This window comes from Hemiscyllium ocellatum, chromosome 22 (assembly GCF_020745735.1).
Source record: "Hemiscyllium ocellatum isolate sHemOce1 chromosome 22, sHemOce1.pat.X.cur, whole genome shotgun sequence".
In the NCBI taxonomy this organism is placed as follows: Eukaryota; Metazoa; Chordata; class Chondrichthyes; order Orectolobiformes; family Hemiscylliidae; genus Hemiscyllium; species Hemiscyllium ocellatum.
This window is the reverse complement of record NC_083422.1, coordinates 47178224-47315708: the sequence shown is the minus strand read 5'-3', so window position 1 is coordinate 47315708 and position 137485 is coordinate 47178224. Positions and strand designations below refer to the sequence as shown.

Sequence of the window (137485 nt, the reverse complement as noted above, 5' to 3'; positions counted from 1 at the left end):
AAAATCACACAACACCAGGTTATAGTCCAGCAGGTTTATTTGGAAGCACTAGTTTCTGAGTGCTGCACCTTCATCAGGTGGTTGTGGAGAAGAAGATCGTAAGATGCAGAATTTATAGCAAAGGCTTACAGTGTGATGTAACTGAAATGTATTGAGAAAGACCTTTATTGAAGAGATGAGTGGTTTGGAAAGGATGTGGTTTCTACCCAGCTCATGAGAACAGAAAATTCAGACAGCAATTGAAAGGACAGCAACCTGTAGAAATTCACTGAGGATTAACCATTAGTGCTGGGCTTATGCAAAATGGGTGAGTTGAATTGGCAGGGAAAAAAGGAATTGCTGCACTGTGGCTAACTGGGCATCATTCCTGGCAAAAGTCTGCTTCCATATCAAAAACATTCAGCCAATTCCCAGGCATTAATTAGGACTTTTGTTCTTATTTGGATAGGGGTATCTCTAGCTGCCGGGGCTTTTATTGCCGATTCCTAATAATCCTTGAGAAGGTGGGGGTGAGCTGCCTTCTTGATACTGGCAGTCTGTCTGTTGCGGTTAGACCCACTATGCTGACAGGGAGGAAATTACAGAATTTGTTTTTATATCAGAATTGGTTCAGGGGGAGGGGGGGGGTGTTGGTCTCACTGTCTCTATATTAGATTTGAGACATGGGGTTAAGACAAAACAGGACTTAAGCTTTACTGCCTGAGGCTTGGATGTTCCTCAGAATGAGATTGTCTTGCAGATTTGATGGGCCAAATAACCTCTATCTGCAATGTAGGGATTCTATATATCGTGGATTTATATTAATATCTGGTGAACTTCAAATCATATCAGGTTTCAGGTGGCGATGTTTTAAAATGAGTTTCACTTGAGCAGTTTAGTCCAGGAGTACTGACTCCCAATAGGTGACTGGACCAGGAACAAACAGGTCTTAGAGTCATTAGGGATATTTAAGCGACGCTTGGATAGGACACATGGAAGATAGTACATTGAAGGGTACGTAGGTTAGTCTGATCTTAGAGTAGGATAACAGGCCAGGACAACATTGAGGGCTGAAGAGTCTGTACTGTCCTATGTTCTAATCCTCCCTGGTGATACCTCACCAAAAAGCTCTTTAATATTCCATGATTCTAAAGTCCTGACTGTTTAAATATCAACAACTGAAGTGAAAACAGTTCTTCCTGTCAATGGATTGTTATGTCCCAGTATATTCTGAACTTCAAACTAATTTTTTGCAGTGTTTTGCGCTCCATTTAAAAATACAATGAGAGTCACCTGAGGATTATTTTGTAGATGAGAACCACTCCCAATCTGTCTCGAGAACTGATTCCTAATTCAGGGCGAATGAGCAATTGAATGGGTTTCTTCAACTGAAAAGAGACTGTCTCAGACTTTCAAGGTGTAAAATCCTGAATATGCAATGAGTAATCTTCCGAACCATGCACTGCATTTGGAAAAGGATGTTAATCTTAGGAACAGTCGTATGATGAAACACTATTTCCTCTGGTCTCCTCTACATTGGTGAAACAAAGTGTAGACTGGGTGACCACTTCGCAAAACACCAACATTCTGTCTGTGAAGGAGACTCTAAATTTCCAGCTGCCTGGACCTTCAGTGCACAACCTTGTTCCCTGGCCAACATCTCAGGCTTGCTGTAGTGCTCCAGAAAGTTGGACATACAGCACCTCATTTTCCATTTGGAAACTCTACAGCCTTCTGGACTCAATATTGAATTCAACAATTTACGGCTGGAGCCACATTCTATGTTTATCCCAACCTCCAAAAACCAGGTTTTGTCATGTCGTCTCCTATTACACACTACCCATTGTTAGCCTCTAGTAATCCCCATTAGCAGCCGTTCCTTTGTCTAACTGTTCTCCTCTCTCTTTGGACCCTATCTCCAGCTATCATTTATTCCACCTCGACAGAGTGAAAACAGGTCCTTCGGCCCAACAAGTCCACACCAACCCTCCAAACAGTAACCCACCCAAACCCATTCCCCTATATTTACCCATGACAAATGCACCTAATCTATGCATCCATTATGGTCAATTTAGCAGGGCCAATTGACCTAACCTGCACATCTTTGGATTGTGGGAGTAAACTGGAGCACCCAGAGGAAACCCAGGCAGACACTGGGAGAAGGTGCAAACTCCACACAGATAGCCCAAGGCTGGAATTGAACCCAGGTCCCTGGCATTGCAAGGCAGTATTGCTAACCACTGAGCTACCATGCCACGCTTAATTCCTTAGCCCGTCTCCCAACCTTATCTTGTGCATTTTAAAAAAATGACTTAGCTACCTTCAATTCTGAAGAAGGGTCACTGGACCTGAAATGTTAACTCTAATTTCATTCCATGGATGCTGCCATACCTGCTGAGATAGTCCAGCAATTTCTGGTTTTGTTAGCGGTTTCCTCTGCCTGCTTTTCAAACCACAAGAAGCTGTGCTGCAGCCAGAGTTCCATCAGGAAGCTACCAAACGAGTTGCAAGTCACCTAAGTGGAGATAGTGTAAACAGCAACCTCATGAAAATGGGAGAATTACACCCCCCCCCCCCCCCACTATACCATCGATTTCAACTTCAAATTCACCAGAGAAGCTAACTCCTGAAAATTCAATGACAAGACACCTCACAGCTCAGTGAAAATCCTCTCTTTTACAAGATGTTCACATCAACTGAACTGTCAACTCATCCAAGAAATGACAACCCTGCCATAAAATTATGACTATCTCCAGTATTATTTTATTTGTCCCTATAACGAGGCTATTATGAGGGGGCATAGCTTTAAATTAAGGGGTGGTAGGTATAGGACAGGTGTTAGGGATAGATTCTTTACTCAGCGAGTCGTGAGTTCATGGAATGCCCTGCCAGTAGCAGTGGTGGACTCTCCCTCTTTATGGGCATTTAAACAGGCATTGGATAGGCGTATGGAGGACAGCGGACTAGTGTAGGTTAGGTGGGCTTGGATTGGCGCAACATCGAGGGCCAAAGGGCCTGTACTGCTTTATATTTTTTCTATGTTCTATAACTACTTATTGTATGCATGCTCAGATGTATGAGATGAGTGAGATGTTGTGTTTCAAACATACAGATAAATGTTGCCAGGGTTGGAAGATTTCAGCTATAGGGACAGGCTGAACAGGCTGGGGCTGTTTTCCCTGGTGCGGGAGAGGCTGAGGGGTGACTTTATAGAGGTTTACAAAATTATGAGGGATATGGATAGGATAAATAGACATATTTATCCTATCCATATCCCTCATGATTTTGTAAACCTCTATAAAGTCACCCCTCAGCCTCTCACGCTCGAGGGAAAACAGCCCCAGCCTATTCAGCCTGTCTTTTCCCTAGGTCTTTTCCCTAGGTTGGGGGAGTCCAGAACTAGAGGGCATAGGTTTATGGTGAGCGGAGAAAGATATAAAAGAGACCTAAGGGACAACTTTTTCACGCAGAGGGTGGTACGTGTATGGAATGAGCTGCCAGAGGAAGCGGTGAAGGCAAGTACAATTGCAACATTTAAGAGGCATTTGGATGGGTATATGAATAAGAAGTGTTTGGAGGGATATGGGCCAGGTGGGACTAGATTGGGTTGGGATATCTGGTCGGCATAGATGGGTTGGACTGAAGGATCTGTTTCTGTGCTGTACCTCTCTATGACTATTAGACTGATGATAAATAACCTTTATTTTAAAACTCACAAAAAGCTTGCTGCTGGTTTATTTAACTGGGAGAATCACTCTGAGGGGAAGAAAACACATAACTTTTACATACCAACATACCGATCAGGCCTAGTAGAAAGAAACATAATTTCTGTTTGCGATAAAGTATTTCCAGTGCTGAGCTCAGTCCAGTCTATTCTATGAGCACACAAGACCTTCTGCACAGGGGTGACTGCAATGGGTCAGAAACGGATTCTCTGGCATGTTGAAGGTGGACCATTATATCCATATGAGAATGTTACCACATTCCCTCTTGGTTTGAATGTCCTGCTCTGGATTGGCAGCAGTTGACCCTCACTTTGAGATTACCGTTTACTCAGGGTCATAATATTCAGCCATGGGTCTTCACATGATTGAATAGCTCACATCTTGACTGGGAAGTCTTTGAGCTGAGGGGGAGTGAAACATTTGCTCCTTGCTTCTGATGCTGCTCTGTCTAATCATTAAAACTGACAGTATGTTGCAGCTCAATTTACACATTGTTTCTGTTTGGAATGAACTGTAGCAATCCACCCAGTCATTGTTGTCCATTCTGCCGTGTTTCAAAGGGAGCATCAGAATGTCTTGGTAGCATTTTCTTTGTCCTCCCCCGCAATCCTGGGCAGTCACGGAACCAGGACCTGAACCAGCTAACAGTAGCCCAGCAACTCGGTCACGATCACGGTGGTGAGTATGCTCATAGCTCCTGTACTGGTGCCCAGTTGGGATAGCGGTTACTGCAAAGATGTCAGTCTTCACAACAAACAGACACTGACACAATGCTCACACGTCAAAGTGACGATTCAGACCTTGCTGTAGAAGACAATGTTCTCCCTGCGTGGCTGAGCACACTTACTGGGGACCAGGTTCACATCACCATTCTGATGGACATCCTCCTTCACACCCGTGGTCACATTTAATGGTGGTTTGCACTTGTGCCAGTTCCTCAGCAGTTTATTCATATTCGCACTGTCAGTGATACCAAAGAGCTTCTCCTGCTCTTCACCAGTTTCGATATCATGGAGCCTTGGCATCTGATAGTGACTGTAACCTCTGACCATCTCGTCCTGAAACCCCTCAAAAAACTGCTGGATACAGACCTTGGCGAAACTCTTAGCATGTTCTGTGCACATTTCCTCGAACAGCTTGCGCTCAATATCAATGTAATGGGACCAATATTTTGTCTTCAGGAAGGCAACTTGGGTGAAGCAAGGTCGCATTGCTCTCACCAGGAAAGCCAAGAAAGTCATCATCAAAATAAAGCACCAACCTAGAGCCTGTCAGGGAGCAACACAAACACTCTCATTCACAGCCTCAACAACAGGACTACAACAGCATTGTGTTAGATACAGGGTAAAGCTCTCGCTACACGTTTAAACTGAAAGTAAACCTCTCACTACTCTTTTCAAACCCGAAGTAATGCCCCCTTTTACAATGCCCCGTCAAATACTCCCAGGACAGGGATAGTACCAGGTTAAATACAGACTATAGCTCCTTCCACACTGCCCCCATCAGATACTCCCTGAGCAGGTACTGCACGGGGTTAATTATAGAGTAAAGCTTTCTTTACACTTGCTCCATCAAACACTCTCAGGCTAGTTACAGCACGGGATTGACACCAGAAGACCAGGGTGCAAGTCCTACATGTTTCAGAGGTGTGTAATATCACCTCTGAACAGGTTGATTAGAAAATACCGAGGTACAGAGTAAAGCTTCCTCAACTCTTTTAAACTGAAAGTAAAGCTTTCTCTCACTATCCACATTAAACATTCCCAGGACAGCAACAGCAGGGGTTAGAAACGAAGTACAGATTCTTGCACTCTTTTAAGCTGAAAATAAATCTCCCTCTACTGAACTGTCTATTATTTTAAACAGGGAGAAAGTGAGGACTGCAGATGCTGGAGACCAGAGTTGAAATGTGTGGTGCTGGAAAAGCGCAGCAGGCCAGGCAGCATCCGAGGAGCAGGAGAATCAACGTTTCAGGCATAAGCCCTTCTTCAGGAATGAGGCCGGTGTGCCAAGCGGGCTGAGATAAAAGGTGGTGGGGGGGTGGAATTTGGGGGAGGGGCGCTGGGAATACAATAGGTGGAAGGAGGTGAGGGTGACGGTGAGGGTGAAGGTGAGAGGCCGGAGAGGGGGTGGGGGCGGAGAGGTCTGGAAGAAGATCGCAGGTCAAGAGGGTGGTGCTGAATCCGGGGGTTGGGACTGCGATAAGGTGGGGGAAGGGGAAATGAGGAAGCTGGAGAAATCTACATTCATCCCCTGTGGGTTGGAGGGTTCCTAGGCAGAAGATGAGGCCCTCTTCCTCCAGGCGTCGTGTTGCCATGGTCTGGCGATGGAGGAGGCCAAGGGCCTGCATGTCCTTGGCGGAGTGGGAGGGGGAGTTAAAGTGTTCAGCCACGGGGCGGTTGGGTTGGTTGGTCCGGGTGTCCCAGAGGTGTTCCCTGAAATGTTCCGCAAGTAGGTGGCCTGTCTCCCCAATGTAGAGGAGACCACATCGGGTGCAGCGGACACAGTAAATGATGTGAGTGGAGGTGCAGGTGAATTTGCGACGGATGTGGAAGGATCCATTGGGGCCTTGGAGGGAGGTGAGGGAGGAGGTGTGGGCGCAAGTTTTGCATTTCTTGCGGTTGCAGGGGAAGGTGCTGGGAGTGGAGGTTGGGTTGGTGGGGGGTGTGGACCTGACGAAGGAGTCGCGGAGGGAGTGGTCTTTTCGGAACACTGATAGGGGAGGGAAGGGAAATATATCCCTGGTGGTGAGGTCTGTTTGGAGGTGGTGAAAATGACGGAGGATGATACGATGTTTATGGAGGTTGGTGGGGTGGAAGGTGAGGACCAGAGAGGGTCTGTCCTGGTGGCGATTGGAGGGGCGGGGTACAAGGGCAGCCGAACAGCCCACATGGCCTCCTTCTTCAAAGACCGCAATTTCCCCTCCAACGTGGTCGACAACGCTCTCCACTGCATCTCCTCCACTTTCTGCACCTCCGTCCTTAAACCCCGCCCCTCCAATCGCCACCAGGACAGAATCCCACTGGTCCTCACCTTCCAATCCATCAATCTCCGGATACATCGTATCATCTGCCGTCATTTCCGCCACCTCCAAACGGACCCCACCACCAGGGATATATTTCCCTCCCCTCCCCTATCAACTTTCCGGAGAGACCACTCCCTCCGCAACTCCCTCGTCAGGTCCACATCCCCCACCAACCCAACCTCCACTCCTGGCACCTTCCCCTGCAACCGCAAGAAATGCAAAACGTGCGCCCACACCTCCCCCCTCACCTCCCTCCAAGGCCCCAATGGATCCTTCCATATCCATCACAAATTCATCTGCACCTCCACACACATCATTTACTGTATCCGCTGCACCCGATGTGGTCTCCTCTATATTGGGGAGACAGGCCGCCTACTTGCGGAACATTTCAGGGAACACCTCTGGGACACCCGCACCAACCAACCCAACCATTCCGTGGCTGAACACTTAAACTCCCTCTCCCACTCCTCCAAGGACATGCAGGTCCTTGGCCTCCTCCATCGCCAGACCCTGGCCACAAGACACCTGGAGGAAGAGCGCCTCATCTTCCGCCTAGGAACCCTCCAACCACACAGGATGAATGTAGATTTCTCCAGCTTCCTCATTTCCCCTCCCCCCACCTTATCTCAGTCCCAACCCCCGGCTTTAGCACCACCCTCTTGACCTGCAAGCTTCTTCCCGACCTCTCCGCCCCCCCCCCCCCCCCCAACCCAACCCCTCTCTGGCCTATCACCCTCACCCTCACCTCCTTCCACATTCCCAACGCCCCTCCCCCAAATTCCTCCACCCCCACCTTTTATCTCAGTCCTTGCAAACCAGCCTCATTCCTGAAGAAGGGCTTATGCCTGAAACGTTGATTCCCCTGCACCTCAGATGCTGCCTGGCCTGCTGCGCTTTTCCAGCACCACACTTTTCAACTATTATTTTAAACAGCAAAGTTCCCTCTACCCTGGCCCCATCAAACATTCCCAGGACACATGCAGCTTGGGGTTAGATACAGAGACAGGCTCCCTCTACATTGTCCCCATCAAATACTCCCAGGTCAGGGACAACACGGGATTAAATATAAAGTTCCCTTTACAATGTTCCCATCAAACATTCCCAGGACAGGCACAGTATAGGATTAAATACCAAGTAAAGTTTCCTCGACACTGTCCCCATCAAACACTCCCAGGACACGGACAACACTGGGTGAGTACAGGGTAAAACTTCCTCTGTACAGGATTACATACACAGTAAAGCTCGCTCTACACTGTCCCCATTAAACACTCCGAGGACATGAACAACACGTAATTAGGTACATAATATAGCTCTCTCTGTAAACGGTTAGGTACAGAATAAATCTCTCTCTACAGGGCTATTACAGAGTAAGGCTCCCTCTCTACAGAGTTACGTACAGAATAAATCTCTCTACAGGGCTATTACAGAGTAAAACTCCCTCTCAACAGAGTTAGGTACAGAATAAATCTCTCTCTAAAAGGTTAGTCCAGAGTAAAGATCCCTCTCTACAGAGTTACGTACAGAATAAATCTCTCTCTACAGGGCTATTACAGAGTAACGCTCCCTCTCAACAGAGTTAGGTACAGAATAAATCTCTCTCTAAAAGGTTAGTCCAGAGTAAAGATCCCTCTCTACAGAGTTAGGTACAGAATAAATCTCTCTCTACAGGGCTATTACAGAGTAAAGATCCCTCTCAACAGAGTTAGGTACTGAATAAATCTCTCTCTAAAAGGTTAGTCCAGAGTAAAGATTCCTCTCTACAGAGTTAGGTACTGAATAAATCTCTCTCTAAAAGGTTAGTCCAGAGTAAAGATCCCTCTCTACAGAGTTAGGTACTGAATAAATCTCTCTCTAAAAGGTTAGTCCAGAGTAAAGATCCCTCTCTACAGAGTTAGGTACTGAATAAATCTCTCTCTAAAAGGTTAGTCCAGAGTAAAGATCCCTCTCTACAGAGTTACGTACAGAATAAATCTCTCTCTACAGGGCTATTACAGAGTAAAGATCCCTCTCTACAGAGTTAGGTACTGAATAAATCTCTCTCTAAAAGGTTAGTCCAGAGTAAAGATTCCTCTCTACAGAGTTAGGTACAGAGTAAATTTCTCTGTACAAGAGTTAACCTCTCTCCACAATGTCCACAGTGGACCCGGAGTGATTTGCACCTTTATTCTGAATCTAATCTCACCTGGGACAGGCAGCGCAGGTAGCGGGTTGCTCCCTCCCGGGACAGGGCAGTTTGCTGGGGGAACATGTCAGGGCAGGGTACGGTGGCGAGGAGGCGGCGGAGCTGGGGCTGAGCCGGGAGAGCTCCGGACAGGTTGAGCCCCAGCCTCCGAGGCTCCAGGCTCTCACTGAAGGCGCAGATGAAGCACTTTCCGTCCAGGAGGGTGACACTGAGCCAGATGAGGGGAGCAATGAGCGCTCTCTGGGCCATTGAGCACAGCATGTAGCGGAGAACCCCCGGCTCCTTGGCCCGCAGTCCCTCCGGCCTCCTGCACTCCTCCGCCAGCACCGACACGTTGTTGTTTAACACGAAGCCCAGCAAGAAGAGCACCACAGGCGGCACCGACATCAGACCCAGGCCGTACAGCAGGTTATAGCCGGGTAGGCACGGACAGTTAAAGTCAAAGGCGGAATAAATCTGAGCACTGGCCAGGGCGAGAATCCCACACAAGCCATTCAGGAAGGACTCTTGGTTAGACTGCAGGAACTGGAAAACCATCCGGAATTTATCCATTCTCCCGCTAAGCAAGATTGAGAACACCCTCTCCTTCTTCCTTTATCCCCCACTCCCCGTCTATTCCCCCCTCGATATCCCCTATTCACTGTCTATACCCCCATCTACTGTCTATTCCCCCCTCTATATCCCCCACCCAACCCCTTGTCTATTCCCCCTCTATACCCCCTATCCACTGTCTATTCCCCCATCCACTGTCTATTCCCCCCTCTATACTCCCATCCACTGTCTATTCCCCCCAATACCCCCTACCCCTTGCTTATTCTCCCCTCCAAACTCCCCACTCCCCCTCTATATCCCCTATCCACTGTCTATTCCCCCCTCTCAATTCCACTATCTGTATCTCCTCCTCTTTCTCTATCCCCTGGTCTCTCTATCCCCTTCATCCTCACTCTATTTCCTCCTCTCTATCCCCATCCCCCCCCCCATACCCCTCTATCTCTCAAATGCCCGTCTACTTCCTCCTTTCTCTATATCCCTTCCCCCTTTCTCTCACCATCTATTTCCCCTCTCTCTATATCTTCTTACGCCTCTCTATCCCTTTCTATTTCTCTATCCCCTTTCTTTGATTCTTCCTGTCTCTCTATTTCCTGGTCTCTCTCTATCCCCCTCTCTTTTCTCTCACAATTTAACTCTGTCCCTTGACATTTTCTCAATTCCTTTTTCCTGTCATTGTCTCTACCTCTCTATGCTTCTGAATCTAACCCTATTTTTCTATCTGTCAGTCTGGCTCTATCCCTCCGTCTGTTTTGCTCTGACTCTGTTTTGATCTTTTTATTTGTTTGCAATCTGCTTTGCAAACCAGTCTCCTCCCCTAAGCACAGCTGGACAGAGCAACTGGGACACAATGCCCACCTTCTCACTTTAGAAAAACCTTATGGAAAAATCACAGATTTAACACCACTTGACTTTAAGGCCACATTTGACCAAACCCTAATGAAACTTTGGTCGCTGGGAATTGGGGGATAGCTCTCCACTGGTTAGAGTCATACCTCAAGGAGGCCTGTCATCTCAGCTCCAGGTCATCTCTGCAGCAGTTCCTCAGGGTAGTGTCCTAGGCCCAACCATCTTCACCTGCTTCACCTTCCCTCCATAGTAAGGTCAGAATTAGGGATATTCGCTGATGATTGCACAGTATTCAGTACCATTCGGTGTTCTCAAATAATAAAGCAGTCCATGTCTAAGTTCAGGAAGACTTGGATAAAATCTGCCGTATCAAACCTGTGGATACAAGATCAGAGACTGGGAGTTCTGTGGCAAATGACTTATCTCCTGACTCATGAAATCCTGTCAACCATCTACAAGGCTCAAGTGTGTTGGAGTACTCCCCACACTCAAGAAGCTTGACACCATCCAGGACAAAGCAGCCCGCGTGTTTGACACCATACCCACAAACATTCACTTGCTCCACCTCAGACACTCAGTAGCAGCAGATGCACTGCAGAAATTCACCAAAGCTCCCCTGATAGCACCTTCCAAGCTCACAACCTCTATTATATAGAAGTACAAGATAAACAGATACTTGGGAACACACCACCTGCAATGTTCCCCTCCAATCTGCTTACCATCCTGTGTTGGAAATATATTGTCATTCCTTCAGTGTTGCTGGGTCAAACTCCTGGAAATCCCTCTCCAACAGCATTGTGTGTGTACCAACATCTCAGACATGGCAGTGGTTCAAGAAGGCAGGTCACCAACACCCTCCCAAGGGTGGGCAATAAATGTTGCTGTAGCCAGCAACGCGTACATGCCATGAACAATTAAAACAAATACACTGTCATGAATAAACAAGAGTAGAGACACATAGATTACAATTCCGTCAGACTGGCTAGATTTTGTCTAAAGTAGCTCTGGTCACATTCTTTTATTTTAATGTAATGAGAAAATTCATTTCACGAGCTACAATTCTTCAGCGTTTATTAGTTTTCTTCATGACAGGATATTAAAGTTTCTCTGGGATTAGTGAGCACAGTCAATGGTAGGGACCTGCGAAGTGTTATAGAACAATGAGATCTAGGTGTACGGGGGTTCAGAGCTTCTTGAAAATGGAGTCACAGATAGACAGGGCAGTGAAGAAGGCTTTGAGCATGCTAGTTTTCATCAGTCAAATCACTGAGTATCAGAGTTGTTGGCTTATTGCAGCTGTACAGGACCTTGATGAGGCCACATTTGGAATAATGCATGCAGTTGTAGTCACCCTCCTATAGAAAGGATATTTTTAAACTAGAAAGAGTGCAGAAAGGATTTACCTGGACTGGAAGGCTTGAGTTATAATGAGAAATTCGTTAGGCTGGGACTTTTTTCACTGAAGCGTGGGAGACCAAGGTGTGACTCCATAGAGGCCTATAAAATTATGAGAGGCATAAATAAGGTAGATAGCTGATAGCTTTTCCCCATGGTAGGGGAGTCTAAAACTAGAGGGCATAGGTTTAAGGTGAGAGATCCAAAAGAGTCCAGAGGGGCAATTATTTCATTGAGGGAGGTGAGTGTCTGGAATGGACTGCCAAAGGAGGTGGTGAAAGTGAGTACAATTTCGTTATTTAGGAAACATTCAGACAGGTGCATGGGGGGATAGGTATGGAAGGATATAGATTAGATGCAGGCAAGTGTAAGTAGTTTAAATTGTGAAATCTGGACGGCATGACAATGTTGGGCTGAAGGGCCTGTTTCCGTGCTATAGACCTCTATGATTCTATGACTCTGTGTGAAATGAGAAGCTACACTGAATTGAATTTATTGTCACGTGTACCGAGGCACAGTGAAAAGCTTTGTCTTGTGAGCAATACAGGCAGATCACAGAGTTAAATAGCATAGATAGTCAATAATAGGTAAACAGTGGAAAAACACAGGTACAGGTGAATGTTAAGAGTTTGCGAGTCCATTCATTATTCTAACAACAGTGGGGTAGAAACTGTCGCGAAACCGGCTGGTGTGTGTGTTCAGGCTTCTCTACCTTCTCCCCCATGGTAGAGATTGTAGAAAAACATTGCCAGGATGGGATGGATCTTTGAGAATGCTGGCGGCCTTTCCTTGACAGCGGGTCTGGTAGATGGATCCTCTAGCTGGGAGGGTGGCCTTTGTGATTCTCTGGGCTGAGTTCACCGCTCTCTGTAACCGTCTCCGATCTTGAATGGTACAGTTGCCATACCAGGTAGTGATACATCCAGACAGAATGCTCTCGATGGCGCACCTATAAAAGTTGGCAAGGGTATTTTCAGCTGCCTGAGGAAGAAAAGACATTGTTGGGCGTTTGTAATCAGTGCATCCACTTGAAGAGCCTAAGAAAGCTTGTGGACGGCCACTCCCAGGAGTCAATAAGTAGGATTCTTACATAGCTGTTCTTGGTGTCAAGATGTTTTAGGAAGGAGTGAAGGGTGAGTGATTTGGCATCTGATGTGGATCTGTTGGTCCGATAGGCAAATTGGAATGGGTGAAGAGTAGTGGGGAGGCTGGAGTTGATTAATGCCATGACCAGCCTTTCAAAGCACTTCATGACGCACTTCATGACCACTGAAGTTAGGGCCACTGGGCGGTCATCATTGAGACATGCTGCATGAGCCTTCTGAGGCACAGGGATGATGTTAGCCCTCTTGAAACAGGCAGGGACAGTGGCCTGCTGCAGGGAGAGGTTGAAGATGTCCAAGAAGATCTCTGCAAGTTGATCTGTGCATGCTGTGAGTGCACGGCCTGGTACTCCGTCTGGACCTGTCACTTTCCTTGGATTGACACAAAGGAAAACTGATTTGACCTCTGATGCAGTGACTGTTGGGAAAGGTTCATCAGGGGTTGTCGGAATAGATGTTACCTCACCACTGAAATTCTGCTCGAAGCGAGCATAGAAGACATTGAGTTGATCTGGGAGGGATATGTCATCGTCTGCTATCTTGCACTGTCTCTTTTTAGAAGCTGAGATGTCATTCAGTCCTTGCCATAGTCATCAGGTGTCTGTCTGGGTCTCTAGTTTGGATTGGTCTTGGTCCTTTACTGTCTTAATGGCTCTGCAAAGATCATACTTGGATTCCTTATATTTGAGTGGGTCTCCTGATCTGAAGGCCTCACGCCTGGTTTTTAGCAGGTTCTGTATGTCCAGATTCATCTTGTTGGGGAACACGTGGATTGATTTCCTTGGTATACACTACAAACACAGCCCAGCCCCTGCTAACTGATAAAATGTTGGGACTTCTATACAATCATATCAGAAGGTTTAACTTCAGCAGAGATGCAATCAGGACTAAAGGGCATTGGGAGAGCGCGATTACTGAGTAACAGTGTGAAGGAGATGGGTTAATATTAGCTGAGATGCAGTCAATAACAAAGGTAGCTGGGTGGAGGGTCATGGAGTAAAAGTTTAAATTAGGATAATAAAACAGAAGTAATATAATTGAACTTTATTAAAACCTTTGATGTGGTACAAGACTCATGATTAAGATTGTAATGTGTGCAATAGGTTTTTTTTTGTGAGAGTGTCTAAGAGCTAGGAGCATGATCTCAGAATAAAGGATCACCTGTTTAAGATAGAGATGAGCAGCAATTTCTTCTCTCAGTCCATAATGAATCTATGCAATTCTTTACCAAGCAGAGCTGTTGAAGCTGGCTCATTGAGTATAGACAAGGCTGAGAGAGACAGACTTTTATTCTGTAAGGACATCAAGAGTCATGGGGGAAAGGCAGAAAAGTGGAGTTGAGGATCTTCAGATCAGACATGATCTTATTGAATGGTGGAGCAGACTGATGGGCCCAATGGCCTACTTCTGTTCCTATGTTTTACAGTCTTATTGGAAATGAGAGTAAACTAACTAATAGCTCCAAGCAGAGAATGGGGCTTAAAGGTTCTTACTCCGATTAACAAATGATGGGAAGTGAAGTTCCACAAGGATTGGCATTGGGACCACTATAGCTTGCAATTTATATCAGTAACATGCATGGGAGTCTGAAATACCATTTCAAAATTTGTGGATGAGACCAAATGAGTGCATGTGTTTTTGGAGAGGATAGTGATAACATTGAGAAGGTCAAGAATAAACTTGCAGAATAGACGTGTTATTGACAAATTGACATCAATGTAAGTAAGTGTGAGGTCATATATTTTGACAGGAAGAATAGAAGGTGACATATACTTTGAAAATAAGCATGTAAATTGGGTGGAGGAACAGGGTGGTCTGGAGATACAGATACACAACTCACTGCAAGTAGTGGCTGAGGCTAACAAACCTAGGCAAATAAAAAACTCAGCTCCACTTTCAAAGGGAATGCAATTTTGGAGGCGGTATTCCACTGAACCAGACAAGCCACATAAATAATGTAACAGCAAAGCAGGTCAGAGGCTTGGAATCCTGCAGGGAGTAACTCACCCCCTGACTCATCAAAGCTTATCCAGGACAAGGCAAAATCAGGAGATAGACAGAGGTTGTTGTTGGAGATCAGTCATCTCAGCTCCAGAACATCTTTGCAGGATTGTGTTGGAGATCCCGGGGGAGGAACAGAACAGTGATGGTGGGGGCGTGGCGACGGGTGACAGGGAATGGGGGATTATTGCAAGTTCTGGTGTGTGAAAGGGAATTGAAGAGTTTGGTGTGAAAGAGGGAAATGAGTTCCTGGAACTTGTCAAATGGACATCTGCATCAACAATCAGAACAAACTTGATCCCTTATTAGAACATAGAACAGTACAGCACAGAACAGGCCCTTCAGCCCACGATGTTGTGCCGACCACTGATCCTCATGTATGCACCCTCAAATTTCTGTGACCATATGCATGTCTTAAATGTCCCCAATGACCTTGCTTCCACAACTGCTGCTGGCAACGCATTCCATGCTCTCACAACTCTCTTTGTAAAGAACCCGCCTCTGACATCCCCTCTATACTTTCCTCCAACCAGCTTAAAACTATGACCCCTCGTGTTAGTCATTTCTTCCCTGGGAAATAGTCTCTGGCTATCGACTCTATCTATGCCTCTCATTATCTTGTATACCTCAGTGAGGTCCCCTCTCCTCTTTTTCTCCAATGGAAAAAGTCCGAGCTCAGTCAGCCTCTCTTCATAAGATAAGCCCTCCAGTCCAGGCAGCATCCTGGTAAACCTCCTCTGAACCCTCTCCAAAGCATCCACATCTTTCCTATAATAGGGCGACCAGACCTGGACACAGTATTCCAAGTGCAGTCTAACCAAAGTTTTATAGAGCTGCAACAAGATCTCACAACTCTTAAACTCAATCCCCCTGTTAATGAAAGCCAAAACACCATATGCTTTCTTAACAACCCTGTCCACTTGGGTGGCCAATTTAAGGGATCTATGTATCTGCACACCAAGATCCCTCTGTTCCTCCACACTGCCAAGAATCCTATCCTTAATCCTGTATTCAGCTTTCAAATTCGACCTTCCAAAATGCATCACCTCACATTTATCCAGGTTGAACTCCATCTGCCACCTCTCAGCCCATCTCTGCATCCTGACAATGTCCCACTGCAGCCTACAACAGCCCTCTATATTGTCAACAACACCTCCAACCTTTGTGTCATCTGCAAATTTGCTGATCCATCCTTCAATCCCCTCATCCAAGTCATTAATAAAAATTACAAACCGTAGAGGCCCAAGGCGAAAGCCCTGTGGAACACCACTCACCACAGACTTCCAGGCAGAATATTTTCCTTCTACTACCACTCGCTGTCTTCTGTTGGCCAGCCAATTCTGTATCCAGACAGCTAAGTTCCCCTGTATTCCATTCCTCCGGACCTTCTGAATGAGCCTACCATGGGGAACCTTATCAAATGCCTTGCTGAAGTCCATATTCACCACATCCACAGCTCGACCCTCATCAACTTTTCTAGTCACATCCTCAAAGAACTCGATAAGGTTTGTGAGGCATGACCTGCCCATCACAAAGCTGTGTTGACTGCATTTAATCAAGCCTTGCTCTTCCAGATGGTCATAAATCCTATCCCTCAGAATCCTTTCTAACACAGAAAGCAGCATGGTGGCACAGTGGTTAGCACTGCTGCCTCACAGCGCCAGAGACCCGGGTTCAATTCCCACCTCAGGCGACTGACTGTGTGGAGTTTGCATGTTCTCCCTGTGTCTGCGTGGGTTTCCTCTGGTGCTCCGGTTTCCTCCCACAGTCACAAAGATGTGCAGGTCAGGTGAATTGGCCATGCTAAATTGCCCGTAGTGTTAGGTAATGGGTAAATGTGGGGGTATGGGTGGGTTGCGCTTCGGCGGGTCAGTGTGGACTTGTTGGGCCGAAGGGCCTGTTTCTATACTGTAAGTAATCTAAACCTTGCAGATGACAGACGTGAGACTTACTGGTCTGTAATTGCCGGGGATTTCCCTATTTCCTTTCTTGAAGAGAGGAATTACATTTGCCTCTCTCCAGTCCTCAGGTATAACTCCAGTGGAGAGCGAGGATGCAAAGATCTTCACAAGTGGTGAAGCAATTGCATTTCTCGTTTCCCAAAGCAGCCGAGGACAAATCTGGTCCGGGCCTGGCGACTTGTCAATCTTAATGTTTGGCAAAACTTTCAGCACATCAGCTTCCTCTATCTCTATCCATTCCAGCATGCACACCTGCTCTTCAAAGGTTTCATTCACTACAAAGTTCGTTTCTTTCGCAAAGGCAGAAGCAAAAAACTCATTTAGGACTTCCCTTACCTCCTCAGGCTTCACACACAAATTCCCTATGCTATCCCTGATCAGCCCTACTCTTTCTTTGACCATTCTCTTATTCCTAACATAAGTGTAAAATGCCTTTGTGTTCTCCCTAATCCGTTCTATCAAGCCTTTCTCGTGCCCCCTCCTGGCTCTCCTCAGCCCATTTTTGAGCTCCTTCCTCACCTGCCTGTAATCCTCTAGAGCTGAGCTTGCCCCTAGCTTCCTCCACCTTATGTAAGCTACCTTCTTCCTTTTGACGAGAAGCTCCACTGCTCTCGTCATCCAAGGTTCCTTTATCTTATCCCTTTTTGCCTGTCTCAGAGGGACGTATTTATTCATCACTTGCAACAACTGTTCCTTAAACAGTCTCCACATGTCTATAGTGCTTTTACCGTGGAACAATTGCTCCCAATCTATGCTTCCTAACTCATGTCTAATCACATCATAGTTTCCTCTTCCCCAATTAAATATCCTCCCATTTTGACCAATCTTCTCCTTCTCCATAGCTATGTAGAATGTGAGGCAGTTGTGGTCACTATCACCAAAATGCTCTCCCACCACAAGATCTGATACCTGCCCCGGCTCGTTTCCAAGCACCAAGTCTAGAATGGCCTCTCCCCTCGTCGGCCTGTCAACGTACTGAGTTAGGAAACCCTCCTGAACACACAAAAACAGCTCCATTCAAATCTTCTGCTTGAAGGGGGTTCCAATCAATATTCCAACCAAAACCCCTATTCTCTGAGGAGGAGACCTTTAAGTTGAGAAATTGGAGAGGTGGGGGGGGAGTGTGAGGAATGTGATGTGATTTCATTTGTTGACTGAATCCTGTTTAAATTGGAACATATTTGAATATATTGGAATAAACGTGAAGTCTTTGAATGACAAAGTCAATTTCCTGATTTGAAATTTCCCTATAATTTAACATGACCTTCCCCAATGACAAATGACAGATTCTTTCCTGTTTTCATCTTTAAAGATATATTTTCACGATGGACGGACACAACTTATCAAATCTGATTCAATAAAATTGCAAGAATTTCAAACTAGATGTCTGTCCTTCCCTTTAAATGGCTCCACCATCCCATAAATAACACCCCCCTCCAGTAATGGACTGTTCTTCCAGTAAATATGCTCTCCACCCATCAAATACACCTTCCTCTCATTAAACACACTTGCTGGCCAGCGAATAGTGTCTGTTCGATTCAGTTAAAATTCAAAAGCATGAGGAAGTTATGGATGATGGAAGAAATTGAGTTTAATTCAGTTCATGTTTCTGCTGCATTGCTGCTCAGAATCATCCAATTCCTTTTGTAAATCACGCTGAGGTATCCACCACATCTTCCTGACATCAATGCTGACGTTTACTTTCTTTATTTTATGGCATGTGGATATTGCTGGCAAGGCCAGTATTGATTACCCAGAGCCCTTGACCTGAGTGACATGCTTTGTCACTCCGTTAAGAGTCAACCACATCGCTTCAGGTCTGGAGTCACATGTAGGCCAAACAGGGTTAGAGCAGCAGATATCCTTCCCAAAGGGGCTTTGGTGCACCAATGGGTTTTAAATAAACTTCATAATCAGATTATATTTACTTAATTTAAATTCCATCAGATGCTGGGGTAGGATTTGAACCCACAGCTCCTACAGCATTAGCCTAGTGTTTAAGATTATTAAATGAGTGACATTACTGTTGTGTTATATACTTGGCCTTACTAAATTTGGGAGAAGATAGTTTACATCCCTCATTAGGTGCATCCCTCAGTAATCCTTGCCATGCGTACAACAATCCATGCCCTGTATACAGTAATCCATGCCCTATGTACAGGAATCCGTGCTGTGTATACAGGAATCCGTGCTGTCTGTACAGGAATCTGTGCTGTGTGTTCACCAATTCATGCCCTGTATGCAGCAATCCATGCCCTGTATACAGGAGTCTGTGCTGTCTGTACAGGAATCCTTGCTGTAGGTCCAGCAGCCTGTGCCTTGCCTACAGTAATCCATGCCATCTGTACAGTAATCCATGCCCTGGTTACAGGAATTCATGCCCTGTGTACAGGAATCTGTGCTGTCTGTACAGGAATCCATGTTGTGTGTACAGCAATCCCTGCCCTGAATACAGTAATCTGTGCTACGGTGTGCAGGAATTCCTGCCCTGTGTACAGGAATCCATGCTGTCTGTACAGGAATCTGTGCCCTGTGTACAAACTCTGGTCCATGCCTCTTCTGCACAGGACATTGTATCTGAAAACTGCTGGAGCCAGATAATGGTGAGTGTATGATATGCTCCAATACTCAAGGTGCCGTGACCTCCAGCTGTTTGCATACAGGTGACACTGATGTTTAATGTCAATATGCAAACATATGTAAATTGACCTGGGACACCTGCAGGTATTAGAGTCACCACATCATCACCCTCATTATTCAGGAGTTCCGAGCCAGTTGCATCAGTCAATCAGTTTATAGGTATAGCTCAATCCCACTCAACCTGTTAGCTCCATATCCCTCAAGCCTTTCCCCATCAGAAACCAATTGAACAGCTTCATGACAAACCTTCCTGAAGAACAGTTATGTCGCACTCAAAAACACAACTCTGTTTCTCTCTGCCCAGAATCTACCAGACCTGCTGAGTTTCTCCAGAATTTCCATTTTTGACCAGAGAACAGTATTTTGTAACAGATACAACTGATTTGAAGATAGACTTGTGAGTTAACGATACTTCCTATACACACAGAACTGCACAAGGAACAAACATCCAGCAATATCACCCTGTGACAGGACTAGTGACCTCTGACATTATGGCACTCCCTCAGTACTGACCCTCTGACAGTGCAGCACTCCCTCAGTACTTACCCTGAAATAGTGCAGATCTCCCTCAGTACTAACCCTCCAAAAGAGCAGCATTCCCACAGTACCGACCCTGCGACAGTGCATCACTCCCTCAGTACTGACCCTCTGACAATGCGTTACTCCCTCAGTACTGACCCTCTGACAATGCGTTACTCCCTCAGCACTGACCCTCTGACAGTGCAGCACTCTCTCAGTACTGACCCTCTGACAGTGCAGCACTCTCTCAGTACTGATCTTCCGATAGTGCGGAACTCCCTCAGTATTGACTCTCCAAAAGAGTAGCACTCCCTCAGGACTAATTCTCCAAAAATGCAGCACTCCCTCAGTACTAACCCTCCGAAATAGCGGCATTCCCACAGTACCAACCTTGCGACAGTGCATCACTCCTTCAGTGCTGACCCTCTGACAGTGCAGCACTCTCTCAGTGCTGACCCTCTGACAGTGCAGCACTCCCTCAGTACTGACCCTCTGACAGCACAACACAACCTCAGTATTGATCTTCTGACAGTGCAACACTCCCTTAGTACCGATTCTGTGACAATGCGGCACTCCCTCAGTACTGACCCTCCGACAGTGCAGCACTCCCTCAGTAGTGACCCTTCGACAATGCAGTGTTCCCACAGTACTGACCCTCCAGCAGGCCAGTGTTCCCTCAATAGTGATTTGATTAAATCACGAACAATAGCATTTTTTCTTTCACCTAGTAGACTTTATTATCAGGTTTAACACATTGTTTCATACAGAAAGCAGAGATTATGAAGAATTATAGAATTCAGAAATGAAAAGTGACATTGTCATTATGAAATTCTCCAAAATTCAGCACTCTCCCTGCCAGCACTGGGAATACCATCCTGACCCCAATGGGTGTTACTGGGAGCTGTGACATGTTCATCATGCTGTGTCACCTTTGCGTATGGTTCAAATGGAAACAAATGTCAAACTGTCTCCAAGGTCTCCCTGCCAAACACTCTGTCTCTCTCTCTATCTCTCCTTCTTTCTCACCTCCTTCCAATCTTCTCTCTCACTCTGTGCTCTCACCTGTTTACTGTCTCTGTCTGTTTCCCAGCAGGAGAGTGGAGTTAAAGGAGTGTTCAAGCCTGTGTATATCAGTCATCATTGGCTGTGAATATATACCTTGTTATCTCACTCTCTTTACCCAATGAAAGACAGAAACACACAGAAATTATGAGAGAGTGCGAGAAATTCAAAATTATATAATGACTTGTTTTCCCCCTTTCCTTAGCTTCCTCACTCTTTTTTTATTTCTGTTTTGCTCCTTTTCTATTTTGCTTTTTTCCCTATGTTCGTTCCTAGTTCTCATTTATCAGCGTGTGCCTCTCTCCCCAGTACAGACAGGAGAGTGACTGGTGCAGGAGAGTCGAGAGTGTGTTGCTGGAAAAGCACAGCAGGTCAGGCAGCATCTGAGGAGCAGGAGAATCAACATTTTGGGCACAAGCCCTACATCAAGAAAAGTAGGAGAGTGACGGGTTCAGGAGAGTGACCAGTGCAGGAGAATGACCAGTTAAGAGAGTGACCAATTCAGGAGAGTGATCAGTGCAGGAGAGTGACCGGTTCAGGAGAGTGACCAGTTCAGGAGAGTGATCAGTGCAGGAGAGTGACCGGTTCAAGAGAGCGACCAGTTCAGGAGAGTGATCAGTGCAGGAGAGTGACCAGTTCAAGAGAGTGACCAGTTCAGGAGAGTGACCAGTTCAAGAGAGTGACCAGTTCAGGAGAGTGATCAGTGCAGGAGAGTGAGCAATGCGGGAGAATGACTAGTGCAGGAGAGTGACTGGTGCAGAAGACTAATCTACAAGAGAGTGGCCATACAGTGGTGTGAAGGGAGCGGCGGAGGTGATAGTTACTGGACAGTGATCCATTGGGGAAGGAGTGAGTTTGTTTTCGGTGTTTGGTTGCCTGGTAAAGGCTCCTTTTTTGAGGGAGCTGGTCAGAGAGGCAGCATGACTGAGGTAAACGTGCTCCTATAGCACAGTGTGTTTGACAATTCTGTGTGGGGCTGTGGGTTGGTGCTGCGGCTGTGGTGAATTCCTGCTTGTACCTGGGTCAGTATTCACTCGGTACTGATTGACAGGCCTGATATTCAGTGGGGGTTTAGTGTTGAACCACTCGGTCAGGAGGTTATCAAGTTGCTCCTTGTTTGTGATGCCATGAAGTGGGTCTCCCTCAGCCCACCTCACATGGTTAGCATGGCAATCTGTCTGGAATCCATCCCGCATGCTGTCGAAAAACTGGATGACATAGTGATGAGCAAACCCTCGAGCGTGTTCACAACAAGCCTCTTCAAACACCTTCTGCTCGATGTCAATGTAATTGCTCCAGTACCTACTCTGCAGGTGGGTGGCGTATTTGGAACAGGGCTTGAGGCAGCGAGAGAGGAACGCAGTCAGGATCAGAACCAGGAGGATGGTCCAGCCGAGAGCCTAGAGACAACAAATAACAAACAGCCATTGGCACAACAAGAGTCAACCTCATTGGGTCAGTTCAGATGCTGAGGGTCTCCTAACTCCACCCAGTCACAGTACACAGTCACACACACCCTCACACACGCACGCACACACACACACTCTCTCTCACACACACACACACACACCCTTACAAACTCACACACACACAGTCTCACACACTGTCACAAACTCTCTCACACACACACACTCTCTCTCACACACACACAATCTCACACACACACACACACCACACACTCACACAGTCACACACACACAAGCACACTCACAGACACAAACACAGATACTCACACACACACACACAAACACAGATACTCACGCACTCAAACATGCACACAAACACACACTTTCACACACGTAGACTCACAACACTCAGACACACATGCACTCTCACACACACAGACACGCACTCACACACAAACACATAAACACACAAACACACACGTGGCACACCACACAAACTCATACACAAACACAGATACTCACACACACACACGTGCACACAAACTCACACAATCGCATACACATGCAGACACACACGCGCAGATATACACACGCACGCACTCACACACAATCACACAGACACACATATACACTCATAGACACACACACAAACACACACACACTCACACACAGATGCACACACACACAAATATATACACACACACAAATATATACACAACAAACACATACACCCTCACTCAAACAGACACTCTCTCACACTCTCACACTTACACACACACACAAACTCACACAGTCACACACTACATTCCCACCTCCCACTCCCAACAGGCTCAGCAGTATTTGTAAGAGAGACAGTCCCACATTTCCATTCCCCTATGTGTTAGGAAATGCTCCCTGATGTCACCCTGAATGGCCAGACTGGATGTTCTCCCTCAGCTCTCCCCCATTGTCTGAAATCATCTCAGCCCCAACCTGACTGCATAGAAGATTATAAAGGTCAAAGGTTCAGTGACTTGATTCTGAACTTCAAAGTAAATGTGCATTGCAGGAGAGATGACAGTGAGGGAGGGGAGAGTGAGAAAGGGGAGAGGAGGGAGGAGAGAGTGAGAAAAGGGAAAGGAGGGAGAGACCATGAGAGAGAGGAAAATGATGGAGGGAAGAGTGAGGGAGGAGAGTGAGAGAGGGGAGTGAGAGAGGGGAGAATGAAGGAGGGAAGAATGAGAGAGTTTTCTAACTACATTTGAATGCCATTTGGCACTTCCATTACTCCAAAAGAGACAGACAGAGTGAGAGAGTCAGTGACATCAGAGTGGGAGTTATTGTGGGTGATCTGCCTGACCATGGAGGAGGAGACAGGAAAGAAGATCACTTAGTCCAGGATGCGAAGCCAGGGAAGCTGCGAGAGAGAGCTCACCAGATTCACCTGAAGCTGACAAAGAGAAAGATGCAACTGAAGATGGCTGAAGTCAAATACATGAGCCATATTCCAATAGTTAAAGAGATTGTCACTGAGTGAGAACTGCAGAAGAGATGCAGCCACCAACAAATATCAAAACAGTGCAACAATTTGTTAAATACATGAACTATTTAGCAAAGTTTTGGCTTAATTTGTCATTCGAATATGAACTTGCACACAAGCTCTCTGCTAAATGTGTTCAGTGGTATGAGCACACAGAACAAAGAGCTGCTTTCTCTGTAATTAAACAATTAGTGACAGCAATGCCCACACAGAGATATTACAATGTCAATGATCAAGTCAAGTTGTAGTGTGATGTCACAGAGACAGTGTTCATGCAGCAAAGAAAACTAGTTACAATTGCATCCAGGTATTAAGGCAAATGGAATGATGCTTCATAAAGATTGAGACAGAGCGCCTGATTTGTCAACATTTTAATCAATAACTGTTTGGAAGAAAGAAATGGACAGTAGAGTTCAACCATAAGTCACTTTAAAACAACTTCCACAAACCACTTCTACCTGCTCCAAAGTACATTACTTTATTTGTAGTAACCTTTGTTGAAGATATGTTTGATTTGTAAATATATTATTATTATCATATTTGGCTGTTGGAGTTTAAAATAGTGGCACATGAGCAGGTTAGTTCAAATGAAGTCTTTTTTGAAAAGATAGTTACTAGATAAGGAGCTCTTCCAGAACAGTAACCTAATCCAACATTTATCAGAGAACAGGGAACCCCTTGGATCATTAATGGAATATTGCTTTGAATGTGGTGTTCTTCAATAGGTATTGTAAACATTGAAGATCTTAGTTTGATGAGAAATTCTTCTTGTAAGAAGAATCAAGCATTATTCTTAGTTTAATAAACCCAAAGAATGAAGAATTTTAAGTAGATTTTGTGGCAATCTGACTGGAATTAGAAACAAATATAATTTCTCATCCAGAAACGAGTGTAGGCCATTTCATGGTTACCTCAGTAGAAAAATTTAGTTTGTGCAACTTCCAGACCAGGAGTGTTGGTTAGAGTTCTGTAAGTTATTATAGGTTGAGAACATCTAAGCTCTCAGTTTTGTGAGTGTTTGTGTAAGAAGATCCTATGTTTCATAAAGAAGATTTGGGGAGTAACAGATGAGTCAAATTTAAAGAATTGGCTTGGAGGATTTCTCTACATCTGAGAGTCTCTGTAATGGAAAGTGTCAGGAAATGGATTGAGACTTTGTTTTAAGATCTTTCAAACAGTGCTCTATATTTAGATAGTTTAAAACATTTTATTTCTTTTCCAAAACAAACATCTGTTCTATTGTTAAAGAAATTCTGCATTCACAAGTAACTAAGTTTCAGTGGATGATCATCACATTATCTAAAAATTTTTAAAAATATGATCTATCAAGCAAGATTTCATTTTGTGATCTGACTTATCCAATTATACTATCAGCTGGGATGATAGCAGATAGAACTTGGAAGTGATGTCCAAATAAGGGAAACAGGTGTAAGTTACTGATATGCTGCCATGTGCAGCACTCCCTATGAAGAAAGCTGAGAAAGTTAATATGGACAATGAAATCTTTCTGATTTAACAAAACACAACAGCATGAACCACTCTGAATCTCATCAACCCAGCAGAGACACTGAATTTGAAAGATAAGAAAATTGTTCAAACCAAGCAAACTACACAACAAACACAGCCTTCCAATTGTTCCAGAAAGTAATGAGAGTAAAACCATAGCCTGAAAACATCAAGGCCAAAGCTGTTCCTACTCGGAGTATTAGACATTGAGAAAGATTGGTAGCCCAACTCGAACATGCCGACTAGATATCCCAACCCAATCTAGTCCCACCTGCCAGCACCCAGCCCAAGTACCTCCAAATCCTTCCTATTTATATACCCATCCAGATGACTTTTAAATGTTGCAATTGTACTAGCCTCCACCACTTCCTCTGGTAGCTTATTCCATACACGTACCACTCTCTGTATGAAAAAGTTGCCTCTTAGGTTTCTTTTATATCTTTCCCCTCTCACTCTAAACCTATGCCTTCTCGTAATGGACTCCCCCACCCCAGGGAAGAGACATGGTCTATTTATCGTTTCCATGCTGCACATGATTTTATAAACCTCTATAAGGTCACCCCTCACCCTCCAACACTCCAGGGAAAACAGCCCCAGCCTGTTCAACCTCTCCCTATAGCTCAAATCCTCCAACCCTGACAACATCCTTGTAAATCCTTTCTGAGCCCTCTCAAGTTTCACAACATCTTTCCGATAGGAAAGAGACCAGATTTCACGCAATATTCCAACAGTGGCCTAACCAATATCCTGTACTACCGCAACATGACCTCCCAACTCTTGTACTCAATACTCTGACCAATAAAGGAAATCATACCAAATGCTTTCTTCACTATCTTACAAAGGAGGGGAGAGTGACTAATGGAGGGGAGCTGAGGGACAGAGCGGTTACACAGGTTAGAGGTCCTATATCAGGAGCCCACTGGGGAGACAGTTTGATGAGAAGAATCTGAGAATGATGGATGGGGAAAGTCAGAATTGAGGAATGAGAATGGTTAATAACATTAAATTAAAGAAAGCTGGTTTACTTGTTGGACAAGCAACCCAGTCACAGCAAATACAACTTTGTTCAAATGACAGCCCCATAACAGCCTTTAGTATTTACAGTTTCATCACTGAGCATGGAGCTAACTCAACATCCCGGGTGTGTGTGGCTGAACAAAGAGACCTTGGAGTGCACCTTCATAGCTCCTTGAAAGTGGAGTCAGAGGTAGGTAGGATAGTGAAGGAGGTGTTTGGTATGCTTTCCTTTATTGGACAAAGTATTGAGTATAAGAGTTGGGAGGTCATGCTGCAGGTATGCAGGACATTGGTTAGGCCACTTTTGGAATATTGTGTGCAATTCTGGTCTCCTCCCTAACAGAAGGATATTGTGAAACTTGCAAAGATTCAGAAAAGATTTGCAAGGATATTGCCAGGGTTGGAGGATTTGAGCTATAGGGAGAGGTGGAACAGGCTGGGGCTGTTTTCCCTGGAGCGTTGGAAGCTGAGGGCGACCTTGTAGAGGTTTATAAAATCATGAGGGACATGGATACGATAAATAGCCAAGGTCTTTTCCCTGGGGTGGGGAGACCAGAACTAGAGGGCATAGGTTTAGGGTGAGAGGGGAAATGTTTAAAAGGAACTTAAGGGGCAACTTTTTCACACAGAGGGTGGTAGAGGCCAATCCAATTACAACATTTAGACCATAAGACCATAAGACATAGGAGTGGAAGTAAGGCCATTCGACCCATCAAGTCCACTCCGCCATTCAATCATGGCTGATGGGCATTTCAACTCCACATACCAGCGTTCTCCCCCAGCCCTTAATTCCTCGAGACAACAAGAATCTATCAATCTCTGCCTTGAAGACATTTAGCGTCCCAGCCTCCACTGCACTCTGTGGCAATGAATTCCACAGGCCACCACTCTCTGGCTGAAGAAATGTCTCCACATTTCTGTTCTGAATTGACCCCCTCTAATTCTAAGGTTGTGTCCACGGGTCCTAGTCTCCTCGCCTAACGGAAACAATTTCCTAGCGTCCACCCTTTCCAAGCCATGTATTATCTTGTACGTCTCTATTAAGTCTCCCCTTAATCTTCTAAGCTCCAATGAATACAATCCCAGGATCCTCAGCTGTTCCTCATATGTTAGACCTACCATTCCAGGGATCATCCGTGTGAATCTCCGCTGGACACGTTCCAGTGCCAGTATGTCCTTCCTGAGGTGTGGGGACCAAAACTGGACACAATACTCCAAATGGGGCCTAACCAGAGCTTTATAAAGTCTCAGTAGCACAACGGTACTTTTATATTCCAACCCTCTTGAGATAAGTGACAACATTGCATTCGCTTTCTTAATCACGGACTCAACCTGCATGTTTACCTTCAGAGAATCCTCGACTAGCACTCCCAGATCCCTTTGTACTTTGGCTTTACGAATTTTCTCACCATTTAGAAAGTAGTCTATGCTTTTATTCTTTTTGCCATAGTGCAAGACCTGGCATTTGCTCACGTTGAATTCCATCAGCCATTTCCTGGACCACTCTCCCAAACTGTCTAGATCCTTCTGTAGCCTCCCCACTTCCTCAGTACTACCTGCCTGTCCACCTAACTTCGTATCATCTGCAAAGTTCGCTAGAATGCCCCCAGTCCTTTCATCCAGATCATTAATATATAACGCGAACAGCTGTGGCCCCAACACTGAACCCTGTGGGACACCGCTCGTCACCAGCTGCCATTCCGAAAAAAAACCTTTTAAAAGGCATCTGGACAGGTATATGAACAGGAAGGGTTTCGCGGGATATGGGTCAGGTGCTGGCAAATGGGACTAGATTAATTTAGGTTATCTGGTCAGCATGGATGAGTTAGACTGAAGAGTCTGTTTCCTTGCTCTACACCTCTATGTCTCAATGACTCTATGAATTAACATTTATCAGCTGCTGATTACAGCTCTCTCTGTGTCACTCAGCTGTTTTCTCATCTATAACAGGCTAGAATTGGGTGAGGCAGAGGACATGTACTAACATTTCACCCCATGGATTTCAGCTTCTCTCCAACCTGACAGAGTGTAGAGGTTACCAATCAGAGCATGAGATTGGACAGACTGCCTGTTCCCAGCAAGTGGGTTTCGATTTGAGCCTAATGTTCCTGCCACTGAAGTTCCTCTGATTCACTCGACCAAGACACGCCCTGAGTAAATCTCCCACTGAACCTCCTCTGCTCTGTGGAGGATAACCCAGCTACTGTCATCTCTCTGAATTCACCGAGGTCCAGACTGTGGGATGTCATGGGGCCATTCGGCCCGGTTGCTTGCCTGATTACCTACACACCCAGGTGTCCTTGGAGAGGGAATAGGCAGCATCCACTGTCCAACTAGAGACCTGTAGCTGGTGGAAACCACGGGGAGGGGGGGTCTAGTGTGCATTGATAATCACCACAATGATATTTTAATTTGATTTTGCTCATTTAAATTTTGAATTTTTTATTTTTATAGTGATCCTTTCAGGGGTCTGCCACCCCCTAATTTGGACCAATTTGGTTTGATTAACAGTTTCGGCACTTTCAAACAATCTGTACCATTCTCGTAAAGTGGGGGTGGTGGTGTTAGAGGTAAAGGCTGGAAACCTGAGCTCAGTGCTCTGTGGAGATGGGTTTGAACCATGGCAGATGGCCAAATTTGAATAAATAATATCTGCTGTTAATCGTCAATCGTTGTAAAAACACTAATGCCCTTCAGCGAAAGAAATCTGCCAACCTTTCCAGGTCTGGCCTCCATGTGACTCCAGACACACAGCACTGTCCTCTGGGCTATTAGCAATGGGCAATAAATGCTGGCTTAGCCAAGAGATGTCCACATCTCATGACTGAATAAAACATAAATTGCCCATGGTGTTCAGGGATGTAAAGGTTAGGTGCATTAGTCAAGGGTAAATATAGGATGGGGGAAATAGGTCTGGGGGGGGTTATTCTTCAGAGGGTCAGTGTGGACTTGTTGGGCCAAACAGCCTGTTTCCACACTGTAGGGAGTCTAAAAGAAAATCTCCTGGACACCCATACACCCCTCTGCATTGACGTCTTGCCTACATTGAATATGATCCCATTTGAGGCCGGCTTACCTGGGATACCGAGCGGAGGTACCTGTAAACCGCTCTCCTGGGGAAGCTGGGGCTGTGTTGAAGCTGGTCAGCTGTGAGGTCCTTGCAGGGCACTTTGGACAGAAGGATCAGCAGATCTTCTCTCGGCCAGCTGCTTATGTTGACAAATGGACCAGGATCCACTGAGGTACTGAAAGCACAGAGAATGCATTTGCCGTCCAACAAGGCAACGACCAGCCAGACCACAGGAGCAATGGCGGCTCTCTGGACCACGGCGAGGAACATGTAACGCAGTAACGTTGGGTTCTTGGTTCTCTGGCCCTCCGGCCGCAGCCATTCCTCCAGCATCAACAGCGAGTGTTTGTTGACAATAACACCGCAGAGGAAGAGGATGATGGGTGGTATAAACATGACCCCAATCCCATAGATTGTGTTGTAGATGGGCAAACACGGACAGACAAATTGAAAAGAGCTGTAGATCCGCACACTTGCCAAGGCCAGGATCCCACAAATCCCGTTCATCACCGACTCCGAGTTGGATTGGAAGTGGCGGAAGATGCTGATGAAGCGATCCATGGTGCTCAATTTTGGGAGCAGAGCTGAGAGACAACAAACCGTCAACTGAGAATTTGACTTTCCACTGAGGGCTTGGCTGCTAGGCTAACTCTAACCCACCCCTCTCACACTCAGATTTGCTGACATTTGCTTTAAAGTGGCCAACCCATTGGTCGAGGAGCTGTCACTCAAAGATGGAGCCGTGTGGGTGCAAAGGGCACACCTGTCCACCAGATGGGGCTGCTGAACAGGGATTTGCATTAAAGTGACTTTGTGGTCTCAGTGTGAGTGTATGTGGAGCAAATCCATTGCACATTGTCATGGTGCGGGGCAGCAGCCCATTATTTCTGACATAGCACCATCAGAGAAAACAGGGTGGTCGGAAATAATGTGCAAGGGTATGGAGGAAAAGCAGGAGATTAGCACTAGGATGCTCGTTTGGCGGGCCAGTGCAGGAACAATGGATCGAATGGTCTCTTTCCATAAGTGTGTGATCACATAGGTAGGAAGAGCTCAGTCAACATCAAGAACCTGTATTTATATAGCACCTTTACAATTTCCAGGGTATTGGAGAGGAGCATAAGTTCACCATAAAAACAGAAAGTACTGGAGAAACTCAGCAGATCTGGCAGCATCTAAAGAAAGAGAAACAGTGTTAACATTTCATGACTGATATGATTCTTCACAGTTTAAGGGTTTGTGAATCTGTTTTGTATGCTGCAGAGTGGGAGGGGAAAAGCAGATAGAACAGGTTATGAAGGTTCCCAGAGCAAAAGGCAAATGGGATGTTAATGATGGTGAAGAGAACGAAGAGATGTGAAAAGGGCTGTAAGTGAAAGTGGGATAAGGAGAAAATAGCTGAAAATGTGTTGCTGGAAAAGTGCAGCAGATCAGGCAGCATCCAAGGAGCAGGAGAATCGATGTTTCGGGCATGAGCCCTTCTTCAGGCCTGAAATGTCAATTCTCCTGCTCCTTGGATGCTGCCTGACCTGCTGCGCTTTTCCAGCAACACATTTTCAGCTCTGATCTTCAGCATCTGCAGTCCTCACTTTCTCCTAAGGAGAAAATAGGTCTACTCTCCTAAGAGCAAGGTCACGAAGACACAAGCAAGACACGTGTGTGTATTTATGAGTTTTTGTCTGTGTGTGCACGTGCTTGTGCTTTTGTTTGTGTATGCACGTGTGCGCTTTGTGTGTACGTGTGCATACTGTTGTGTGTGTTTGTGCATGTGTATGCTGTGTGTGCATACATGTGCACTGTGCATCAGTGTAGTTTTGCATGTGTGCGTGCTTGTGTGTGTATCAGTGAGTGTGGGGGTGGAGAGGTGTTAGAGATGGGGTGAGACGTATGTTGGAGGATGTAAGAAATGTGGAGGATACAGAGGTGGATGCTCTGAAATTGTGGAATCCAACGTTGAGTCCTAAAGGCTGTAAGGTGCTGTGCCAGAAAACGAGGTGCTGTCCCTGTGGCTTGTTCTGAGATTCATTGGAATACTATAGCAAGCCCAGGGCAGAAATGTTTACTTGGGAGTATGGCTGTTTATTCAAATGGTCTGTACAGACAGATAATCATAAGTTTTGGTCATAAAGACAGATTTAAGATGAGGGGATAATTCCAGAGCTTTGGAACTCAGCAACCTGAAGGCAGGGTCACCAGCAGTAGAACAATTTATATGATGGATGATCAAAAGGCCAGAACTGAAGAAAGGTAAAGATCTTGGAGGCTTGTGGAACAAAAGGAATATTTTTATCAAAAAGATTCACACAAATATTAAAATCTAAAATGTAACATTGCCATTGCAACATTCCAGTGTTAACCCTTTGTGTTTGCAAGGCTTGCTTTAAGCAGTCTGTTCCTCTGTCACACTGAAGCTGCCCGACCCACTGAGTATTTCCAACATTTTCTGTGATGATTTGATATCCTTATGCCTCTCTGTTATATTCAGTTTGTCTTCACCTTATGAGTGGGATGTTGAACACTTTGAGATCAACCTGGCTAATGCTGCTTCTAGTCAGTCTCCGGGAGAGGATTGGAGATTATCTAGTTGCATCAACATCACTTTCTTCTTTAGATGGTATGGGTGGTAATGTTCGTGATTCAGAGCCAGTGGAGTCAAATTCCACTGAATTTAATTCAAGGAAATACAGTGTCCAGAATTGACCCCCACTGCGCACCCCCTCCCCCCCCCCCCCCCCCCAACCTGAGACTAGGTCTGACTATGGCTCTGCAAATAACTACCTTGGTGTGCTGAAGGGGTTGCAGTCTGACTCGTGAATCAGCCCAGATTGCGACCTTGGCTCTTTTTGGAACTGCAGAGATTCTCACTGCTGCTGCCGAGAACCACAGATGGAAGCAGATGCGGTGACTGTCTGTGCTCTGACACTGTCAGGCCAATTCCAACTTGCTCATTGCTCCCCTGTAAATTTAGAGAGATTCAACCCTTAATCCCGAAGCTTCTCTCTGACCAGCCAGCCTACCTAATCCCAGGTGCTGGCCTGCTATTGATGCGGAATATCCTGATTTTGAACAGAAGGGTGTCCCTTGAATTCTCCCACCTCTTTACATCAAGAAATTCTGAAAAATTATAATCAATGTATTTTTTTAATTCATTCAGGGAATGAGGGTGTCATTGGTGAGGCAGCATTTATTGCCCATCCCTAATTGCCCAGAAGGCAGTAAAAAGTTAACCACATTGCTGTGGGTCTGGAGTCACGTGTAAGCCAGACCAGTTAAGGTTGGCAGTTTCCTTCTTTAGAGGACTAAATGGGTTTTTTTTTGACAATGAATTCATGGTCATTATTAGACTCTTAATTCAAGACTTTCTTTTTATTGAATTCAAATTCCACCATCTGCCATGGCAAGATTCAAACATGGTTCCCCAGAACATTATCTGGGCCTCTGAATTAACAGATCAGCAATAATACCATGCGGCCATTGCCTCTCTATGTACTCTCTCTTCCTTAGCCCCTTCATTCTCTCAATCTGTGGTCTTTTTATGTTTCAGTTTTGATTGAAGTGACCTTTCTCCATGTTGATAGGTGAGCAGGAGATGTCCTGGATGACATTCCACCTTTCGTCAACACCACTAAAACCTCATGGGTGAGCCATTGTGGGATCTTGCTGTGCTAACATGGCTGCTGCTTTTTGTCCATGCACCAAGGGACTGCATTTCCAAGACTTTTGTCGCTTTTGGTGTGTTTGCAGGGGATTTGAAATGGTGAGGAAAAACACTTTGTAAACAAAAAGTATTTCATCGTCAGGTTTTATTAAGTGGCTTCTCTGACACAAAGTATTGACTGAATAGTAAAAGCCAGCTTTCTGAATGTATTCCCTGAGTGTGTCGATTGGCCCACATCTGGTGATCTCTGGCGATGAGCTGTATATGTGATATTATCCAGTTCTCTGCAGCCACCTCCAGTGTAATCAGCATTAGCCAGGTAGATTGCCCATCTCACACCAGGACCTGACTCAGCCACAACGCCTGCTAAAGTCAAACTTGACATTGACAGTCACTCAGAGGAAGTTGTCACTCTGCAGGCAGGGTATTATGGAGGAGGAGGGGCAAACACAGAGTTCATTCTTGGACAAGACACAATCCCAGAGCATCGCCCTCTAGTAACCTGCTGGTTCCAACGTGACTGTGCAAAATGGTGGCGGCTCTGGGACAACGACGGAGGTGGGAGCTGCATTCTTAATCAAAGAAGTAAAGGCTCCTAAATGAATTCTTGTCACCTACAAACACTGGCTGGTGAGTGTCAATCATAGCAGATTCTTCCTCTTCCTTCGTCTCAAACTGATGAAGGTTCTTTCTCGCTGTTGGGAGTGAACATAAGAGATTCTGATGAAAGATCTTTAACCTGAACGTTTCTCTGAATAACCCCAATGTACTGTTCCATTACCCTGAGGTACCGAAGTAAGGTATGACTTGCCTGATTATCTTGGAAAACAATACTTTTCATTATATCTCGATACATGTGACAATAATAAATTCCTGAAGAAGGGCTTATGCCCGAAACATCGATTCTCCTGCTCCTCGGATGCAGCGTGACTGGCTGTGCTTTTCCAGCACCACACTCTCGACTCTGATCGCCAGCATCTGCAGTCCTTACTTTCTAAATCAAATCAAATTATCCATCTGCCACCTCATTGCCCATTCACTTAACCTAGATTGACTACCTCTTTTATCGATCTGACTGGCTACATGCTCAAACAGCCCAACACATTTCTCAACTGGACTTTCTTTTTTTTTTACAGCTATGTTGTCTCTAACTGGTCAGACAACAATTTTATTAAAATGTCCTTAATCATAGATTCTGATGCCTGCCTGATGACTGATGTGAGGCTAACCATTCCTTGGTTCCCTGTTCTCTTTCTGTGTCCTTTTTTATAAAGCAGTGTTACATTTGCTAATTTTGAATCCACTCGGGGGCATTTTCAGAAACAAAGGAATTTTGGAAAATCATAGCCAGTAAATCCACTATCATTGTAATTATCTCTTTTAGAACTGTAAGCCATGGGGCATTGGTGAAGAGGATTCATTGAATTTTAGTCTCCTATGTTTATCCAGTTCATTTTCTCTGCTAATAATAATCACCTGAATTTCCTCACTCCTTCTGGTCCCTAACTGACCCTCTATTTCTGATGTGTAATCTGTGTCTTTTCCCATGAAGGCACACAGGAACATATTCAATGTCTCTGCCATCCTCTCATTCCATATGATCATTTCTTCTTCTCTTTCTCAAAGGAACCCACATTAAGACATTCCAAAATGACATCTCTGCAACAGCTATTCCCAATTTGTTTGATCCACTCTACATGAAGATTGAAGGCCCCCCTGCAACTCTTCCATTGCCTTTCCTACAAGCCCCAATTATTTCTTTTTTAGTGCTCTGTCCACAGTGCACCTACATCAATGTTTTCTGATGCTTGTTATTCCTAATTGCCACCAATACTGATTCTACTTCCTGATCGTTTTAGCCAAGATTCTTCCTTGTTCAGATCCTTCCATCATCCTTTACTATCAGAGATACTTTGCCACCTCCTTTACCATTCTATCTGTCCTTTTGAAATATTATGTATGCATGAATATTTATTTCTCAACCTTGGTCACTTTGCAACCATGTCTCTGCAATGGTAATTGCATCTAAACCATTTATCTCAACTTGTACCACGATCTTATTGGTTTACAATTGTTCTTGGCATTGGTGATGCACTATTCCTCTTAACCTCCCTGTCCTTCCTGATCTTTATCTACACCCCTCTATTGCCTTTTGATTTCTAAACCTCTTGTCACCGGACCCTTTCTGAAATCATTTTTTTAAGTTTGAAGTCTATTGTTCAATGTTCCATTGCTTATTGTATTTCTGAACTTCTGTGTAAGTTTATTAAAGACAAGTATGTTATTAATATATGTCAGAAAGATCAGCTGTTCTATTCCTGATTCCCAGTGAACACTCCTCCCATAATGAAGAACAATTGCACATTCCTGTATTATATCGCTTGTGTTTTGTCCATTCTGTATGTGCGTGGTCACTGTCCATTTAATAACATGGATTTTAACTTTGCTGACAAGTCAACTATGTTGAAATTTTGTCAAATAACATTTAAAAGTGCCGATACCCAAAATCCAACAGTCCCTCCCTTAGATCAGAAGAGAACTCCTTTAAATCAACTATGATTTGTTTTCAGCATGTCTCATTTATGAAACTATATTTCTTAAAATGCCTTGAATTGTTGCCTATGTCAGCTTCCCTCGCATGAGGCTGACTAGTCTGTAGAGTCACAGAGAAACAGACACTTCGATCCAACTTATCCATGCTGAGCAGATATTCTAAATTAACCTCCTTCCTTTTGCCAGAATGTGGCCCATATCCAGAGCACTGATGATGTCTCCTAGCCAGGGGACGAAACGTTTGCAACAAAAACTTCCAGCTCGGCACACAGAACCACAACAACGAGCACCCGAGCTACAAATCTTCGCACAAACCTTGAACATATCTATCTAAACCTGTCCTATTCATGCACCCATCCAAATGCCTTTTAAAAGCTGGAATTGTACCAGCCTCTGGCAGCTCATTCCATACACGCACCACCCTCTGTATGAAAAGTTTCCTCTTTGTCCCTTTTATATCTTTCCCCTCTCACCTTAAATCTATGCCCTCTAGTTCTGGAGTCACCCCACCTCAGCGAAGATGCTTTGTCGATTTACCCTATCGATCTCCCTCATGATTTTATAAACCTCTATAAGGTCACCCCTCAGCCTCCGACGTTTCAGGGAAAACAGCCCCAGCCTGTTCAGCCTCTCCCTGTAGCTCAAATCCTCCAACCCTGGCAACATCCTTGTAAATCTTTTTTGAACCATTTCAAGTTTCACAACATCCTTCTGATAGGAAGGAGACCAGAACTGAATGTTGCTGATTGAATCCTTATTCGACTTTTTGAACAGGAGCTCTCCTTCTCCAATCCTCGGTGCCACCTCCACTCTAAGGAAGATTCAGCAATATTGCCAGAGCTTCGGATGTTTTTACTCTCACTTCCTTCACTAATCCTGGACAGATCTCACTCCAACTCAGTGGCCTTTTCCCCATTGACAGCTGCTAATCTTCTATTTACAACTTCATTTTTAATCGGTTTTTAATTCTGTCAAGAAAGAAAGAGCTCACGGGAACCAAAGCACAATGGCACATTGGATTGACAATCGACTGAAAGGTAATGGTAGGTTCCTGGGAAGGACTAATGTTCAGGGTGTGTGGGTGGGTGTGTGTGTGTGTGTGTGTGTGTGTGTGTGTGTGTGTGTGTGTGTGTGTGTGTGTGTGTGTGTGTGTGTGTGTGTGTGTGTGTGTGTGTGTGTGATCCCTGAAGGTAAACAGTGCAAGTGGTTAAAGAGGTTAAGAAGGCAAATAAAGGATGTTTGCCTTTATTAGACAAGGTACAGAATACAAGAAACATAAACAGAAATTGCAGGAAATACTCAGCATGTCTGGCAGCATCTGTGGAGAGAAATTGGTGTTAGTGTTTCAGGTCTGGTTGATCCTGCCTCAGAACACTTTTCCAGCAAGTTTCTGTTTTTGTTTCCAATTTCCAGCACCCGCAGTTCTTTCAGTTTTTACACAGAGTGAAAGAGCAGGGATTTTGAACACTAGTTAGGTCATAACAGGAGCACTGTGTGGAGTTCTGAAGGACGTGAACAAACTTGAGAGGGTGCAGTGTAGATTGAGGAGGATGCTGTAAGGATCTGAGGGTCTGTGTTATCCGGGACGGTGGCATTGGCTGGGGTTGTTTCTGGACCAGTAGAGGTTGAGAGAAGACCTGTCAGAGATGCCTGAATTTATGCAGGACATCGATAGGGTGGGATAGGAAGGCATTTCATCTATGAGTAGATGAGTCAATAATCAGATTTAAGTGAAGACGGAGAAGGCTAGGAAGAGAGATAATCATAAGGATTTTTACTCAGAGGATGGTGGGTATTAGGAATTTGGTTTCTGAAAGGATATTTATGTCAAAAACTCTCATTACATTTAAGCAGTATTTTTGTCAGATATTCACTTGTGTTGCCATAGCTTCCAGGGCTATAGGCCAAAATCTGGAAAATGGGATTAGTGTAGTTGGACATGATGGGCCAAATGACCTCATTTGAGTCTATAAAACACAGACTGACAAAGGGATGGGAGCTGGGTGGAAGCTGCAGTGAATAGACTCATTGTGTCGAGAGCTCTGGATAATCCGTGCCCTGGTTAAAATGGAAGCAGCTGAGTTTGCTGCAGAATTACCTTCATTAACGAAGAATTCAGCCAAGAGGTAGGATATCCTGACTGCGTAGGAACAGTGAGGAGCTGCCAAACTCTCCTTCCACAGGAAGCGGTTTGCTTCAGGATGCCACTGAGTGCCATAGAATGGATACGCAAATGCTGCAAGATCAGGAGGTAATGGAGCTCAGTTAGAACCCAGCAAGAGCAACTTAACTACTGAGAGAGACTGACACTGGGGGAGACTGACACTGGGGGAGACTGACACTGGGGGGAGACTGACACTGGGGGGAGACTGACACTGGGGGGAGACTGACACTGGGGGGAGACTGACACTGGGGGGGTGCTGACAGGGGGGGGAGACTGACACTGGGGGGAGACTGACACTGGGGGGAGACTAACACTGGGGGGGTGCTGACAGGGGGGGGAGACTGACACTGGGGGGGAGACTGACACTGGGGGGGGCAGACCGACACTGGGGGTGGGGGGGGAGACTGACACTGGGGGAGACTGACATTGGTGGGGAGACTGACACTGGGCTCAAGATACTCCTTGAGCAGGGCTCCTGCTCTCTCTCGCACCTTCCATTGTGGAGACAAACGAGACTCCCTGGCGGTCTCTGCTGGTGGAGATGAGTCTGTAGAACGACAGCAATTTCTCATTGGACACAAAGGCCTGAAGAGAAAAAGTGAAATTAAGGCAATTTTCAGAGTAAACCCAGATGCCATATCACCACAGGACCTCAACTAACCTCGGCAAAAAGCTGATCCTTGGTTCCCCCTTCACATTGTCACACCCTCTAACTCACCATCTTCCCACTTTGCTGTAATCGCCCTCACCTCACTACTCGTTCAGCCCTCTTTCTCCTTCATCCTCACTCTTACTCTCCCAGTTGATTAAATTTCATCCTCTCCCAATCGCCAATTCATTCCACACTCACGTTGGACATCAGATGAATTGGCCATGCTAAATTGCCCGTAGTGTTAGGTAAGGGGTAAATGTAGGGGTATGGGTGGGTTGCGATTTGGCGGGTCGGTGTGGACTTGTTGGGCCGAAGGGCCTGTTTCCACACTGTAAGTAATCTAATCTAATCTAATCATGTTGTGACTTTTTGTTGGAGGATCAGTACTGAGAGAGCGCCGCACTGTCAGAGGGTCAGTACTGAGGGAGTGCTGTACTGACAGAGGGTCAGTACTGAGGGAGTGCTGCCCTGTCAGAGGGTCAGTACTGAGGGAGTGCCTCACTGTCAGAGGGTCAGTACTGAGGGAGCGCCGCACTGTCAGAGGGTCAGTACTGAGGGACTGCTGCACCGTCAGAGGGTCAGTACTGAGGGAGTGCTGTACTGTCAGAGGGTCAGTACTGAAGCACTGCTGCACTGTCAGAGGGTCAGTACTGAGGGAGTGTTGCACTGTCAGAGGGTCAGTACTGAGGGAGTGCTGCACTGTCAGAGTGCTGTGTTTGGTCTGCTTGTCGTGGTTTGTTCTTGAGGAATCTGCGCACTGTATTTTTTGAGTATCCATTCTTCTTGAATACGTTGTATAGGTGGTTCACCTCTGTTTTCTGAAGTTTATCTGTGCTGAACAAACAGCCCTACCAACCATCAAACCAAATATCTGGATCCGCTACGTAGATGACACCTTTATCATCACAAAACAAAACAAGATAGAAGAGACATTTAACATCATCAACAACACCCTCACAGGCATAAAGTTCACCAAGGAGGAAGAAACCAACAACAAACTCGCATTCCTGGATGTCACAGTCGAAAGAAAGGTCAACGGAGAATTACAAACCTGCGTATACAGAAAACCGACAAACACTGACCAAATATTTAACTACACCAGCAACCATCCCAACACACACAAATAAAGCTGTATCAGAACACTATTCCAACGAACCATCACACACTGCAGCACAGACGAGTTTCGGAAAACAGAGGAGAACCACCTATATGACGTATTCAAGAAGAACGGATACTCAAAAAATACAGTGCGCAGATTCCTCAAGAACAAACCATGACAAGCAGACCAAACACAGCCAGAAACCCTAACCACCTTACCATACATCAAAGAAGTTTCAGAAATGACATCCAGACTACTAAGACCCTTCGGAATCCTAGTAGCACACAAACCCACCAGCACTCTCAAACAAAAACTAACAAACTTAAAAGACCCAGTACAACCCATGGATAAAACCAACATCATCTACAACATTCCATGCAAGGACTGCCACAAACACTACGTAGGACAAACAGGAAGAAAGTTAGCCACCAGGATACATGAACACCAGCTAGCCACAAAAAGACACAACCATCTCTCCCTCATAGCCCTACACATGGATGAAAAATACCACCATTTCAACTGGGACAACACATCTATCCCGGGACAGGCTAAGCAAAGACATGCCAGAGAGTTCCTAGAGACCTGGCACTCCAACCACAACGCTATAAACAAACACATAGATCTAGATGCCATCTATCAACCCCTCAGAAAACGAACAGGAAATGACATCACCACATACCCCAGGAACCCCATCCAGGAGAAAGATATAAATAGAAAGCAGGAGACAATAGCTTCTCTTCACTTGGAGGTCACCATTGATGATGTTACCTAGCCAGGTAATGAAACGTCTGGATATCAAACCTACAGCTCAGTGAGCAAACCTACACCCTAAACTGAGGGTGTACCACCCTGTCAGAGGGTCAGTACTGAGGGAGTGCCGCACTGTCAGAGGGTCAGTACTGAGGGAGTGCTGCACTGTTGGAGGGTCAGTACCGAGGGAGTGCTGAACTGTCGGAGGGTCAGTACCGAGGGAGTGCTGCACTGTCAGAGGGTCAGTACTGAGGGAGCACTGCACTGTCAGAGGGTCAGTACTGAGGGAGCGCTGCACTGTCGGAGGGTCAGTACTGAGGGAGTGCTACACTGTCAGGGAGTCAGTACCGAGGAAGTGCTGCACTGTCAGAGGGTCAGTACTGAGGGAGCACTGCACTGTCGGAGGGTCAGTACTGAGGGAGTGCTGCACAGTCAGGGGGTCAGTACTGACGGAGTGCTGCACTTTCAGCGGGTCAGTGCTGAGGGAGCGCTGCACTGCCAGAGGGTCAGTGCTGAGGGAGCGCTGCACTGTCGGAGGGTCAGAACTGAGGGAGCACCACACGTTTGGAGGGTCAATACTGAGGGAATGCCGCACTGTTGGAGGGTCTATTGTGAGGGAGTTTCGCATTGTCAGAGGGTCAGTACTGAACGATCGCCTCACTGTCAGTGGGTCAGTATTGAGGGAGTGTTGCACTGTTAAAGAGTCAGCACTGAGGGAGTGCTGCACCATGGGGTGTACTGTCCTTTGCTTGGGATTTTACATATGGCCTCTCTCAGTTTAATGTAAGACGTCCCACTTGCAGTATTTTGAAGAATAACAGGGAGTGTTGGCCCTGATGTCCTGTCCAATAGTCATCTCTCAACCAAGATCAGCAAAACAGATTCTGTTCTTCTTATCACAGATCCTGGGATCTTACTGTGCACTGAATGTCTGCCAATTTCCTGTTGTGCAATAGTAACCCTCTTTCGAAAGGTACCTCATTGGTCCTGAAGCTTTGAAATGCCCTGAGGTTACATCAGAATTAAAATCCCTACAGTGTGGAAACAGGCCCTTCGGCCCAACAATCCCCACTGATCCTCTGAAGAGTAACCCACCCCGACCCGTTCCCCTACCCTATACTTATTTCTGACTAATGCACCTAACATTCTGGACAATTTAGCATGAACAATTCTCCTAATCTGTACATCTTTGGACTGTGGGAGGAAACCGGAGTACCCACAGGAAATCTACACTGACACGGGGAGAATGTGCAAACTCCACAGACAGGCGATATATAAATGCAATACTTTCATGATACAACCATATGACTGAAAGGATAGAAATGTGATACCATGAGGAAGGTATGGAGTGAACCATAAATTTGACAACATTGCCTTTTTCCATCCCCCCCCATTCCCCACGTCTCCCTCCACCCCAATCCCATACTCCCCTCACGCATTCCCCACGTCCTGCTTTCCACCTCCCGCATCGCCATCTCCATCCCGTATCACTGAACTCCACATCGTCTCCCCCTCTTATCCCCTTCATCCCCTTTCATTCCCTTCTCCCCGACCTCCATACCCCCTCCATCCCCCTCACTCCCCGACCCCTACATATCTTCACCCCTTTCATCCCCTTCCCATTCTCCACATGACCCTCTCCACCCCCCAATGTCCCCAATGACACCTCCCCCCAATACCCTGAAAGATCTGTAGACCCTCTCCCTCACCTGCTCTGTGATGCTGAACTTGTGGAAATTTCCAGTCAGTGGTTTCTTTGATAAAACTTCCATCAGCTCGGAGGGAAACCCTTTAAACATTCGACTGGATTTTCCTTCTGAAAAGTAAATATTTATGGGTATCGTCTGGGATCAGACTGTGCATTTGGATCAGAGCACAATGAGGACAGTGGCAAAGTGCTCATGAAATCTTCCCAACTCACAACGGGGCTTGGATGGTGTGATGGTGAGGCAGGAGGAAGAAGGACGAGTGGATGGTGTGATGGTAAGGCAGGAGGACGAGTGGATGGTGTGATGGTAAGGCAGGAGGAAGGGTGGATGGTGTGATGGTAAGGCAGGAGGACAAGTGGATGGTGTGATGGTAAGGCAGGAGGAAGGGTGGATGGTGTGATGGTAAGGCAGGAGGACAAGTGGATGGTGTGATGGTAAGGCAGGAGGAAGGGTGGATGGTGTGATGGTAAGGGAGGGTGATGAGTGGATGGTGTGATGGTGTGGGAGGGGGACAAGTGGATGGTGTGATGGTGAGGCAGGGGAATGAGTGGATGGTGTGATGGTGTGGGAGGGGGACAAGTGGATGGTGTGATGGTGAAATAGGAGGGTTGGCATTGTGAAAGGACAAATTAGAGTAACTAATAGCCTCCGTATTCTGAAGTAGTCCTGAGGTCAATTGAATTACAGATCAACACCCGTCTTTCTGACTCAGGACACACTGGGGGAGGAGCAGAGTGTGCAGGTGGAGGGTTGTAAATCCAGTTGGAATTCACATCCAAGCCCTTCTTTCATCCAGCCTCCAGTCAGCATGGGACCACCAACACAGAGTGGCTGCTTTACTCCGACTCAGTAACACAGGCAGTGGGCTTACCCTCAGTAAACTCCAGAGTTAATGCCACGTTGGAGCTGTCAGTCCGGACTAGGAGATCCTCTCCAGCTGTCAAAACGGTCAGCTGCTGCTGCCCCATACATGTTCCCCAGATTGGGAAATAATCACCTTGGTCACAGGCCTGCACCAAACAGAAACAATCTCCCTTACACTCTCTGCAGAGAAAATAGCACACAGTCCTGAGACATTCTGGAAGACAAGATCAGTGTGTTCCATTGAGAGGCTGGGAGCATGTCACAGACATGGTATTTCACTGACATTTCAATGGCGTGAAGCATTGCCGCACTGTCGGAGGGTCAGTACTGAGGGAGTGCTGCACTGTCGGAGGGTCAGTACTGAGGGAGTGCTGCACTGTCGGAGGGTCAGTACTGAGGGAGTGCTGCACTGTCGGAGGGTCAGTACTGAGGGAGTGCTGCACTGTCTGAGGGTCAGTACTGAGGGAGTGCTGCACTGTCTGAGGGTCAGTACTGAGGGAGTGTGACAGAAAACTGGTCTTTGTTTTAAAAAGCTGTTCATTTTCTCAAGGATACTGTGTCCTTGATTTTTTTCAGAGGGGTTGTATAACAGCCAATGCTCCGAAACAGCTGAAGTGGTACAGAAGTGAAAAGGCTTTTGGAAGGCCTTTTCGGTTTTGCGTAAACAGATGAAACTTTAGGCCAAAACATCTGTGTTTTACAAGTAACCTGTATAATGTAAGTGGAGTGGTCAGTGCTGAACACTGAATTCTTGGTTTTGGTCAGTGGTGTGTGAGAAAAGCTGCTGGAATCAGTCAGTTGGGACTGGAACATCTCGCTCTCCTCTGCCCTTCTAATCTCAATCTGTAAGCCTCTGTTTCATTTTTACTCTGTGCTTAAGGGGTTTGCTTATTTGGACTGTTGTATATTTTCGGAGCAGTACAATTAAGTTTAGTTTGGATAGACTGAGTTCGGAGGGTATTCTATATTCTGTTCTATGTGTTTCATTACATAAATTTGTGAATAAAATTTTGTCTGTTTTAAAACTGTTAGTCAGCCTAGCTAACTTACTTCGGGTAATTTTCACTGTACATTTTCCAAAATAAGTAGCAAAGTTATGGTCTGGGCTGCCAGCTTAAGAATGTTTTGAGTGGTCTGATCTAGTTCGTAACAAGTGCTACACTGTCAGAGGGTCAGTACTGAGGCAGTGCTGCACTGTCAGAGGGTCAGTACTGAGAGAGTTCTGCACTGTCAGAGGATCAGTACTGAGGGAATGCCGGACTGTCAGAGGGTCAGTACTGAGGGAGAGCTGTACTGTCAGACGGTCAGTACTGAGGGAGTGTCGAACTGTCGGAGGGTTAGTACTGAAGGAGTGCCGCACTATTGGAGTGTCAGTACTGAGGGAGTGCTGCACTGTCAGAGGGTCAGTACTGAGGGAGTGTTGCACTGTTGGAAGGTCAGTACTGAGGGAGTGCTGCACTGTCGGAGGGTCAGTACTGAGGGAGTGCCGCACTGTCGGAGGGTCAGTACTGAGGGAGAGCTGCACTGTCGGAGGGTCAGTACTGAGGGAGTGCTGCACTGTCGGAGGGTCAGTACTGAGGGAGTGCTGCACTGCCAGAGGGTCAGTACTGAGGGAGTGTCGCACTGCCAGAGGGTCAGTACTGAGGGAGTGTCGCACTGCCAGAGGGTCAGTACTGAGGGAGTGCCGCTCCATCGGAGTGTCAGTACTGAGGGAGTGCTGCACAATTGGAGGGTCAGTACTGAGGCAGAGCCACACTGTCAGAGTGTCAGTACTGAGGAAGTGCTGCACTGTCAGAGTGTCAGTACTGAGGAAGTGCTGCACTGTCGGAGGGTCAGTACTGAGGGAGAGCTGTACTGTCAGACGGTCAGTACTGAGGGAGTGTCGAACTGTCGGAGGGTTAGTACTGAAGGAGTGCCGCACTATTGGAGTGTCAGTACTGAGGGAGTGTTGCACTGTTGGAAGGTCAGTACTGAGGGAGTGCTGCACTGTCGGAGGGTCAGTACTGAGGGAGTGCCACACTGTCAGAGAGTCAGTACTGAGGGAGTGCTGCACTGTCGGAGGGTCAATACTGAGGGAGTGCCGCACTGTCGGAGGGTCAGTACTGAGGGAGAGCTGCACTGTCGGAGGGTCAGTACTGAGGGAGTGCTGCACTGTTGGAGGGTCAGTATTGAGGGAGTGTTGCACTGTCGGAGGGTCAGTACTGAAGGAGTGCCGCACTGTCGGAGGGTCAGTATTGAGGGAGTGTTGCACTGTCGGAGGGTCAGTACTGAGGGAGTGCTGCACTGTCGGAGGGTCAGTACTGAGGGAGTGCCGCACTGTCGGAGGGTCAGTACTGAGGGAGTGCCGCACTGTCAGAGTGGCAGTGCTGAGGGAGAGCCGCACTGTCAGAGGGTCAATACTGAGGGAGTGCTGCACTGTCGGAGGGTCAGTATTGAGGGAGTGCTGCACTGTCAGAGAGTCAGTACTGAGGGAGTGCTGCACTGTCGGAGGGTCAGTACTGAGGGAGTGCTGCACTGTCGGAGTGGCAGTGCTGAGGGAGAGCTGCACTGTCAGAGGGTCAGTGCTGCGGGAGTGCTGTGCTGTCAGAGATGCTATTTTTCAGAGAAGATGATGAATTGCTTCAAGTGGCTGGAAAGGATTCCATGGTACTTTGTGATGGAAGTTGGTGGTTTCTGGCTTCTGTCTGAGTCTCAGTGTCACAACAGGGGAAGATGGTGAGTCTGTGCTCATTACTTTGTCTTCTCATCTTTCAGTTCTCTGACACGAGAGTGGAATTTAAACATGACCCTCACTGAGAACTGCGCCCCTCTTCTGGGGCTTCTGTTCATATCCCGTCACGTGGTGATGGTCAAAACTCAATCTCTTGCCACTGGTTCAAACCTCTGATGTTTACTGTGCTGTGCTTATCCTGTGACTCTAACCCCTGACATTCATTCCATCTGTCCCAGACACCTCCACAAAATATTACTGCAACTGTCTGACGTTGTTCGAACATTTACAGACCTTCAGTGCCAATCGGTAGAAGATGCCAGCGACTCGGGCATATTCTGACGTCTGCAAGTCCACAGCTCCGCCTGGCAGCAAGACCCTGGGGCAAGAAGAAATTTTGACTCAATGTTTCAGACTGGAGTACGGTGTGGAGACAGATTGGTGTATGGTGTGGAGTCAGACCGGTGTGTGGTGTGGAGTCAGACCGGTGTGTGGTGTGGAGTCAGACCGGTGTGTGGTGGGGAGTCAGACCGGTGTGTGGTGGGGAGTCAGACCGGTGTGTGGTGGGGAGTCAGACCGGTGTGTGGTGGGGAGTCAGACTGGTGTGTGGTGGGGAGTCAGACTGGTGTGTGGTGGGGAGTCAGACTGGTGTGTGGTGGGGAGTCAGACTGGTGTGTGGTGTGGAGTCAGACTGGTGTGTGGTGTGGAGTCAGACTGGTGTGTGGTGTGGAGACAGACTGGTGTGTGGTGTGGAGACAGACAGGTGTGTGATGGGGAATCAGACGGGTATATGGTGTGTACTCAGACTGGTGTGTGGTGGGGAGTCAGACTGGTGTGTGGTGGGGAGTCAGACTGGTGTGTGGTGGGGAGTCAGACTGGTGTGTGGTGGGGAGTCAGACTGGTGTGTGGTGGGGAGTCAGACTGGTGTGTGGTGGGGGGTCAGACTGGTGTGTGGTATGGAGACAGACTGGTGTGTGGTATGGAGACAGACTGGTGTGTGGTGGGGAATCAGACTGGTGTGTGGTGGGGAGACAGACTGGTGTGTGGTGGGGAGACAGACTGGTGTGTGGTGGGGAGACAGACTGGTGTGTGGTGGGGAGACAGACTGGTGTGTGGTGGGGAGACAGACTGGTGTGTGGTGGGGAATCAGACTGGTGTGTGGTGGGGAGTCAGACTGGTGTGTGGTGGGGAGTCAGACTGGTGTGTGGTGGGGAGTCAGACTGGTGTGTGGTGGGGAATCAGACTGGTGTGTGGTGGGGAATCAGACTGGTGTGTGGTGGGGAATCAGACTGGTGTGTGGTGGGGAATCAGACTGGTGTGTGGTGTGGAGACAGACTGGTGTGTGGTGGGGAGTCAGACTGGTGTGTGGTGGGGAGTCAGACTGGTGTGTGGTGGGGAGTCAGACTGGTGTGTGGTGGGGAGTCAGACTGGTGTGTGGTGGGGAGTCAGACTGGTGTGTGGTGGGGAGACAGACTGGTGTGTGGTGGGGAGTCAGACTGGTGTGTGGTGGGGAGTCAGACTGGTGTGTGGTATGGAGACAGACTGGTGTGTGGTATGGAGACAGACTGGTGTGTGGTATGGAGACAGACTGGTGTGTGGTATGGAGACAGACTGGTGTGTGGTGGGGAATCAGACTGGTGTGTGGTGGGGAATCAGACTGGTGTGTGGTGGGGAATCAGACTGGTGTGTGGTGTGGAGACAGACTGGTGTGTGGTGTGGAGACAGACTGGTGTGTGGTGGGGAGTCAGACTGGTGTATGGTGTGGAGACAGACTGGTGTATGGTGTGGAGACAGACTGGTGTATGGTGTGGAGACAGACTGGTGTATGGTGTGGAGACAGACTGGTGTATGGTGTGGAGACAGACTGGTGTATGGTGTGGAGACAGACTGGTGTATGGTGTGGAACTCAGTCATAAGTTTCTTGTACAGCAAATGAAACTTTACCGTGCACTGCAGCTCAAGCACCTGACAAACTGTTAACACTATCGGTTTTTCCAGAGGAGAATGATTAATCCGTCTCTTTAAAATGTAACCAGACCAATTCTTGCTAAGGAAAGGGGTTAATGATTACTCTAATAGATCTGATTCATTCATGTTCGAGCATAAGTAATAGGAGCTGAAGTCAGCCACTCTGCCCCACGAATCTACTGTCCCATTGACTGAGGTCATGACTGAACATCAACCTCAACTTAACCTTCCTGCAGTTTATCCATACTCCTTAATTCCTTGCATATCCAACAGAGCTTTCAGTCTCTCTCTTGAATATATTCAATGACTAAGCATCCAAAACTCTCTGGCATAGAGTTCAAATTCCCTTGATGCGACATGTTCCAATCAGTTTTACCTCAATGTTCCCTGAAACTCTTAGGGCATTTGACCCATGCTACTTAACTTCTACTCATCAGGCAGTCACCTCCTCCAGAAGAATTGGAGTTTGTTTTTGGAGTGAAAGGAACAGATCATTTACTTTGTTCAATTGCTTATGCTCCCATGTGTTCAATGGAGAAGCTGCATGAAGAGGGAGATTGCTCGGTATCAATATTCTTCACTGCACATTGGTCATAGATGACCAGAGAGTAGTTGTAGTGAGATATTTTTCCCACTGTGACCAAGTGCTGAGACCTCTGTTGTTTGCAATATATATCAATGATTTGGATAGAAGTATAGGCAGTCTGATTAGTGTATTTGTAGGTGACATGAAAATTGTTGGAGATGTGGAAGATGATCAAAGGATATAGATCAGTTGGAAAGTTGGATGGAGAAATTTCAGGGGGAGATTAATCCAGGCAAATGTGAGGTGATATATTTTGGAATGTTAAATGTAGGAGGAAAGTACACGGTTAATGGCAGGACCCTTTGGAGCATTGATGTACATACAGGCATCTTGAGGTGCAAGTCCATAGCTCCCAAGTGAACAAGGTGGTAATGAAGGGACATGGAGTACTTGCCTTCATCGGTTGGGCAAGTCATGCTGCAACTGTATAAGACTTTAGTTAGGCCCCATTTGGAACATTGAGTGCAGTTCTGGTCACCACACTATAGAAGGGATGTGGAGGCTTTGGAGAGGTTAACCAGGATGTTGCCTGAATTGGAGTGTATGAGCTAAAGGACAGATTTGACTAACTTGGATTGACAGAAGTATGTAAAATTATGAGGGACATGGATAGGATGGATAGTTGGAGTCTTTTCCCAAGGGTGGAATGTCAAGTAACAGGGGATTAGGTGTAAGGTGAGAGGGGTAAGCTCAAAGGAGATATAAGTGGAAGGAATTACACACAGATGATGATAAGTGCCTGGAACACACTGCCAGGACAGGTCATAGAAACAGAGACAAATAGCAAGTTTAAGAGGAACTTGGATAGATGCATGAACAGGTAGGCATTAAAAGGAAATGGACGATGTGTGGGCAGATGGGATTTGTTTCGAATGATATCGTTATCAGCACAGGGCCGAAAGGCCTGTTCCTCTTCAGTAATTTTCTATGACACCTAAAGGCAAGGGCAGGAAGTTTGAAATTTACCAGGAGGATTACAACACACTAAACAAAATGATCAAATTGTACTTTCCACACAGAGACGTCTGAAAGTGATAAACATAACAAGGCAGTGCAACAAAACCATTAAGAATCAACATTTGCAACGTTCAATGTACACAGCAGAACAAGAGATGGGAAATAGTTAATCGCTTACCCATTAATTGAATGGAATATTTTCTCATACTCAGACTCAGTAAGATATAACCTGCAGGAAATAAGGGAGAACCAACTGTCACAGGCAATTAACCTCAGCTATTTTCACTCTGACACATTCTGTTAGCAGTATAGATCAATTCTCCTTCCCATCGTAACCCTGATCCTACATTAAGGCCCAAACTCAGGCCAAAATTCTGACTCTGATCCTAATTCTGACCCTAAACCTAACCCTCAACCTGACTCTCACCCAACCACAACCCTAACCTTGACCTGAACCCTGACCCTAACACTAATCCTGACCCGAACCCAATTCTAGATCTGACCCTAATCCTGACCTGAGCACTTCAACCATGATCCTAACGCTGACTCTAATCCAATCCTAACTGAGCACCAACTCCAGTCCTGGTCATAACCCTAATTCTAATCACAACCCGACCCTCATCTTGCCAATCACCATTAGCACTTCATCGCCAGCAATTTGCTCCTTTATTCCTTTCTTGGGCCCATCTTTCTCCAGTTCCTCCACTCCCACAACTTTCACTGGCTGAATAACACCTCTAGGTGTCACTGGTTGTCAGGGTATGTCAAGCAATTGCAGACCAGTCAGTTCAATAGTCATGCTGTGGACACCCAAAACAACAATCTGGGATCGAATTAGTAGTCACGTGGAAACATGTGGGTTAATTATGGAGAGGCAACATTGATTCCTTAAGGGAGAACAGTGTCTGACTAATTTACTGGTGTTTTTTGGACGTAATGGAGGGTTGATGAGTATGTTGATACAGTTACACAACAGACTCCTGAATAAGGTGACAGCTCATGGAATTATAGAACATTACAGCGCTGTACAGACCCTTCAGCAATTATAGGGAGAGTAACAACCTGAATAGGGAACAGAGGGTGGATGGATATTTTTCAGGATGGGGAAGAATTTACGGTGGAATTCTCCAGAGTCTATTTTGGGTCTTGCTTTCCTGCTGCATATTAACAGCCTTGTCTTTGGTGAACAGGGCACAATTTCAAAACTTGCAGATTATTCAAAACTTGGAAGGATTGTAAACTGTGAGGAGAATAATGCAGAACTTCAAAAGGACACATACAGTTGGTAGGGAGAGGAAGACAATATAAGGTTCAGTGCGGAGAAGTGAGAGGTGGTGCATTTCGTTAGGAAGAATATGGAGTGACAAGCTAATGGGGATGCGGTAAAATAGGGACTTGAGTGCATATGTGCATTTAAAAATGGCAGGACAGGCAGAGAGAGCCATTAATAAAGCATACAGTATCCTCGGCTTTACTAAGTTGAGGATACTGTATGGAACTAGGCGGAAGTGGGTACTTCAGATGCTGGAGATTAGAGTCAACACACAGCAGGTCAGGCAGCATCCGAGGAGCAGGAAAATCACCGTTCTGGGCAAAAGCCCTTCATCAGGAATGAGAATGCATCATTCCTGATGAAGGGCTTTTGTCCGAAATTTCGATTTTCCTGCTCCTTGGATGCTGCCTGACCTGCTGTGCTTTTCCAGCATCACTCTAATCTTGATTAGAATACTGTATGCTTTACAATTAGGTGCATAGCCTACCAGAGCAGGGAGATAATGGTGAACATGTATGATACCAGGTGAGCTCAACCAGTACTGCCCAGTTTGGGATGTCACCTTTTAGGAAGGATGTGAAGAGATTGGACATAGTGCAGGAGAGGTTTACAAAAATAGATGCCTGGATGAGTGATTTCAGTTATGAGAATAAATTGGAGAAGTTGGGGGCTGTTCCCCTTGGAGAAGATGAGCCTGAGTGGGGATCTGATTGAACTATTCAAATTCTTGAGAGGTTTACACAAAGGAAGAAAATGGTCTCATTAAAAAAAGGATTGAAAACAAGAGAGCACAGATTTAAAGTGATTTGCAAATGTGATGTGTGAACAAACTGTTTTCACACAGTGACGAGTTAGGTTCTGGAATGCCCTAGCTGGAACTGTGCTGAAGACAGGTTCAGTTGAGGACTTTATTAGGTCATTTGATGATTATTTACGTCGATAAGTTCGATTGTTATGGGGAAAAGGAAACAGAATAATCCTGAGTCATGATGCTCATTTGGAGAGTGGGTGTAGCCACATTGGGCTGAATAGCTTCCTTTGGCGCCATTGCAATTCTTTGCAAAGTCCTACGTAAATGTAATTCTTTCTGATTTCCCCAAGGTTTCAGTTCTGTAGGACTCCCCATAACTGCTCACACCTCATTACCCTTCTCAACCATTCCATTTCCTCCTCCTTCCCTCAGTTGCCCTCCCTCCCACAAGCTACAGATGTGTAAGGACAGGGTTCCAAAAGTACAAATGCAGGAGTAGGCTATTCAGCCCCTCGAGCGTGCTGTGCTGAATGCCGTGGCTAAATGTTACTCACATCTGCATTCCTGTCTATTCCTGAGAACCTTTCAGCCTCTTAGCAGAAATCTCTCTACCTCTGCCTTAACAATATTCAAGGACTATACTTTGACCACCTCGTGAGGAACAGAGTTTCAATTCTCTGACTCATAATTGTCTGACAAAAAAGTTATTTTATCTCATTTTTAAATGGTTGACCTCTTAATTTTAAACTGTGACCCCAGTTCTAAATTTTCCCAGGAAACACCCTCTCTGTATCCATCCTCCCAAGTCCTTCAGGATCTTTTATATTGCCTCCTAACTGATGTCTCCTTGTTCATCTCGACTTTTTCCCACTAATCCTTCCCACCTTTAACCTTTGACCCTTTACCCAGTTTCTCACTGTGTGATGGAAACAATGGTGTCACCTGATGGGAACCACTCTGCTCCCAGCTGATTCCAGGTACTTTACGTAGGTAATGGCTACGTACGTCTTTGCCACCTCGGTCAGTTCATCTACGGTGTGCTGCGCTAAGATCCCTGTGGGCAACAACAACAACTTACATTCAATTAGCACCATGAACATAGTAGAAGGGACTTTGTATGAGCAACCATCCTTGATGAAAGAGGTGAGTTTTAAGGAGTGTCAATTAGGAGTGAAGCGATATAAAGTAGAGGGGGGGTAACAGTTGTCAGGAGGTAATCCAGATCTTGGAGCCTTGGAAAATGACAATAGACAATAGACAATAGGTGCAGGAGTAGGCCATTCAGCCCTTCGAGCCTGCACCGCAATGAAGATATTGCTCCTAATGGTGGCGTGGGTATAAGACTTGGGAATGGTCAAGACGGTGAATTTGGAGGATCCTGTGACTAGTTTAATCATCCGTTGGCATGACCATGTAAAACATTATCGAGCTCTCTATTCCTCCCAAACTGCTCACTATTCCAGGTTTCGCCCTGGATTACAAAGATAACCCCAGCTTCTTTTCTTAACAGCAAACTGTCTTCTTAAAAGCCTTATTGCTGACCCCACCATGACTTTTGACCCCCCCAACCCTGACCTCACCAGTCTCTCCTTCAATAACAAGTGTGAAGACCTCATGAAGTTTCTTTGTCATCAACACAGACAGTCCAATCACCTGTCTCTGCCATGTCCCTTCCTGTCACTGACCCTCCTGATCAAACGCCCTTCAATTTATCCATCCCCACCTCCCAGCCCTGAACATCCAATTTTTTCTAGTGCTCCTCTCCTTCTCTGAGCTCAACTTGTCTGTTAGACCCACCTCATGTTCCCTCGATCCTCGTTCCACTAAACACATCACCTCTGACTTCCCCTTGCAGCCCCCATGTTTGCCCAGATTGTAAACAGCTCTGTCGCCTCAGGTGTTGTCCCTCTCTCTTTTAACCTGCTGAACCCGCCCTGTTCTCACAAAACCAACTCCAGACCCTTGGAGTGTCCCATCTCCAATGTCACGTTCCTCATCAAGGCCCTTAAACATGTTGCTGTCCTCATCTTTCCTGGAATTCAATCTTTGGGTCCCTCCTGTCAGGTTTCTGCCTCTGCCACAGTATTGAAATGCTCTTTATCAAACTCTGCAATGACATTCTGCGTGACTGTGATCGACCGACCCTCCTGACACAGTGACTATAGCATCCTCCTCCAACACTTTCCATTATTGTCAGCCTGGGAGAAAGGCCTCTCACCTGGTTCCATGCTAATCTAGCAGAGAATCCCTTACAATGGTCTGTTTCCCTGCTCCCACATCATTACCTCTGGCAGTCCTAAGGATCAATTCCCCCTCCTGTACCTCACTACTGCTCTGAAAGCAATGGCAGAGTTTGCATGTACAATCACACCTCCCAGCTCTACTTCACCTTCCTCTAACTCTCCTGTTGTGCCGAAACGATCTGACTGCTTATCCAACCTGCATCAACTTCTGGGAAAACTGAAACTTTCTTTTTCAGTGTCCATTCCAAATTCCATTCCCTAGAGACTGAGTCCATCCCTCTTCCTGGCAACAGTCTGAGTTTAAAGCCAATCTGAATGCAACCTTGGTTATATATTTGATCCCCAGATGAGCTTTCAATGTCATTTCATACCTTCACCTCCTATTTCCAACGTTGTAGCATCACCAAAACTCTCCCCTGCCTCAGTCCATCTGCTGTGAAACTCTCATTCCACCTTCCCCCCCAACTCTGTCATTCTGGACTTGGCTAATCCAGCACATTCCTGGGGGTTCCCATATGCTACACGCAATAAAATCAAGGTCACCCAAAAGCCTGCGACAGGGCAGCACGCTGGCTCAGTGGTTAGCACTGCTGCCTCACAGCACTAGGGACCAGGGTTTGATTCCACCCTTGGGCAACTGTCTGTGTAGAGCTTGCATATTCTCACCACATCTGCATGGATTTGCTCTGATTTCCTCCCACAGTTGAAAGATGTGCAGGTTAGGTGCTCTTTGGAGGGTCAGTATGGACTCAATGGGTTGAATGGCCTGCTTCCACACTGTAGGGGTTCGATGAACATGTCTTAACTTGCCTTGTATCCCATTTCCCTATCACCCTTGTGCTTGCTGACCAACACTTGTTCAGTAACATTTAAAATTCTCACCTTTGTTTCCAAATCCCTCCCTGGTCTCGGTCCAATTTCTGATAATCTCCTTCAACCCCACAACCCTCAGAAATACCTGTTGTGACAGTGTTAACTTCAGAACTTTAATAACTGTGCAGAGATTGAAAGAAGGTGCAATGACCAGTCTGGAATAAGTTGTCAAAGGACAAGGGCAAACTCATCCAGGAGTTGAAAACAATTAGCCACGTTTGGGAGAAGAAGAGTTGAAGCTACAAAACTGTTAAACAAAACTGTTTTAACATGGTTGATAAAAGACTGTTTACCCCACAAGGGGAAATGCAGAGATTTTAAGGAGTTAACTGCAGGAAAGTTGTGTCTTTGAACAGACTGGGAGAAAGTGAGGACCGCAGATGCTGGAGATCAGAGTCAAAAAGTACAGCAGGTCAGGCAACATCCGAGGAGCACAAGAGTCGACATTTTGGGCATAACATTCCTGATGAAGGGCTTATGCCCCGAAGCCCTGATTCTTCTGCTCCTCGGATGCTGACTGACCTGCTGTGTTTTTCCAACGCCACACTTTAATTCTTTGAACAGACAGTTAATGCCAACAGTAACAAGGAACAAAGAGTCCACCTTTAATAAGAAAACAAACTGCAAACTTGATGGTTCCAGAGGAGTAGCCAATTTGTGGAGAAAAGAATCTAAAGGGTCATCAATAATGTCACAACACAAACTTGAAGGATGTAAAACTTTATAAGAATCTGACTCCAGGATTTCTCTGGAGCAGAACTCTGGAGAACAGCACAGCACCAGGATTGAACTCTGGACACATCCAGAGGCAGACACTATTGGTTGGAATCATAGCTACTCATGGGGTCTTATCTTGGTTGCTACAAGCAATAAAGTTTAAATAATTGTTTCAGATTTGAGTGTCTGTGAAATTTTGTAATAAGTAGCCGAATTAAAGATAATTTATCCACAACATTGCGCTCCTCTAATTCTGGGCCCCTCTGCATTTCCAGTTTGGATCATGACACCATTGGTGGCTGTGCCTTTAGTTGCTTAGGCCTCAGGCTCTGGAAATCCTTTCCTACACCTCTCCCCCTAACACTTCTCCTGAAAGACTCTCTTTAAAACTAATCTCTTTCACTATGTTTTGGTTATCTGACCTAATATCTCCTTATGATGCCATTGTCATATTGTGTTTTATAACTGCTGCTGTGAAGTTCATTGAGACATTTCTTTACATTAAAGGTTCTATATAAACATTAGCTGTTGTTGTATTGGTGCATCTCTCTGTGTTAGCCTCAACCATCACATTCTGTCCCACTAGCTGTCTTTTTCTATTGATTTATCTCATTCTCCATGTCTCTCAACTGTTCTCTCTCCCTGGCTGTGTGATGAGGAGGCCATCAGTGGAATCTGTTACCTCAGGTCACCCAATACCTGCAGCAGCCTGTTCCTCAGCAAGAAGATATTGGGATCACTCACCAATCACTGGTCTGTCATTCAGAGCTTCAGTCCTGGGAAATTAAAGAGAAGAGATTGATTTTCCTCATGACACAGAGCTGTAGAGCATGGAAACAGACCTTCTGGTCCAACACATCCATGCCCACCACATATCCTAGATAAAACTCATCCCATTTGCCAACATTTGGCCCATATCCCTCTAAATCTTTCCTATTCATATATCCATCCAGGTGCCTTTTAAACATTGTAATTTTACCAGCCTCCACCACTTCCTCTGATGGCTCATTCCATACACACACCACCCTTTGCATGAAAAGGTTGCCAATTAGGTCCCTTTTAAATCTTGCCCCTCTCACCTTAAACCTATGCCATCTAGTTTTGGACTCCCCTAACCTGGGAAAAGACCTTGACTATTCACTCTATCTATGCCCCTCATAATTTTACAAACCTCGATAAGATCACCCCTCAGCCTCTGACACTCCAGGGAAAATAGCCCCAGTCTATTCAGCCTCTCCCTACAGCTCAAAGCCCACAGTTAAGGAGGTTACATGGATTACTGTCCGACTGCTCCTGTCACTTACTGAAATACCATCCATTAGATGCTCAAATTCCATTGGCATGCTCTCAAGACTTTATGAGAATTCCACCAGCCCCTATCCATTCCAGAATGTCCTGAATAATCCAGCTTCAAACCTACACACTCAGCCACAGCATTTAGAAACCTGCCAAGTGACAATTTTCTCATTCATTCATGGATTGTGGTGTATGTATTGCCCACACCTGGTGACTGCTGAGTAAGTGCTGCCTGATAGCAGAGTTGATGGAATATTCCATCACTTTGTTGATGAGACTGATAGGACAATAATTGGCTGGGTTGGCTTTGTCCTGCTGTTTGTGTACAGGGTATATCTGGGCAATTTTCCACATTGTTGGGTACATTGTTGTGGTTCTGTTCACCGAGCTGGGAATTTGTGTTGCAAACATTCTGTCCCCTGTCTAGGTGACATCCTCAGTGCTTGGGAGACTCCTGTGAAGCGCTTCTGTGATGTTTCCTCCGGCATTTATAGTGGTTTGTCTCTGCTGCTTCCGGTTGTCAGTTCCAGCTGTCCGCTGCAGTGGCCGGTATATTGGGTCCAGGTCGATTTGTTTGTTGATAGAATCTGTGGATGAGTGCCATGCCTCTAGGAATTCCCTCGCTGTTCTCTGTTTGGCTTACCCTATAATAGTAGTGTTGTCCCAGTCGAATTCATGTTGCTTGTCACCTGCGTGTGTGGCTACTAAGGATAGCTGGTCGTGTCGTTTCGTGGCTAGTTGGTGTTCATGGATGCGGATCGTTAGCTGTCTTCCTGTTTGTCCTACGTAGTGTTTTGTGCAGTCCTTGCATGGGATTTTGTACACTACATTGGTTTTGCTCATGCTGGGTATCGGGTCCTTCGTTTTGGTGAGTTGTTGTCTGAGAGTGGCTGTTGGTTTGTGTGCTGTTATGAGTCCTAGTGGTCGTAGTAGTCTGGCTGTCAGTTCGGAAATGCTCCTGATGTATGGTGTATGATGTCCGACTCACCAGAATGAAGCGCTTCACAGGAGGCTCCCAAGCACTGAGGATGTCACCTAGACAGGGGACGAAACGCTTGCAACACAAATTCCCAGCTCGGCGAACAGAACCACAACAACGAGCACCCAAGCTACAAATCTTCTCCCAAACTTTGTTGGGTACATACCAGTGTTGTAACTTTAATGGACCAAATTGGCTAGGGGTGCAACTGGTTCTGGATTACCAATCTTCAGTATGATTGCTAGACTATTGTCAGGGCCCATTGCATTTGCAATATCCAGTGCCTTTAGCTGTTTGTTTGATAGTATGTGGAGTGAATCAAGTTGGCTGAACACTGGTATCTATGATACTGGGGACATCTGGGAGAGGCTGAGATATATCACCCATTGGGGTGACATAGTGGCTCAGTGGTTAGCACTGCTGTCTCACAGTGCGAGGGACCCAGGTTTGATCCCAGCCTTGGGCGATCGTGTGGAGTTTGCACATTCTTCCTGTGTCTGCGTGGGTTTCCTCTGGGTACTCTGGCTTACTCCCACATTCCAGAGGTGTGTAAGTTAGGTGAATTGGCCATGCTAAATTACCTGCAGCGTTCAGTGATGTGCAGGTTAGTCAGGGTAAATGTAGAGTAATAGGGTCTGGGGGGGGTTACTCTTCGGAGAGTAAGTATGGATTTGTTGGGCCAAAAGGCCAGTTTCCACCCTGTGAGGATTCTATTGCGAATGTTTCAGTCTTGTCTTTTACAATGACATGCTGGGGGCTTCTCCATCATTGAGAACGGGGATTTAATTTTTATTTGAACAAATGACACAAAAAAGGACATTAATCACCTCAAGGTCTGAACTGTCTTTGTTATGACAGTTGAGGTTTGTTTCTGCTGATGTTCAAAATCCCACTAACTGGGCTAAAATTTAATATTTTGAATATTAGCCAAATAAATCTGCTTTGGTGATAATTGATGGTTGGGTGGGGAGAGTATGCCGGGCCATGAAGTTACAGATTGTACTGGAGTACAATTCTGCTGCTGCTGATGGCCCACAGCGCCTCATGGATGCCCAGTCTTGAGTTGCTAGATCTGTTCCATTTAGAGCAGTGATAGTCCCACACAACACAATGGAGGTTATTCTCAATGTGAAAGCAGGACTTTGTCTCCACAAGGGCTGTGCAGTGGTCGCGCTTACCAATACTGTTACGGACAGATGAATCTGCAGCCGGCAGGTTGTTAAAGGATGAGATGAAGTAAGTTTTTCTCTCTTTTGCTGGTTACAACACCACCTGCCGTAGACCCAGTCTAACAGGAATGTCCATTAGGACCCAACCAGCTTGGTCAGTACCACCGTCACTGAGTCACACTTGGTGCTGGACAATGAAACTCACCCAAAGTAAATGCTCTGCCCTGCCCGTCTCAGTGCTTTGTCCATGTGCTATTCAAGGACTTGAGTGAACTTGGTGAGTTTTTGCAGCAATCAAACAGTGATTTCATTATCAGTCTGGCTTTTTCATAAGTTAATTGAATTAAAATGCACATTTGCTCCAACCCTCACTTTCTTCCCCCATTTAAAACCCAATCCCCAATATAACTTCCCACGACCCAGGCCCAGCCCCACTCTTCCCAACACCAGACCAATCATATTCATCACTTTACAAGAAAAAGACAAGAGATCAAACATCTCATCAGATGCTGATCCAATTCCATGAAACAATGACCACTCACCATGACCTAGGGACCACGCCAGCCCTGTGAGCACTCCCTGACTCTGACCAACCCCTGACCTTGGGACTACCCTCTGACCCTCACTCATCCTGAATCCAACCCAACACTCTCTGAAGGGCTCTCCTTCTTCGCCTACTCGTACACCATATTGATGTTCGAACAACAGGAAATTGAGCCAACCTTAAAACATGCTCAGCACTTTTCCACAACATAAGCATCTATTTAGCTTCCAGTCTGTATGAGATCCCAGTCTACTTGAGATCCCAATTTACCTAAGATCCCAGGTCTACCTGAGATCCCAGGTTTACTCGAGATCCCAGGTTTACTCGAGATCCCAGGTTTACTCGAGATCCCAGGTTTACCCACGATCCCAGGTCTGCCCACGATCCCAGGTCTGCCCACGATCCCAGGTCTGCCCACGATCCCAGGTCTACCTGCGATCCCAGGTCTTCCCACGATCCCAGGTCTACTCACAATCCCAGGTCTGCCTGAGCTCTAAAACACTCCAGCTTTAATCTGAGAAACTCTGGTAGTTTATTTGCAGTTATTACATTCAGTACAAACTCGCCGCCAGTGTCTAGGATTGTAAACAAAGGCAGAAACATTGCAGCTAACACAGAGACAATATAAACCACCACACTCTGCCAGTAACAACCCCCCCCCACTTCCCCGCCACTCATCACCCCTTATCCAGAAAAAGTTCCAATGTTACACCAAAGCACTCACTTGCTCAGTCCATTCATGATTGTTTCTTAGCGGGTGAGGGAGTTCCTTCACACGGATCAGGAATTGAATGGTTCTTGGAGACAGGAAGCTCTATATATTGGCTGCAATTGATGGGAGTTCCTTGTTAAGTCACAGCCTGGGAAATCATAGAGCAAATCTCTTAACTCTTTCTTCACCTAAGACATTTTGAGTTCATTCTGCATGCTACTTGAAGTTGCTCAGTCTGCTCAGTGTTTAACAGACAAGGGCAAAATAACAATGTAAGAAATAAGAGCAGGAGTAGGCCATTTGGCCCCTCGAGCCTATTCTACAACTGAATAGGATCATGGCTGATCTGATTATTGTTTCAACTCCACATTCTTAATCTTCAATAACTTATGGCTCCCTTGTAGGTGAAAATGTGTCTAACCCAGCCTTAAATGTTTTCAAGCAGGGAGAATTCTAACCATTAACAAGCCTCTCGGAGAACAAATTCCTCCTCACCTCCACCTGAAATGGGAGCCTCCTTATTTTGAAACCACGACCCTCATTCTAGATTCTTCTCGAAGGGAGGAATATAGTCCTGCTTATGGAAATCAAGTGTGAACATGGAGTCAACTTCACTTTTATAGATTCCCCAACTGACTGAGAGGAGAGATGCAACAAAACATTTATTGAAATGTGTTAACAATTTAGAAAATGACAGAAACAGTATGGCACAGAATGAGAGTGTTCTGCCCCTTGTGTCTCTGCTGGTTTCTCATTAGAGCTGTTCTGCCCATTGCATTCCCCCAACTGTTGTTCCACCCAGCCCTCCAAACCTTTCATTGTCGAGTTACTATTGAACCTGCTGCCACTGCTGTTGCAGTTTAGATTAGATTAGATTAGATTACTTACAGTGTGGAAACAGGCCCTTCAGCCCAACAAGTCCACACTGACCCGCCGAAGCGCAACCCACCCATACCCCTACATTTACCCCAACATTTACCCCTTACCTAACACTATGGGCAATTTAGCATGGTCAATTCACCTGACCCGCACATTTTTGGACTGTGGGAGGAAACCGGAGCACCCGGAGGAAACCACGCAGACACGGGGAGAATGTGCAAACTCCACACAGTCAGTCCCTGAAGCGGGAATTGAACCCGGGTCTCTGGCACTGTGAGGCAGCAGTGCTAACCACTGTTCCACCGTGCAGCCCGCTACCACCGTGCCGTCCAGGCCAACAGAACATGCTGCCTACAAACAAAATTCTCACATCCTCGACCCAGCTGTTTTGCAAATTCTGTACAATCCATGCTGTGCTCCACTGAACACTTTCAGGAAGTCTTGTGGAAGCAGACGTAGAAAGGAAGCATATCTTGCGGTAGCTTCCAGTGACTATTTCTGTGGTGTAGCAACTGTAACCGACTTTATGCTGCAACACTACCTTCCTGCTCTAACCCTACACGCCAACCAATAACACCACTGTAAGCTGTGCCTTTCAGACCCTCGCTGACCCCCTCACTCCTGCTATAGCCCTTTGCAAACCCTCCACCTGGGAAACCGCCCCCCCCCCCCCCGGGCTGGCAAGGGTGTGGGGTGGGGAGAGTAGCGGTGGTTATTAAATAAATAAGGAGTCATCAACATTGATGATAAAACAGAAAGTTGCTAATACTGGAAATTATTAACTGGAAAACAAAAAAAAATGCTAGTAATACTTATCTGTGAGAGAAAAGCAATCTTTCACTTTGATGGCATTTCCTGGTTTGTGTTTCAGCTGTTTCCCTGAGTCATTTACTCATTTAGATTGCTTCTGTTTCTGGAAATAACACTGTGCCATTTCTGAGTAACTCGGCCATGATTTCATCTTGTCAACATTTGAGCTCAATGGAGAAATGTGGCATTCGAATTAAAGACACAGGAATGTTTGGAATGAAATTAATGTTTGATTCGCTTACATGAATCAACAATGATTTATATGCCTGCCCATTTATCAGGAAATCCCCTTTGTGGAATTCTATTGTGGGATTCAGCCGAGTTCTGAAGTCTTGATTAGGGGCAGCAATAGGGTAAAAATCTGGCATTGGAGTTCAGGTGTCGGTGAGTAGTGGGCTAGCCAATCCTGACGTCATCTGGGGGCACCAATATTTCCACAGATAGAGAGCTGAACACAGATACTCCAGATGAGGCCCTGACCATGCGATTAGCCTTTTTGATTCTTTTCTGTGTCTGGTTTTAAATATTGCACCAAATTTTGATTCATATTATAAAGTCACACAGGAAAGGAAAGCAGGGGCCTTATCCCACTCCTCCCATAACAACCTAAACACCTTGCTCCCCCTAACGTCCCATTCTCCCCAAAACATCCTATTCTCCAGATCCCCAAATGTTTCTTTCCATCCAAAACTTTCGAAACACCCTGTTCCCCACTAAAACAGCCCTCCCATCAAATACCTCCCTCCCACCAGATGTACCCTTGGCCCCTGAATTAGAAGTTTCACTGGACTGAAACTATTACTTCACTCGTCCTGCTCTGCTCAGCAGCAGACATCTGCTGCTCATTCGGACTCACGAGCTGGCCGGGACACATCATCTCCGGGAAGACACGAGGATTATTTCTGAAACATTGAAACTCACGTGACTTCTAGAGAGAGGAAAACCTCCTGATGTTCACACGGAAAACTGCCTACTCAAAGAACACCACCGGCCAACAGCTGACTCGCATTGACGCGCAACCTCAGCAGAAACTCAGATACTCGTGTGAAATCTGGGAGCCCTCCCTTTACAAACTGACAATAGTCCCAACTCTTCTGACTGAGCCGAGTGGTGAAGTGCCAGTGGGTCAGCCCCCAGGACCGGCTGGAGGAGAAGATATGACCTCTCAGTCCGCAAGTGCAAGACAAATTGTGACTGTGACCATCCAACTCAGACCATCGCCCACACAGTCTGACTTATGGCCCAGAGAACCCCATTCACACTGGGTCGCCTTAAATTACTAACTCACAGCCATACCAATCCAAATCAGACTTTAAAAATTCCATGTTTGCTCGAAATCTCTGCAGCCAATGACATCCTTCTGACCTGTCAGATTCTCCAAAACACGACCTTTCAGTGAACATGCCTGTTCTCGTTCACTGAAAGAGATTTCCAGAGAATTGCACACACCCCTGGCTTGTTCCTCAGTGTCTTATTTTTCTAGTGGTTATTAATTTCCCCGTTTACAATCAATGTTGCAACTGCTTCCATCACCTAATCAAGCAGTGATCCTACATTCAAACTTGTATCAGACGCCAGGATTGGTCTGCACCATTGTACTGTCCTTTTGAAAGCTTTCTGAATGAACATAGAACATAGAACATAGACCAATACAGCGCAGTACAGGCCCTTCGGTCCTCGATGTTGCGCCGATCCAAGCCCACCTAACCTACACTAGCCCACTATCCTCCATATGCCTATCCAATGCCTGTTTAAATGCCCATCAAGAGGGAGAGTCCACCACTGCTACTGGCAGGGCATTCCATGAACTCACTACTCGCTGAGTAAAGAATGTGGATGATGTTGTTGCTGCTGCACTGGGAGGTGCTGCAGTGGATGGTCAGTCCAGTGGCTGGACATCAACCTATGGCTGTGTTCTGGGAGGTGCTTGGTTCCTGGAATGCTAGTACAATATAACCCCACCCCACAGCAATGCAGTGAGTGGTTAATCTTCTATTACACCGTCTCGAATGACAATCATTTCGAGGGGAAGCCAATCCAAGTGGCAACTTGCCAATATCAAAAGTCCCATGGCAGAAATGCAGGGAAGTTGTCCACAATGTCCTGGCTAAAAATTGTCCCTCGATCAACATCACAAAAAGCAGGTTCTCTGGTCATTAACCGCATTACTGTTTGTTGGATTTTGCTGTGCATACATTGTCCATCACGTTGCAGAGATGAAAGCAATGACTGCACCGTTTCATTGGCCGTGAAGGCACTCGCAGACCTGCAGCCGGCGCTAGATAAATGATTCTGGAGCAAGTGATTGGAAGCGAAAGAGCGAGACGCAGCAGCAGCAGAGAAGCCTCGGGGAGACCAACAGAGAGCAGGACAATTTGGAAACCACCCCGTTCGCTCTGACTCATCGAGCGAGTTCTTCCGAGCTGCGTCAATCCTGGGTCGGGTTGACAGTGGAATTTATGAGGCGCCGTGACTCGACTCGATCCTTGCAGCCCTCTGCAAGCCGCTCAGTGCAAAACCGCACAAACACTGGCGAAACCCTGACTGCCTCTGCAGACAGCCAAGAAAGTGTCACATTTCACTTGGTGTGTGCTAGCCGTGCTCCCCCACTCGGGGAGGTCACTGTCACTGCTGGTGCTGGAAACATGGTTCGAGACTCAGAAAACTGGAGATGCTGGAATCCAGAGTAGACCAGCAGGAGGCTGGAAGAACACAGCAAGCCAGGCAGCATCAGGGGGTGGAGAATTCAACGTTTCGGGTGTGACCTTTCTTCAGGACTGGGGGATTGGGTGTAGAGGGGGTGGCAGGGTGGTGGAGTGGGGGCAGGTGAAGGCAGGTAGAGGACTTTCCTCATTCCTGAAGAAGGGCTCATGCCCGAAATGTCGATTCTCCTGCTCCTTGGATGCTGCCTGACCTGCTGCGCTCTTCCAGCAACACATTTTCAGCTCTGCTCTCCAGCATCTGCAGTCCTCACTTTCCCCTAGGTAGAGGGCACAGCCTGGTTGATCAGTGGGAGGAAGGAATCCGGTTGGGTGGCAGGGAGCAGTGGGATGGAGGGATAGGGGCTGGGAAGGGTATGGTGAAGGAGGTTGTTTGAAATTGGAGAACTCAGTGTGGAGTCCTCAGGACTGTAGGGTGCCCAGGTGGAAGATAAGGTGTTGTTGCTCCAGGAGGTGCTGTGCTTTATGGGGCAGACAGCACTGAGATGCAGACACAGTAAACCCCACAACATTCCCTTGGGGAACATGCAGACTGGCGTTTCCCCCTGAGTTCCTAGCCAACATAATTTGAGGAGAAGCATTTTTCACCCAGAAGGTAGTGGAAGGTCTGGAAAGCATTGTCTGAGAGCGTATAGGAGGTGGGAAACCTTACAATGTTTTAAAAATTACTTGTGTGAGCTCTTGAAGTATCATAACTTCAAGTAGGCGGCCAGGTGGCACGGTGGTTTGCACCGCTGCCTCACAGCGCCAGAGACCCGGGCTCAATTCCCACCTCAGGCGACTCTCTGTGTGGAGTTTGCACATTCTCCCCGTGTCTGCGTGGGTTTCCTCCGGGTGCTCCGGTTTCCTCCCACAATCCAAAGATGTATGCGTCAGGTGAATTGGCCATGCTGAACTGCCTGTAGTGTTAGGTAAGGGGTAAATGTAGGGGTATGGGTGGGTTGCGCTTCGGCGGGTCAGTGTGGACTTGTTGGGCCAAAAGGCCTGTTTCCACACTGTAAGTAATCTAAAAAGTAATATAAAAAAACATTCAATACCATGAGCTCAGTGTGGGAGAATAGGACCAGTATTTGTTGTAGTACAGATCTGATGGGCTGAAGGGCCTCTTCTATACCACATGATTCTATGTACTGCTGAGGCAGTGATAGAAGATAGGGGGGTGGTCAGTATTGAGTTCAGATCTGGCCGCTGCACTTCAGGGAGGAGACAGTAACCCTGCTGAAGGCAGCTGATCGCCTGGGATTGTAGAAAGCTCTAAGGCCCCATATAGAAAGATGAGGTAACATTCCTTGTGTTTCTGCAGGTCTCAATGAAAACAGTGTCAGAGGCCGAGAATGGAGGCTGGGAGAGGGAGGTCGAGAGTTACCACGTCAATCAGAAGCTCAGGGTTCTGCTCAGACAGTGGCCAGGGCTGCTCCATGGAGTGGAACGTACAGAACTCTACATTGTGAACCACACTTACAGTTCACTTAATCAGAACCAGGCACAGGTTAAACACCTACAGGCGGCCTTAGGGGCCTTGCATGGTGACAGGGGAGGAGGTGGAAGGAGTTGTTTGAGTAGAAAAGAGTCAGGGAAAGGAAGGAGGGGTTTATTAGGGAGACAGTGGAATGGGATGTCACCGAGGGAACATTCACTCTGGAATGCTGCAAGGTGAGGACAAGAGATAACACGGACAACATTCTCCAGCCCTGCTTCCCCTGGATATGAAAACATAGGGATCAACTAAGGGGTTTAATAAGTTAAAATGGTTAAAAAGGGCCATCGTGTACATGAGTCTCAAGGGACTGAATGGCCTCCTCCTGTTCCTGTGTAACAGACTCAAAGGGCTGAATGGCCTCCTCCTGTTCCTGTGTAACAGACACAAGGGGCTGAATGGCTTCCTCCTGTTCCTGTGTAACAGACTCGAGGGGCTGAATGGCTTCCTCATGTTCCTGTGTAACAGACTCGAGGGGCTGAATGGCTTCCTCATGTTCCTGTGTGACAAGCTTGAGGGGCTGATTGGCCTCCTCCTGTTGCTGTGTATCAGATTTCAGGGGCCAAATGGCCTCCTCCCGTTCGTGTGGAACAGACTCAGGGGGCTGAATGGCTTCCTCCTGTTGCTGTGTAACGAGCTCCAGATATGAATAGTGGGGAATTGCCCCAGACAGAATGAATCATCGACTGCACAACCTGAGCTCATTTGGGACATTCCAGTTTGGTTTTTCTGCTCTTTGACACAGCACCTACCCGCCCCATGCAGCAGCTCAATGGCCTGAAGGGAAATGCAGAGATTCTCGTCATGGTGATATCTCTCAGCAACAAAGAACTTACCATAACATCTTCATCACAATGAAATATCGCCAGACACTGCACGGGATAAAACAAACCTCACTCTGAGCAATGGAAGGTCACGTCACCCAGGGCTTGGTAAAAGAATTAAAGGAATGTCTCAAGAGGAAAGTGATTTGGAGAGAAGGTGAGCTGAAGAGAGGGAATTTTAGAGCTTAGTTCTCAGGCAACTGAAGGCACACTCACTGATGCAGCAATTAGAGCGAGCAACGAACAAAGGGCCATAATTATAGGAGGGCAAATGCCTCAGAGAGTGTGGGGTTGGAGGAGTGTAAAGAAATAGGGAGGGATGAAGCCGTGAGGAGTTTAAAAAGAAGGTTGGGAATTTTTAAATTAAGATGTTGCCTCAGCAGGATTTGGAGGAGGGGGGGATGAGAGCAGAATGGGTCTTGCTGTGAGTGCACACAAAGGCAGCAGAGTTTTGGATGTCCTTGAGTTTAGTTTGTAGAGCGCAGTGAACCAACCGGGGGTGAGTAGGATCAGTTAAGTTCAGAAGTTAAATAAAATGCGGATGAGAATATAGGGCAATTTCATATATAGCTGTGGAAATAGATGGTCATAGTCATAGGAGCAGCACAGTGGCTCAGTAGTTAGCACTGCTACCTCACAGTGCCAGGGAGCCAGGTTCAATTCCTGCCTTGGGCGGCTGTCTGTGTGGAGTTTGCATATTCTCCCCTTGTCTGTGTGGGTTTCCTCCGGGTGCTGCGGTTTCCTTCCACATTCCAAAGATGTGCAGGCCAGGTGAATTGGCCAGGCTAAATTGCCCGTAGTGTTAGGGACATTAGTCAGGGGTAAATATTTAGGGTAGGGGAATTGGTCTGGGTGGAAGTGAGGTCTGGAGATGAGAGTCGAGAGTGTGTTGCTGGAAAAAAACGCAGCATCTGCGGAGCAGGAGAATCGACGTTTCGGGCCGGAGCCCTTCTTGTGGAAAGACCCTTCATCAGGGTCTGGGTGGGTTACTTTTTGGAAGGTTGGTGTAGACTTGTTGGGCTGAAGGGTCTGTTTCCATACAGTAGGGAATTTAATCTTATAGGACAAATATGAGGTTCCTCTTGACACCAAGATTGTGAACAGACTGGTTTAATCTCAGACTGGTATCAGGAAGAGGGATGGAGATGGTAGCTAGGGACAAGGGGACAGAAAACAATGGCTTCAGTTTTATATATTTGAAGGAAATTTCTGCTCATCCAGTACTAGATCAGAAATCTATCTCGTTGGGCTCTGGGTACTAACTGTAGATGGCCTGTGAGCAAGGTAAATCATTGTCACCAGTCGTCTTCCTGTGCTGAGTCAAAGGCCTGTCTAATTACCAGTGGGAAAGGAGATACCACATAAGAAGGGGGTCTTGCCTTACATAAGAATGTGTAGTTTATTGTCTGATAGCAATAGGTACAAACAACTTTAACTAGTTAATAGTTTATTACAACCAATTGGAGCCAGAGGTGACTTATCTGTTTCCATCTGGGACTCAGGTCAACACAATTCTCCACCCAAAGATGGTCTGATATCATCAGATTGGGCGGAGCTAATGCAGCTTCAATATTAACTCTTCCAGAACCAGTGCCTCATACAACACCATCAGGGTGAGCAGTCTGGAGAGGTCATTCTCAGGTAAAACTGGTCATCATCAGTGTACAGGTACATGTGAAAACTAACACCATATTTAAGGATGATCTCATCAGGGTGGGGGGGGGGGGGGGGAGGTGAGAATGAGATTAAACAACAGCAGGGGCTCAGATAGATGCAGGGGTAACAGTGTGGGTGAATCTCAGACTACGATTAGGTAGATAGGGTCACCATGACAATACTGGTGAGTTTCCCAGTCCCTGCTGGCATTTGAAACAAACACAAAGATTTCTGGAGAAATTCAACAGGTCTGAAAGTATCTGTGGAAAGAGAAACAGAGTTAAAATACCAAATCTGACATGACTCCTCTTCAGATTGTTGCTATTTCTCAGCCTCTGTCACTGACCCTCAGTTGCTGATTAGTGTGTCTCAATCCAATGTCATATTCAGTTTCACATAGTTTCTTACACCTTTGCAAGTTTTTAAAATTGCGCAATTGAATGCATCTAAATGTCAGAAGCGATTTTATTCAGGAACCAGTCACAGCTTCAAAGAGTGCAGATGAGTCAGTTGGGTGAGGAACTGAGGGTTTAACTGAGAGACAATCCCTTTCAAATATAGAAACAAAGTGGTGTAGATAGAGTCATAGAGATGTACAGCATGAAAACAGAAACTTCGATTCAACTTGTTCATGTCAACCAAATATCCTAAATAAATCTAATCCTATTTACCAGCTTTTGGCCCGTATCCCGTGAGTTTCCTCTGGGTGCTCCGGTTTCCCACCACAATTCACAAATGTGCAGATCAGGTGAATTGGCTGTGCTAAATTCCCCATAGTGTTAGACACATTAGGTAAAAACAAAGACTGCAAATGCTGGAAACCAGAGTCTACATTAGAGTGGTGCTGGAAACGCACAGCAGGTCAGGCAGCATCCGAGGAGCAGGAAAATCGATATTTCGGGCAAAAGCCCTTCTTCAGGAATAGAGGCAGGGTGCCTGCAGAGTGGAGAGATAAATGAGAGGGGGTGGGGTGGGGACAAAGTGACATAGAGTACAATAGGCGAATGGGGAGTGGGGATGGAGGTGATAGGTCAGAGGGGAGGGTGGGGGAAGGTAGCAAAGGGTACAATGGGTGAATGGGGGTGGGGATGAAGGTAATAGGTCAGAGAGGAGGGTGGAGTGGATAGGTGGAAAGGAAGATAGGCAGGTAGGACAAGTCATGGGGACAGTGCTGAGCTGGAAGGTTGGAGCTGGGGTGAGGTGGGGAAAGGGGAAATGAGGAAACTGGTGAAGTCCACATTGACGCCCTGGGGTTGAAGTGTTCTGAGGCGGAAGATGAGGCATTCTTCCTCCAGGCATTGGGTGGTGAGGGAATGGCAGTGAAGGAGGCCCAGGACCTGCATGTCCTCGACAGAGTGGGAGAGGGAGTTGAAATGTTGGGCCACAGGGTGGTGTGGTTGATTGGTGTGGGTGTCCCAGAGATGTTCCCTAAAGCGCTCTGCTAGAAGGCGTCCAGTCTTCCCAATGTAGAGGAGACCGCATCAGAAGCAACGGATACAATAAATGATATTGATGGATGTGCAGGTAAAACTTTGATGGATGTGGAAGGCTCCTTTGGGCCCTTGGATGGAGATGAGGGAGGAGGTGTGGGCACAGGTTTTGCAACTGTCCTGTTACCTGTATGGTCTGGGAGATGATAGACCATACAGAACCTCATCACCTCAAGAGATCTCCCACCCACAACTTCCAACCTCATAGTCCGGGAACCCCGCACTGCCCGGTTCTACCTCCTTCCCAAGATCCACAAGCCTGACCACCCTGGCCGACCATTGTCTCAGCATGCTCCTATCCCACCGAGCCCATCTCTACATACCTCAACACTGTCCTATCCCCCCAGTCCAGGAACTCCCCACATACATTCGAGAAACCACCCACACCCTCCACCTCCTCCAAGACTTCCGTTTCCCCGTCCCCCAATGCCTCATCTTCACCATGGATATCCAATCCCTCTACACCTTCATCCACCATGACCAGGGCCTCCAAGCCCTCCATTACTTCCTCTCCCGACGTCCCCAACAGTACCCTTCCACTGACACTCTCATTCGTTTGGTTGAACTGGTCCTCACCCATAACAATTTCTCCTTCGAATCCTCCAACTTCCTCCAGACCAAAGGGGTAGCCATGGGCACCCGTATGGGCCCCAGCTATGCCTGTCTCTTTGTTGGCTATGTAGAACAGTCCATCTTCTGTAGTTACACCGCTACCACTCCCCACCTCTTCCTCCGCTACAGTGATGACTGCATTGGCGCCATCTTGTGCTCCCGCGAGGAGGTTGAGCAATTCATCAACTTCACCAACACATTCCACCCTGACCTTAAATTCACCTGGACCATCTCTGACACCTACCTTCCCTGCCTGGACCTCTCGATCTCCATTAATGATGACCAATTTGACGCTGACATTTTTTTACAAACTCACCGACTCCCACAGCTACCTGGATTACACCTCTTACTACCCTACCTCCTGCAAAAATGCCATCCCGTATTCCCAATTCCTCTGCCTCCGCCATATCTGCTCCCAGGAGGACCACTTCCACCACAGAACACACCAGATGGCCTCCTTCTTTAGAGACAAGCAATTCCCCTTCCCATGTGGTTAAAGGTGCCCTCCAACGCATCTTGTCCACATCCACACCTCCGCCCCCAAACCCCACCCCTCCAACATTAACAAGGGCAGAACTCCCCCGGTGCTCACCTTCCCCCCTACCAATCTTCTCAAAACCACATCATCCGACGACATTTCCGTCACCTCCAAACGGACTCCACCACCAGGGATATATTTCCCTCCCCACCCCTTTCCGCTTTCCACAAAGACCGTTCCTTCCGTAACTACCTGGTCAGGTCCACGCCCCCCCCCAACAACCCACCCTCCATTCCTGGCACCTTCCCCTGCCATCACAGGACTTGCAAAACCTGCGCCCACACCTCCTCCCTCACCTCTATCCAAGGCCCCAAAGGAGCCTTCCACATCCATCACAGTTTTACCTGCACATCCACCAATATCATTTATTGTATCCGTTGCTTCCGATGCGGTCTCCTGTACATTGGGAAGACTGGTCACCTCCTAGCAGAGCGCTTTAGGGAACATCTCTGGGACATCAGCATCAATCAACCACACCACCCTGTGACCCAACATTTCAACTCCCCCTCCTACTCTGCCGAGGACATGCAGGTTCTGGGCGTCCTCCATCGCCGCTCCCTCACCACCCGATGCCTGGAGGAAGAATGCCTCATCTTCCACCTCGGAACACTTCAACTCCAGGGCATCAATGTGGACTTCACCAGTTTCCTCATTTCCCCTTTCCCCACCTCACCCCAGTTCAACCTTCCAGCTCAGCACTGTCTCCATGACCTGTCCTACCTGCCTATCTTCCTTTCCACCTATCCACTCCACCCTCCTCTCTGACCTATCACCTCCATCCCCACCCCCATTCACCTATTGTACTCTATGCTAGTTTTGCCCTAACCCACACTCCTCTCATTTACCTCTCCACCCTGCAGGTACCCTGCCTCTAGACCTGATGAAGGGCTTTTGCCCGAAACATAGATCTTCCTGCTCCTCGGATGCTGCCTGAACTGCTGTTAGGTGCATTAGTCAGGGGTAAATGGAGGGAAATGGGTCTGGGTGGGTTACTCTTTGGAGGTTCAGTGTGGACTTGTTGGGCCAAATGGCCTGTTTCCATACTGTAGGGAATCTAATCTAATCAAACGCTTCCTATTCATATACCATCCAAATGCCTTTTAAATGATGTAATTGTATCAGCCTCCACCACTTCCTGTGGCAGCCATTCCATACATGCACCACTCTCTGTTTGAAAAAGTTGCCTATTAGGTTCCTTTTAAATCTGTCCCCTCTCCTTTAAACCTATGCCCTCCAGTTTTGGACTCCCCCACCCTGGGGAAAAGACCTTGTCTATTTACCCAATCCATACCCCTCGTGATTTTATAAATCTCTATAAGGTCACCCCTCAGCCTCCGACACTCCAGAGAAAACAGCCCCAGTGTATTCAGCCTCTCCCTGTAGCTCAAACCCTCCAACCCTGGCAACATCCTTGTTTATCTTTTCTGAACCCTTTCAAGTTTCACAACATACTTCCTATTGAAGGGAGACCAGAATTGCACTCAATATTCCAAAAGTGGCCTAACCAGTCTCCTGTACAGCCGTAACATGATCTCTCAATCCTATATTCAATGCACTGACCAATAAAGGAAAGCATACCAAACTCCTTCACTATCCTATCAACCTGCGACTCCACATTCAAGGAGCTATGAACTTGTAATCCAAGGTCTCTTTGTTCAGCAATACTCCCCAGGACCTTACTATTATATGTATAAGTCCTGCTCTGATTTGTCTTGCCAAAATGCAGCACCTCACATTTATCTAAATTAAACTCCATCTGCCATTTCTCAGCCCGTGGATCCACCTGTTGTAATCTGAGGTAACCTTCTTCACTGTCCACTACACTTCCAATTTAGGTGCCATCTGCAAACTTATTAACCATACCTCCTATATTCACATTCAAATCATTTCTATAAATGACGAAAAGCACCCAGCACCGATCCTTGTGGCACATCAGTCTGAAAAGCAACCCTTCACCACCACCCTCTGTCTTCAAGCCAGTTCTGTATCCAAATGGCTAGTTCTCCCTGAATTCCATGTGATCTAACCAGTTTACCAGGAGGAATTTTGTCCAATGCTTTACTTAACTCTATCGCTCTGCCCTCATCAATCCTCTTTGTTACTCCTTTGAAAATCTCCATCAAGTTAGTGAGAAATGATTTCCTACACACAAAGCCACGTTGACTATCCCTAATCAGTCCTTACCTTTCCAAATACATGTAAATCCTGTCCCTCATGATTCCCTCCAACAACTTTCCTACCACCAATGCCATGTTCACCGGTCTGCAGTTTCCTGGCTTTCCCTTACCACCTCTCATAAATAATGGCATCATGTTAGCCAACCTCTTTCATACTATCTGTGTTTTTGGATAAGCAATCCAAAGAATAGGATTTGTAATTACACCACAGCAATTTAAGATCTTCAGTTCAGGAATTACCTGAGTTTGAAGCTGGTGTCAGTATTGGTATCCATGAAGCAATCATTGACTGGGCCAGGTGAGCAGTGTAGGTGCGGCCATTGAAGAGATGTAAGGCTGAATTAGAAAGATTTTAAATTAACAAGGGGCTTGAAGGTTACAGTGGGGGTGGGGGGTGGGGGCGGGGGGCAGATAGGAAAGTAATGTTTTTAATCAGAATCAGATCAGCCACAAAATTACTGAATGGTGTAGTATGATTTGAGGGATTAAATGGTCTCCATCTACTTTGGTTTGTATGTCCTTACTTCTTGGTTCGCTAATCCTGCCTAATGAAGGAAATCTACTGTTCTTTCCTCATCTGGCTTTCATGTGAGCCCAGACCCACAGTGATGTTGACTTTTACCTGCCCTATGAAATGGCCAAGTTAGACACTCAAATCAGGAGGTTTAGATGCTGGTTGGTCAACTTCAGGACAAACTAGGCTGGGAAATACATGCTATTGACATCCACAACGTGACAATGAATATGTAAATAATCCATTGAGATGTTGATTCAAGTCACAGTACAAACAAGTGTAGAATACACAGGCATTTAACACTCCTGGTGTTGGACAATGCTCACTGGGACAGGATCACTCTCACTGGGACAGGATCACTCACACTGCGATAGGATCACTCACCACCACGGCTGGACCTCTCACTGGGACAGGATCACTCACACTGCGATAGGATCACTCACACTGCCATAGGATCACTCCCCCGTCACAGGATCACTCACATTGCGATGGGATCACTCACATTGAGATGGCATCACTCAAACTGCCACAGGATCACTCACACTGCCAGAGGATCACTGCCACAGGATCACTCACACTGTCATAGGATCACTCACATTGTCACAGGATCACTCACACGCAATGGGATCACTCACACTGCGATGGGATCCTTCACATTGTGAAAAGGATCACTCATTGCAATGGGTAAATTCTGTGTGATACTATGACGGGATAATTCAAACTGATGAACAGCCATTTTGAACAATGTCCTATTGGTGCTGACAAAGTTATAAGGCTCTGTATTTGAAAGTACAGTTTTTGGAGCACCACTCCTTCATCAGGTAGCTAGTGCGACAGGATCACAGGGCACAGACTTGTTGCAAAAGATCAAAGTGTCATACAACTAATGCAATGTATCAAACAAACTTAGATTGCTGTTAAGTCTTTAATCACTTAGAATGGGGATGCAGGTTTTGATTGATTAATACGTAAATCCCAGATTTCTTTTCAAGTCACACTCCTGAGATAACAAGGTTTTATCAGTATAAAGTCTGTCTGTATCCCAACCTTGAGTCAGATTGGTTTTATTTACTAAGTATGAATTTATAAAATATTATATGGACTGCCTGCAGATTGTGTGCTTTTTGAACAAAATTGAATGTGTCTGCAAATACAAATCTGCAAATGCAAATTCGCCTCATAGACTTGTGTGAGTGTGTGTCAGAGGGAGGGAGACAGTATGTCTGTGTGGGACAGAGGGAGAGAGGGAGAGAGTGTGTCAGTGTGTGTCAGAGGGAGGGAGAGGGTATGTCTGTGTGGGACAGAGGGAGAGAGTGTCTGGGAGAAAGGGAGAGAGTTTGTGTGTCTGAGTGGCAGAGAGGAAGAGTATGTGTCTGTGTGTGTGTCGGAGAGAGGGAGATTATGTGTGGGACAGAGGGAGAGAGTGTCTGGGAGAGAGGGAGGGAGTTTGTGTGTCTGAGTGGCAGAGAGGGAGAGTATGTGTCTGTGTGTGTGTCGGAGAGAGGGAGAGTATGTGTAGGAGAGAGGGAGAGAGTGTCAGGGAGAGAGGGAGAGAGTGTGTGAGTGTGTGTGTATGCTTGATAGAGTGTGTGCACAAGCGATCAAGGACATTCGGCCTCGGATCGTTAGGTGACCATCCTTGAAGGCAAACTTTAGCATACGCAACAACACAGAGTGGCCAAGTGGAGGTTGATAGCCAAGTCTGTTACCCATGAGGATGGCGTCAACTGGGACCTTGGGTTCATGTCACACTACAGGTGACCCACAACACACAAGCACCCATGCACACATACTCTTCCACACAATCAAACTCACACAGACCCTCTTTCATATACTCTCTCTCACACACACACACACACACACACACACACACATCAATGGGGCAAATTTGCATTTGCAGATTTGTCATAGAGTTGTACAGCACGAAAAGAGACCTTTCGGTCCAACTTGTCCATGCTGATCAGATATCCTAACCTAACCTATACATGTACCTATCCAGATGCTTTTTAAATGCTGCAATTGTACCAGCCTCCATCACTTCATCTGGCGGCTCATTCCATACATGCACCACCCTCTCTGTGAAAAATGTGCTCCTTAGATCCCTTTTATATCTTTCCCCTCTCACCCTAAACCTATAGTTTTAATCTTTTACTATAAATTCTGTGTCCTATGATCCTGCCCCAGGAGCAGTCCTCTGAAAGCTTGTGGTTTCAAATAAACCTGTTGGACTAGAACCTGGGGTTTTGTGATTTTTAACTTAATTCATATAAGGCAGTGAACAGAGGAGGTAATTCACTATAGAAATGACTGACCTCACACATCATACCCACTGCAAATCTAAGAACAACTATAACTCTGCTGTACCCTGTGTAAACCTATACAGATCCCATAGGATCATAACCATCAGATTTCCAGCATCCACATGATTTAGCTTTGAATTATGTGTTTAAGCCAGGTACATCCATCTTGAAGATATTTCACTCTTCCTTCAAACAGGATTTCAGTCTTAATCCTTTAGATGAGGATATATACTTGACTCAAAATGTTAACTCTGTTCCACAGATGGTGCTAGACTTGCTGAATTTCTCAGATATTCTGTGTATTTGTTTCTCCCTGACTCTCTACCTCACTGCCCTCCTTCAGGACTATTCTTTAAACCCCACCTCTTTGACAACGTCTTCAGTCACCTGATCTACTATCTCCTCATGTGACTCAGTATCATGTATTGTTTTATTATTATTCCTGGGCAGCACTGTGAGAATGTTTAAGGTGCTATATAAATGTAGCCAGCGGTTAAACTGTTCATGCAGTTCCAAATGGAGTGCTACCGCCCTCCTCTGGCCCCATATCCCTGGTTCAGATGCCCTCACCTCAATAACCATCTCTAATCCTACTTTCCCCAGCAAGCCAGGAGATCTAAATCTTCACTGGGAGTGAGCTGGCTGTTGTGGAGGGAGCAGCCCCCACTCCAACTGATCAGCTCCAGGGACCAATTCCTACTGATGCCCTATAATCTTGTTCTAAGTGTGATCTAATCACAGGTAAGTTGGATACGGTGACGTGTGAGAGGGTTGTTCTATGATAACTAAATTGGATCTGCCTTGTTGGGAACACACATATAATTATATGTAATATGTATAATTTTAGATTAACAGAATTAGAAAATAGAAGATTTGTACCATTCCTGGGTTGCAAAAGATTTACTGTTTGACTTTTTGGAATGCAAATGTCAAAGGTTCAGAAGAACAGGGAATATTTGCCATTTATAAAAAGCCAAGTAACTTTGGGGGAAAGGTTTTTTGTAACCAAAAAGAAATTGTTTTATGAATTTTATTGCTAGACAAACAAAATGAGTTTTGAGAAGATTTGTAGCTCAGGTTGATGTTCTGGATGTAGGTTTGCTCACTGAGCTGGAAGGTTCACTTCCAGATGTTTCGTCACCCTACTAGGTAACATCTTCAGTGAGCCTCATCAGCTTTAGCTTTACCTTTAGCTTCGTCCGGAGGCTCACTGAAAGATGTAGCCTGGTATGGTGATGAACTGTCTGAAAATGAACCTTCCTGCTCAGCGACCTAACCTACATCCAGACAAACAAAACTGTGGAGGGGCTTTAGCAACAGCCTTTGGACTGATATGATGTGTTAAAACTGTGGGCAGTTTGAATAAGCTAGTAAGAAGGAAGACAACACCCCTTTCTCTTTTAAATAAGTAACAATGTAACTTTTAAATAAAACCAGTAGAATATCTCAGTGAAGTGTCCCTGTGAATCACAGAAATTTCCAGGTGTCAATATGTTAGATCTCCTCATAAACTCTGAAAGCTGAACTGTTAACCTTACTATCAGACCTAGGTCTAATTGACCTGCTACCCAAATGGTGGGCTTTCCATTGCTGTGTGGCTGATGCCAGGTAATCTCACTGACAAGAAACTAATGGAACTGTGAGGAAGTCACCTCATTTCAAACTTTCAGTTGAACATGATCAACAAGGTTCTTCCCCATTTCCCCCATTCATGATTGCTCTGCAGACCTGTGACATCTCATAGTTTTTGTGTACGAATTGTTTGCACCAGGGTTGGAGGAATATCATAGAATGATAAATGCCATTCCGTCCATCGAGTCCACACCCACCCTCTGAAGAGCGTCCCAATAGACCCACTTCCCTACTCTATCCTTATAACCCTGCATTTCCCAAAGCTCATCCATCTATTTTGAACTGTGGGAGCAAACTGGAGCACCAAGCAGAAATGAGGAGGAAGTGCAAACTCTACACAGTCACCTGAGGTGGAATCAAACACAGGTCCCTGGAGCTGTCAGACAGCAGTGCTAAACACCGAGCCACTGTAGACCCACATGGTTTATTGGTTAATTCTGTATTGTTGCTCAGTTGATTGAAGAGGAGCATTGTAGATTTGGCAGAATGACCCTGGGGCGGTAACGGTTAAATTATGAGACTAGGTTTATACTCCTTAGCGTTTAGAATCGTTTGGGTTGAAAAACGTGAGATGTTTAAAGTGATTTAAAGAGTTGATAGCATTGAATGAGGAAAATGTTTCCTTTCAGGGGAAGAAACTCAGGGGTGACATCAGAAAGCACTTCCTCACACCCCATGGAAATCTGGAATTCTCTCCTGTAAAGCAGTTGAAGCTTTTGGAGATGAAATTGAAAATATCAAAACTGTGCTCGGGAGATCGTTGTTCAGCAAAATGGATCAAAGAGACCAAGGTGGGTAAATAGAGTTAAGATTAAGATTTAGATCTGATACGGCCTAGTTTAATGGAAGAGCAGACCTCCTCCTGTTCTCACGTATCAGGTTTTGTAATGTTTGTGACAGACCGGAAAAGGGAATCAACCACACCATTTTGGAGGCTGGGCGTAGGTGCCGGAAGGTATTGAAACCTGCCCTTTGATCAGTCAGCAGCAAATATCAGTGGACAGTCAAATAGCAAACAGGGGCTGGGAAAGTGTTGATGGGTTTGGAAAATTTTAGTGAACATTTCAGTCCAGGAAATATTGTCACATTGCAGATTCATGGACAAAATGTCACAAGACATTCCCACTGAGAACATTAACCTATTGATGCCTGGCTCACTTTTACTAAAACATTTCTTGCTCATCTTACACAGACTGACTCTGATTGGAGTACAAGTCCCACACACACTGACCCTCACTGGGACAGGGTCCCACACACACTGACCCTCACTGGGACAGGGTCCCACACACACTGACTCTCACTGGGACAGGGTTCCACACACACACACACACACTGACTCTCACTGAGACAGGTTCCCACACACACACTGACTCTCACTGGGACAGGGTTCCACATACACCGACTCTCGTTGGGATATGGGTCCCACACACACTGACTCTCATTGGGGTATGGGTCCCACACACACTGACCCTCACTGGGGTATGGGTCCCATACACACTGACCCTCACTGGGACAGGGTTCCACACACACTGACTCTCACTGGGATAGGGTCCCCATACACACAAACTCTCACTAGAACAGGGTCCCACTGATGCTCACTGGGGTATAAGTGAGACAAACTTTGATTCAGCTCCTGGAGTTGCTGTGAGCAGTTCTGGACGCTGCATGTTAGGAAGGAGAGGTTGATTTTGGAGGGAGCGCAGTGTCAGATTTTCTGGAGTGATACTTTGACTGCAAGACCATAGACCTAGGAGCAGAAGGAGGCTGCTTGGTCCAATGGATCTACTCTGGCACTCAATGAGATCATGGCTGATCTGACAATCCTCAAATCCATTTTAAGATGGTCAAAAATCAAATGACACCAGGTTATAGTGTGTGTGTTTGTGGGGGATGGGGGCTGTTGGGGGAGAAGAGGTTGGAGTCCTCGGCAAATCACAGCACAAAGTGCAGGAACAACATCTCATCTTCAGACTAGGCATCTTACAATCTTCTAAATGAGTTCAACACCTTCAGATTGTGAACCCACTCCCATTCCTTCCCTTTCTTTTAGCTGTGCTTGTTACATTCTCTGTCACCATGTTGTCTCTCCCCTCCCCCCAACTCCAGTGGGATTGTCTGTTCTTTCCAGGTGAAAGTGAGGAGTGCAGACACTGGAGATCAGAGTCGAAGCACAGCAGGTCAGGCAGCATCAGAGGAGCAGGAGAATCGATGAAGAGCTTATGCTCCTCAGATGCTGTCTGACTGGCTGTGCTTTTCCAGCACCACACTCTTCGAGTTAAATACACCAAGGACTCTGCCCCCACCATTCTCTGTGGTGAGGAGTTTCCAAGACTCACAACCCTCTGAGAAGAAATTCCTCCACATTTCAGTCTTAACTTAGAAAGGATGGATGCTGGGAAGTTGTTTCTGTTAGGCAGGGAGACTAGGACCCATGGGCACAGCCTTAAAATTAGAGGGGGTCAATTTAGGATGGAAATGAGACATTTCTTCAGCCAGAGAGTGGTGGGCCTGTAGAATTCATTGTCGCAGAGCACAGTGGAGGCCGTGATGTTGGGTGTCTTCAAAGCCGAGATTGATAAATTCTTGATCTCGCAAGGAATTGAGGGCTCCAGAGAGAGTGCGGGTAAGTGAAGTTGAAACACCCATCAGCCATGATTAAATGGCGGAGTGGACTCGATGGGCCGAATGGCCTTGTTTCCACTCCTATGTCTGATTGGCTTAAATTTGCACCCCTTTATTCAGAGACCATGCCCTCTGATTTTAATCTCTTGCTAAAGAGGGAATGATTCTCTCAGCACTTACTTTGTCAAGACCCTTAAGATCCTATATATTTTAATGGGATCACCTCTCTTCTAAACTCCAGTTAGCAGATTCCCAACCTGTTCAGCCTTTGCTCATAAGACAGATTCTCCATACTAGGGATCATCATAGTGAACCATCTCTGAATTGCCTCCAATGAAAATATATCTTTCTGTAAAGAGAGGGACCAAAACTAGTTCTCCAGATGTGGTCTCACCTGCACCTTGTACAGTTGCAGTAAGACTTGCCTACTTTTATATTCCAAGCCCCTCGAAATAAGAGCCTTCCTGATCCACACTGTAAGTAATCTAATCTAATCTAATTACCTGCTGCACCAGTGTGCTATCTTTCTCTGTTTCATGCACAAGGTCCTTTTGTGTTGCAGCTTTCTGGGGCTTTTCTCCATTTCAGGAATATTCTGTTCTTTTGTTCTCCCTTCCAAGATGAACAATTTCACATTTTCCCACATTTTACTCCATTTGCCAACTTTTGCTCACTTGCTTAATCTATCAATATCTCTCTATAATCTATTTGTATTCCTCTTGCAATGTGCTCTTCCCACCTATTTATGTTTTGACTGCAAATTTGGATACAGTACATTCACTTCCTTCCTCCAAGTCATTCACATGTATTGTGAACAGCCTGATCCTCACAACCCTTGATCCCATAATGATTTGAAATCTGAGATTACAAGGGAAGTTACAGTATCTGGGGTATACTCTCTGGAATGTATTTTTCAGCATACTATGGGAACAGATAGGCCAATACAGTGAGGTGATTTCTGCTCATCTCGGAGTCTAGGACCATGAGGCAGAGAGTATAGAAATCAGAGTGAGACAATTCAGGAGCACAACTTGGAAACACTTCTACACACAAGCGTGGGAGCAGTTTGAAACCCTCCTCCCAAAATCCGAACTGGTTGTTAGAACAATTGGTTATTTTCAGTCTGAGGTTGATGGATCTTTATTAACAAAAGATACTCAAGGATAGGGGGGCAAAACCAAGGTTTAGAGTCAGTCACAGAGCAGCCATGATCTCACCAGATGGAATGGTTACAACGCAGAATGATGACACTCTTCCCATTGTTTGCATTTGAATCATTTGCAACAGCACACTTTATTTTTTTTAATGGCTATGAGCGACCATTTGTTCCCACTAACTGAATAGCCTGCTTGGCTAATATCAAAGGATAGTTAAGAGTCATAAACAAAGGATACAAATGCTGTAGGAAGAACAGAAAGGAATGCAAGAGTGAATGGGGAATGGCATTTTAGATAAGGGATAACATTATGGCTGTTCTTAGGGAGATTATTCCTGGGAAGTTATTTGGGTGGAACTGAGAAATAAGAAAGGGATGATCACCTAATTGGGATTGTACTATAGACAGCGCCCCCCCCCCCCCCCCCGCCGCCAATAGTCAGCGGGAAATTGAGAAACAAATTTGTAAGGAGATCACAGTTACCTGTAAGAATAATAGGGTGGTAACGGTAGGGGATTTTAACTTTTTAAACATGGACTGGGACTGCCGTAGTGTTAAAGGTTTAGATGGAGAGAAATTTGTTAAGTGTGTACAAGAAAGTTTTCTGATTCAGTATGTGGATGATTCTACTAGAGAAGGTGCGAAACTTGACCTACTCTTGGGAAATAAGGCAGGGCAGGTGACTGAGGTGTTAGTGGGAGAGCACTTTGGGGCCAGCAACCATAATTCTATCAGTTTTAAAATAGTGATGGGAAAGGATAGACTGGACATAAAAGATAAAGTTGTAATTTGGAGGAAGGCCAATTTTGATGGTATTCGGCAAGAACTTTGAAAAGTTGACTGGAGGCAGATGTTTGCAGGTAAAGGGACAGCTGGAAGATGAGAAACCTTCAAAAATGAGATAACGAGAGTCCAGAGACTGAATGTTCCTGTTAGGGTGAAAGGAAAGGCCAGTAGGTGTAGGGCATGCTACATGACTAGAGAAATTGATGTTTTTGTTATGAAAAAACATATGTAGGTATAGACAGCAGAGATCCAGTGAATCCTCAGAAGAGTATAAAGACAGTAGTAGTATACTTAAGAGGGAAATCAGGAGGGCAAAAAAGGGATATGGGATGGCTTTGGCAAATGAAGTTAAGGAGAATCCAAAGGGATTTTATAAATACATTAAGGACAAAAGGGTAACTATGGAGAGACTAGGATCTGTCTAAGATCAGCAAGGCAACCTATGTGGGGAACTACAGAAGGTGGAGGAGGTATTAAATGAGTATTTTGCAGCAGTGTTTACTGTGGAGAAGGGTGTGGAAGATATAGAATGTGGGGAAATAGATGGTGACATCTTGAAAATTGTCCAAATTACAGAGGAGGTGGATAAATCCCCAGGACCTGATCAGGTGTCCCCTAGCTTCTGTGGGAAGCTCAGGAAGTGATTGCTGGGCCCCTTGCTGAGATATTGGTATCATCAATAGTCACAGGTGAGGTGCTGGAAGACCAGAGTTTGGCTAATGTGGTGCCACTATTTATGAAAGATGGTAAGAAAAAGCCAGGGAACTGTAGACTGGTGAGCCTGACTTTGGTGGTGGGCAAGTTTTTTTTAGATTAGATTATTTACAGTGTGGAAATAGGCAAGTTGTTGGAGGGAATCCTGGGGGACAAGCTTTACATGTATTTGGATAGGCAAGGACTGATTAGGGATAGTCAACATGACTTTATATGTGGGAAAACATGTCTCACAAACTTGACTGAGTTTTTTTTTAAAGAAGTAATGAAGAGGATTAATGAAGGCAGAGCAGTGAACATGATCCAAATGGACTTTAGTAAGGCATTTGACAAGGTCCTCCAAAGGAGACTGGCTAGCAAGATTAGATCACATGGAATACATGGAGACAAAGCCATTTGGATACAGAACTGATTTGAAGGTAGAAGACAGAGGGTAGTGGTGGAGGGTTGTTTTTCAGACTGGAAGCCTGTGACCAGGGGGGTGTCACAAGAATCGGTGACACACCACTGGTCACAGGTTTTTTGTCATTTATATAAATGATTTGGATGTGAACATAGGAGGTATATTTTGTAAGTTTGCAGAATACACCAAAATTGGAGGTGTAGGGGGAAGTGAAGAAGGTTTCGTCAAATTACTATGGGATCAGATGAGTCAATGGGCCAAGGAGTTGCAGATGGAGTTCCATTTAGATAAATTTGAGGTGCCTCATTTTGGAAAGGCACACCAGTTCAGGACTTTTACACTTAATGGTAAGGTCTTGGGGAGTGTTACTGAACAAAGAGACCTTGGAGTGCTGCAGGTTCATAGTTCCTTGAAAGTAGAGTCGCAGGTAGATGGGATAGTGAAGAAGGCATTTAGTATGCTTTCCTTTATTGGTCAGAGCATTTTGTATAGGAGTTATGAGATCAGTTGTGGCTGTACTGGACGTTGGTTAGGCCACTTTTGGAATATTGTGTACAGTTCTGGCCTCCCTCTTATTGGAAGGATGTTGTGAAACTTGAAAGCTTTACAAGGATATTGCCAGGATTGGAGGGTTTGATCTAAAGGGAGAGGCTGAATAGGTTGGGGCATCAGAAGCTAAGGGGTGACCTTATAGAGGTTTATAAAATGATGAGGAGTATGAATAGGGTAAATAGACAAGATCTTTTCCCTGCGGTTGGGGAGTTCAAAACTGGAGGGCATAGGTTTAAGGTGAGAGGGGGAAAGATTTAAAAGGGACCTGAGGGCAACGTTTTCACGCAGAGGTTGGAACATGTATGGAATGAGCTGCCAAAGGAAGTGATGGACGCTGGTACAATCACAACATTTATTTGGCATCTGGATTGGACAATAGACAATAGGTGCAGGAGTAGGCCATTCTGCCCTTCGAGCCTGCACCACCATTCATTATGATCATGGCTGATCCTCCTCAATCAGTATCCTGTTCCTGCCTTATCTCCATAACTCTTGATTCCACTATCCTTGAGAGCACTATCCAACTCTTTCTTAAACAAATCCAGAAACTGGACCTCAACTGCCCTCTGGGGCAGAGCATTCCACATAGCCACCACTCTCTGGGTGAAGAAGTTTCTCCTCATCTCTGTCCTAAATGGCCTAGTCCTTACTTTTAAGCTGTGTCCTCTGGTTCGGGACTCACCCATCAGCGGAAACATGTTTCCTGCCTCCAGACTGTCCAATCCTTTAATAATCTTATATGCCCCAATCAGATCCCCTCTCAAGCTTTTAAACTCAAGGGTATACAAGCCCAGTCACTCCAATCGTTCACCATAAGATAGTCCTGCCATTCCAGGAATTGACCTCGTGAGCCTACGCTGCACTCACTCAATAGCCAGAATGGTTGATTGGTATATGAAAAGGAAGGGTTTCAAGGGGTATGGGCCAAATGTTGGCAAATGGGACTAGATTAGTTTAGGATACCTGATCAGTATGGACAAGTTGGACCAAAGGGTCTGTTTCTGCATTGTACAACTCTGTGACTCTAAACATAGAGAATGTTGCAGAACCCCAGCAGAACAGGCAGTATCTGTGGCGAGAAATAGAGTTAGCATTTCAAGTCTGGGATGGTACTTCTTCAGAAGTACTTGCTTGACAACTCATCCACAAACATTCACCACCTCCAGCACATGATCAACAAAGTGTACCATCCACGAGGTGCACTGCAGAAGTTCCCCAAGGCTCCTTAGATACCACATTTCAAATTCATGACAATGACCATGTCGAACGACATAGGCAGCACATACTTGGGAACGCCACCACCTTTAAGTTCTGCCCCAAGCTACTCATCACGCTGACACCATGGAAGTATATCGCTGTTCCTTCACTGTCACTGGGTCAAAATCTGGGAACTCCCTGCCAACATCATTGTGGGCCTACAGTGTTGGGAAAAAGCAGCCTTCTCAAGGGGGCGACTAGGGATGGGCAATACTGACTCAGCCAGTGATAACCAGATCCCACTGCCCAAACTAATTTACTAGCTGGACAGTCTCGTGAAATTCCTTGCTAGAGGTGACAAGATCTGTGGGAAGTCAACTGCATCACGTGAAATAAGGATGAGAATTTTAAGATCAGGAGATTGCCAGACGGGAAGCTAGAGTTGGTCAGTAAGCATTGGGGATGGTAGCAGAATAGGACTTAGTGCTAGTTTAAGATGGATTTTGGTTTGGTTTTGGACAATTTGGGGGATGTTGAAGTTTAAAGAGAGAGAGAGAGCAGTCAGGACATATGATTGGACTGGGACTAGGTTAATGTGGGATATCTGGTTTGCATGGGCGAGTTGGACCGAAGGGTCTGTTTCAGCGCTGTACATCTCTATGACTCTGGAGGCAAGAAAGACAAAAGCGAGAGGTTTAGCAGCCAATGACCTGGGGTGTGGGCTATAAAGAGGGTAATAATGTTAATCTGGATGTAGGACTCCTTAATGATGGAGAGGATGTGAGGCAGAGCTAAGCCAAGGGTATGGGGAGGGAACTATTCTCCCTGGGCCCCCTCACTCTAAGTATCAAATCGACTTTGAATCCCAACCATTGCCTACTTTGGAATAACTTTGACCCCGGGTGTTGAGACCGTTTGAGTTTCCCAGGGGTCACAGTTCAAACACACAGTCTCTGCCTCTCTCTCTCTCTCTGGTTTTGGTGATCAAGACAGAAGCTGCAGGAAATGAGTAAAGTGGGGGGTGGGGGTGAGATTGAGAACCGGCTGCGAGCGAAGAAAGAGGAAGGAACTCGACTAACAGCAAACCTGGCTCACTCTCTGCCCCCTTCCCCAACCCCTCGCTGTCTGGTCCCGTGGAGGTCGGCTACAGCCCGGAGGTGAGTGGCTCTGAGCCAGGCACTAACTGGAAGCTGTACCCACTGACTCGCTTTGTGTCCTGGCTCCTGTTCTCTCTCTCTCCCGGGTCGGCAGTTTGAAACTCTGGCGATGATGGGAGTTTAAGACTTGCCCAGTCTCTCTGTCAGTCCGTTAGCCAAGATGCTCGGTGTGGGCAAGGGAATGGGAAGAGTTAAGACAGTCCGCACTCAGAAAGGGAGTGATTTTAAGCTGGTCCTGGTTAGTGCTTTGTTTAAAAGTACGGTTTTTAAAAGGAGAATTTAAAGTACAGGTCCTAGCGAAACGGAATTTACCAGGAGCAGAAACTCGCTGAGATCGCGTAGAAAGTGTGTGTGTGTGTGTGTGTGGGGGGGGGGGGGGGGGGGGTGGATTGGGGACTGAGTGAATGAATAAGAGAGTGTGTGAGAGGGTGAAATAATGAGAGTGTGAAGTAGTGAGAGTGGGAGAACATGTGGGTCTGAGTTAGTGAGAGTAATGGCGTCTGCGACAAACCAGTTTGCATTAATATAGCAACCCGGGATATTTTACTGTGGTAAAGGTTCTATATTAATACAGTGGTTGCTTGGGTATAAATTCTTCCTCATTTAACTTTGAATGTTCTGGAATTATTGTAATCTCATTCACCCAGTCCGACACACAGTCTCTGACTTGGGGGAGATATCAAGTAGAAACTTAAAATATTGTGTACTATTATTGTGTAATTCATAACACCATATTCCTCAACACTATTCACTTTCTCCCCATAACCCTCAATCCTTACCCTCTCCAGAAACATCTATTTTTCCTGCCTCCTAATGGCCTTCTCTGGGAGTTCCTTGGAGATCCTGCTTAGTCTGTGCTTCTTCATTTATATAGCACCTGTCCTATCTACATTCCAAGGAAGTTCAATGGGAGAACAAACAGGCAGAATCAGGTGAAGGAGAGGGTCTAAAAACAGGTGTGTGAAGGTTTGGCTGTAGAGGTTGATTTTACGGGTCTTCAAGGGTCTGAAGAAACCATCAATGTTGAAAGTGGACTTTGAACCCACCTTCCTCAGAGTCCAAGGTAAGATGCTGGGGCCCAGCCACAGCTAACACACAAACTGCTTCCCTCTGGTGTTAGTTAAAACCCAGCAGAGTTTCAGATGACCTCAACTTTACGAAGGCAGAATGTTAGATACGAAGGTAGAATGTTAGAGGGTTAGAATTGTCAAGTCTAGAGGTAATAAAGATGTGAATGGAGGTTTCAGCAGCTGATGATGTAGAGTCAGGTGATTTTCTGAAATTGGAGATAGGGTGATCTTAATGATGATAGGGACACGGGTTTTGGATATTAAGACAAAATGCAAAAAAGTTTGGTTTAGTCCCATGTGGGCTCATAGAATGCCAACAGTGTGGAAATAGGCCCTTCAGCCCAACAAGGCCATGCTAACCCTCTGAAGAGTATCCCACCCAAACCTATTCCTCTACATTTAACCCTGACTAGTGCACCTAACCAACACAGCCCTGAACACTATGGGTAATTTAGCACGGCCAATTCACCTGACCTGCATGTCTTTGGACAGCGGAAGGAAGCCGGAGTACCCGGAGAAAATCCACACAGATAATATGCAAATTTCACACAGACAGTCGCCCAAGGCTGGAATCGAACCCAGGCCCCTGGTGCTGTGAGGCAGTAGTGCCATCCACTGAGCCACCGTGCCACCCCTTGTTGACAGTATTGTGCATATTCCTACACTAATACTTTTTTTTTGTCTCACTTTCTCTTTGGTCTGTCCATATCAATTCTTCTAAGTCATAGCTCCTCAGAATCATGAACTGACTCTATTGGAAGTTGACAGCTGCATGTTGCATTTCTATTTTTCTACTCTGGCCTGTTACACTTGATGACCTTTGTTATGCTTTGCTGTCTCTCTCTCTCTCTCTCTCTCTCTCTCCCCAGTTCCTGCCTTTAGTCCCTCCTTCACCAGTTCTGAAATGACTGGCTCATTTCAGAGGGTTGGCTGTTGTGGAGCTGCAAGGACTGGAACAGTAGGGGATTCCCACAGCCTACCTTCACTGTTAAAAATCACACAACACCAGGTTATGGTTCAACAGGTTTATTTGGAAGCACTGTTTCGGAGCGCTGCTCCTTCATCAGGTGATTACGCTTGGTCCACCATCAGGTGTCCACAACCCCTGGCATCTCCAAATCATGACAACCCTCCCTGTCTCAGCTTGATGACAAGTCATATCGAGGTATATCGGAGCTTTGTTTGTTTGGGGCCTGTAGCTGTTCAGCTCAGCCACCTCCTAATATTGAAAAGGGAGACGGAGACACATTTCCCCTTGTGAAATGAATTGTTTTTTCTGTACTTGCTGTGAATACAGATCCTGGGGTGGAAAGTGTGTAATTGTCCCACAGCCCACACAGTCCTCCTCCAGCTTTGTGCTGCTGTAGCTAAGGTGCAAGGTCTTGTGATGCAGGGGGTAGTGTCCGTGCCTTTGAACCACAAATGTCTGGGATCGAGTCCCACTTCGTGATTGACAGTCGAGGAAGTTGTGTTCATAACATGGCAAGACAGACCAGCTCCTGGCAGGCATTAGCACTTGGAGAGTTACCATCTGGCTGAAGGCAATGGTAAATCACTTTACCAAACATAATCATGGGCCAACATAAATCAAAATGGAGTCTGTGATCGCTAATGCACTCCCAGAGCATGTTACATGAAGAGAAGGAGAGATCTAAAGCACTGATGTGAGTAAGGATGCCTCTGAGCACTCTGTCACCACAATCAAGTTAATAGTGACTGTCCTTTCTGTAGCGCAGAGGAACAATTATCCTCAGAATCCAGTCTGACGTGGTTACATTCCAGATGGGGCTGTTCACAGACTGGAAGACAGTAATGGTTAGACAGGATACCTTGTCATTTAATATCTACTGTTACAGGAGACACTGATAATGAAGTTATTCACCGGTCACAATGATCAGTCTCTTTCAATGAGTCAGACCCAGATACGAGGTGAGGAACACCCCCCCTTCCCCAGTATGACAAATTCTTAGGAACTTTTGGTTCACTCTGGGCTGTGGGTGTTGCTTGCTGGGCCAGTGTTTATAGCTCATCCCTAATTGCCCTTGAGAAGGCAGTGCTTCCACAAACCACTGCAGTCCTTGTGGCCCCACAATGCCCTTAGAAAGGGAGTTCCAGGATTTTGACCCAGCGACACTGAAGGAACAGCGATATATTTCCAAGTCAGGTTGGTGAGTTGCTTGGAGGGGAACCTGCTAGTGTTGGTGTTCCCATGTTCTGGATCAGTGGTGCTGGAAGAGCACAGCAGCTCAGGCAGCATCCAACGAGCAGCGAAATCGACGTTTCGGGCAAAAGCCCTTCATCAGGTCTACTGCCCTTATCTTTCTAGATGGTAGAGGTTGCAGGTTTGGGAAGTGCAGTCAAACTGTGAGTTGTTGCATTGCATCTGGTAGATTGTATCGAATGCTGCTGCTGTTTGCTATTATTGAAGGGAATACAGTTGAAGGTGTTAGATGGGAGGGCACTGAAGAAGCTGCTTTGTCCTGGGTAGTATGGGGCTTTTTGAATGTTGTTGGAACTGCACTTACCCACTCAAGAGGGGAGTATTCTTTCAGATGTCTGACCTGTGCGTTCTTGATGGTGGACAGGAAATCAAGAGGTGAGGTACTCACTGCAGGATTGCCAGCCTGTGCTTTTGTCCATTGTGCTTATATGGCCGATCCAGTTCAACTTCAAACAAATGATTTGATTAAACCTTTAGTCACTAATCAAAACAGTTTTTTGTGTGACCTTGACATCGAACTATGGTTGGAGTTCTTCCTGTGAGGTATCTTCAGATCTATCACCATCAATGCACAGGATAGTGTTGACTTCAGAGAGAGCCTCAATTCCAGCTCAAGATGTTGATTTCAGGAACAGAGATGACTGATACACAATCAGACCCAGGTTTGGAATGGGGTGGAGGTGAAATACCAGAGAAGGGAGTGAGGTTTTGGATCAAAGACCCAAAAAACCCTCCCCCTTTACCACCACCACCTTCCCCCTTCTACCGCCCACAGCCAGTTCTGAGGGTAACCACTTCACTGGAGGCATCAGCTCAGTCACCCATTGCAATGACCTCTGGATGTAAAAACAGAAAACTTTCTTTCAAACAACCTCTGTCACTGAGATCAGAATAAAACCACCAGGAAAGTATTGAAAAACCCAGTATTATTATTAGCAGCAGCTGTTAATGAAATACTGCTGCTTTAATTAAGCCACTTCCAAACTCTACCTCTTATAGTCTGTGACATGAGCGGAGTGTCAGTACTGAGGGAGCCCTGCACTGTCGGAGTGTCAGTACTGAGGGAGCCCTGCACTGTCGGAGTGTCAGTACTGAGGGAGCCCTGCACTGTCGGAGTGTCAGTACTGAGGGAGCCCTGCACTGTCGGAGTGTCAGTACTGAGGGGGCCCTGCACTGTCGGAGTGTCAGTACTGAGGGAGCCCTGCACTGTCGGAGTGTCAGTACTGAGGGAGCCCTGCACTGTCGGAGTGTCAGTACTGAGGGAACCCTGCACTGTCGGAGTGTCAGTACTGAGAGAGCCCTGCACTGTCAGAGAGTCAGTACTGAGGGAGTGCCGCACTGTCAGAGGGTCAGTACTGAGGGAACCCTGCACTGTCAGAGGGTCAGTACTGAGGGAGCCCTGCACTGTCAGAGGGTCGGTACAGAGGGAGTGCTGCAGGCACTGTTGTAGGGTCAGTATTGAGGGAATGCTGCACCATTGGAGGGTCAGTACTGAGGGAGTACTGCACTGTCGCAGGCTCAGTACTGAGGGAGTGCAACACAGTCACAGGGCAGGACTGAGGGAATGCTGCACTATCGGAGGGTTAGTACTGAGGAAGTGCTACACTGTCAGATGGTCAGTACTGAGGGAATGCTGCATTGTTGAAGGATCAATACTGAGGGAATGCCACACCGCCAGTGTGTCAGTACTGATGGAGTGCTGCATTATCAGAAGACCAGTACTGACAGAATGCTACAATGTTGCAGGGTCTGTGCTGAGGAAGATCCACGCTATTGGAGGATTAGTACTGAGGGAGTGTTGCTCTATTGGAGCGTCAATACTAAGGGAGTGCTGCACTTGGGATTTGGGTGTCGTGGGACATGAGCTACCATAAGATATAATGCAGGTACTGCAAGTAATTAGGAAAGTAAATGGACTGTTACTGTTCATTGTAAGGGGAATAGAAAATGAAAGTAGGAATGCTTTACTACAGTACTGAGGGGGCCCTGCACTGTCGGAGTGTCAGTACTGAGGGGGCCCTGCACTGTCGGAGTGTCAGTACTGAGGGAGCCCTGCACTGTCGGAGTGTCAGTACTGAGGGAGCCCTGCACTGTCGGAGTGTCAGTACTGAGGGGGCCCTGCACTGTCGGAGTGTCAGTACTGAGGGGGCCCTGCACTGTCGGAGTGTCAGTACTGAGGGGGCCCTGCACTGTCGGAGTGTCAGTACTGAGGGGGCCCTGCACTGTCGGAGTGTCAGTACTGAGGGGGCCCTGCACTGTCGGAGTGTCAGTACTGAGGAGGCCCTGCACTGTCGGAGTGTCAGTACTGAGGGAGCCCTGCACTGTCGGAGTGTCAGTACTGAGGGAGCCCTGCACTGTCGGAGTGTCAGTACTGAGGGGGCCCTGCACTGTCGGAGTGTCAGTACTGAGGAGGCCCTGCACTGTCGGAGTGTCAGTACTGAGGGAGCCCTGCACTGTCGGAGTGTCAGTACTGAGGGAGCCCTGCACTGTCAGAGGGTCAGTACTGAGGGAACCCTGCACTGTCGGATTGTCAGTACTGAGGGAGCCCTGCACTGTTGGAGGGTCAGTACTGAGGGAGTGTTGCACTGTCAGAGAGTGTAAAGGTTAGCAAAGTACTGGCATGGATAGTGGATTGACTTGCTACAGAAGGTAGAGAGTGGGGATAAAAGGCTCTTTTTCAGGATGGCAGCCAATGACTAGTGAAGTCCTGTGGGGGTCCATGTTTCGACCACAGCTACTTACATTACACATTAACGATCTGGATGAAGGAACTGAGGGCATTGTTACTAATGCTGCAGATGAGACAAAGATAGGTGAAGTCGTGTTGAGGAAGCAGAGAGGCTGGAGAAGGACTTGGACATACTAGGAGAGTGACAAGGAAGTGGGAGATGGAATACCATGTGGAAAAATATGAATTTACACTAATGTAGGAAGAATAGAGGCGTAGACTATTTTCTAAAGAGGGAGTGGATTTGAGAATCTGAAGCACAAAGGAACTCATGAGCCCTAGTTAGGATTCTTTTAAGATTACCATTTAGGTTCAGTTGGCTGTTAGGAGGGCAAATGCAAGTTTGGCATTCATTTCAAGAGGATGTGTTGGGATCTTGGTTTGATTCCAGCTTCGGGCTGTGTGGTGTTTGCACACACTCCCCGTGTCTGCGTGGGTTTCATCTGAGTGCTCGGGTTTCTTCCCACAGTCCAAAGATGTGCAGGTCAGGTGAATTGGCCATGTTAAATTGCCCGTAGTGTTCAGGGATGTGTAGGTTAGGTGCATTAGTCAGGGGTAGATGTCAAGAAATAGCCCAGGGTCTGGGTGGGTTACTCTTCGGAGGTTCTGTGTGGACTTGTTGGACCAAATAGCTTGTTTCTTCACTGTAGGGAGTCTATGATCTATGATCTAAGAACAGAGATGTGCAGCTGAGGCTATGCAAGGCTCTGGTCAGACCACATTTAGAATATTGTGGGCAGTTTTGGGCCCCCTGCCTAAGGAAGAATGTGCTGATGTTGAACAGGATCCACAAGAGGTTTACAGAAATGAGCCAAGGGACAAAGGGCTGGTCTTATGAGGAGCGGTTGAGGACTCTGAGTCTATACTCAGTAGAGTTCAGGAAGATGAAGGAGGATTTGATTGAAACTGAGAGGCCTGGAAAGAGTGGACTTGGAGAAGGTATTTCCACTGGTTGGAGAGGCTAGGAGCCGAGGGCATAATCTCAGAGTGAAGGCATGACCCTTTAGAAATGAGATGAGGAGGAATTTCTTTAGCCAGAGGATGGTAATTCTGGAACTCATTGCCACAGAAAGCTGTGGAGACCAAGGTAGTGAGTGTATTTAAGACAGAGATAGATAGGTTCTTGATTAGTAAGGGAATCAAGGGTTATGGGAGAAGGCAAGAAAATGGGTTTGAGAAACATATCAGCCATGATTGAATGGCAGAGCAGATTCAATGGGCTGAATGGCCTAATTCAGCTCCTATGTCCTATGGTCTTATGGTCCTACCAGACCTTAGGGCTGCTGTCTCAATCGAGAGAGAGAGAGAGAGAGAGAGAGAGAGAGAGAAACTGGATGTAAGTTAGCTCGCTGAGCTGAAAGGTTTGTTTTCAGACATTTCGTCACCAAACTTAGTAACATCATCAGTGAGCCTCTGGTGAAGCACTGGTGTTATGGCCTGCTTTCTATTTATGTGTTTGGGGGTCCTTGGGTTGGTGATGTCATTTCCTGTTCTTTTACTCAGTGGGTGACAGATGGGATCCAAATCAATGTTCTTGTTAATAGAGTTCCAGTTGGAATGCCATGCTTCTAGGAATTCTTGTGCGTGGCTCTGTTTGACTTGTCCTAGGATGGATGTGTTGTCCCAGTCGAAGTGGTATCCTTCCTCATCTGTATGTAAGGATACTAGTGAGAGAGGGTCATGTATTTTTGCGGCTAGTTGATATTCATGTATCCTGGCGGCTAGTTTTCTGCCTGTTTGTCCAATGTAGTGTTTGTTACAGTTCTTGCAAGGTATTTTGTAGATGACGTTTGTTTTGCTTGTTGGCTGTAATCTGGTCTTTTAAGTCCGTTAGCTGCTGTTTTTGTGTGTTGGTGCATTTGTGAGAGAAAACTGATGGGAGTTTGATTGGAGGATCATTACACCTCAGGTGAGGAGAGTGGTTGAGAAGGACAGGTCTTTGTGGTAACCTCAGCCAGTTGTGGAAATGGTCCCCATGCAGTTGGCATCACTCTACATTGCAATATAGCCATCTAGCCAACTGAGCTAATACAGGGCATTAGTGAGACAACATCTGCAGTGTTGTGTACAGTTTTGGTGGCCTTAATTAAGAAGGGATAGAAGTGGTGTAGACGGTTCACAGAAGAACTATGAGGGGTAAGGTTCTTCTATCAGGAAATGTTGGACACACTGGGCGAGTTACATTTGGAACTTGGAAAGATGACAGTTGATCTTTATTGTATCATGTAACACCATGAAGGGACCTGGCAGGGATGATGCTGGGAGGTTGTATCCCTGTGTGGGAGAGACTAGAACTAGGGAGCACAGTTTAAAAAATAAGAGGTCTCCCTTTTAGAGGACGATGAGGAAAATTTTTGTTTCTCTCAGGAGGTTGTGAGTCAGAGAGCAGTGGAGGCAGGATCATTGAACACCTTTATGGCAACGAGCGATAAATTCTTGATGGAGTCAAAGATTATTGGGGGCAGGTGGAAATCACATCATGCATGATTTTATTGAATGGCAGAGCGAAGTAGAGGGGTTGAATGGCCTTGATTAGATTAGATTACTTACAGTGTGGAAACAGGCCCTTCGGCCCAACAAGTCCACACCGACCCGCCAAAGCGCAACCCACCCATACCCCTACATTTACCCCTTACCCAACACTACGGGCAATTTAGCATGGCCAATTCACCTGACCCGCACATCTTTGTGTCTGTGGGAGGAAACCGGAGCACCCGGAGGAAACCCACGCAGACACGGGGAGAACGTGCAAACTCCACACAGTCTGTCGCCTGAGTCGGGAATTGAACCCAGGTCTCAGGTGCTGTGAGGCAGCAGTGCTAACCACTGTGCCACCGTGCCGCCTACTTCTACTGACTCATATGTGTATATTCAGAATCAGAGCAGAGAACTTGCTGGAGGGTCTCAACATTCCCTTTGGACTTAATGGACTTGCTGCAGGTACCATGGGTCAAAATAAACTGTCACCTGCTATCTAACTGACGTATCCCTCCCTCTCTCTGGGTCATCCTAAAGCTCAATGGCACTTCCCTCCATTGATCCTCAGCCCCACACCCATTCCCCCATGATCATCCATTAATTCCACTCTCTCTCCACCCTGTGTCCTGAGTCTGCTTGAGCTGCACACTGTCACCCATTCAACATTCAACATTCATTATCCATGGAATAGAAAATAGTTGATGGGAGACTATTTAGGGCTATGGCATAAGGACAGGGAGTTGGGGAAGGGATGGTGATGTGGAGCAAATTGGACAGACTGTTTTCAAAGCGACACCACGGACACAATGGGCTTCCTCTGTGCTATATCATTCCAGAATGTAGAAGGATTATAAATAAATGCACGCTTTCGGTTTGGTCCTGTGTCTTTCCTTGTAACTGATCTCGTATTTTCCCCTTTGTACGGTCCTATGTTTTCCCCCATGTACGGTCCTGTGTTTTCCCCCATGTATGGTCGTGTGTTTGGTCCTTTGTTTTCCACTATGTTTGGTCCAGTGTTTGGTCCTGTGTTTCCCCTTGTGTTTGTCCTGTGTCTGATTTATTGTTTGATCCTCTGTTTTCCCCGCACTGCTTGATTCTACCTCCTGCTGAAGATTCACAACCTCATCACCCGTGAACCCCGCACCACTCGATTCTACCTCCTATTGAAGTTTCACCGCAAGAAGTACAAAACCTGCGGCCCCCCCCCCGCCCTGTCCCCCCGTCCAAGGCCCTAAAGGATCCTTCCACATCCAACAGAAATTTACCTGTACTTCCAAAATGTCATCTACTGTATCCATTGCACTCCACGTAGTCTCCTCTAGAGCGGGGAGACAGGACGGCAACTTGCGGATCGTTTCAGAGAATATCTCTGGGACACCCGTACCCACCAACTCCACTGCCCCGTAACTGAACACCAAATCCCCCTCCCACTCTGTCAAGGACATGCAGGTCCTGGGCCTCCTCCATTGATTAACTCTAACCACCTGATGCCTGGAGGAAGAATGCCTCATCTCCTGCCTTGGGGCCATGCAACTGCACGGGATTAATGTAGATTTCACCAGTTTCCTCATTTCACCTCCTCTACCTTATTCCAGTCCCAAGCCTCCACTCAGCACCACCCTCCTGACCTGTCCATCGTCTTTCCCATTGATCCACCCTCCTCTCTCTGACCTATCACCTTCTCCCCCACCCCCATCTACTTATCACACTCAGCTACTTTCACCCCTAGCCCCACCCCCCATCCCATTTATCTTTCAATGCTCCGGCCCACGAGCCTCATTCCTGATGAAGGGCTTATGCCCAAAATGTCAATTCTCCTGCTCCTCAGATGCTGCCTGAGCGGCTGTGCTTTTCCAGCACCACACTCTCGCCTCTGTTTTCCCCTACGTTTGCCCTGTGTCTAATTCCTTATTTAGTCCAGGATGGGTTCAGGATGTTCCTTTTCCATGTTTGCATGCCTTTTGTTTTTCCCAGTGGATTCTCATGGTGATTTCTCTCTCTCGTTCCCAGTGCAGAGTTGGGTGGCCATGCCGGTTGGGATCTTAACCGTGTGCCTGGTCATGGCAGTCACGGTGATCAATCAGCCATTCACCTTCCAGGAGGCCAGGTGGAACGGAGAGCAGCAGCAGGAGCTGGAGAGCCTGAGGCGGATGAAGGAGCGTGAGGAACATCTTCAAGCTGAGATGCAGAGGCTGGAGAAGGAGTTGGCAGAGTCGCCTCCAGGGGAGTTGGGATTGGAGTCTGGAGGGGAGCCAGGGAAGGGGCAGGAGTACGGCTGGAGCCTGTGGAGTGCTCTCTCTGTGGCTGCATTCCTTTTTTTGGAGGTCTGGAGACAGGACACAGAGCCGCGGTGTCTGCAGGAAGTGGCGGACGAGGACGAAGACTCTGGTGCCATTGGGGAGGCGTGGTGGTGTGCTGCCCTCCCAGACCATCGGGCTCTGGTCCGCTTCTACGACAAGTGTGTCCGCGTTCCCGGTGCCGAGTTGTCCAGGATCAAGGAGCTGGTGGAGGGGTGTGCGGATGATTTGTTGGAGGCCTTGAGGAGTGTGTGTAACCGGGACCTGGACATGGAGGTGGAGGAATGCATTGGTATTGGGAGTCTGTATGAGAACTGGAGGGTCAGGAGACCCTTGGTGTGTGACCTGATTGTACCCTTCACTCCCCCAGAGCCTTACCGGTTCGGAGCGGAGGTAGTGTGCTCTGGAGGGGGGTTTGGGATGGCTTCAGGGTGCAGGGTCCCTGGGGAGTTTGGCTCTGGGATGGTCCGTGTCATCAATCCTGGAGAGAACCCGTGCAGCTGTGTCTGTGGCCGGACGCAGCTGGGGGAGGACATGCTGTGCCTGGTGCATGGTGAGAACGCCCTGGAGGCCACTCTGCCAGGCTCCACTCAGAAAGACAAGCTGCTGTGGGCTGCCACTGCTCCCTACATGGGCAAGACTCAGGTCACCCAGTGGTTCCAGAGGGCCCTGACCAAAGCCTGGGCTAAGATCTCACACAAGTACGACTTTGATCTTTCCTTCCGGGATCTGGAGAGGCCTGGAGCACTGAGGATAAGATTTCGCTCGGGGAAAACCGTGCATTTCAGCCTGCTCCCGGTGGTGGAGTTTGAAAACTCTGATGTTTACTTTATGCCCCTAATGGGCAGTGATGTGCCCTTTGGCACCGTCCATTCCAATGACACAGCTTGGCCCTTTACGTTCGCTGTCTACGAGAAGCGTTTCCTCAAGATGATGGCGAAGAAGCTTCCGGAAAGTTCTTGCCACCTGATGTGTCTGCAAATAGTCTCGTTTCTCCACGAGAAACAGTGCAATCTGACGGGGGCCAGCGGTCTCAGCCAGTACCACTTCAAAACTGCCCTCCTGCACCAGATGAACAGCCAAGCCCCAGGAGCATGGCACCACTCGTGCCTTCAGCACCGGCTCAGGGACCTGCTGCGGTACCTGGACAAGGCTCTGCTGGAGAAACGCCTGAACCATTTCATGATTGGCAACGTGGCCTACCTCCCTGACTTGGACATCCCAGAGGCCTTCCGCTCCGCTGAGCCCCTCAACCTGTTCCGTAGTTTTGTAACGCACCGCGCCTCCTACCGCAAGGCGCGTTGGACCTGGACCGAGATGCTGAGGAACACGGCGGTCCTAGTTCAGGAATACAGTCTGAAAAATCCCAGCCAGGATGGAATCAGAGCAAGACACAATACCGCAGCGGAGCCCAGCTAACCAGAGAGATCATTGGGGGGGGTGGGTAGATCACTCTCCCATGGAACAGAAGGGGCAGTTTTGGGCCAAATCAAGCAGGGAAGGCAAACACAGGAGAGACTGATCATCCATGATGGACCTTTACCTCAGGGAGACTGGGGATGCAGACTGCTCCTGAGAAACAGTGAGCAAGAGAGTGACAGACAGACATACCTCTACTGAGAGGGAAGGTCTCTTGACTGAAGAGACTGGGAGACTGGCTCCTATAATTTTGTTTAATCAGCTTGTTCAGACCTATTGTAATACACCACCAGGACAAGGGGTGGATGTGAACCCTGACCTTCTGAGCTGTAGATAGGGACAATCCATCCCCATGCTACACGAGCCCAAACTCCTGCACACTGAACTGGCACAGCTGGCTAGCTCACCAACACTGGCAGCTCAGAGCCAGTTACCTGCTGCAACTGTTGGATTTGTCAAAGTAGAGTCTATTTTGTTTTAAATGTATGTTGCTTACCAGATAAGAATAAATATCACTGCTGAGCAGCTTCAATTTGTAAAACTAGTTCTACCTTAAAACAAAGGCAGACTGGATCAAAGTTGGTGCAGCCTTACAAGTACAGATCCCATCATCCTATCGATGTCCTCAGTTGTCAGGAGTGTGGTGCTGGGAAAGCACAGCAGGCCAGGCAGCATCTGAGGAGCAGGAGAATCGATGTTTCAGGCATAAGCCCTTCATCAGAAATCATACCCGAAATGTCGATTCTCCTGCTCCTCAGATGCTGCCTGACCTGTGCTTTTCCAGTAAAAAGTGAGGTCTGCAGATGCTGGAGATCAGAGCTGAAAATGTGTTGCTGGTTAAAGCACAGCAGGTTAGGCAGCATCCAAGGAACAGGAAATTCGACGTTTCGGGCCAGAGCCCTTCATTCCTGATGAAGGGCTCTGGCCTGAAATGTTGAATTTCCTGTTCCTTGGATGCTGCCTAACCTGCTGTGCTTTAACCAGCAACACATTTTCAGCTCTGTGCTTTTCCAGCACCACAGTCTCAACTCTGATCTCCAGCAACTGCAGTCCTCACTTTTTCCTAGTCCTCATTGTCAGCCAACCAGACATTCAGTCATTAACATAGATCATGAAATTGCTGCTGTACTGTCAGAGGATGAGTACTGAGGGAGTACTACACTGTTGGAGGGTCGGCATTGAGGGAATGCTGAATTGTAGGAAGGTCAATACTGAGGGAGTACTGGACTGTTGGACGGTGAGCACTGAAGGAGTGCCGCAGTGTCAGAGGATCAGCATTGAGGGATTGTTGCACCGTCAGAGAGTCAGAACTGAGGAAGCATTACACTGTCGGAGGGTCAATACTGAGGGAGTGCTGCACTGTCAGAAGGTCAGTACTGAGGGAGTGCTGCACTGTCGGACGGTCACGACTGAGGGAGTGATGCACTGTCAGAGGGTCAGTACTGAGGGAGTGCTGCACTGTCAGAAGGTCAGTACTGAGGGAGCACTGCACTGTCAGAAGGTCAGTACTGAGGGAGTGCTGCACTGTCGGACGGTCACGACTGAGGGAGTGATGCACTGTCAGAGGGTCAATACTGAGGGAGTGCTGCACTGTCAGAAGGTCAGTACTGAGGGAGTGCTGCACTATCGGAGGGTCACTACTGAGGGAGTGATGCACTGTCAGAGGGTCAGTACTGAAGAAATGCTGCACTGTCAATAGGTCAGTATTGAGGGAGTGCCACACTTGGAGGATCAACAATGAATGAGTGCTGCTGTCAGACAGTCAGTACTGAGGGAGAGCTGCATTGTTGGAGGGTCAGTAACAAGCGGGTCATCGACTGGCTTGTTGGTACCAGTAGACTGACCGGCCCAGGGTGTCCTTCGTTCAGTTACAGACTATTACCTCTTGACATGTAATGGCGTCTAAACTTACAGTTGGCACTTTTCAGGGGTCGCTGACAATGATCAGTCCCTCCTGAGGATGCACATTCCAGGCCTGACTATATCTCACCTCAGAGACTGTTTCCAGTGGTGAGGCCTATCAGGCCACAGACTTCCCTTCTTTGTCTGAGCTTGGGCGAGGGAGATCTGGTAGTGGTAGAAGAAGGGACAGTGGGGAGCCAGGACTCTCCACCTCTCACTGGATTTAGCCTTCCCTCAAGAGAACTCTCAGCTACTTTGGGTAAGGAGCCCCAGTCTGCCCTCTAGTGGAACCCCATGTACGTGATCATCCAGCACCCAGCTCTGGCCTGTTACAGCTAGGCACTTACGTGAATCTGAATGACCCAGTAAATTCATCCCCTCCAACCCCTTGTGCTTGGCCCGTGTGGAGTAAACCAGCCCACCCTAACCTGAAGCACACAGATCTCAGTGGTGCTAAAGGATTGAAGATAATCCCTCCTCTGGCTGGTCTTACAGTCCCCGATCCATAACCTCATCAGAGAATCTCGCGCCCACCAAGAAAACAATCCTGCAGAAATCTCTTTACAACATCTTTTATTCTGTCTGCAATTTTCATCAAGACGTTGAGCAGCAGTGACATCAGGGCATTGAGCTTCACTGGAGTCACACAATTCTTCCACGGAATGGGCAACACGAATGGGAGGGGGTCATTGGGAATGTGTGTTCAAATAGGGAAAGGTGACAATGCAAACGGTCTGAGGGTAGGGTTGAAATCAGCCAGGGTGAAACAGGAAGTTGGACTGTTCAAAATAGAAACACAGATATCTCAGCGAGAATGTGTACAATTAGATTGATATATCCAGTACTGCTAGGAGCTTCACAGCTTAGCAAAGTTCTGAGTGCTTTGGAGACAGGAGCACAGCTCTAGGTTGCAAAAGGAGCCCTGAATATTTGTGTCTTGATGCCAGGGCAAGGTTTTGAGGATTCATGATCATTTAGGAAGGGAGAGGACCATAAAGACAAATTTCTAGCCAGGCCCAGACTGCTCGGCGCAGTGAAACAGGCAGAAGACTATTTGTCACACCGAAAGAAAAACAGGAAAGTGTTCTTTTAAAAAAATCCCAAGGGGTGGAATTTGCTGAGTATCTCTGGCCTATCAACCAATCCGATGCTGCTCAGTAAAAGGCAGGCAGCCAAAATAAACCAGTGTTTGCAAATTCAGCAGCCAGTCCTGGTTGTGTGGACTCATTTCTCCAGAGGACAATCTAAAAATAAAGCTAGGGCACACTCTCTGTGTGTGAGCGGCCTGTCAACGTTGGGAGCAAAGGTCAGAGACTGGGTGAGATCGAACTCCTACTGGCCCTGTATTCTCAGTCCTATTCCTGGCTTTTGCAAGTTTAATTTTTCCTATCTCCACGAGAAATGCAAAGTTGAACTGATTCAGAAGCTGGGAGAACATTTGGTGTGACTCCTGGGTCAGTTTATTGTCAGACCCTTGATGTCCTGCCATGTGCTGTCTGAAGCAGACAGCAGATGTTTGTATACTCTGCTCAATCTAATCGGGGGGCGACTGTTCTCAGAGATGGTAGTCACAGGCCTCAGGGTTATGCTGAAAGTACAGCTCGTAGAATTCTCTGTAAACGTCAGTGCTAAAGCCCGAGGCCTTGACGGCAGCATCTTGCTGCATGAGTTGCATCCAGCACTTGAGCCTCGGCATCTGTTCCAGGACCCTGCAGAAACAGGAAGAGAGATTCGGTGAGAAATAAGAACGGTTAACCCACAGCTGAATACAGCCACTCTCACTTTGTTATATACTCCCCTCCCCCAGTGTTCCCTTGCCAGGAACAAGACCTACACTCAGAACTCCGACTAATCAGAGATTGCAGTGAAACATATAACAGTGAGAGGCCAGTCAACCCATCCTGTCCATGATAGCATTTACTTTCCACATAACTAAATAGTTCGGTTCACATCTCCTCGTTGCCATAATTATTTACGTCCATTTATTTTGATTGATCTAATCTTTGATGTTGCATGGTTTCTGCCTCATCCACTAACCCTGGGAGCGTGTCTCCCTAACTGTCTCTGTCTGAAGATGTTTTTTTCTCTGCTCTCTTGCCCAAATCTCATATTTTTGGTCGATCATCTTAGACCTCTCAAATAAAATCCTCTGTCCCGGCAACTCCAACCCAATAGCAGCTGTTACTAATTCCTCACTAGCTGCAGCAACACAGCCTTGACTTTACAAGAAAGGGCACAATCACTGGTGAAGAAGCCCCTTTTGGGGGCAAAGGTGTCAACACTCGGCAAGCAAAGGGTGAGGCCAGCTGGTGATGGACAAAATTGGCAATACCTGCTGTGGGCAGAAATTCACCGTCTCACTGACATGGTTTCAGAAACTTCAAAGCAGAACTCAGTCCTGCAGACTAGGTGTCAGCAGGGATCATCCCACATCAATATTAACAGACAACCTCATGTGTGGCACTTGACTTTGCCTTTTTAAAATTGCTTGCCCCACATCAAAAGAAATGCAGCAGCTGATCTCCTGACAGCCCCTGTAACCATTCCCGTTTGGCTGATGGAGGGATGTGACCCAGTTACAGCAGTCAATGTTAATTGGTCACTGTTACTAGAAAGTATTGGTTCTGAAATAACTCCACGAAGGCCAATATCCCGTCACCAAGTGACCTTTTATTTACACGTGCACAGTATGTGACACTAACCCAGCTAGCACAGAGCCAGCTCCTAAAGTGAGCAGAGCCCCTGACACTCCTATTTATGTCTGTCATCCAGGACTCCCTGATTGGATTGGGTTGACAGCCCCATTCAGGGAACTCCCATTCCATGAGATCCACCTGGCTGACTCATTCTAATCACCATAGGTTCCTGCTCACTATCTATAAATTATTTAATTATTTGCCATAGGTGCCTTTAAGCAAATGTTAGGAATTGGAACATGTTAATGAAGTGGTGGGACTCTGAACTGGGTGTGACAATCAGTCATTGTGTCTTATTTCCAAAACAAGTTGTGCAATACATTCCTGTTCTTAAAGCACCTTTATAATCATTGACTGTGTAAGTGGTGACATTATTGACTCTCTATTTGACTCAGATCAACCATTTGGCCTTGCAGATGAAGCAAACGAGTTTGACAAATGCCTGTAAATTTGTACTGTAATAAATGCAGTCATTCCTCACTCGCCGGACGCTGCTATAGGAACTGTATGGGTCTAGTATTTTGGTTATAGTTGTTTTTACTGTTCTTGCCTAATTGAGGAATACGTTTGAAATTAGAACACTGATGTCTGTAGCTGCCGACCTGAGAGATCAGGGAATAGCCGGGGCAGGACTGACAGGTTCCGAACCTCTCGTACCACTGAAAATGCTGTCAGCAAAACCTGAAAATCATTCTTGGCCCAATCTTTAAGGGAGAGGCTTCCTTCATCCTCTTCCTGCTTGTAGGCTTCCTCCTGTTGTGGACTTCCACCCTCATCCTTTATCGCTCTCACATCAAATACAGCATGGGGTTAGATACAGAGTGAAGCTCCCTCTACATTGCCTCTGAACAATGCTCTGTGACAGCAGCAACCATTGATATCTGAAAGGAAGACTGTCAATTTACTGTCAACAATTGGGACAGCTGAATACTACTTAAAACTCGACTATGACTTTCCATACTGCCCACACTACCTCCCTCACCTCTATCCAAGGTCCTAAAGGAGCCTTCCACATCCATCAAAATTTTACCCCTTCCGTGACTATCTGGTCAGGTCCACGTCCCCCTACAACCCACCCTCCCATCCTGGCACTTTCCCCTGCCACCGCAGGAACTGTAAAACCTGTGCCCACACCTCCTCCCTCACCTCTACCCAAGGCCCTAAAGGAGCCTTCCACATCCATCAAAGTTTTACCATGGATGCTGCCTGAACTACTGTGCTCTTCCAGCACCACTGATCCAGAATATGACTTTCTGTACACATTTCATTGTAATGCAAGCCTCTGCCGCAGGTGGCGATGTTGAGGGAGGTCACAAAGCATGGCAGTTTGAACCACCAAGAAGAGACACTCATTGGAGGAAAGGATATCTCTGCGAGAAGGAGGACTCATGGAGGGAGGAAGGATTAGTTAAAAGATGGCCTCAACCAACCATAAACTGCAGACTTAATTCCACAAATATACTCTTGTTTTTCTAGTTTAACCTTAATTTCCTCTCATGTTTCTAATTACCTAGTACCAATGAACTAAAAAGTGATCTTTGTGCTTAAACTTCACGTTGCTCAGAGGATCCCTGAGAAGGGGAAAATTAATCCTGTCAGTTTGGTTTGAATGTGACCCACATTGCAACAATGAAAGTTCAGTATCTGACCTGCACTGTCAACCACTCACACACCGTTTCTTTTACTCCCCCAGACTCACTTATTGAATCCAAGGGCATCCATGCGTTCAAACCAGGGCCACAGCCAGTAGTCAATCATTGTCACGGAGTCACCACCAAAGAAGGAAGTCTTCAAATCAGCCAATTTCTGCAAAAAAACAGAAGTCAGGGTGGTGCAGATGAAACTGTAACTCCAGAACTACTCGGGTACAGAAAATTAAAATGGGGATGTGACCAGTGAATTTTTAATCCCTACTTTTTAAAACTTTGTCCATAAGATATGGGCCAGCATTTATTAGTCAGCTGTAATTTCCCTTGAACAGAGTTGACCATATTGGTGTAGGTCTGGAGTCACATATAGGTAAGGATGTCCCTAAAGCACATTAATGAACCAGATGGGTCTTTACAACAATCAACAGTCGTTACACGGTGGCCATTAGACTGGCATTTTAATTCCAGATTTTTATTGAATTCAAACTTTACCACCTGTTATGGTGGTGATTTGAACCCATCTCTTCAGACCATTAGTCTGCAGTTCAATATGACTAGTTCAGTAACATTTCCACGGCATCACCCCTCATGCCAATATTTAACAGTCAATTAGCATCAGAAAAAGATTATTCGGTCTTTACCACAGTGCTGTCAGTAGGATCTTGCCATACACATATTTGACGCTGCTTTGTATCCTGTTTCAGTAGGACTTCATTGACTACGGGATGTCCTGAGGTTATAAAAGGGAGTATACAAATGCAAGTCTGTTTTGTCATCTCTGTTTCTAACAGTGAGATGTCCAGCATTATCTTCAGGCTCAGCTGTTTGTTAGAAGAACAATCAAGCAGGGAACCTGTATTTTGTTCACTGTGGTCGGGGAATGTTCGCGATTCCAGGTTAATACTCAAAAACCCAGAGTTCTGTGCCACATTCCAACACTATCATAATCCAGAAAATCTCAGCTTCTGCTTCCTGGTTTCACCAACTCCCTCTTTACCTGTTCAAATTTGCTGAGTTGAACTTGAAGTTCTTCCTCCAATTTGGAAGTGTCCATGGATTTTCTCTTTTCCACTGGAATCCTGTACATGTAACCCACCACCTGGTCACAGAAAAGACAGAGATGTAGAGAAACCACTTAGCATTATAGTTCAGACACTGATACACTCTTGTTCACTAGCACTGTCAAAATACAAAGTTCCACAAATTGCATGTGGCTGTGTGTTGACAGCATAAGCAAATTTTATGCTCTTCATCTACAAGCGCGACATGACAACTGGGTTGCATGCTCATCTTTGAGACAGAAGCTCATATGTTTGAGTCTCTTCCAGAGATTTGAGCTCAAAATCTCAGCTGAAAGCCTGGTGCAATTCTGAAGAATGCTCTGTGGCACTATGATGAAAAGGGCATTTTATTCCCCCAATTTCCTGACAATTTGTACCCCTTAATCGACATTGCTGGAGAAACTCAGCAGGTATGGAAACATTTGTGGAAAGAAAACGTTTTGGGCCCAGTGATCTTTCTTCAGAACTGAATAGTTACCTCTTGATGTCATAAAAGGGTTTGGATAAATTCAAACTCTTCCTTCCTTCTTTACCTTCAGGGAGAATGGGGCAGGGAGGTCAGAGGAACATTGAGACATACAGCTGACAAATAGGAAAGGAACATTGAGCAGATATGTGTTATTGTGTAATGATGCAGGCTTAATGAGTAGACTAATAGCAAATTCTCTGCTGGGAACGAGGTTATCCTACTGCCTAACAGCCCAACAGTGAAGCACAACAAGAGAGGAAACACCGGAGTAGCCAGTGACAAGCAGAACCCTTCTCATCAAAGAGCAATGCTGTGTGATCAAAAAACGTGAAAGGGAGGGCAGGGGTTAAGTCAAAATAGAGTTGAAGGGGGAAATAAAGCACTCTACACCCTTGAACAGCTCAAGGGTGCTGGCGGACACCGCATGCTCTTTCTACAACGACACTCAGGCTTGAACGTGGGACCTAGGTTATAGTGAAAGAGGAGGAAATTCAATCGCTAGCAGGCGATAAATGTGGTAATGAGTAGGTATTCAATAGGCCATATGTACTTACATTTAACAAGGTAGAGCTAAAGCTAAGGTGTAACCAAGGATATTGAGGGCTGCAAGATTTGGAAATTACAGAGTAATTAGAAATAATTTAAAAATGAAATATATTTTAAAAATAAATAATAAAAAAAAAGATTTTTTTCATGCAGTGATAAAGCTGTATAGAATATAATCATGTGAGATTTTGGAATTTTAAAATATTGAGGGAAAATTGATTTTGGTTTCAGCTCAATGAGGGTTTAATTTCTATGAAAGCATGTGACTAGCCAGATGCTGGTGGAGTTAACTGATGAAGTGATTACATTGTTGAATTGATGAGATGCAGGAAATCAAATGATCAGGGGACACTATTAGTTTAGTTTGAATTCAGTTCCGAAGAATTAAGTTGCAGTTTCATCCAAACAGAATGGTTTAGTTTTCTGAATTCTCCAAGTTATAGAAGTGTTCATTGTGTCAGAACTGCAATGAGATGTAGGTCATCAGAATAGAAAAGAGGTCTTAAAATTGTTTCAGCAGTAAATAAGGAACACTGGAAGAGTTGGTTATGTAAGACGTTAAAGAGTTAAGATAGAAATTATATTTATCTGGGATTAAGTTAACTGGGATTTATCTGGAAAAGGATTTGGCTGGGAAAAAGGCTAACTTTTTTTGTCCAAGTTGTGACTCTTTTCATATTGACTTACATATATACAAAAATGGGGTTATTAGTTTTATTTTCCTTTTGTACTCTTGTATTAAGGGAGCACCGGCAATCTTGTGAATATGTTCAGTGACTAATGTGACAGTAACCAACTGTAAAAATAAAACTTGTGATCTATCGAGTCTAGTTTCATTCTGAGATTTGAGTTGAGCAGTGTTACCATCTGCTGGGATTATAACAAGGTAGTGGGTGGTTAGGGTTTGGAATGCACTGCTTGAGAGTGTGGGAGAGGCAGATTCGGTAGAGGAATTCAAAAGGGAGTTGGACTGATATATGAAAGGGATCAATGTGCAGGGTTGTGGAGAGGGTAGGGGAATAGCACTAATGAAGATGCTAATTTAAGAGCTGACACAGACATGATGGGCTAAATGGTTTCCTCTGCACTGTAATAGTTCTATCTTTCTGTGTAACATGTAAATGTTGATGCTCAAAGACTTGGATGTGCGCATGCAAGAAACAGAGAACATTAGAATGCAGGTGCAACAAGCAGACAGGAAGGCAATGGTAAGTTGACCTTGATAGCAAGGAGAGTGAAATACAAGGATAAAGAATACAACTTTACAAGATTTTTATGAGAACAAATGAGAACAAATCAGAAATATAGTATGCATGTTTTGTCTCTGTATTTATGGAAGATATATTTGCACTGGAGGTGATACAGTGAAGATTCACTAACTTGGTACCTGGGATGAGGGAGTTGCCCTTTGTTGAGAGATTAAGTAAAGTAGGACAATATTTCCTGGAGTTTAGGAGAATGAGAGGCAATTGCAACATCAAAGATTCTGAACGTGCTCGACAGCAGATATACTGAGAGGCTGTTTCTCCTGGCTAAGGATACAGCGGTCCCCCCGTAGTCTAGAATACAGTAGTCCCCTCCCCCCACCTCCCCGGAGCCGAGGGGAATACATTCCAAGACCTACGGTGGAAGCCCAAAACTGCGGATAGGAGCGAACCCATTCATTTCAATGGGAAATGTGCCTTCCCAGCAGCCTCCTGGTCCCTGGTTCTGGAACATTCCCTATAATATATTTGGGCCGTGGTAAACCGTGGGTTGAGGATGGGGAATATTGTAACCAATGACCTGCAAATGAGTTCAGACCAGTTTTGAAGCAACTAAAGGGAATGAAACCAAGAAACCGGAAGGATTGCTGGATGGAGAAAGACCAAGGTTCACTGTGTTCCCCTTCTGCCTTCCTGATAATCGCATGACGCAATATTATTAACTTCCTGTTAATCGCAGGAATAAATTACTATTAACTAGTTTACAACAGACTAATGTGTTCAGCGATTGAGTAGGGGAGTAAGCCTAATTAGATAGCTCTTTTGAAGGGCTTGCATAGGAACATTGGGTCAAATAGCCTGCATCTGAGCTGCACGATTCTTTGAGCTGGCGGAAGGCCGTTGAAGTTTTTACACACCCTCTGCTGCACCCATGACCAGAAGCTAAGCTAGTCACATTCAGTCCGATAAGAACATCTATCCCTGTGCACCTTACTGAACTGCTCCAGCAGCATTTTCTGCTTGGCCTTCTCGTAGGGGTCAGTGGGCAGAAGCCGATTGGCAGGGTAAATATCATCCAGGTACTCGCAGACGATTGGAGAATCATAGACCAGCTCATTCTTGCAAGTCTCCAAGGTTGGCACCATACCAAGGGGATTCTTCTGCAGAAACCAGTCAGGTTTATTCATCAGATTGACATTGACGATTTCACACCTGAAACAGAGTGGAGTTTGGATTAAAATCTTAGTACCATCAGAAAGTTGCAAAATTGGAATTAGTTTGTCATGCAAATAAGTTAAGGTGTACTCAGATTAAACAAGACTCCTTCAGCTGGGAAAACAATATGAACAAACCTTAGTGCACACTCCTTCAAGTGAGAAATTGGTGATTTTGAGCTTATAACAACAGCAATGTTTCATCAGCTTCACTATAATGCCACAAAACTATGATCCTTAAGTTTTTAACAAAGCTGACTGCACATTTAAAATCTTCATTGCTGTTTGCAAGTCTGACCCTGGCTATGTCCTTCCCAATCTGTTTAACCTCTTACAGTTCTACAACCCTCCAAAATGTCTGTATAATGTGTCTCCAAATCTAGCCTCTTATCCACCCTCAATTTTAATTATTTCTTCAATACCTATTGTGCCTTCAGCTTTCCGGAGCCTAAATTCTGGAATGACCTCCCTAAGTCTCTCCACTTCTCTCCTTCCTTAACAGATTGTTAGAAATCTACCTTGCTGGGGAGGTTTGGGCCATCTGTCACAGATGTCAAATGTTTGTTCATCATGCTCATGTGATGTATCCTGGAATGTTTAACCAAGTTACAACTGCTATAGAAATTCAAGGCGAGAATTTTGGATTATTGTTGATGTGTGTACAATGAGTAAAGGATTGTGCTTTTTAAGAGAAAGGCACCTTAACTCACTCACCACCTCCTGCCCCAGTTCCACAACAGATGCATTCAGAACACCCCAGCAATATTCTCCTCTTTCAAAGTCTCCACTTGTCCATTCTCTCTCTCCTGATGCAAACTGCCTTCTTCCTGATATCTGTCCTACATGTGCCTTTCAACTTCTAACCCCTGACCCTGACATCTTCCAGGATTGTCAAAACCTTCAGTCCAATCAGAACCTCTCAATACAGTTGCCTCTGCAAAATTGCAGGGGACAACAGGATCCTGGTAATCTCTGTTTAAGGACTAAACAGTAACTTATCATCTAACTGGACCAAATATTTATGAACCTTCTAAGTTCCTTTTTGTGTCCGGATTAGTTCAGAACACACAATACTGTTCATAGGATCACTGCCCCAGTGATTGCTCCATTAAACAGGGGCCTGTCAATGAGCCCATATTCACTGAAAAGTATAAGAATAGGAAATGATCCCATCGACACATACAATAATTTGAAAGGGCTTCACGTGTTACAGTGAGAGGCTGTTTCCCCTTCACTGGGGAATCACAGTGTCAGGAAAAGCAGTGAGAGAGGGAGAATAATGACTTCACACGGAGTGTTGTGAATCTTCAGAATTCTAGGCCTCAGAGGGTTGTGGATTCCACATTGTTGAATATATTTAAGGCTTAATGTGGAGGAGGTGGTGTCATGCAACTGATGTGTCATGCAACCTAGATTGCTGTTAAGTCTTTAATCACTTAGAACGGAGGTGCGGGTTTTGATTGATTAATATGTAAATCCTAGAATTTCTTTAATGTCACAGCCCTGAGAAAACTTAAGATTTTATCAGTATTAAAATAGGTGACATCTCAGCTCAGAAAATGCATTAAAGGTGTGAGGCTAGAGTTTTCTGTATCCCAACTTGGAGTCAGACTGGTTCTACTTCATAAGGCTGATCTCTCCAGAAGGGAAGGATTAGGAAGGTTTGGGGAACTGGTGTTGAGACAGAAGATCAGCCTAGGTCACGTTAAAAGGTGGAGCAGGTTTGAGGAGCCAAATGGCTGCTTTTTGCTAGGACAGTCAAAGATGGCATGGAGATGGGCAGACCTGGCTGAGGACTGGCTCAGGACTACTGGGTCTGCTGAAACTGTGGAGGGTACCTGACATTGACTCAGGCAGAACTTTGAGAAATGTCCATCTCACTTGATTTTCTTGGCTTCCAAGACCAGGCAGACACGCTGAGCAAATGGACAGAATCGCATGCTGTACAGGCGAATTGTTCCTGCAGGCACAGGGCCTGGTGCGGAGCTTCCTACAAAGCAAGAGGAGTCAATCATCAGTCATGAGAACATTAATGAGGGGTTGGCATCAAACCTTCAGTGACAGTGCAACAAATAGCCTGGAAACTGATATCCTTGGAGCAATTGACCAGACCTTGTGAAACCAACAGTGTGCATAGTTGTGGGACAACAAAACAATTTAAAGACTGACAAAAGGAAACAATTATGCCGTGACATGCAGTGATTGCGAAAGTATTTCTATGTTTGACTAACTCGATAAGGTTCTTTGATAAAGTGTTGAAGAGGGTAGTATAATTGACGTGTATATTGACATTAGATAAGGTATTGCCGAACCTGGTAGTAAAATTGAAAGCATGGGATTAAAAGGGCTGTAGGGATATCAAGTTAGAGAAAGTTTCAACCAGACATTGGTGATAAACAAATGCTGATTGAGGCTGAATGGAAACAGTGAGTTGCTGTGAGCTGGAACCCACTGCCCAGGTGGACTGTGGAAGCAGATTTAACAGAGATTTCCGAAAGGGAATTATAATGTATGTGCATGTGTGGGAGGGAGAGAGAGAGAGAGAGAGAGAGAGAGAGAGTGTGTGTGTGTGTGTGTGTGTGTGTGTGTGTGTGTGTGTGTGTGTGTGTGTGTGTGTGTGTGTGTGTGTGTGAAGGAGAGAGAGAACGAGAGTGTGTGTATATGCACATGTGTGCTCTTGAGAGAGAGTGTGTGGATGTGTGTGAGTGTGAGGGAGTATATGTATGTGACAGCATGTGTGTGAGTGTGTACGAGTGTGTGCTTAAGACAGTGCACGTGAATGTGAGTAAGAGAAGGTGGGAGTGTGCGCGTATGAGAGAGGGTCTGTGTGAGTGTGTGTTTGTGTGAGTGTGAAGGAGTATATGCTTGTGTGTTTGAGTGAGTGTGTGTGAGAGAGAGAGTTTGTGTGTATGAGAGAGAGTCTGTGTGAGTGTGTTTGTGTGAAAGAGTGTTTGTGTATGTGTCTGTGTGTGTGAGAGTGAGTAGTGTGGTGAGGTCACCTGTAATGCGACATGAACCCTGGGATGGCAGACACTATTCTGAATTTTCTGTTGCCACCTGGATTGGCGGCAAGATCTCACCCTCTGCCAGTGCAGGGTTGGTCTCACTTTAAGTCCCAGCAATTGGATATCTTGTCTCGTGTTAAAATCACGGCCAAGCTGTGAGAGACACACAAACAGAACAAGGGAAACAGGAGGACTGTGCGGTGAGAAATACAGACATCAGCACAGACATCCAGAAGTGAAGAGGGCCTCAGGCACACGCAGACTATTAGTGACACAGTTAAACACAGAGAGGGACAGGAAATTCAGCAAAGGTCAAATTATAAACATATTCATACAGACACACGCACATTTCTGACACGTACACAATCAAATTTTATTGAGCAACAGGGAGAAAAGGAGAGAATGAAATTGAGAAATGTGCACAGAAGGTAGAAGTGCTGAGAGACCTGCATTCACAAGGCAGACTGACTGAGAAACAGAAACCACCTATCAAAGTCTCTCCCTCATGCACACTTGCAGAATCGTTCACTTTTTTACCTTTTGCCAGTGCTTTTGTAGACATAGCTCAGTCCGTGATTGATCTGCACGCTTCAGGTAACAGACGGACTCGATGGAGGCTGAATCACCGAGTTGACTGAAGTCTCTAAATGGAGCTGGTATTATCAGCCAGAGCAGACCCACCCCATTAAAACGTCATAATCAAGATTATTGTTTAGCTGACTCACTGCAAATGTTTATCTAGCATCTTCCCTGAAACGAAGGCTCGCAATGGAAGTAAACATCACGATAAATTAGTTGGCAGCCCACAAAGGGGCTCCTACTCAAATTTTTAGTTAATGGCGATAGTTTGGTTAACTTTAGGAGCAGGCAAAGGAGTAGGTCATTCAGCCCCTCACACTTGCTCTGCCATTCTATCAGATCATGGCTGATCTGATTATAAGCTCGGAACTACATTCCTGCATACCCCAATCATGTTTTGGCCCTGTTGCTTAACAAGAATATATCCACTTCTGCCTTAAAAATATTCAATGAGTCTGCTTTGTTCACACTTTCAGCAAGAGAGTTCTAAAAACTCACAATCCTCTGAGAGAATAAATTTCATCCAATCTCTATTTTAAATGTATGAGCCCTGTAGTAATTGTAATGAGGTCAGCCAGATGCTCTCATAGGATCTGTGTTCCCTGTTTGGGGCTGTTAACCTGGTCCAATTAGTGAGCCCTGGCTGACAGATATAAACAGGAGAGTTCCAACGCTATTTTGATTTAGTCCTTGCCCTCCCCTTCACTGTTTTGATCACACAGCATTGCCCTTTGATGTAAAGGGTACTGCTTGTCAAAAAAAAATAAACAGGAGAGTCAGAGATTCTGTTCACTCGGAGAGCTGGCTCTGAGGGAGCTGGAGCAGTGTCAAGCACAATGTGTGTGTAAATAAAGGGTGATATGGTGACGGGATACTGGCCTCTGGAATTATTGCAGTGGTGTCGACAGAAAAAGATATGCTCCTGAAAAGATTTGCCATTATTAGGAATGCTAGACTTGATTGATCTTGTCATTAAAGACTGGGAGAAAGTGAGGACTGCAGATGCTGGAGAGACAGAGTTTAAAAGTGTGGTGCTGGAAAAGCACAGCATCTGAGGAGCAGGAGAACCAACATTTCAGGCATAAACCCTTCATTAGGAATGCCCAGAATGTGGTAAGAATGCAGTTTCTTTTCCAGGCAAACAGTACTGGGACAGATGAAAAGCAATGGAACCGCAGCCTTTGTGTTTATTAGGAACCTAACATTTCCTGAGGCACCAGACCAAAAAAAAACCTTTCAAGAGCTGATAGAGGATTAACAAGAGGAAATTGTGCTATCAACTCCCCCACAGCCTCAATGATGATGTAGTCCAGCATGTACACAATGAATGAGATTTGCAATAGTCATCAACCAGATGAGCTGAATAGATGATGCATGTCTGCCTCATTCTGAGGTCCCCAGCCTCACAGATACCAGCTTTCAACAAATCCAGTTCATACCACAATGATTTCAAGAAACAACTGAAGGCACTGGACACTGCAAAGGTGATGGGCCCTGATGATGTTCCAGATCTGTGCTCCAGAACCAGCTGTGTCTCTAACCAAGTGATCTCTAGTGCAGTTGATACTCTGACAACTACCCAACAATGTGGAAGGTTGCCCAGGTAATATGCTTTGAACAATAGCAGGACAATCCAGCCAATTAGCAAACCATTGGAAAAATTATGAATGCTGTTAACAACAGTGCTGCCAAGTGACACTCAACGGTCGCTGACATTCAGTTTAGATTCTGCTGAGTCATTCAGCACCTGTTCTCATTACATACTTCAGTTCAGGAGCTGAGAGTAACAACCCATGACATCAAGGCTGTCTTTCACCAAATGTGGTTCCCAGGAGCCTTTGCAAAACTGGAGTCAGTGGGACTTGTGGGTGGACTGGGTATAACCTCCGCTGATTGTAGACATATCTAGAAACGAGGGAATTGTTTGGTGGCCAATCACTTAAGCTCCTGGACATCACTGCAGTGTTATCAGTGCATTATTCTGGGTTCAGAAATTTCCAACAATGACATTCCCTTCATCATAAGAAATGAGATGGGAAGTAACTTGCAATTGTCTGGTGTTTGCAACATTTGCACTGAATAGGTGTAGTCTGACTTTGTAACACATGCACCCCCTTTGTGTTGTGTGTAATGTTACTGAATCTTGCAGAAAGGGCTGTATTTATATTCCCAGGGGATGTATTATGCATTTTAATACAAATTGTGGCATTTTGAGATGGTATGCTTGCATATGGTTTTTCAGATTTGGACTGTAGAACAAAATGCAAAAATGCTACTTAAATAAACTAGGTGTCAATTTTTTACAAAAAAATCTGGGTGGAATGTATACTGATAACTGTAGTATTAAATTCAATTTGTAACTCCTCAGATACTAAAGTGGTCTGTGCCTACATGCAGCCTGACTGGGACAACAATCAAGTTTAAGCTAAAAAGTGGCATGTAATATTTGTATACACAGGTGTAAGAGAATCTTACTGTCAGTCGAATATTTGATGGCATTATCATTACTGAATTCCCACCGGTAACATCCTGAGAGTTTAGGGCGGCATGATGGCTCAGTGGTTAGCACTGCTGCCTCACAACACAGGGACCTGGGTTTGATTCCCGCCTCGGGCGATTGTGTGGAGTTTGCACCCGTGTCTGCATGGGTTTCCTCCGGGTATTCTGGTTTCCTCCCACAGTCCAAAGATGTGCAGGTCAGGTGAATTGGCCACGCTAAATTGTCCATTGGTCTAGGTGCGCTACTCAGAGAGAAATGGGCCTTGGTGGGTTACTCCTCAGAGGGTCAGTGTGGACTTGTCTGGTTGAAGGGCCTGTTTCCACACTGGAGGGAATCTCCATCTCCAAGAGAATTGCCAATGATTATAAACTGAACTGGGCTATGTGGCCTGGTCAAGTTTGAAACCCACAGACAGGCACAGACAAGTGCCAGGATTAACTGCATAAAATATGCATCTTGGTTCCAGTTCTGTTGTTACATTAAAAGCTCTCGAGCACTCACCCCAACTCATGTCCCCAACCTCTAATTGCCCTTCATAAATCTATGCCACTATGCTCACCTCTATGATACATTCAACGCCTACCTATTTTCCACCATTTATCTTCAATGGCCTCTCATAAACTCCATAGCAAAGCAAACTCTTCCACGAAAGGATACATCACCTTAAAGCCCCGATATCAACTTAGTACTAACTCCTATTTTCCACCCATCACTTTTACCTTTACAGCTTCCATGCCAATTCACCCAGTACCAAGCACGTACCCAGATCTCAGGATTAAAATAAAGTTCTAAGTACCTGTTACAGACTTCACCACTTAAGAAAAGTACTCATTCATGAAAGCACACTCAGTACATTTAAATCTTGTCAAGTATTCAATCTGTTTTAAAAGCAAACATTTGAATTGTGATATATATATTTGTTTTTGAGTTTGGATTTTTGAATTTAACAGTAGTGACTTATAAAGTTCCTGTACAGTATGTTTGAAAGGATTGAATGATGAACTTTCAAATATTTCTGGATTTATTTTAAAACAGCGTGAGAGAAATTCTTCCTGTAGAAAAATATGTTTTTATTTATATTGGGAGAAAATTTACCAGCAAACAAAATAAATTGTTGTGCATTAGGTTCCAATTTAGAAGGTGAGGGATTTATTTTACTTTTGACTAGGGGAAACACCCGAAAGCTAGAAAAGAATCATTTATTTTATTGAACCTGGATGTTCAAAGTGGTTGCTCCTGAAAAAGGGAGAAAGTACTTTAGAATTGTTGAAAATAATGTAAGGGGTTCAACAAAAGTTCCAGACCAGAAATATTTGGTTAAAACTCTGAAGGGGTTACTTAAAGCTGATAAAGTTTAAGCTCAGTTGTCCAAAGACTCCAGGAAGGTTCTCAAGACTGGGAATTGAAGCCACAGTTAAAGTATAACCTGTGGTGGTGATAAAGAAAGAAAATCTCTCTGATGTGAATTCTGAGGGGATGCTTTTAGCATTGATGGGATTATGTTTTCACCAAGTGTTTCAAAATTGTTGGATTTGTGTGAAAAGTAAATAGCTTGGTTTGTTCTATTTTATTTTCAGTTGCTCTCCATTACAAACTTCCATTTTGTTGCGTAAACCAAATTTGCAATCTCATTAAAACCAAGAATTGAGCCAGATTTTAATCTGGGACCTAATTGTCAGTACAAACATAAACTTAAATATCAACTGCATTTATAACCCCAGATCAAAGTCACCTATTCTTTTACTAAATGTTTGAGGCTGTCAGCCAAATCGTGACTGTGCAGTCATCTATTCTGACAATGGGAGGTTGTGCAAGTGACCAAGCAGTAATAATGTGATGGTGATGGCACTTGGGGTTAATGTCAACAAATATCTATTGAAACAACTAGCACACTTGGTTCCTTCTTACAGATGCAGGCAAACAATTTTTCTCACAGCTGGGAATTTTTGTTGCAAATGTTTCGTCCCCTTTCTAGGTGACATCTTCAGTGCTTGGGAGCCTCCTGTGAAGCGCTTCTGTGCTGATTCCTCCGGCATTTATAGTGGTTTGAATCTGCCGCTTCCGGTTGTCAGTTGCTGTCCGCTGCAGTGGCCGGTATATAGGGTCTAGGTCGATGTGTCTGTTGGTAGAATTCATCCACAAATTCTATCAACAGACACATCGACCTAGACCCTATATACCGGCCACTGCAGCAGACAGCTGGAACTGACAACCAGAAGCGGCAGAGACAAGCCACTATAAATGCCGGAGGAATCATCACAGAAGCACTTCACAGGAGGCTCCCAAGCACTGAAGATGTCACCTAGAAAGGGGACGAAACGTTTGCAACAAAAACTCCCAGCTCGGCGAACAGAACCACAACAACGAGCACCCGAGCTACAAATCTTCTCACAAACTTTGAATTTTTCTCACAATTTAAATGCAGGGATAATAGTCACAGCTTGGCACTTTGTCAGTTCTACTTAGCTTATCGGTGATTCACTATATTTCTATCACAAGGTAAAGGAACGCACTCTGCTGCTTGAGAACATTCCTACAGCAAACCTTGGGTTTGCTTGTGCTATATATGGGATTTAATTAGATCAGCCAGTTGGTAATTTGTTCCATTGTCTGGAGCTGATCCCAGAACCAGCTGAGGGTGTAGTTAATGACATGTGGAATGTGGTTAATGAGGAAAGTGGCCAGTATGTTCTCAAAGTGTGAGAGATGGATAATAAATGTTAGCATTACAAATAACACCTATCCCATCAATCAAGCAGAATAGGACAGTAAAATCAGCAGCTCAAGAGAATAAAGCCATAAAACAGTTCACGCAAATCAACATGATACATATATGTCAAATATAGGCCTAGAAGTTGCAGTAGGCTGCATGTTTTAAAACAGATGACTAGGCCCTCTGTCCCCTTATTCTCCAGCTCAAAGGGCAGTTCCACCCATCATTAACAGCAGAGAGTAATTGCTGTGTGCAAAGTCTATTTGCACGAGTGAGAAAGTTGAGGCAACAGACCATAGGTTCACTGTAATCTGAAACAATAAAGCAACAAGCAAGTTGTGAGTTGGTTAAAAAAAAAGTCATTTACTTCTGGCTGAAGTACAGGAAACAGTGAGTCATAGATTTGTACAGCTCAGAAACAGACGCTTTAGTCCAACTTGTCCATGCTAACCAGATATCCTAAATTACTCTAATCCCATTTGCCAGCATATGGCCCATATCCCTCTAAAACCTTTCTACTCATATACCCATCCAGATGCTTTTTAATTGTTGTAATTGTACCAGCCTCTACCACTTCTTCTGGCAGTTCATTCCATACACGCACCAGCCTCTGCATGAACATATTGTCCCTTTGGTCACTTTTAAATCTTACCCCTCTCACCTTAAACCTATGCCCTCTAGTTTTGGACTCTGCTAGAATAGGGAAAATGCCTTGTGTATTTACCCTATCCATGCCCCACATAATTTTATAAACTTCTATAAGATCACCCCTCAACCTCTATCACTGTGGAAAATAGCTGTAGCCTATTCAGCCTCTCCCGTATAGTTGCTCTTCAGGCTGGAGAATGGTAGACTATGGTGTCTGCCAAAGTTCAGTATATGGATTACTGCTTTGTTGCTTTTCATAAATAACCTGGATATTTGAACAAAGGAAATCTTCAAACGTTGACCATGATACCAAACTTGAGTATATGGCAAACATTGAGTTCTATATAACTCTGTTGTTGTGGTTCTGTTTGTCGAGCTGGGAATTTGTGTTGGTTTATAGTAAATTACGATGTAAATGGAAGTTGGTAAACTATAAACCGACCGACTCCCAGAGCTACCTAGACTACACCTCCTCCCACCCAGCCCCCTGTAAAAACGCCATCCCATATTCCCAATTCCTTCATCTCCGCTGCATCTGCACCCAGGAAGACCAGTTCCAATACAGAACAACCCAGATGGCCTCTTTCTTCAAAGACCGCAATTTCCTCCCAGACGTGGTCGACAATGCTCTCCACCGCTTCTCCTCCACTTCCCGCTCCTCCGCCCTTGAGCCCCGCCCCTCCAATTGTCACCAGGACAGAACCCCACTGGTCCTCACCTACCACCCCACCAACCTCCATATACATCGTATCATCCGTCGTCATTTCCGCCACCTCCAAACGGACCCCACCACCAGGGATATATTTCCCTCCCCTCCCCTATCAGCGTTCCGAAAAGACCACTCCCTCCGTGACTCCCTCGTCAGGTCCACACCCCCCACCAACCCAACCTCCACTCCCGGCACCTTCCCCTGCAACCGCAAGAAATGCAAAACTTGCGCCCACACCTCCACACTCACTTCCCTCCAAGGCCCCAAGGGATCCTTCCATATCCGCCACAAATTCACCTGCACCTCCACACACATCATCTATTGCATCCACTGCACCCGATGTGGCCTCCTCTATATTGGGGAGACAGGCCGCCTACTTGCGGAACGTTTCAGAGAACACCTCTGGGACACCTGGGCCAACCAACCCAACCACCCGAGGGCTCAACACTTTAACTCCCCCTCCCACTCCACCAAGGACATGCAGGTCCTTGGACTCCTCCATTGCCAAACCATAGCAACACGACGGCTGGAGGAAGAGCGCCTCATCTTCCGCCTAGGAACCCTCCAACCACAAGAGATGAACTAAGATTTCTCCAGTTTCCTCATTTCCCCTCCCCCCACCTTGTCTCAGTTCCAACCCTTGAACTCAGCACCACCTTCCTAACCTGCAATCTTCTTCCTGACCTCTCCACCTCACCCCCACTCCGGCCTATCACCCTCACCTTATCACCCTCACCTTAACCTCCTTCCACCTATCGCATTTCCAACACCCCTCCCCTAAGTCCCTCCTCCCTACCTTTTATCTTAGCCTGCTTGGCACGCTTTCCTCATTCCTGAAGAAGGGCTCATGCCCGAAATGTCGATTCTCCTGCTTCTTGGATGCTGGCTGACCTGCTGCGTTTTTCCAGCAACACATTTTCGACTCTGATCTCCAGCATCTGCAGTCCTCACTTTCACTCTACAGAGAGGCAGCATTGACTCAAAGGGCTGATTACCCTCCCTCATTGCTGTCAAAACTCTCCAACTTTATTGCTTTAGTGGCTCATGTTGGAGAGTCGAGAATGTATCCTGTAAGAAATAGGGAGTGGGGAGGTTTTATTTAAATAAATGAATATATCTTATAAAGAATCTGAGCACATGGTCTTGGTGCCAGGCGATGATATGGTGAGCGGAGTATCCCCAGCTGGAAAATATACATCTATTTCCTGTTCATCATAGTGGGGGCTGAGTAGGTATGTTACCCTGAAATGCTTAGGAACCATCTCTCTCCATCCCATAGGTTACTCCATCTTTATTTCTCTCTATCTGCACATTGTGATCCCTTGTATTCACAGTCAGTCCTGAATCCTACATTGGACTGTTTCTGCTTTCACACTGAAGATATTTAATCCTTTCCCTCTCTGTTCATTTACCTCGCCAGCTCTTGTGTGTTTATTTCCGTATCGTCTCTGCAGAAGGAGCAAGAGCCAGAGGGCACAGATTACAGAAAGGATATTATTAAACTGGAGAGGGTTCAGAAAAGATTCACCAGGACGTTAAAAACCGAAAGAACTGTGGATGCTGTAAATCAGAAACAAAAACAGAAATTGCTGGAAAAGCTCAGCAAGTCTGGCAGCATCTGTGGAGAGAAATCAGAGTTAATGTTTTGGGTCGAGTGACCCTTCCTCAGAACCCATTAACTGCTGCCAGACCTGCTGAGCTTTCCAGCAATTTCTGTTTTTGTTTACCAAGAGGTTGCCAGGAATGGAATGTGTGAGACATAAAAATAGGCTGGAACTGTTGGGACGTTTTTCACTGGAGTTTAAGGGTTTGAGGGGTGACCTTATTGAAGATTATGAAATCATGAAGGGTATAGATAAAGTAAATGACAAAGGTCTTTTCCCCAGAGCAGGAGAGTTCAAAATTAGGGGGTGTATTATTAAGATGAGAGGAGAAGGGTTTAAAAAGGACATGAGGGGCAACTTTTTTTACACAGAAAGTGTGTAGAATGAACTTCCAGAGGGGTGGTGGATGCAGGGACAGTTATACCATTTAAAAGACATTTGGATAAGTTCATGAATAGGAAAGATTTGGAGGGATATGGTCCAAATGCAGGCAGGTGGGACTAGTTCAGTTTGGGAACATGGTCAGCATGGACTGGTTGGACCGAAGGGTCTGTTTCTGTGCTCTACAATTGATTAAAGTAGCAATGCAAAAATTAAGGAAGTGAGTCACTAGGGGCTGGAGAAGATTGCCTGGAAGTGTGATGGAGTACGTGAAAGTGAGCTGACTTCTTGAACCACTGCAGTCCATTCGCTAGAGGTAGATCCACAATGCTGAAAGGGAGAGAATTCCAGGATTTTGACTCAGCGACACTTAGAGTCATAGAGTCATAGAGATGTACAGTATGGAAACAGACCCTTCGGTACGACCCGTCCATGCCGACCAGATATCCCAACCCAATCTAGTCCCACCTGCCAACACTCGGCCCATATCCCTCCAAACCCTTCCTATTCATATACCCATCCAAATGCCTCTTAAATGTTGCAATTGTACCAGCCTCCATCATATCCTCTGGCAGCTCATTCCATACACGTACCACCCTCTGCGTGAAAAAGTTGCCTCTTAGGTCTCTTTTATATCTTTCCCCATCTCACCCTAAACCTATGCCGTCTAGTTCTGGACTCCCCAACCCCAAGGAAAAGACTTTGCCTATTTATCCTATCCATGCCCTTCATAATTTTGTAAACCTCTATAAGGTCACCCCTCAGCCTCCGATGCTCCAGAGAAAACAGCCTGTTCAGTCTCTCCCTGTAGTTCAGATCCTCCAACCCTGGCAACAACCTTGTTAATCTATTCTGAACCCTTTCAAGTTTCACAACATCCTTCCGGTAGGAAGGAGACCAGAATTGCCCGCAATATTCCAACAGTGGCCTAACCAATGTCCTGTACAGCTGCAATATGACCTCCCAACTCCTGTACTCAATACTCTGACCAATGAAGGAAAGCATACCAAATGCCTTCTTCACTATCCTATCTACCTGCGACTCCACTTTCAAGGAACTATGAACCTGCACTCCAAGGCTTCTTTGTTCAGCAACACTCCCTCGGACCTTACCATTAAGTATTTAACTCCTGCTAAGTTTTGCCTTCCCAAAATGCAACACCTCACATTTGTCTGAATTAAACTCCATCTGCCACTTCTTAGCCCATTTGCTCATCTGGTCAAGATCCTGTTGTAATCTGAGGTAACCCTCTTCGCTGTCCACTACACCTCCAATTTTGGTGTCATCTGCAAACTTACAAACTGTACCTCTTATGCTCGCATCCAAATCATTTATGTAAATGACAAAAAGTAGAGGGCCCAGCACCGATCCTTGTCGCACTCCACTGGTCACAGGCCTCCAGTCTGAAAAACAACCCTCCATCACCACCCTCTGTCCACCCTGTGTCTTCTACCTTTGAGCCAGTTCTGTATCCAAACAGCTAGTTCTCCCTGTATTCCATGAGATCTAACCTTGCTAATCAGTCTCCCATGGGGAACCTTGTTGAATGCCTTACTGAAGTCCATATAGATCATATCTACTGCTCTGCCCTCATCAATCTTCTTTGTTACTTCATCAGAAAACTCAATCAAGTTTGTGAGACATGATTTCCCACGCACAAAGCCATGTTGACTATCCTGAATCAGTCCTTGCCTTTCCAAATACATGTACATCCTGTCCCTCAGGATTCCCTCTAATAACTTGCCCACCACCAAGGTCAGGCTCACTAGTCTATAGTTCTCTGACTTGTCCTTACCGCCCTTCTTAAACAGTGGCACCATGTTTGTCAACCTCCAGTCTTCCGGCACCTCACCTGTGACTACCGGTGATACAAATATCTCAGCAAGAGGCCCAGCAATCACTTCTCTAGCTTCCCACAGAGTTCTCTTAAAGAACAATAATATATTTCCAAGTCAGGATGGTCATGAGGGAATGTGTAGGTGTAAAAAATGAGGTCTGCAGATGCTGGAGATCACAGCTGCAAATGTGTTGCTGGTCAAAGCACAGCAGGTTAGGCAGCATCTCAGGAATAGAGAATTCGACGTTTCGAGCATAAGCCCTTCATCAGGAATAAGAGAGAGAGAGCCAAGCAGGCTGAGATAAAAGGTAGGGAGGAGGGACTAGGGGGAGGGGCGATGGAGGTGGGATAGGTGGAAGGAGGTCAAGGTGAGGGTGATAGGCCGGTGTGGGGGGGGGGCGGAGAGGTCAGGAAGAAGATTGCAGGTTAGGAGGGCGGTGTTGAGTTGAGAGAACCGACTGAGACAAGGTGGGGGGAGGGGAAATGAGGAAGCTGGAGAAATCTGAATTCATACCTTGTGGTTGGAGGGTTCCCAGGCGGAAGATGAGGCGCTCCTCCTCCAGCCGTCGTGTAGTACACGACGGCTGGAGGAGGAGCGCCTCATCTTCCGCCTGGGAACCCTCCAACCACAAGGTATGAATTCAGATTTCTCCAGCTTCCTCATTTCCCCTCCCCCCACCTTGTCTCAGTCGGTTCCCTCAACTCAGCACCGCCCTCCTAACCTGCAATCCTCTTCCTGACCTCTCCGCCCCCACCCCACTCCGGCCTATCACCCTCACCTTGACCTCCTTCCACCTATCCCACCTCCATCGCCCCTCCCCCTAGTCCCTCCTCCCTACCTTTTATCTCAGCCTGCTTGGCTCTCTCTCTCTTATTCCTGATGAAGGGCTTATGCTCGAAACGTCGAATTCTCTATTCCTGAGATGCTGCCTAACCTGCTGTGCTTTGACCAGCAACACATTTGCAGGAATGTGTAGGTGGTCATGATCTCATGTATCTGCTGTCATTGTCGCTTCTTCATGCTAGTTGTCACAGGTTTGGAAGGTCCTGTCTAAGGGGTCTTGTGAATTTCTTGTAGGTAGTACACCCTGTTGTTATGGATTATTGAAGGTAAAGGAAGTGAATGTTTGTGGATGAGGTACCAATCAAGCAGGCAGCTTTGCTTTGGATGTTGTCAAGCTTTTTGAGTGTTGTCGGAGCTGTAATCACCAAGGCAAGAGTATAATATTTCATTACACTCCTGACTGATGCCTGGTAGATGGTGGACTTGTTTTGGAGAATCAGGATGTGAATTATTCACTGCAGGATTCCTAGTGTCTGACCTGCTCTTGTAGTCATTTTATTTATATGGCTGGTCCTGTTCAGTTTCTGGTCCATGGTAACCCCCCAGATGTTGATAGTGGGGAAATTCAGTGATGAAAACACACAAAAGTTTCTTTTGTGAAATCCCTTCAGATTGAATGGATGGCGCCAGAGTATTGTAAAACAAACTGGGAATTTGACAGGTCTCTGTTCAGAAATGTTGCAGATAATCACTGGGTTTCTCTTTCCTGCTGCACGACAAGAAGATGGAGCAGAGGCAGCCGAGAGGAGAAGCTATTCACAGAAAGAAGAGTGGAAGGTAAAGAGGAGGAGGAAGAGATATCCTGGCATTGCAATCTGGGGTGGCTGTCTGTGAAGTCTATCACAACCTGGTCTGTCAGACCTCTGTTGCTCCACACTTCTCCAGTTATCTATTACCTGCCACACCATTGCAGTGTCCTGCTGCCCAAAATCCCTGAAACAGACGATACCACAAAACAACTATTACCTGCCAACTTTATTCAAAACACTTCCGTTAAAATGCACAGTACTCAACTGTTCCTGAACTTGTGGAGAAAGTGAGGTCTGCAGATGCCGGAGATCAGAGCTGAAAATGTGTTGCTGGAAAAGTGCAGCAGGTCAGGCAGCATCCAAGGAACAGGAAATTCGACGTTTCGGGCATAAGCCCGAAGATTCCTGAAGAAGGGCTTATGCCCGAAACGTTAAATCTCCTGCTCCTTGGATGCTGCCTGACCTGCTGCGCTTTTCCAGCAACACATTTTCAGCTCTGTTCCTGACCTTGCGCCTGTGTCCTGCAAGAGACGGAAACATTGTCAGTCAACGTGTTGCAATATGTCCAGGCCAGGTTAATAAAGTGGATAAGAAGGTAAACGGAATACGAACATACACATTAGAAACAGGAGGAGGCCACTCAGCTCCTCCAGCTTGCTGCACCATTCAATACGATAGGCTAGATCTGATTATTCCACATTCCTGTCTAACCACTATAACATTTTACTGCTTTGTTTATCAAGAATATATCTTCATCTGTCGTGAAAATATTCAAAGATTCTGCTTTCACAACATTTTGAGGAAGATAGCTCCAAAGACTCACAAAAAAACTAATCTCTGTTTTAAATGGGCAATCTCTTTTGTTTTGTAAATATTTTATTAGGGTGTGGAGTTGGAAGGGGCTTGGGGGTGGAGGGGGATGGTGTTGGATGGGGCTGGGGGCCGGTGTTGGGTGGGGTTGGGGGCGGGCAGGCGGGGGGGGATGGCGGTGCAGGCGTGGGAGCGGTGTTAGACGGGGGTGGTGTGTGGGGGCATGGGGGTTAGTGTTGGACAGGGCTGGGGGGCGGGGGATGGTGTTGGATGGGGCTGTGGGTGGAGTCGTTGGGTGGTGTTGGACAGGGATGGGGGCGGGCGGGGGATGGTGTTGGATGGAGTTGTGGGTGTGGGCGGGGGTGGTGTTGGATGTGGTTGGGGGTGAGGGTGGGATAGTGTTGAACGCGGCTGGGGGGAATGGGCAAGCAGGCAGGAGGGCAGGGGGTGGTGTTGGATGGAGTTGTGGGTGGGGTCGGGGGGGTGCTGTTGGATAGGGCTGGGGGGTGGGTGGGGAGGTGGTGTTGGATGGGGTTGGGGGTGGGGAGCAGTGTTGGATGGGGTTGGAGGCGGGCGGACAGGGGGCGGTGTTGGATGGGGTTGGGAGTGTTGAATGGATTTGGGGGTGGGGGGCGATGTTGCATGGGGTTGGGAGTGGGGGGGCGGTGTTGGATGGGGTTGGGGTGGGGGGGCGGTGTTGGATGGGGTTGGTGTGGGGGGCGGTGTTGGATGGGGTTGGGGTGGGGGAGCGGAGTTGGATGGATTTGGGGGTGGGGGGGCAGTGTTGGATGCATTTGGGGGTGGGGGCGGTGTTGGATGGGGTTGGAGGTGGGCAGACAGGGGCCGGTGTTGGATGGGGTTGGGGGTGGGGGAGAGGTGTTGGATGGATTTGGGGGTGGGGGAGGGGGAGCGGTGTTGGATGGATTTGGGGTAGGGAGGGTGGTGTTGGATGAGATTGGAGGCGGGCGGACAGGGGGCGGTCTTAGATGGGGTTGGGGGTGGGGGGGCGGTGTTGGATGGATTTCGGGGTGGGGAGCGGTGTTGGATGGATTTCAGGGTGGGGGAGCGGTGTTGGATGGATTTGGGGGTGGGGGGTGGTGTTGGATGGATTTGGGGATGGGGGACAATGTTGGATACGGTTGGGGGTGGGGGAGCGGTGTTGGATGGTGTTGGAGGCGGGTGAACAGGGGACAGTGTTAGATGGGATTGGGGTGGGGGCAGGGCAGTGCTGCACGGGGTTGCGGGGTGGGTGCGGGGGTAGTATTGGATGGGGTTGGGGGTGGGGGCGGGGAGCAGTGTTGGACGGGACTGGGGGGGTGCGCGGGTGGGGGCGGTGTTGGACAGGGTTGTGGGGGGTGTCGGGGTGCAGGGCTCATGCGCAGTGTGCTGCTGCCTAATCTCCTGAACAGGGGAGCAGACTTCACAGAAGACTCTGAGCCCCAGAGGAGAGGTATTGAATTGATTAACCGAACAAAATAGTGCTCACCCATGTCATTTGGATAATCAAGGTTCCTCTGTATATAATTCAGAAAAGGCCAGCCCATTCTAAAAACAGTTCTGTTTTCTGGTACACCATACTCGTAAGGAGGTCCGGGGGAAGTACTCCATAATTAAGCTATGCCACCCTGAGAGTCCCGAGGGATTCTCTGATACCCAGCTCAATAGGATGTTCTTCCTCACACAAAATGGAAGAATATAAACAGTTTCTTCCCATGCGCATCCAAAGAAGGGAGATTTGGCAAACCCAAGAGGAGGGACACCGGATCCAACTTGACCTCAGTTCCCAAGGCCCTTCCAAAACACTCACTGTGGCATTCTAATACCTACAAAGCCTGTGGCATGACCACAAGCAATGAGTAAGAGCGCCAACATCTGTTTTACATTTGAGGCACATTGGGGACGCTCCTGTCTTAAATTTCGCAAGCTGCTCTAGTGCCAAATAAACCCTGTGGAATACCTTCACTTGCATAGCCTGCATCCCATTACAAATCAAAATCTTCCTTACGTTCTCCCAAATATTCTCCCATACCTCTGACGAGATCTCAACCCCGCCGCCCCCCCCCAGTTCTTGAGTCCAGATTCTGCACAGCCCCTCAGTGTCCTTCGAGACACTACCTCCTAACAAATGATAGAGGGTGCTGACCGAGAGAGCGCCCATAGACCAGAGCACTTTCCTTTCCATACCCGACATATACGGACTAACCATCAATGTAGTCTGTTTCTGTATAAAATCCCTAACCTGAAAGTAACGAAAGGGGTCTCTCCTAAATAGCTCATATTTCTGGTTCAGCTGCCTGAAAGACATCATGACCTCCCCATCAAATAAATCTCCCAAACATGAGACCCATCTAGACTCCCAGAGCTTAAAGCCAGAGTCCATCAACCCCATTCGAAATCCTACTATGGGAATGTAAGGGGAAGACTTTTGTAAATTGCCTCCACCTTGTTGCATCGTTCCCCCTGCTTTAACCATGTTAAGGACAATCGTATTTCTGCAATGGTCCATAACAGTCCTCATCTTGTCCATAAACAACAAACTGATGAGGGGGCATTTTGCCTGGGAGGCCTCGATGTCCAACCAGATTGACCGCGGGTCCTGGCAAGCGCAGTCAGCCATGTAGGATAGTAAGGAAGACAATTGAAATTTCTTAAAATCTGGGAAATCCAAACCCCACCCCCAATCCCCTGTGGAAGCCGCAATTTGGCCAGCTTAATAAGAGGCTGCCTATGGTGCCAGATAAAAGATCTGAGCCAACTGTAAAGCCTCTGTAGTGTTTGCCTAGGCAGCATCAAAGGGAGCATTCACATGGGATATAATAAATGAGGAAGAACATTCATTTTGACCAGAGCTATTCTACCCAGTCAGGATATTGGAAGTTTCTCCCAGAACTGAAGGTCCTGTCTTATCTTTTCTAGCAACTGCACAAAGTTAACTTTAGATAATTAATGGAAGGCTGTGGTGATAAAAATGCCCAAATAAAAGAAACCTCCCTGTGACCACCTAAAAGGGAAATGGGTTCCATCCCCAAGATGGGATATTCTAGTTAAAGCCCCCCAAAGGCATGGCCTCCAACTTCATAAAATTAATTTTATACCCCGAAAAATAGATTAATCACTTGTATTAAACAGGGCACAGACAACATCGGATCAGTTAAAGAGAGAAGAACGTCATCCACATAAAAGGTGATCTTATGCCTGCCTGATCCTACGTCCTGGGCAATTATGTTGGGGTCCCTCTGGATGGCCTCTTCCAATGACTCAATCACCAATGTAAATAATAGCGACGAGAGAGGACACCCCTGCCAGCTACCTCTACCGATACTAAAATTGTTCAACCTTATACCATCAGTGAGAACCACTGCTTTCAGGTCACTATATAACACTGCCACCAACTTGGCAAAACCCCCTCCAAGACCAAACTGCTCCAATACATAAAAGAGGTACAGCCACTCCACCTGGTCAAACACTTTCTCTGCATCCAGGGAAACTACCAAGCCCAGAATCAACCCTTGCTGACATACCTGGACCATGTTTAATACTCTTCTGATCTTACTAGTAGACCTACAACCCTTAATAAACCCTGTCTGGTCCTCCTTTACGATGAAGGGCAAAACCCTCTCCAACCTCAATGCCAGCATTTTCAACAGAATTTTAAAATCCACGTGATATGGGCCTGTACAAAGTGCAACCTCTTATTTTTAAACAAAACAACTGCTGATGCTGGAAATCAGTAACAAAAACAGAAATTGCCAGAATAACTCAGCAGGTCTGGCAGCATATGTGTAGAGAAGTCAGAGTTAAAATTTTGGGTCCGGTGATAGGAGATAGGCAAAAAGTGGGAACTACAGATCGATTAGTTTCAGCACTGTAGTGAAGACATTGCTGGAGTCAATTATAAAGGAGGAGATCCAATGTCAGCATGATTCTTGAAGGGCAAGTGATACTTGACAAACTTGCTGGAGTTCTTTGAGGGTGTAACCAGGAAGATGGATAATGGGTTCCAGTGGATGTGGTATGTCTCAACTTGCAGAAGACATTTGACAAGGTGCTGCTTAAAAACTGACCCAAAGGTTATATACCAGGTGGTAAAGAGTTGAACATTGGCTTGGATCATGATGAAGAGCTTTTGCCTGAAATGTTGATTCTCCTGCTCCTTGGATGCTGCCTGACCTGCTGTGCTTTTCCAGCACCACACTCCCAACTCTATCACTGTTGTATTACAGCGCCAGGGACCCGGGTTTGAGTCCAGCCTCGGGTGGTTTCCTCCAGGTGCTCTGGTTTCTTCCCACAGTCCAAAGATGTGCAGGTCAGGTGATTTGGCTGAATCGCCCATAGTGTTAGGTGCATTAGTCAGAGGGAAATGAGTCTGGGTGGTTACTCTTCAGAGGGTCAGTGTGGACTTATTGGGCCGAAGGGCCTGTTTCCACACTGTAGGGAATCTAATCTCACCTAATCATCTGCAGCCCTCACTTTTGCCTTGGATCGAGGATTAGCTGACTGACAGAAAGCAGAGGGTCAGGAGAAATGGGTTATCCTCTGGTTGGCAACTGTAATTAAGGGGTGTCACAGGGTTCAGTTTTTGGTCCTCAACATTTTACAATTTATATAAATGGCCTGCAAGCAGGGACAGAGGAGAACATAGAAAAATTCGCAGGTGATACTAAAATAGGTGGAAAAACAGGCAGTGGTGAGGAGATAAAGAGTTTACAGATGGATATTAATGGACTAGGAGAATGGGCCAGAATCTGGCAGACAGAATTTTATTTGGATAAATGTGGGATTGTCCATTTAGGCCAGAAAAACAAAAGGGAATTTTTTTATTTAAATGGGGAGCAGATTCAAAGTGTGTCAGTGCAGAGGGATTTAGGGGTCTTGTTATACCTAAGTATTGTTACAACAATGTAAGGTGTTGGTGAGATCACATCAATGTCCCCACTACAGAGGATGTGGTGGCACTAGAGAAGTTCAGAGAAGGTTCATCAGGTTGATTCTAGCGATGAAAGGGTCTAATATTAGGAGTGGATGAATAGCTTGGGCTTGTGCTCACTGGAGTTCAGGATAAGGAGGGGGATCTGGGTGAGGTATATAAAATGCTAAAGGGCATTGATAAGGTGGATGTTGAACTAATATTGTCCCTTGTGGGACTGTCTTGAACAATGAAGGGCTTATGTCCAACACGTCAACTCTCCTGCTCCTCTCCTGCCTGACCTGCTGTGCTTTTCCAGCAGTACCCTTTTCGAGTCTTGAACAAAAGATCATAGACATAGAGTGAGGAGATAGGTTCAAAACTGAGATGAGGAGAAACTACTTCTCTCAGAGGGTTGTGAACCTGTGGAATGTATTGCCCCTAAGTGGAGTGGAGGCAGTATCAATCAACAGATTCAAGAAAGAATTTGAGATGTTTCTGATAAAGAAATGGGATAAAGGGCTAGAGGGAGCAGGCAAAAATTTGGTGTTGACACCAGGATAAGATCAGCCATGATCATGTTAAATGGCAGAGCAGACTTGAATTACCTATTCAGTTGCTCATCCAGATGCCTTTTAAATGTTGAATTTTTTTCCGCCTCCACCACTTCCGCTGGCAGCAAATCGTTCCATTCCCATACTACTCTCTGCGTGCAAGAAATTACCCCTCAGCTCCTTTTTTAAATGTCTCCCCACTCACCTTAAATCTATGCCCTCTAGTTTTGGACCACCCCAACCTAAGCAAAAGACCTGGGCTATTCACCCTATCCATAAACTTCTGTAAGGTCAACCCCTCAGCCTCTGCATTTCAGAGAAAAATGCCCCAGCCTATTCATTCTCTACTTGAAACTCAAACTCTCCAGTCCCAGTAACATCCTTGCAAACCTTTTGTGCACACTTTCAAGTTCAGTGACATCCTTCCTATAGGATGGCCAGAATCATATGCAGTATTCTAAAAGTGGCCTCAATAATGTCCTGTACAACCACAACATGACATCACGACTCCTATACTCTTTTTCCAGCTATTTCTGATTTTGTCTGTTATTTTTAAACATTGGCTCCTAGTTTTCAAATCTTCCACAAGAGGAAATATTTTTTCCATATCCACCCTATCAAGACCATGGAAGCTCTTATACATTTCGACAAAGTCATGTCTTACACTTCTAAAGTCCAATGGATACAAGCCTTGCCAGCACAACATTTTCACAAAAGACAATTCCAGGTCTAGGTCTGGGTAAAACGTCTCTGAGTTGCTGCCAATGTATTTACATTGTTCCCTAAGTAAGGAGACCAATAGTACATAATACTGTGCTTTGAATACTGATGGGTGTGATGGTTCAATGCAGTCAGAGCTATATCAGTGGCATAATGAACAACTCAGTGAGATTTGCTAGTTTGTTGGTAAGTGTTTAAAATAGATTGGCGGAGTGATGGGAACCTCAGAGGGAGCACAGATTCAAGGCAAGCCAAACTGGGAAAAGAAAGAAGTGTAGCCAGTAAAAGTACAAGACCGACATTGGCAAGATCAGATAGGATAAAATTAAGAATAGTGATTAAAAAAAAGCTGAATTAAATGAACATAGAAGTTTTGCAATACCAGGTTCTAGTTCAACAGGTTTATATGAAGTATAAATAGCACTGCTCTTTTGTCATGTGGAGCGCTCCAAAAGTGTGTGATTTCAAATAAACCTGTTGGACTGGAAACTGTGTTGTGTGACTTCTGACCTTGTCCACCTCAGTCTACCACTGGCACCCAGGGGAGGCAAAGGACTCATGGTATTCTCGCTTGACTGTTAATCTAGAGACCCAGGTAATGTTCTGGGGGCCCAGGTTCAAATCCCGCCACAGCAAATGGTATAATTTGAACTCTGTAAAGCCTGGTACTGAGACTCTAATGGTGACTGTGAATCCATTCTCATTGTTGGAAAAACAATCCGCTTCACTGATGTCCTTTAGTGAAGAAATCTGCCATCCTTACCTGGTCTGGCCTACATGTAACTCCAGACACACAGCAATGGGGTTGACTCTTAACTGCCCTCTGGGCAATTAGGGATGGGCAATAAGTGCTGGCTTGGCCAGTGATGCCCTCATCCCATGAATGAATTAAAAAAAATCTCCATATCATAAACGAACATGGCATTTGCTAAAAGGATGCTGATTTGTTTCCACAACTTAAAGTAAATAGATGTGCTTTAATTGTCATAATAAAGAAGTGGCTGCAGGGTGACTGAGGTTGGGAAGTGAAAATTCAATGATCTTGTATATTTAGGAGGGATAAGCAAGAGGAAAAAGATTGGTAGCACTCCTAATAAGGAATGACATCAATACACTTGTAAGAGAAAACCCGGCTGAAGAATCAAATTGTGGATTCAGTTTAGGGAGAGCTAAGAAACAGCAAGGTGAGAGTTTATTTTTTAATATAACACCAAACAGCAATGTTGATGATGGGCATGCTATGAATCAGGAAATTGGAGATACATGGAATGTACTCCAGTAATAATGGACAAATTTAATTTGCATTTCGATTGAGTTGCAAGTCAGCATTAATGCTAAGAACAATGAATTCCTGTGGTACTTTTTATGAGTGGTGTTTTTGAAACATGGAAGATATAGAATGCAGGGAAATAGATCGTGACATCTTGAAAAATGTCCAAATTACAGAGGAGGAAGCGCTGGATGTCTTGAAACACATAAAAGTGGATAAATCCCCAGGACCTGATCAGGTGCACCCTAGAACTCTGTGGGAAGCCAGGGAAGTGATTGCTGGGCCTCTTGCTGAGATATTTGTATCATCGATAGTCTCAGGTGAGGTGCTAGAAGACTGGAGGTTGGCTAATGTGTGGCTAATGTGGTGTCACTGTTAAAAAAGGTTGGTAAGGACAAGCCAGGGAACTACAGACCAGTGAGCCTGACATTGGTGGTTGGCAAGTTGTTGGAGGGAATCTTGAGGGACAGTGTTAAACATGTATTTGGAAAGGCAAGGACTGAATAGGGATAGTAAACATGGCTTTGATAGTCAACATGATTGAGTTTTTTGAGGAAGTAACAAAGGATTGATGAGAGCAGAGCCATAGATGTGATCTGTATGGACTTCAGTAAGGCGTTCGACAAGGTTCCCCATGGGAGACTGGTTTGCACGGTTAGATTTCATGGAATACAAGAGACATAGTCATTTGGATAGAGAACTATCTAGAGTACAAGACAGAGAGTGGTGGCGGATTGTTTTTCAGACTGGAGGCCTGTGACCAGTGGAGTGCCACAAGGATCGGTGCTGTGGTCCACTACTTTTTTAATTATTTTTATAAATTATTTGGATGTGAGCATAAGAGGTATAATTAGTTTGCAGATGACGCCAAAATTGGAGGTATAGTGGACAGCAAAGAAGATTACTTCAGATTGGATCTTGATCAGATGGGCCAATGGGCTGAGGAGTGGCAGATGGAGTTTAACTTAGATAAGTGGCAGGTGCTTCATTTTGGGAAAGCAAATCTTAGCAGGACTTATACACTTAATGGTATGTCCTAGAGAGTGTTGCTGACCAAAGGGATCTTGGAGTGCAAGTTCATAGCTTATTGAAAGTTGAGTCGCAGGTAGATAGGATAGTGAAGGCAGCGTTTTGTATGCTTTCCTTTATTGGTCAGAGTATTGAGTATAGGAGTTGGGAGGCCATGTGTGGCTGTATAGGACATTGGCTAGGCTGCTGTTGGAATATGGCATGCAATTCTGGTCTCCTTCCTATTGGAAAGATGTTGTTACTTGAAAGGGTTCAGAAAAGATTTACAAGGATGTTGCCAAGGTTGGAGATTTGAGCTATAGGGAGAGGTTGAGTAGCTGGGGCTGTTTTCCAGGGAGCGTCGGAGGCTGAGGGGTGATCTTATAGAGGTTTATAAATTATGAGGGGCATGGATAGGATTAATAGACAAAGTCTTTTCTCTTGGGTGGGGGAGTCAGAACTAGAGGGCATTGGTTTAGGGGTGAGAGGGGAAAGATATAAAAGAGACCTAAGGGGTAACTTTTTCACACAGAGGTATGGTACATGTATGGAATGAACTGCCAGAGGAATTGGTGGAGGTTAGTACAATTGCAACATTTAAAAGACATCTGGATGGATATATGAATAGAAAGTGTTTGGAGAGATATGGGCTGGGTGCTGGCAGGTGGGACTAGATTAGATTACTTACAGTGTGGAAACAGGCCCTTCGGCCCTAAAAGTCCACACCGATCCGCCGAAGCGCAACCCACCCATACCCCTACATTTACCCCTTACCGAACATGGCCAATTCACCTGACCCGCACATCTTTGGACTGTGGGAGGAAACCCACGCAGACACGGGGAGAATGTGCAAACTCCACACAGTCTGTCACCTGAGTCGGGAATTGAACGCGGGTCTCTGTTGCTGTGAGGCAGCAGTGCTAACCACTGTGCCATCGTGCCGCTTGTCAGGATGCCAAAAATAATAGCAAGCCTGAGGTATGAGAACAGTTTACGACCTCGGAGAGGAGGTCCAAGAACTGGCAAGAAAAGTGAAAAGAGAATTTTAATGCAGGCTACCAAGAAATGTGAAAAGGAGTGTAAACACTTTTATCAATATGTGAAAGGAAAAGGATTAGCAAAGACAGATGTGCCTCACTACAGTGGGAGACAGGAGAATGTATTGTGAAGAACATGGCAATGTCAGAAACATTAAGTTACTTAACTCTGTGTCTGCAATCATTGAAAAAGATAGAAAATTGCTGATGATATTGATTTCCACTAATTTATTTTGACAGTTTTTTGGGAGGGTGATGATGCCATCTTGTGGTCTACCATCTGACTACAGTACTGTGTACTAGAAGAATCCCTCAATGCTTCCTCCTTGAATTAACTGTTTTGGCCCCAGATTTCTGGCAATTGTTTTATTTCTCACGCCTACTTCGGAATCGTCTTCGGTCAATTTATTCCTTAAAGCTCTGTCCCCACAACATCCTGCGAGATGATATAGACCCATAAAAATGGTATCTATTGATCCTCCTAAATATTCAGGTCTTCCCCTTTCTTCAAGTAAATTTATTTTGGAGTTAAAGTACACATTGAATACTTTTATCAATACACGGGTCCGGGGGTGCTCCGGGTCTGGGGTCCAGGGTCTGGGTCCGGGGTCTGGGTCCAGGATCCAGGATCCGGGATCTGGGGTCTGGGGTCCGGGGCTGGGGTCTGGGGGCGAGTCTGGGGTCTGGAATCTGGGGTGTGGGGTCTGGGTCTGGGATCTGTGGTCTGGGTCCGGGGTCTAGGTCTGGGGTCTGGGTGTGGGGTCTGGGTGTGGGGTCTGGGTCTGGAATCTGGGGTCTGGGTCCGGGGTCCGGGGTCTGGGGTCTGGGTCTGGAGTCTGGGTTCTGGGGTCTGTGGTCTGGGGTCTGGATCCGGGATCCAGGATCCGAGGTCTGAGATCTAGGTTCTGGGTCCGTGGTCAGGGGTCCGGAGTCTGGGTCTTGAGTCCGGGGTCTGGGGTCTGTGGTCTGGGGTCTGGGTCCGGGATCCGGGATCTGGGGTCTGGGGTCTGGGTCCGGGATCCGGGATCTGGGGTCTGGGGTTCGGGATCTGGTGTCTGGGTCCGGGTCCGGGCCTGGGTCTGGGGTCTGGGGGTCTGGGATCTAGATCTAGTCCCTGGGTCTGGGGTCCAGGATCTGGGTCTGGGGTCTGTGGTCTGGGTCCGGGATCTGGGGTCAGGATCTGGAGTCTGAGATCTGTGGTCTGGATCTGGGTCCGGGTCTGGAGTCTGGGGTCTTGGGTCTGGGTCTGGGGTCTGGGGTCGGGATCTGGGTCCTGGGTCTGGGTCCGGTGGTCTGGGGTCTGGGTCCGGGTTCTGGAATCTGGGTCTGGGATCTAGGTACGTGGTCCAGGGTCCAGTGTCTGGGGTCTGGGTCTGGGGTCCGGGTCTGGATCTGGGTCCTTCATCTGAGTCTGGGGTCTGGGGTCTGGGTCCGGGCTCCGGAATCTGGGTCTGGGATCTAGGGTCTGGGGTCTGGGATCTGGGTCCGGGGTATGGGTCTGGAGTCTGAGGTCTGTGGTCTGGGTCTGGGTCTGGGTCCGGGTCTGGAGTCTGGGGTCTTGGGTCTGGGTCCAGGGTCTGGGTCCGGGTTCTGGAATCTCGGTCTGGGATCTAGGGTCTGGGTCCGGGGTCCGGAGTCCGGGTCCAGATCTGGGATCCGGGATCTGGAGTCTGGGGTCTGAGGTCTGGGTCTGGGGTCGGGATCTGGAGTCTGAGGTCTGTGGTCTGGGTCTGGGTCCGGGTCTGGGTCCAGGGTCTGCGTCCGGGTTCCGGAATCTTGGTCTGGGATCTAGGGTCTGGGTCCGTGGTCAGGGGTCCGGGTCCAGATCTGGGATCCGGGATCTGGAGTCTGGGGTCTGAGGTCTGGGTCTGGGGTCGGGATCTGGGGTCTGGATCTGGGTCCGGGAGTCTGGGGTCTGGGTCCGGGTTCTGGAATCTGGGTCTGGCGTCTGGGATCTGGATCTTGGGTCTGGGGTCCGGTGTCTGGGGTCTGGGGTCCGGGTCCGGATCTGGGTCCTTCGTCTGGGTCCGGGGGTCTGGGGTCTGGTTCCGGGCTCCGGAATCTGGGTCTTGGATCTAGGGTCTGGGGTCTGGGATCTGGGGATCCAGGCCCAGACCCAAGACTCCAGACTCCAGATCCAGACCCAGACCCCAGATCCTGACCCCAGATCCCGGACCCAGACCCCGGACCCAGACCCCCAGACCCCAGACCCAGGCCCGTACCCGGACCCAGACACCAGATCCCGAACCCCAGACCTCGGATCCTGGACCCAGACCCCAGACCCTGTACCCCAGACCCCGGACCCTGGACTCCGGACTCTAGACCCCAGGACCCGGATCCAGGACCTCAGAACCCAGACCCCGGATCCAGACTCCAGACCCAGACCCAGACCCAGGACCCAGACCCCAGACTCCAGACCCCAGACCACAGACCCCAGATCCCGGACCCAGACCCAGAGACCACAACCCAGATCCCGAATCCCGGATCCCGGACCCAGACCCAGACCCCAGACCCCAGACATCGGACCCAGACCCCTGATCCCAGATCCCGCACCCAGACCCCAGACCCCAGTCCCCTGGACCCAGACCCCGGACCCAGAACCCAGACCCTGGACCCAGACGCCGGACCCAGACGCCGGACCCAGACCCCGGTCCCCAGACCCCGGACCCAGGACGCCAGACCCCAGACCTAGATCCCCAGACCCC

General features: G+C 46.4%; 5 protein-coding genes across 6 annotated transcripts; 1 reads left to right on the top strand and 4 right to left on the bottom strand.

Annotated features, from left to right (window-relative positions):
• Positions 1-4498: 4498 nt before the first annotated feature.
• LOC132826165 (calcium homeostasis modulator protein 1) lies at positions 4499-9463 on the bottom strand. The gene is made up of 2 exons (XM_060841807.1): positions 8912-9463; positions 4499-4972 (listed from the first exon to the last, which is right to left on the bottom strand). Exons 1-2 carry the CDS (start codon positions 9461-9463, stop codon positions 4499-4501), a joined length of 1026 nt encoding a protein of 341 aa, XP_060697790.1.
• An 11782-nt stretch (positions 9464-21245) lies between these two features.
• On the bottom strand, positions 21246-30069 carry LOC132826504 (calcium homeostasis modulator protein 3-like). The gene is made up of 2 exons (XM_060842466.1): positions 29515-30069; positions 21246-22390 (listed from the first exon to the last, which is right to left on the bottom strand). Exons 1-2 carry the CDS (start codon positions 30067-30069, stop codon positions 21932-21934), a joined length of 1014 nt encoding a protein of 337 aa, XP_060698449.1. The 3' UTR covers positions 21246-21931.
• Positions 30070-33296: 3227 nt separating this feature from the next.
• LOC132826503 (gamma-glutamyl hydrolase-like) lies at positions 33297-60628 on the bottom strand. Its single transcript, XM_060842465.1, has 11 exons — positions 60231-60628; positions 59748-59883; positions 55780-55811; positions 52145-52256; positions 49357-49407; positions 45962-46046; positions 42965-43103; positions 42094-42200; positions 38375-38468; positions 37818-37955; positions 33297-33861 (listed from the first exon to the last, which is right to left on the bottom strand). Exons 2-11 carry the CDS (start codon positions 59762-59764, stop codon positions 33740-33742), a joined length of 897 nt encoding a protein of 298 aa, XP_060698448.1. The 5' UTR covers positions 59765-59883; positions 60231-60628; the 3' UTR covers positions 33297-33739.
• Positions 60629-85807: 25179 nt separating this feature from the next.
• LOC132826329 (inositol 1,4,5-trisphosphate receptor-interacting protein) lies at positions 85808-98784 on the top strand. Of its 2 annotated transcripts, none has more exons than XM_060842173.1 (2): positions 85808-85951; positions 96459-98784. In XM_060842173.1, exon 2 carries the CDS (start codon positions 96476-96478, stop codon positions 98162-98164), a length of 1689 nt encoding a protein of 562 aa, XP_060698156.1. In that variant the 5' UTR covers positions 85808-85951; positions 96459-96475; the 3' UTR covers positions 98165-98784. The 2 variants fall into 2 exon arrangements, with proteins under 2 accessions (XP_060698156.1, XP_060698155.1); XM_060842172.1 differs by lacking the exon at positions 85808-85951 and adding an exon at positions 86852-87014.
• Positions 98785-100622: 1838 nt separating this feature from the next.
• LOC132826330 (glutathione S-transferase omega-1-like) lies at positions 100623-112576 on the bottom strand. The gene is made up of 6 exons (XM_060842174.1): positions 112449-112576; positions 110788-110896; positions 108682-108904; positions 105409-105510; positions 104462-104568; positions 100623-101775 (listed from the first exon to the last, which is right to left on the bottom strand). Exons 1-6 carry the CDS (start codon positions 112471-112473, stop codon positions 101622-101624), a joined length of 720 nt encoding a protein of 239 aa, XP_060698157.1. The 5' UTR covers positions 112474-112576; the 3' UTR covers positions 100623-101621.
• Positions 112577-137485: the final 24909 nt, after the last annotated feature.

Bases quoted from the DNA above. Each gene is read 5' to 3' on its own strand.
- LOC132826330 (XM_060842174.1), bottom strand. From the start codon at position 112,473: ATGTCTACAAAAGCACTGGCAAAAG. The intron at 104,569-105,408 runs GTAAAGAGGGAG...GTTTTTTTGCAG, and splicing joins AACTCAGCAAATTTGAACAG to AAATTGGCTGATTTGAAGAC. The intron at 101,776-104,461 runs GTGAGTCTGGGG...CTGTTTCTGCAG, and splicing joins GATGCCCTTGGATTCAATAA to GGTCCTGGAACAGATGCCGA.
- LOC132826504 (XM_060842466.1), bottom strand. From the start codon at position 30,069: ATGGATCGCTTCATCAGCATCTTCCGCCACTTCCAATCCAACTCGGAG. The intron at 22,391-29,514 runs GTAAGCCGGCCT...TGTTGTCTCTAG, and splicing joins ACCTCCGCTCGGTATCCCAG to GCTCTCGGCTGGACCATCCT.
- LOC132826165 (XM_060841807.1), bottom strand. From the start codon at position 9,463: ATGGATAAATTCCGGATGGTTTTCCAGTTCCTGCAGTCTAACCAAGAG. The intron at 4,973-8,911 runs GTGAGATTAGAT...GCTCCCTGACAG, and splicing joins ACCTGCGCTGCCTGTCCCAG to GCTCTAGGTTGGTGCTTTAT.
- LOC132826329 (XM_060842172.1), top strand. From the start codon at position 86,972: ATGTTGAAAGTGGACTTTGAACCCACCTTCCTCAGAGTCCAAG. The intron at 87,015-96,458 runs GTAAGATGCTGG...TCTCGTTCCCAG, and splicing joins CACCTTCCTCAGAGTCCAAG to TGCAGAGTTGGGTGGCCATG.
- LOC132826503 (XM_060842465.1), bottom strand. The intron at 52,257-55,779 runs GTGAGTGATCCC...TGTTGCCCACAG, and splicing joins GAATGACAGACCAGTGATTG to GGATCTTAGCGCAGCACACC. The intron at 38,469-42,093 runs GTGAGGGAGAGG...TTTTCTCTTCAG, and splicing joins AGTTCAGCATCACAGAGCAG to GCCTTTGTGTCCAATGAGAA.